This window comes from Muntiacus reevesi, chromosome 6, assembly GCF_963930625.1.
Source record: "Muntiacus reevesi chromosome 6, mMunRee1.1, whole genome shotgun sequence".
Classification (NCBI taxonomy): domain Eukaryota; kingdom Metazoa; phylum Chordata; class Mammalia; order Artiodactyla; family Cervidae; genus Muntiacus; species Muntiacus reevesi.
Window position 1 is genome coordinate 13,756,634 of NC_089254.1, and position 144,179 is coordinate 13,900,812.

General features: G+C 38.7%; 1 protein-coding gene across 1 annotated transcript; it reads left to right on the forward strand.

The window, feature by feature from the left end:
• The first annotated feature begins 26,156 nt into the window (after positions 1-26,156).
• Positions 26,157-113,500, forward strand: SDHAF3 (succinate dehydrogenase complex assembly factor 3). The gene is made up of 2 exons (XM_065938875.1): positions 26,157-26,388; positions 112,242-113,500. Exons 1-2 carry the CDS (start codon positions 26,215-26,217, stop codon positions 112,443-112,445), a joined length of 378 nt encoding a protein of 125 aa, XP_065794947.1. The 5' UTR covers positions 26,157-26,214; the 3' UTR covers positions 112,446-113,500.
• The last annotated feature ends 30,679 nt before the right edge of the window (positions 113,501-144,179 follow it).

Consider the following 144,179-nt stretch of genomic DNA (forward strand, 5'->3'; position numbering starts at 1 on the left):
CTCACCGCCTCCGAGGGCCTGACAGTTACCACCTTCTGCTCCTGACAGCCCGGGACGCAGGCCAGAGGCTGCAGCTGGGGGCGGGATCTTGGGCTTCCCTGTGGCTCAGCTGGTAAAGAATCTGCCTGCAATGTGGGAGACCTGGGTTCAATCCCTGGGTTGGGAAGATCCTGGGGAGAAGAGAACGGCTATCCACTCCAGTATTCTGGCCTGAGAATCCCATGGATTACATAGTAGTCCATGGCGTGGCAAAGAGTTGGACTGAGCAACTTTGACTTTCAGGAGGGAAGTTGGGGCTTCCCAGGTGGCGCTAATATGCCAATGCAATAGAATTAAGAGACAAAAAAAAAAAAAAAAAAAGAGGTAAGAGACACACTTTCGATCTCTGAGTCTGGAAGATCCCCTGGGGAAGGAAATGGCAACCCGTCCCAGTATTCTTGCCTGGAGAATCCCATGGACAGAGGATCCCAGCGGGCTACAGTCCATGGGGTTGCAAAGAGTCGAATATGACTGGAACAACTTAGCACGCTAGGGAAGCTGAGGCCAGAGCAGAAGGATGACCCCCTGAGATCTTTAAACCACAGGGCCGGCATGTGCCTCGGATCTGCATTGGGGTAGCAAGGAGGCTTGCCTGCGCCCAGACATGGCCTCTGGCATGCTCGCTGCCCAGCAGATGCAGTGCCCACCGTCATCGCTTCAGTTCCCCTGCTGAGCCCAGACTCCTGCCAGTGGCGAGGGTGGCAGCCGTCCTGGGGCGTGAAGTGGGAGGTGGGACTGCGTAGTGTGGGGAGTGTGTGGGGGGGGGGGACAGCAGACCCCTGAGAACCCGTGCTGGGGCGATGCAGGGAGGCGGGATCACGCTGGAGCTGCGGCGCTAAGATCCTGGCGCATGCTCCGTTACCCCACTGGACTTCACTCACCAAATCCGCATCCAAAGATAACATTATTAAGAATTTCAAGACAGTAACCACAGAGCGTTAAACCCCAACTATGGGGCCCTTCCAGCACCTGGTCCTGTGTGACTGCGCTGGTTTCACAGCCGTGACTTTTTGTAGGAGGCACCTGGGCGAGGTAATCTTGCCGCAGCCTTCCAGTTTCAGGATATGTGGTCCCAGCCTGGGGCACGCTTCTGTCTCTCTGTATGCATATAGCATTCAAGATTCTATAACCTAATTCAGTACTTATTAAAAAAAAATACAGCCCCAGTGAAACCAACTGGACACCAGTTAGACCCTTAGGTGTTCAAGACAGTGTGGATATTACCTGTTATTTTCTTATATTGAAGGTTCTGTCTCCCCAACTGGCTTGTTAACGCCTCGGAGGACAGAAACCCTCTTTTATACTTCTGTAATCCCCTTGCCTGTCATCATCACCTCCTCATTGCCTAACATGTGACCTGAGTCTTCTCTGTATGGTGGTGGCAAGATGGTATGTTTGAAGTTTTCTCTCTCCAAAGGATGTAGTTCGCTTCTTTAGAACAACAAACACAAGCCTAGTCTTAGAGAAATATTTGTGATTCCTTAAGAAAGGATATTGAGTCTTAGGATTTTAAGGTTGGAAGGAAGATGGGGGAATCCCAGTGGATTTGCACTACTGGTCTAGAGTCACACAGTTTATTATTGACAGGTCAGGGCTAGAAAACGTCTCAAAATTCCAACTCAGATGCTTTTTATAATATATGATACCTCTTCTGCTGCAAGTTAAATTAGCAACCTACTTTGAATCTTCATAAGCTCCGAGTTAGTTGTACTGCATACAGTGGGGAGATGACTTAGGGTGTATCTGAGAAGAACAGATTATGAGAGTTATTTGTGTTAGAGTGTGATTTATGAGCAATTATTGAGAAGGATAATGAGAAAAAGGAATGGCTTGTTCGCATAATATAAGTAATACTGCTGTCTGTATTTTTTCTGTTAAACCTCTGTGGCCTCCACAAAGTATATTCTTTGTGGTATAGAAATGGAAAATGTAAATTCCAGATCAGCTTCCTTCATCATTCTCCATCTGGCTGGCAGCCTTCCTTCACCATTTATAATGCTAATGTTAACATTAATTTGCTGCTCCTCGAAAGATATCTCAGCTTATATCCCCCAATTATCCTGTGAATGTAACTGAATATATTTTTGCTGAAAACCTGTACTGTGTTAGATACTGGGCAGGATATAAAAATAATTAAACAAACAAACAAATCAAAACAACCCCAGGGACTTCCCTGGTGGTCCAGTGGTTAAGAGTCTGCCTTCCAAAGCAGAGGACATGGGTTCGATCCCTGGTCAGGGAGCTAAGATTCCACATCTGTGGGGCAGCTAACCTTGTACGCCACTAGAGAAGCACCCCCTAGCGACAGCATGAGCCACAGCAAAGACTCCGTGTAGCCAAAAAAAAAAAAAAAAATTTGAAGGCGCCCAGGAACAAGGAAAAGGAACACTGAGTTAATTTGCTATTTTGGTTAATCCAGGTCACTGCTACCTCTTACTAGGACTAATCAAAAGTTGAGATGTAATGGAAAAAACAAAGAGCAGATGGGGAAGCTGGAGACATGGAATCTAGTTCTTACTCAACTTCTAATTAGCTGTATGACCTTGGGCAGGTCACTTAATCACAATGGACCTCCGTACTTTTTTTCATCTCTAAAATGACAGGTTTAGATAGGAAATAATTTCAAAGCTCCCTTCAAAGTCCAAAGTCCCAATTTATGATTACAATATATTTATGTGAACCAAGCAATCATCTAATTTATTCCAGATTATGTCAAAATTAACGTATAATTAACTGATGTTACCCTGACTTTAATTCAAGAGCTCTGAATAACACTGAAATTACAAATTGAAATCAAAATGAAACAAAGGTTTTAGTGTTAGTGATGTTGGCAAGAAAGTTGATACTTAAGGTTCAAATGACTACTATATTCTTTTTGTTTAGCTTTTGCCCAAGCCATAGTTGCTGAGTGGGAAAGCCTTACTGTCTGATGTCTTTTTATTCTGCTTTAAGGTACAAAGCACACGCATGCACACACACATGCATGCACACACGCGTGCACACACACCCCCTGTTTAAGGAAGAGAAAGGTAAAAGAAGGCTTTTGGACCCAGGGCTCACAATTCACCTATTCTTTGCCCCAAGCGAGGTTTCCTCTCTCGGCTGTGGTTGGCCATGGGTTCTGTGGAGCCTTGGGCAGGCTGGTACAGATGCATATACAACTTTGCCACAGATCATGCCCTCACAGCTAAAAGCTGTGCATTGGTGGTCCTGACCCTTAGGAGCCCTTTTTGACAGGGTACAGTATAGGAGAACTCACATTCTTGCTGGTGTGCTAAAAAAAAATTTTTTTTTCAACATTTCAGCATATCTTTGCTTTCCTTTGATTCTTCTGAGGTTTAAGGGTGGTCATTGGCAGGATCACACAAATAGAGTGTTCACAGCTCAGCAGTCCTTGGAGCCACATTTGGAGTTCTACGTGGGTGGCATGAGAATAAATGCCAATAAGAAGCCAGGACAGATCTGTTAACAGAAATTAAGTGACTCGGGCTACAGCTCTGAAAGCTTCCATTAAAAAGCCTGAAACACTTAAGAATTATCATCGTAGGAAAAAGGCTGATTTAAAAATTGCTTTGAATCCATTAATCTTTTCAAAAACATATATCCTTTCATATGTCCAACAATTAGTATTTTTAATACTTTTAAAAATGAGAGGCAAAGTAGCCTTTAGCATCGAGTTTTGCTTCACATTAGATTTTTAAAAATTGAAGCCAGTAACAAAATTTCTTTGTGTTCCTACTCTGGCAAAAAAATGGGGTTGTGGAAAGTGATTTCAAAAATGAGGAAAATGTTACTCAAAACATAGCCTATGAAATACAGCCTGTTTTTCTACCTTTATATCTTTCTATGGGATGTTATCAGTTTATATTCATGCAATCAAAATCAGTTTCTCTGATTCAACATAAGTATTTAATTAAATTTCCAGAATCCTAATTAGTGCAGTATCAATGATCTGTGCCCATCTTTCTTTTTTCAAAAATATTGAGCTTGGCTGGTCTTACTGTTAATAAATAGCTTGTTCAAGAATTTTACTCAAAAATTATAATGATTGAATGATTCATTTTGCATATGTGTAGAAGTATAGACATATATCTTTCAGAAAGTAGTCTCAATTTTAGCTGTTAGGGTAGCAGCTATTTCTGGTTCTGCTTCTGTCTGGGTGCGGGCAGGATAAATATTGAAATATACAGTGAAAATAATTAATTTTCAATATTTTCCTTTAACCATTGAACATTAGAAGCATCCTGCGTTGAGAACGGTCCCCGCAGTTGCTGCCCACCTGGCTGGCTGGCCACCCGTGCTGGGAAGCCACAGACCCTGATTTCTATATCAAAGCACTGTTTTCTTTCAGTAGTCCCATTCCATGCTAGGACTAGTATTAAATGATGGCCTCAGACAAGGCTTTCCTGGGACACTGTAATGTGTCCTTCCCTTCCTCACTGGCAGGGTGATTATTCTCAGTGAAAAAGAGCTATTTCCAGGGGGATTATATGAGACTTGCTGGCTGCCCAAAGAGGAATTTTGAAAAGAAGTGTGATGCTGCTGGAAGAAATGATCCTGGCCATGTGTGTTCCCTGAGGTCTCACAGAGGGCAAAGCTGAGAAAAAGAGGTCCTTTAGAAAGAAGACTTATTCTACTGTTTCACCCATTGAAAACCCCTGGGGCCTGCTGCCGAAGAGTTTGTTGTTGCTGTTTAGTGGCTTCCGTCGTCTCTGACTCTTTGCAACTCCATGAACAGTAGCCTGCCAGACTCTTCTGTCCATGGGATTCTCCAGGCAAGAATACTGGAGTGGGTTGCCATTTCCTTCTCCAGGGGGTCTTCCCGACCCAGGGATTGAACCCATGTCTCCTGCATTGGCAGGATTCTTCACCACTGAGCCACTGCGGAAGCCCCACTGTGGAGATGCAAAATAGAGATTTAGGATGGGAAGCAGCCTTTAGGATGGGAAGGGCTTGTGCCATCCATCTGTAATCAGAAGGTAGCTGACATTGAATTGAACTGGGGTCTATTGACTCTATTTGAGTCTGTGGAGATGCACTACAGAAAGTTTGCTCATCAAACTGTTTGACGAGATAAGTGGGCATGAGGATATGAAGCCACAGTGACATTTACTGAACACTTGCCTTGGGAGTATTGTTCCTCCTATGTCCTGTTGATCTTCACAGCCTTCCTGTGATCTACACAGGCTCTTTGTAGATGTGGAATCAAAAAAACTCGGGTGAATTTCTCAAATCCATCCTCTTTAGGCAGGGTGGAGCAAAGAAAGGTAAAGACTAAGCATCTTACCTCCAAACTCTGTGGTCTGTATGTGAAAATTCTCAGGCAGCAAGGCTGCAAGGCTCCTGGTCAGAAAATCTTTTTCCCTCATGGCCCCAGCAGAATTCGGTAGTGAGTGCTGTACTTTTGATGACTGTTCCGGTTATCTATGCTGTGTAACAAACTACCCCAAAACTTGGTGGCTTAAAATAACAACATATTTTATAGCATTTTGTGGGTTTTGTGGGATAGCAATTCAGGAAGGGCTCAGCTAGGTAGTTTCTGGCTCAGAATTTCTCATCTGATTATAGCTAGACAGTGGTTGGAGCTGGAATAGCAGAAGATTAGAACCTCTGGAAGCTAGCCAGTCATCTGCCTCTTTCTATAGTCCTGGAGGCGTTTCCCTGTGGACTCACTGTGGAGGTTTAGTTTGGGCTTCTTTACAACATGGGCACACACAATTTAGAACTTCTTAACATGGCATCCCAGGGCTCCAGCACACATGTTTCAGCAAACTGGATGGGCGCTGTATCTGAAACTGTATCCTCGCTGGAATCTAGGCATGTGCCTCTCCCTAAGTGTAAGGAGAACTGGACAGTATGATGTCAGCTTGGCAACTAGGTGTTCAGCTAAAATGTGAGATTTCTCAAAGGGAGAAGTGAGGATAGAATTAGGGACAATAAATAGTCTCTGCCACAAAATTATCATGGAGTTACAGAGCCCACATAGAAATGCTAGGAGACGGTATGCTTACAATGAAGATACTGCACCCTCTTCATTCTCATCTGACCTGCTGCAATCAAGTATAATTTGACTGTATTCAGGCTGTAAAAGGGGTCTAGCTGAGGGTCCAAAAGGAGTGAAGCCCGATAGCTGATCAGCTCCAGATTTACAAGGGATATTTTTTTACTTTGTGGTATTTCTTTTTTTTCTTAAAAACTCTATTGAAGTATAATTGATTTACAATATTGTGTTTAATCTCTGCTGTTAAAGTGACTCAGTTATATACACACACAGACACATATTCTTTTCCGTTATGGCTTATCATAGCATATCGAATACAGTCCCCTGTATAGAGTAGAACCTTGTTGTTTATCCATTCTGTGTATAATACTTTGCATCTGCTAATTCCCAACTCCCAATCCTTCCCTCCCTGACCCTAACCATCTCGGCAACCACAAGTCTGTTTCCTATGAGTCTGTTTTGTTTTATATATATGTTCATTTGTGTCATATTTTAGGTTCAGCATATAAGTGATACATGGTATTTGTCTTTCTCTTTCTGACTTACTTAGCTTAGTATGATAAATCTCTAGGACTATCCATGTTGCTGCAACTGGCATGATTTCCTTATTTTTAATGGTTGAATAATATTCCATCTCTCTCTCACACACACACACACACCCCACATCTTCTTTATACATTCATCTGTTGATGGACATTTAGATTGTTTCTATGCCTTGTCTATTGTAAATAATGCTGGTGTGACCATAAAGGTACATATATCTTTTAGAATTATAGTTTTGTCTGGATATATGCCCAGGAGTGGGATGGCTAGATCATTCAGTTCAGTCACTCAGTCATGTCCGACTCTTTGTGACCCCATGAATCACAGTACGTCAGGCCTCCCTGTCCATCACCAACTCCCGGAGTTTACTCAAACTTGTGCCCATCGAGTCGGTGATGCCATCCAGCCTTCTCATCCTCTGTCGTCCCCTTCTCCTCCTGCCCCAAATCCCTCCCAGCATCAGGGTCTTTTCCAATGAGTCAAGTCTTCACATGAGGTGGCCCAAAGTACTGGAGTTTCAGCTTCAGCATCAGTCCTTCCAGTGAACACCCAGGACTGATCTCCTTTAGGATGGACTGGTTGGATCTCCTTGCAGTCCAAGGGAATCTCAAGAGTATTCTCCAGCACCATAGTTCAAAAGCATCAATTCTTCAGTGCTCAGCTTTCTTTACAGTCCAACTCTCACATCCATACAATGGCTAGATCATATGGCAACTCTATTTTTAGTTTTCCAAGGAACCTATGTACTGGTTTCCATAGTGGCTCCACCAGTTGACATTCCCACCAGTAGTGTGAGAGGGCTCCCTTCTCTCCACACACTCTTCAGCAGTTATTAGACTTTTTGATGATGACCATTCTGACAGGTGTGAGATGATACCTCATTGTAGTTTTGATTTGCATTTCTCTAATAATTAGCAGTGATGAGCATCTTTTCCTATTGGCCATCTGTGTGTCTTCTTTGGAGAAACGTCTGTTTAGGTCTTCTGCTCACTTTTTGATTGGGTTTTTTTTTTTTTTTCTGGTTATTGAATTGTTTGAGCTGTTTGTATATTTTGGACATTAAGCCCTGGTTGATCACATTGTTTGCAAATATTTCCTCCCATTCTGTAGGTCGTCTTTTCATTTTGTTTATGATTTCCTTTGCTGTGCAAAAGCTTATAAGTTTGATTATGTCTCATTTGTTTATTTTTGTTTTTATTTCTATTACTTTGGGAGACTGACCTGAGAAAACATCAGTACGATTTATGTCATAGAATGTTCTGCCTGTGTTCTCTTCTTGGAGTTTTATGGAGTCATGTCTTATGTGTAAATCTTTAAGCCGTTTTGCAATGACTTTTCTGTATGATGTGAGGAAGTGTTCTGTCTTCATTGATTCACATGTGGCGGTCCAGCTTTTCCCAACAGCACTTGCTAAAGAGACTGTCTTTTCTTCATTAAATATTCTTGCCTCCTTTGTCAAAGATTAACTGTCCACAGGTGTGTGAGTTTATTTTTGGTCTCTCTATTCTGATTCATAGGTCCATGTGTGTTTTTGTGCCAATACCACACTGTTTTGACTGCTGTAACTTTGTAGTGTTGTCTGAAGTTTGGGAGGGTTATGCCTCCTGCTTTGTTCTTTTTCCTCAGAAAGGCTTTGGCAATTCTGAGTCTTTCATCAGTTCAGTCACTCAGTCATATCCGACTCTTTGCAACCCCACAGACTGCAGCACGCCAGGCTTCCCTGTCCATCACCAATTCCTGGAGCTTGCTCAAACTCATGTCCATCAAGTTGGTGAGGCCATTCAACCAGCTCATCCCCTGTCATCTCCTTCTCCTCCTGCCTTCAATCTTTCCCAGCATCAGGGGCTTTTCAAATGAGTCAGTTCTTCACATCAGGTGGCCTAAGTATTGGAGTTTCAGCTTCAGCATCAGTCCTTCCAATGAATATTCAGGACTGATTTCCTTTAGGATGGACTGGTTGGATCTGCTTGCAGTCAAAGGGACTCTCAAGAGTCTTCTCTAGCACCACAGTTAAAAAGCATCAATTCTTTGGCACTTAGCTTTCTTTACAGTCCAACTATCACATCCATACATGACCTCTGGAAAAACTATACTTTGACTAGATGGACTTTTGTTGGCAAAGTAATGTCTCTGCTTTTTAATATGCTGTCTAGGTTGGTCATAGCTTTTCTTCCAAGGAGCAAGTGTCTTTTAATTTCATGGCTTCAGTCACCATCTGCAGTGATTTTGGAGCCCCCAAAAATAAAGTCTGTCACGGTTTCTATTGTTTCCCCATCTATTTACCATAAAGTGATGGGACCAAATGCCATGATCTTAGTTTTCTGAATGTTGAGCTTTAAGCCAACTTTTTCACTCTCCTCTTTCACTTTCATCAAGAGGCTCTTTAGTTCTTCACTTTCTGCCATAAGTGTGATGTCATCTGCATATCTGAAGTTATTGATATTTCTCCTGGAAGTCTTGGTTCCAGCTTGTGCTTCATCCAACCTGGCATTTCGCATAATGTACTCTGCATATAAGTTAAATAAGTAGAGTGACAATATACAGCCTTGACGTAGTCCTTTCCCAATTTGGAACCAGTCTATTGTTCCATGTTCAGTTCTAACTATTGCTTCCTAACCTGCATACAGATTTCTCAGGAGGCAGGTCAGGTGGTCTGGTATTCCCATCTTTTTAAGAATTTTCCACAGTTTGTTGTGATCCACACAGTCAAAGGCTTTGGCATAGTCAATAAAGCAGAAGTAGATGTTTTTTTGGAACTTTCTTGCTTTTTGATGATTCAACAGATGTTAGTAATTTGATCTCTGGTTCCTCTGCCTTTGCTAAATCCAGGTTGGACATATGGAAGCTCACGGTTCATGCTCTGTTGAAACCTGGCTTGTAGAATTTTGAGCATTACTTTGCTAGCGTGTGAGATGAGTGCAATTGTGCAATAGTTTGAACATTCTCTGGCATTGTCTTTCTTTGGGATTGTAATGAAAAGTGACCTTTTCCAGTCCTGTGGTCACAGCTGAGTTTTCCAAATTTGATGGCATATTTAGTGCAGTCCTTTCACAGCATCATGTTTTAGGATTTGAAATAGCTCAACTGGAATTCCATCACTTCCACTAGCTTTGTGTGTAGTGATGCTTCCTAAGGCCCACTTAACTTCGAATTCCAGGATGTCTGGCTCTAGGTGAGTGATCATACCATTATCGTTATCTGGGTCATTAAGATCTTTTTTGTATAGCTCTATGTATTCTTGCCACCTCTTCTTAATATCTTCTGCTTCTGTTAGGTCCATACCATTTCTGTCCTTTATTGAGCCCATCTTTGCATGAAATGTTCCCTTGGTATCTCTAATTTTCTTGAAGTGATCTCTAGTCTTTCCCATTCTATTGTTTCATTGTTCCATATAAACTTAGTCTTTCAAGGTTCCATATAAACTTTTGGATTAGTTGCTCTAGTTCTGTGGAAAGTGTCATGAGTATTTCTATGGGACAACTTTGTCATTGATAGTATTGAATAAAAACATCAAGAAGCACTTAATCTGTTGAGCACCAAAAATAAGCAGAGTGCTGCCTTGGGAACCTAAAAGATAAAAGGAGTTTGAGATGATACTTGTCTCCAAAGAAAACGAAGTCTACTTGGATGGGTAGACTCAGTCTTGAAAAGTTAAAGAGGCATGAGTTTATAAAATGATTATTTAACATTTCTTGGGTTACTCATCACATGCTCTGTAACACAAAAGGACCCTACTCCCCATTGACGATCCATCTAAGCTCTCTATTAGATGGGCTGTTGTATGCAGGCTAAAGATAAGCAAAACCAAAACAGCAGTACTGAGTGGTAAGGAGCTGGAGAGAGAAGATGCTCTGAGAGTGTGTGGACCGGGGACTGACCTGACTCACCCAATCCCAGCCGTTTACCCCTGAATCCCACTCACGGCCTCGTGAGCTCTATAGAGAGAAGCATGGTGGAGTCCAAGGATAGAGGGCAGTAGGGAGTTTCTCATTAAGAAATAAATGTCCCCTGAAGAATGGATAGAGTGGAGAGAAGAAATCTTTTGAGATTAAGAGACAAGGGAAAGAGAGGGGCATATTCTAGGACTCGCTAGCTATGCCGGTTGACGGGAGTGAAAGGTTTTGCAGACACAGAGTGTGAGGAACAAGAGTTGTCATCAGTGTATGAAGGACCATGAATGCCCGTTCAAGAAATGTTTTTCATATGCTGTCTGTTGTGGAAAGCAGCAGGGTGGGCTTGGCCGCAGATATTTTTAAATAACACGCTACACCTAGACAGTGAAGGCACACCACTTAGCTACATTAGAATTTAAATGTTAGCTGGAAGTTGTTAATCACAGTGGTTTCTTCTGGAACCTGGGGCATACACAAAAGTTCCATTTTGAAGATCTATATTTAACTAGCTAAGCATCTTTTCCAGACTTTGGTCTTTGAGCGTTTAATCAGTTTTTGTTTATCCTGTTTGATGAGCCTGGTCTCACAGAGCCTTGGTGGGGGCTTCCTAAATGTGAGTGTCTTCAGAAGGGAGAGGGGCAGGGGTGCACAGGACGTCTCTTCAAGCATGCCCCTGCCTCAGAGGTGTGTGCGGACTACCATACCACTACTGGTTCTCAGCACAAAGCCATGGAAAGATGGACACGAGGCCTGTGCCTTTGTGTTTTCATGGCTAAAGGCAGTTACATTGGCAGTATCAAGTGACATTACTGTCACTAAAGATCAGAGCAAAGTGATAAAAAATGTTTCCTTAGAGTGAGTCTGCTCTCCATGACATTAAGAAAAGATGGAGAGGGAGGCTTTAGAGCAAAGGGGTGTATATGCACAGACACACACATACATATGGCTGATTTGCATTGTGGTACAGGAGAAACCAACATAATATTGTAAAGGAATTATCCTCCAGTTAAAAATTAAAAGAATAAAGAATGGTGGAGAATAAGGAGAAATTTATTAGAGGATCAGGTATAACTTGGAGCTTACATTTCTAACACCTTTCTGTAGGTTAGTGAAGAGCATTTGGCTAATATTTGTTTGATGAAAACATGTATGTATAATAGTACATTCTTATGCCAAGCACAGCTCCTGGGACATAGGAGATTCCTAATAAATTGTGTTGAATGACTGAATTAAGTAATCTATATAAAATAGATTCTATATAAAATATAGTAATATATATAGTAATTTATATATATAGTAATTTTATATATATTATATATATTTAGTAATTTATATAGTAATCTTATAAAATAGACTTCCCTGGTTGCTCAGACAGTAAAGTGTCTGTCTACAACGCGGGAGACCCGGGTTCTATCCCTCGGTCGGGAAGATTCCCTGGAGAAGGAAATGGCAACCCACTCCAGTACTCTTGCCTGGAAAATCCCATGGACAGAGGAGCCTGGTAGACCATGCAGTACCCCAACTGACAAAACAAGTAAAGGAAAGAGGAACACTACTTCAGGTCTTACAGACACCGTGAAGATAGTTGTGGAACAAGTATCAATAAGAGAAATCATTAATCATGCTTCTGCTTGTGGAATTTTTATATTTGCTTGCTTTTGTTTTAAATGGCTCAGAAATTTAGGGGGAGAGAAGAAACACATAATGAAAAGAATCACCTTTAATTTTACCTTTCAAAGGTCGTCACTTTTATCATCATAAGTATATTTCTTCTCTGGGCTTCCCTGGTGGCTCAGATGGTAAAGAATCTGCCTGCAATTCAGGAGACCTGGGTTTGATCCTGGGTTGGGAAGATCCCCTGGAAAAGGAAATGGCTACCCACTGCAGTATTCTTGCCTGGAGAATTCCACTGACAGAGGAGCCTGGTGGGCTACAGTTCATGGGGTCACAAAGAGTTGGACGTGACTGAGTGACTAACACTTTCTTGTAGTCTTCTTGTAGTCTTGTAGTATTTCTTCTTTTCTAATATACCTTTGTTCATGTATAAATTCTAATTTGCTTAAACCAAGTGCATAATCTGAAGAACAGAAGCATAAATTAAAGAATACTGTATAGATTTATGGGCTTCCCAGGGGGCACTAGTGGTAAAGAACTCACCTGCCAATGCAGGAGGTGTAAGAGACACGGGTTCAATCCCTTGGTTGGGAAGATCTCCTGGAAGAGGGCATGGCAATCCACTCCAGCATTCTTGCCTGGAGAATCCCGTGGACAGAGGAGCCTGGCAGGCTACGGTCCATGGGGTTGCAAAGAGTCTGACACTACTGGAGTGATTTAGCACGCACACACACGCATATAGATTTATTAAGTCTTCTTCTCTGCTGTAGCCTTAAGACATAAACATGATATATAAATATATACCTATATTTTATGTGAGTCACCATTCACTTAATCACACATTTGGAGCCTGCTATATCAACACACAATTCATATTATACACGTGTTCATTTTTGCTCTCTCTTTTAGCAGAGTTCATTTCAAGTCTAATGTTAAAATCCACAACAAAAAGGCAGGCAAACACTCACGCCGTTTTGAGGCCATTCAGCCTTCTGTTCAGCTGTTCAGCGTGTGACCATTTGTCGGACCTTGCCTTCCTGGCTGAGACTTGAACAAAAGAAGTCAGAGTCCTGTGCGTTTGCTGAGACGTGATTACAGCCTCTGAAACTGGCCTGCAGAGGAGCCTCCAGGCCAGAGATCTATAGTGAAGATAGCGCGAGGGCCAGTGAAATATCCTAGTACGTTGGCACTAGAAAATTGGACGCTGTCCTTGTTTTCTATAAGCCTTAGAAGGCTGTTCATGTACTTGATGTTAAGGGTTTTGAGTGTCTCCCATTCTGTCAATATGGTTGGAAAATAATGGACTTTTCTTAGGTGAAATAAGGGGGGTTCCGTGAAGGGCACGTATTGCACAGTTGGGAGGTTTGCCCTCTTTTTCCTCTTGCTTTCCTACTGAGCTGCACAGGAGGAAGGGCCATACGAGGAGGCTGGTATGTGCTCTCCTAACCCTTCACCACAAACCCGGCTGCCTAAGCTGAAGCAGCCACACAGAGAGCTAAGGAAACTTTAAAAACTTAATTAGGGGAAAAAAGCAAACAAAATAATGCTGTAGTGGATTTACTTAGGGCTGTAGCCTTGCCAGGAAAACCACAGAGTCTGCATGTATATGTTTCTTATATAAGACATATCTAATTAAAACGGGAGACGGGACAGCAAGCTTTCTTCTAAGTTCATTTAAATACATGTTTATGTTGTGTTTAAATTCCCTGTGGGGTAATGTAACGCTGATCCAAAGGCATAAGAGCAATTTGATTAGGCAACTGTAGGCCTCTGTGAATACTTTGAGCCCTAAGTACTTAAGACTTAATCTCCCCTGTACCCCGTACCCCATACCAAGGTTACCCACGGAGGCTGGGCCAGCCCCACCCCTGACGGCAGTTCGTCTGAGCTGGACTGGTTATCTTCTGTTTGTAATGCCCTTTACTGTCCTGCCTTGGCTCTTTAACTCAAGGTTATCCTACTCAAGCCTTCTTTTTGCTTTTCTCTCCTCTCGATGATTTATGTTATCCTTTCAGATGATATTTTAATTTAAAAGAATTTTAAAGAAAAGAGTAATTCTTTCTCTTTGCTTCTCATGCCACTTCTTTTTGAGGGCAATGAAAATATCCTACGTAGAACTTCAATTTGCAGAAATGTAAAATGTTTCCAAGTCAGCCAAAATCCCCACATTATATATGTCTAAACAAGAAGATGAAATTTGGGGAAGGAAAATGTCATTCTCTCTTTGCTCCTGATATGGAGAATCTCAGGGCCATCCCCAGGCTGACTGAATCAGAGTCTGCACTTTAATAAGAAACCCAGGTGATTAGTGAGCACGTTATCAATTAGGCACCAATTTAGGCACCACTTTAAGCACCCGCTTAGGATAAATTTGCCTGTTGGACACATCATTCTTCCCTCAGGCCCATCTTCTTGAAATTTTATATAGATTCTCCAACAGGAAGACTATGGAAAATGTTCTGTGTGCCCAGGTTGGATTCTTCCTTGGGCATGTTGAATGGCCTTTTTATGGACTTATTAGAAATGTGCTATGTGGAATAAAAATGAAGAATCACTGCCCAAGGTTTGAAGTCCCCCCTTTAATTGTGTCTGAATTTAATTTATAATAGTTCTGGATTGAAATTAGTATATTAAAAGTTGATTTACTATGCATTTATGAATATATTTAAATAGAGTACTTGTAAGCAAAAAATTTTATTTAGTATAACATACCTGGATATACCCAAGTAGATTCTCTGTAGAAGAGTTATTCTGGCATAGTTCTTGGAAAAGGCTATAATTCCATCATATATCCATAAAGGAAGGCTAGAGTTATGTTCTTTTTTTATTCTTTTCCTCTTTATATTTTCCCCATTGTTTCATTTTTTTTTTGTTTTTCTACTTTTTTTATTGGAGTATAATTGCTTTACAGTGTTATATTAATTTTTGCTATACAACAAAGTGAATCAGCTGTATACGTATACATTTCTCCTATCTTTTAATTCATTTTTAATTGGAGGATAATTGCTTTACAGTATGTGTTAGTTTCTGATCTGCAACAACATGAATCAGCTTTAAGGATACATAACCCCCTCTCTTCTGAGCCTCCCCCCTCCCCCCCACACCCGATCCCCCCTGTCTAGGTCATCACGGAGCTGTGAGCTGAGCTTCCTGGGCTGTACGGCGCCTTCCCCCCAGCTCTATTTCACACATGGTGGTGTGTCTATGTCAGTGCTGCTCTCTGCATTCGTCCCGCTCTCTCCTGCCACCCCCCCGTGTCCACAAGACCGTTTTCTGTGTCTCTGTTTCTACTCCTGCCCTGCAAATAGGTTCTCACATTGTAAAGTTGCATCTTTCTTTCCTCTGTTAATCTGATTACGTCCCATCAACCGTAAGTTTTGGAAGCTCCAGTTCCAGGCCCGTTTGTTTTAAACCTCTTTCTTATCAAGTCCAAGGGCTGAGATTCATACTTCAACACTTACTGTTGTACTTTCTTCCATCTCAAGGTGATTTGGTGGGTGTGTCCTCTAATTTCTCCTTGACAGTCTCCTCTTCCTTCATGTAGTCTCTTAAACGCTCCTGCTTGAGCTTTCCATAGCCTCAGATTTTCAGCAGCGGTAGGACCTAAGTTGGAATATGGTGTTGATACCTCCTGTGGTTGTTATTGGTTTTTAAAATTTATTTAGTTTTAATTGAAGGATAATTGCTTTACAATATCATGCTTTTCGCCATACATCAGCTTGAATCAGCCATAGGTACACACATGTCCCTTCCCTATGTTCTTTTTCTTCTTAAAATTTGTGTTAATGTAGACCCTATCTGATCTAACTGAAATGGATATTTCATTACTAATTGAATATGGTGTCACATTCTTGAAAGAGGCTATAATTCCAGCATTTGTCCATTTTAAATTAATCTCATCTGCTTAAAAACATTATTGTACTATCTGAAAGGCCATTTGGGGTTCAGTTAAACAAGTGACTAAAACATGATTTGTTCTAAAACTTGAGTTGAATTCTAACACCTATATGATATTTGCTGTTACATTGTAAAGAAATACAATAACCATTCACTTCCAAAGTCTGGTTTTATGGAGGAAGAACAGATGCCTCTTTGTTTAACTACTCTTATTGCAATCTTGAAATTAATTTTTAAGAAGTTATTGGTTCAGAATTATGTAGTTTCCAGAATTATCCAGCCCCTCACTCTTTATTCTGTAAGTGATCCTCGTTCCTTATCCTCATGGCTACAAAATCATAGACAGAGACTAAACACTATTTTTCATTTAATTTGTCAGTAAAATAATAGCCATCATGAATAATAGCAATTCGAGTGATTTCAAAACACAGGATTGAACAGTCCTGTTCCCATTGTTGATGCTGAGGGTCTATCAGATACTCATAACATTGTACAGGAGGTGGTGACCTAAACCATCTCAAAGAAAAAGAAATCAAAGAAGGCAAAGTGGTTGTCTGAGGAAGCTTTGCAAATAACAGAAAAGATGACAAGTGAAAGGCAAAGGAGAAAGGAAAAGATATACCCAACTGAAGGCAGAGTTCCAGAGAACAGCAAAGAGAGATAAGAAAGCCTTCTTAGATTAACAATGCAAAGACATAGAGGAAAACAATAGAATGGGAAAAACTAGAGATCTCTTCAAGAAAATGGAAGATACCAAGGGAACATTTCATGCAAAGATGGGCTCAATAAAGGACAGAAATGGTATGGACCTAACAGAAGCAGACGATATTAAGAAGAGATGGCAAGAATACACAGAAGAACTGTACAGAAAAGGTCTTAATGACCCAGATAATCACGATGGTGTGATCACTCACCTAGAGCCAGACATCCTGGACTGTGAAGTCAAGTGGGCCTTAGAAGAATTACTACGAATCAAGCTAGTGGAGGTGATGGAATTCCAGTTGAGCTATTTCAGATCCTAAAAGATGATGCTGTTAAAGTGCTGCACTCAATATGCCAACAAATTTGGAAAACTCAGCAGTTGCCACAGGACTGGAAAAAAGTCAGTTTTTATTCCAATCCCAAAAAAGGGTAATGCTGAAGAATGTTCAGACTACCGCACAATTGTGCTCATTTCACATGCTAGCAAGGTGGTACTCAAAATCCTTCAAGTCAGGCTTCAGCAGTATGTGAACCAAGAACTTCCAGATGTTCAAGCTGGATTTAGAAAAGGCAGAGGAATCAAAGATCAAATTGCCAACATCCATTGGATCATAGAGAAGGCAAGGGAATTCCAGAAAAACATCTACTTCTGATTCAATGACTACGCTAAAGCCTTTGACTGTGTGGATCACAACAAACTGTGGAAAATTCTTAAAGAGATAGGACCTTACCTGCCTCCTGAGAAACCTGTATGCAGGCCAAGAAGCAACAGTTAGAACCAGATGTGGAACAACAGACTGGTTCCAAATTGAGAAAGGAGTACATTAGGGCTGTATATTGTCACCCTGCTTATTTAAGTTACATGCAGAGTACATCGTGTGAAATGCCCAGCTAGATGAATGAAACAAGCTGGAATCAAGATTGCTGGGAAAAATATTAGCAACCTCAGATACGCAGATGATACAACCGTAATGGCAGAAAGTGAAGAGGAACTCAAGAGCCTCTTGAGGAAGGTGAAAGGAGAGTGAAAAGGCTAGCTTAAAACTCAACATTCAGAAAACTAAGATCATGGCAAATAGATGGGAAAAAGTGGAAACAGTGGCAGATTTTATCTCCAAAATCACTGTGGATAGTGGCTGCAGCCATGAAATTAAAGGACACTTGCTCCTTGGAAGGAAAGTTATGACAGCTATGCTGTCTATGAACCTAGACAGTATAGTAAAAAGCAGAGAAATCACTTTGCCAACAAAGCTCCATACAGTCAAAGCTGTGGTTTCCCCGATAGTCATGTTTGGATGTGAGAGTTGGATCATAAAGAAGGCTGAGTGCTGAAGAATTGATGCTTTTTAACTGTGGTGCTGGAGAAGACTCTGAAGAGTCTCTTGGATAGCAAGGAGATCCAACCAGTCCATCCTAAAGGAAATAAGTCCTGAATATTCATTGGAAGGATTGATCCTGAAGCTCCAATACTTTGGCCACCTGATGTGAAGAGCTCACTCATTTGAAAAGACCCTGATGCTGGGAAACATTGAGGACAGGAGGAGAAGGGGGCAACAGAGGATGAGATGGTCGGATGGCTTCATGGACTCAATAGACATGAGTTTGAGCAAGCTCCAGGAGATAAAGGACAGAGAAACCTGCCATGCTGCAGTTCATGGAGTGGCAAAGAATCAGACGTGACTTAGTGACTGAGCAACAGCAGATCCTCGGAATTTATCTTGCATCAGTAAACACTGTCCAGATTTACAGGAGATGCTCGCCCCAAGAACGATTGTTCTTGTTGCTCAAAGAAAGCCATCGTGTTTGTAGGAGCTCAGGCACAAACTCGGGTTTAGAATTTTAGATGTCATAGTATAGTTGCATTATATAATTTCAGTTCATTTAAGTTTCATATCGCTAAGACTGTTTCATTCTGAAGCAGCAAAAAGTTTAAAAACCTTACTTTTTAAACTAAGATTCACAGTTTTTACTGGCTGTCATTTTATGTCACCATCATTATTCATAACACCTCTTGCACTTTCAATGTGTTGTAGACAAGCTAGTCTAAATCCCTTTTACATATCAAATCACTAAAATACATAAGATATTTAGAGGCATGATATTTTTCTCATTTTAAAAGAGGGAAACTTGAGACCCAGAGAGCTTAAGCCTCTAGTTCAAGGTCACATAGTTAAGAAACAATAAAGCTGGAACCTAACTGTATATGAATATAGGGTTTATTCCTCCTAAATTTGTGAGCATGAAAAACACATATTGTGAAATTATTCCAGTTTGGGGTGGTGGAGAATGCCTTGTGTTGGAGGACAGTTACTTTTTGCATTTGTTTATATACTTTACTATTGCTTTCTGCAGGTTAAAAATATAATGGCATTATGAAGTTGAAATCTGTCTTAATTTATCATTAAAAATTTTTTCCTTCAATTTTAAGAAAATTGGATAATATACAATATTATAATGAAAATATACTTTTATACATGTATAATATAATTTAAAAAGTGGATTAATAATAGCTGCTAGTCTTGCCTTTGGTTGCAGCATGATTTTTTAAATCCAGTTTTATATCCTAGTAACATATATTTTACCCCAGAAAAGGACAATGGAAAATCTTTCAAATATTTTGAACAAAGGAAATCCAATTAGAAGACTGTTGCAATCTTTTAAACAAGGGATAGAGTCTGGAAAGGTGGAAATGACATGGAAAAAAAGTGACTGATTTTAAAAAAATCTCAACAGATTTTCCTCAATAACAAGATATATGAAAAGGGTGAAAGATGCTACAGCTCCTTCGTAAGCCTTGAGTCTAGGTAAATTTAAGAATGGTGGATAGAGAAACATCTTTGGAGGAAAATGATGAGTATAATTTGGGACACAAACTCTGAAAGGTTGACAGAGCATCCGGTTTGAACTTATTCAGTGGTTAGAAAAGGAAGGTTGAAACTGGAGATGTCAGTGGTGTGTGTGAGAGAGATGGGTAAGATGCCCTGGCATTTTTCCAGGTGAGGGTCCTACGAGGGCCTCCGGAATGGTTAGAATGGGGTTGGCCAGGTGGGGGCAGCAGAGCCTCACCGGTTACTGAGGACGGCTGGCTGGGACTAGGGCCCTGACAGTTGATGTTTGGACTGAGCCTTTGGATGTATTCTCATTTGGAGGCAGGAAGAAGTGCAGATAGCAGAGGACGTTGAGACCATGGGCCCTCAGAAGTGGATCACCTGTACAGTACAAACTATGGGAGCTGAAAGATGGACCGATTTCTAGATGGTCGGGGGAGAGTAGATGTGCCATCAGAAGTAAATAACCAGTGACTCTGAAGAAAGTGATTTTAAAGGAGTAGAGGGGCCAATAACAGATTAAAAGGGGTTCAGCAGGGAATGAGAATGGAAATGGAGAAATATCTTTTTCAAGTTTGCAATGAAGGAAGTGGGGTGATAGGATGGCGGTTTGAAGGGGAGGAAGGATAGATGGCGGTTTTTCTTTTTTGAGGTATTTTTGTGAATGTTTGTGAGCTGAATGGACTAATCTGATAAAGGGAATAGGTGAAGATTCCAGTGAGAGAAACATTGAGGGATAATTATGAAGCTCCCTCCCAGAGGAGGTGGTATACAATCGGGAGTTCTGGTGGAAGGCCGGGGTTGCAGGAGAGTACAGAGAACAGAGGTTTTGTGACTCTTTATTGAGAGCACCAACTATGGGTAAGAAAGCTGTGTTTCGAATGCTCATTACTTACTTGGAACGCTTACACCATTTCCTTGGGGAAATGAGGTAGTGCTGTGATTGTGGCATGGGGAAAGTGGGACGACTCTGCCATGAACCCTTCAGACGGCCCTTAAGTTATTAATCCCCTCCTGTCAATAAATGTGCACATAGCCTGGAGTTATATCATCTCTTTTTTCACTCTTACACTCTCTGAGGCGTTTTAGTTTTTTTCCTTTCTCTCTGCTTCCCCACCCCCACCCCCCAAAAGGGAGTCTGATGACTTTAGTTTTTAAAAAATTGATTTATTTTAATTAAAGGATAATTGTGTCAATGTTGTGTTGGTTTCTGCCATACATCAACACAAATCAGTCATAGGTATACATATGTCCCCTCCCTCTTTCTCTTTTTGATTATATTTAAAATTTTTTTTATTGGAGTATAGTTCATTTACAATGTTGTGTTAGTTTCAGGTGTCCCGCAAAGTGAATCACTTATAGATATACATAGATCCACTCTTTTTTAGATTCTTTTCTCATATAGGTTATTACAGAGTATTGAGTTCCCTGTGCTATACAGGAGGTCCTTATTATTAGCAGTTATTTACTTTATATATAGTAATGTGTATGTATCAACCCCAGTTTCCCAGTTTTTTGCTTCCTCCATTTTATTTTTAGGATATTTTTAGCTGTATCAAAATCTTTATCCCCATTATTGCAGCAATAGTTTAGTATTAAAGCACTGGATGTTTAGTAACCAGTTTTTTTTTTTTTTAATTTTTATTTTTCAGTGGGTTTTGTCATACATTGATATGAATCATAGTAACCAGTTTTTAACAGTGTCTTAATATCTTGAATACTCTTCCTAGAACCCAAGTGTCTCCACGTTGGAAATTTAGACCACTGGTTCTCAATGCTGGCTGCCCATTAGACTCACTTGGAGGGGCTTCTAAGCAAAAGCAATGCCTCTTCCCACTCGCAGAGTTCTGATTCAAGTGGTTTGTAGTGGGGCCCTATTACCAGATTTTTAAAACCATTTCCCCCTAGCAACTGTAACATACAGCCAAAGTTAAACACCACTGACTTAGGTGAACGGCAATTTGTGTGTCTGTGCTTAGTTGCTCAGTGGCGTCTGACTCTTTGCGACCCCTCGGACAGTGGCCCGCCAGGCTCCTCTGTCCATGGGATTTTCCGGGAAAGAATACTGGAGTGGGTTGCCATTTCCTAATGCAGAGGGTCTTCCCCACCTAGGGTTTGAACCCGCATCTCCTGCATTGGCAGGCAGAGTCTTATACCACTGAGCCACTTGGGAAGCCGTAATGGCAAATTACAGTTACTATTAGGTAACTTGTTCAATGCATTTTTTAACATAGACTGTCCCTGTGAACTCAGTATGACTAAAGTAAAATGTGTTTCCAAAAGCAATTTTCCCTCCTGGTTTTTCTTTGTCAATTACACCTCCATAAAGGAAAATATGGAAACCTCTTTGATTCGAGTTTTAAGGAATTTTCCCTTTGTTTTTAAATAAAAATCTTTTCAACCCAGTTATTTCAGAGTGAGTTACATATCTGCTTCTCTGTGCTGAGTCGCTCAGTTGTGTCCAACTCTTTGTGACCCCATGGACTGTAGCCCACCAGGCTCTTCTGTCCATGGGGATTCTCCAGGCAAGAATACTGGAGTGGGTTGCCATGCCTTCCTCTAGGGGATCTTCCGACCCAGGGATCAAATCCAGGTCTCCTGCACTGCAGGCAGATTCTTTACCATCTGAGCCACCAGGGAAGCCCTATCTGCTTCTACTTTTGCAAAAAAAATTGGAGGGGAATGGGTAGAAATGATGATTAGACTAACAGAGTTGAAACCTGAGAATTAACCTAACCCCACTTTGACACATGAGAAAATCTAGGCCCAGAGTGGTTGAGTGACTTGCCGAGTAACACAGAGGAAAACAAAATACATGGAGGAAGGATAAGGAAAGGTTTGCATGAAGTGTACTTATCTGGATTAGTGGCCAGGAATAGAACTCAGATCTTAGTTTTAGTTCATGGCTATTTTGACCACAAAAGGAAAACTGGTCAGCCTAAACTGGAAGGTGAAAGAAACAGAAAATTTTGTCCTCAAAACATAACCCACTGTCCAGCCCACCATAAAAATTAAAGGTCATATACCATTATTCTCACTGTTATTCTGGATTCTTCTCCTCAAGTCCTAACCACACCATTACGTCTTGGCTTCTCTCTTACCCATCATTTGCCATTTTTGAGCATTGATTGCCCAAAGCTTTCTGGACCTTTTCTGCTCCCTTTATGCTGAATTAATTCTTTTATTGTTATTTTTTTATTAATTTATTGGCAGAATTTTCCCCACATTTTTATAAGAGTTTTGGCTCTGATAGAAGTATTTATTATACATGTACTTTAACCCCAAAGGAAACCAGAAAAAAAGTAAACTGGAACAATAAATTAATTTTTAATTTACAGGGATATTAGGAGATGAAGTATGGTTAGAAAAAATTTCCTGAAGTAAAATAACCATGCTGCCATTCAATCCTTGCCATGAATGTGGTTTGTCAAAAAACCAAATTAAATCCATTAAAAATTTTTTTCTGTGCTATTTTAAACAAATATTTTTCCAAAATTTAAGCAAAAGGAAAAAGTCCATTCAAGGTAATAAATGTTAGAGTGCTTACTATTTGTAAGGCACTGCTGCCATAGGGCCTGAAAAGAATACTAAAATGAGTACACCCTTGCCTTTGGAAGAGAGATGTGCGTCTTTTTGTCTTTCAAAAGTATTCGCATAAACAAAACTCTGGAATCTGGGAGGGAATCACATAAATTTCCCCCCATTCTTGCCCCTTCATCACCAGCAGGTCATTTAAGTCACTGACACACTCAGAGTCACAAAATCCCTGCCCTGCTGGAATCTGTAATCTAGTGGGGGCAAGGGGGAGGGCAGGCAATAAGCGAACAAGTAAAATATTTAAGTGTTATAGAGAAAAATAGGGCTTCCCTGGTGGCTCAGTGGTAAGAATCTGTCTGCAAGGCAGGAGACTGGGGTTTGATCCCTGGGTCGGGACGATCTGCTGGAGGGGAGGGCATGGCAACCCACTCCAGTATTCTCGCCTGGAGAATCCCCAAGGACAGAGAAGCCTGATGGGCTACAGTCGGACACGACTGAAGTGACTTAGCAGCAGCAGCAGCATAAAGAAAAATAAAGCCGAGAGGGGCTTCGAGAGGTTTTAGCATGATGTGGTAGCAATATCAAATATGGTTGCCAGGGAGGGTCTCATCAGAACCAGACCTGAAGTAATGAGCTTGTTAGTAGAAGACTATAGAGACCATTTCTCCTGTGGACCTCAATTCTTGGTAGGGAAGCAAAGAAGAATCTAAGGTCTTACCTGTTGCAAGGAAGTTTATTAACCATAAGGAAAGAAAGACCAGGTGGCAAGGAATTGGATGTGATTGAGCAACTTGAGCACAGCCAAAGGAGCGAACGACTCAAGAGAGAAGTGGGCCACACCAAGGGAGGCAAATGGCCCCAGAGATCTGGAGTGGAGTCTTTAAGGCAGAGTCATTTGCATAATGCAGAGAGGGTCATTGATTGACAGTCTTGATTGACAGCTGCAGGTTATATAAAAAGATGCGCTATCATTCATGTCCCATAAAGGTCATAATTAAGTGTATGGATTCATGGAATACTTATGAGCGGTTAAAGAGTCCAGTGGCTGCCAAAGGTTATTTTAGTACAGGATAGTGTGAGGTGAGCGCATGTGCCAGAGTAGGAATGTCCCGGCAGTCTCTGGTGAGTTTTTTTAAATTTTTTACTGGGCCCCTCATGTGGCAAGAGTGGTAAAGAACCTGCCTGCCAATGCAGGAAATGTAAGAGATGCAGGTTCAATCCCTGGGTGGGGAGGATCCCCTGGAGGAGGGCATGGCAACCCACTCCAGTATTCTTGCCTGGAGAATCCCACGGATAAAGGAGTCTGGTGGGCTACAGTTCATGGGGTCACAAAGAATGGGACACGACTGAAGCTACTTAGGATGCACTGACTAATTTTGGAGTACAGGTGGGGGTGTAGAAGGGGCCAGGCTGGTAAATTGCTTGGTGAGATTAGGCGGCTATTGGACTGCTAATTGAGGGCGCAACAGGCTCGCTGGTGCCCAGCTAATTTCCTGACTATCAAGTTGAATGAAATAAAGGTGCTAGCCAAGAAGATGCCTGAGGCAGAACGTTCCAAGCAGATGGAAGAGCAAGTATCAAGACACTCAGTTGGGATTGTGCCTGGACTGTTCAAAGCTGAATTGGGTGCATACAGATCATGTGGCTGGAATTGGCCGACTAGGGAGAGAGCAGCAGGAGAAAATTTAGAGAGCTAAGAAGTGTAAAGACTTGGGGTTTTACTTTGATGAGAAGTCACTAGAGGATTTTGGTGAGCAGACGAGTGACATGATTTTTTTTCTTTAACCTAGAAATAATGTAATAAAAAGCTATGTGAAAAGGTGTGGTCAGAGTGATGGGAACCAGCAAGGGACAGGCAGGTACTACACATAGCAGAGGCCATTACCATTTAGGTGGATTATGACCAAAGATCAAACCAGTCCATCCTAAAGGAAATCAGTCCTGAATATTTATTGGAAGGACTGATGCTGAAGCTGAAACTGAAACTCCACCTGATGCAAAGAATTGACTCATTGGAAAAGACCCTGATGCTGGGAACAATTGAAAGCAGGAGGAGAAGCGGAGGACAGAGAATGAGATAGTTGGATAGCATCACCGACTGGACGGACAGGAGTTTGAGCAAGCTCCAGGAGTTGGTGATGGACAGGGAAGCCTGGCATGCTGCAGTTCATGGGGTCACAAAGAGTCAGAAACGACTGAGCAACTGAACTGAACTGACTGATGACCAAAGTTGATCATGGCAGAAGCAGAAACACAAAAAGTGACCACCACATCCAATAAACAGAGACGATAGTGGTGGAGCGACTAGTGAGAAATGATCGAATTCTGCGTACATCTTGTTGGTGGAGCCATCAGAGTTTGTTGAAGGACCAAACGTGATGGGATGGAAAGAACGAGGCCAAATTTCTGCCAGCTTTGATTGGTCACACTCTGTCGCTTTTGTAAAGGGTGAAGATGTGTGTACGTCCTGATTCTACATTTTCCTCTCAGACTATTTAATCATAATCTCCAGTATCATGGCCTTGGAAGCAATACATTGAAAAGGTTCCCTAATGATTCTTCTTCAGCCCACCTGACTTCAGCTAAGGGTTGCTACCTGCTGGCTTAGATCTCACTTGAGTTACAGGAAAGAATCCCCTCCTTCGGGGCATAGATTAGGAGCGCGTGACTGTGCAAGGTACGTAGGTGGTTGGGCTTGTGGAGGAAGAGATTCGCCTGAAGGCAGGAACTCTGTAAGACACCGTAAATGGCTTGAATTTAAGGCAAGGAAGGCTTCCTGGAGGAGCCCGGTTTTGACGACGGCTTTTAGAGAAAGGGGTAAGATTAATGGAAAAGATGATGGAGTGTAGCTGAGGGGTGACAAGCGGTCCAGGTCAGACTCTTGGTGGAGGACCCCTCGGCTCGGGACTCGGTCCTTGAGTGGTTGCACCCCCAGCTCTCCACGAGAGCCACGCCCCTTTGGAAGGAGGACCGGCCCGTACCCCGCCTGCCGCTCCCTCGCGTGTTTCAGGAAGGTCCTCATATTAGAACGGACCAAACCGGATGAAGGTCGCGTGCCCTCTTCCGCTTGTGTTCGGGTTACTTATATCCGGCTTGGAAAGAGAGGCAAGCGGGCGCTGACCTTCTGCGCAGGCGCGGCCTGAGGTCCACGCGCGGCGTAATGTCTGCGCTGCACGTCTCGCGTGTTCGGGCCTTGTATCGGCGCATTTTGCTGCTGCACCGGGTTCTGCCCCCAGACCTCAAAGACCTTGGCGACCAGTACGTGAAGGACGAATTTAGGAGGCACAAGACTGCTGGTTCTAAAGAGGCTGAACGATTTCTGCAGGAATGGGAGGCAAGTAACTGGTTTTCATCGCCCAAGACCTTTGGGGTCCCTCAGAGGTGTCCCGGTTTGTAGTTAGGCGAGACCGCCTGACCTGGCTGGTCTCCCGGGCTCCACGCAAGCTCGAACGGAGCGGCAGCTTGTTCCGTTTGAATTGAACAGCGAAGGCCGTTTAAACAATACCTCCCAAAGTTACAGCCCAAGCCGGTCTCTTTATCCCACGGGTCCTTGCCGCCGCACATCCCATACACCAGCGCGTCAAATTCAGTCGACTTTTGCCTGTCGCTGGAGGGGTGAGGATGGAGGTTACAAAATTGCCTAAGTCACCGTCAAGTTTTTAAAGAGCTTCCCAATTGGCAGCCTTTTGCCCCCTCCAGTGCCTTTTACTTAGCAAGCGCCTGTTGATCATAGTTTTCTCCTTACTAGTTTTCAGAATTTTAGAGGCTTGTTTCTGTAATCACCATTAAAAAAAACCCCAGTGTTCTTTGTTGGATCTTAATATTCTCATATCCTGACTGATAACAGAAATTGGAAAAGCCTGAGGTGTATTATTACAAGCGGTGGGCAAAAATGCTGGGCAGAGTTAAGTCAGGTGAAAGTTGTTTTCTTCCTAATCATATACTTCGTTTCACGTAGTCACGTTACTTTTTTAATTTGCAGCATTGCACTAGATCTTAAGCAGACAGAGGCATTAGCTCCTTTGATTTCCCTTCCTTTTTTTTTTTTTTTTTTTTTTTTTGAGTGAAGTCAGAAGATACCAGAGTATATATTTTTAAACAACTTTATTTTTTTGCCATGCTGGGTCTTCGTTGCTGCGCGGGTGTTTCTGTAGTTGTGGCCAGCGAGGGCTGCTCTCTAGTTGCAGTGCGTGGGCTTGAGTGCCGTGCCTTCTCTTGTTGGGGGCCGGGCTCTAGGCACGCGGGCTTGGTAGTTGCCCGCAGGTGGGCTCACTAGTTCCGTCTCCTGGGCTCCGGAGCGCAGGCTCAGTAGCTGTGGCCCACGGGCTTAGCTGCTCCCTGGCATGTGGGATCTTACCCAGTCAGGGATTGAACCGTGTCTCCTGTATTAGCCGGCGGATTCTTTACCACTGAGACCCCAGGGAAGCCCCCAGAGTATTTAGAGTATTTCCTGGGGTTGGGAGCCTTGCAGGATTACCCCCAGATACGATTTTGCAAATAGCAAGAAAGGAGTGGAATTGACTATTAAAGGGACAGGTATTTGAAAGCAGGTAGGAGTGTTGAAGAACCGAGTTAAGCAATTTCTTACCCTAAAAAGTTGATGACTACAGAATCTACTGAAGGCTATTTAAAAAAAAAAAAAAAAGCCAAATGTACATTAGGGTGAACACTGAACTTTTTAACTGAGTCGCAGAATTTTTGGTTATACAAGTCTCATTGATGCTTTCAAGAGGGACATTTAGGACAAGGGTGAAATGTAGAATTTACCGAAATATTATATGTATTAGATGTAATAAGGTCGCCTAGAGCCAGGGAAGTTGAATCTTTTTAAATGCAGACTGCTTTCTTTTAATATGGTAACTTGATGTTGAAGTCAGAAGAGCTAGATTCAAATTAAAGTACTGGCATTTATTAAATGTTATATCGCTTTTCCTAGTTTTATTATCTCATCTGCAGAATGATAACAGTATCTACAATATGCACCTCTAAATTGGGGCCTCCCAAGTGGCTCAGTGGTTTAAAAAAAAAAACAACCACCTGCCAGTGCAGGCAGTGCATGAGAGATGAACTGGATACCTGGGTGGGGAAGATCCCCTAGAGGAGGAAATGGCCACCCGCTCCAGTATTCTTGCCTGGAGAACGCTGTGGACAGAGGAGCCTGGCAGGCTAGAGTACATTGCGTTGCAAAGACTGGGACCCGACTGAGCACACACTCAAATTAGTGTGTGTAAATATAAGTGACATCTTTTAAGCCAGATCAGCTTGTGGCAGGACCAGGAGTTTAGCTCTGTGTTGGGAAGAAATAAGGGCATTTTGGGAGGTCCTAAAGCATAAAAACTGGGAAACATTTTAGGGAAAGAATAGGAACCCAGAATACCAATAGGCTGAAAGTTGCTCAGAAGTGTCCGACTGTTTGTGACCCCCTGAACTATACAGTCTGTGGAATTCTCCAGGCCAGTACACTGGAGTGGATAGCCTTTCCCTTCTCCAGCAGATCTTCCCAACCCAGGGATCGAACCAGGGTCTCCTGCATTGTGGGTGGATTTTTTTTTTCTTTAAACCAACTGGGCTATCAGGGAAGCCCTATAATAGGCTAGAGACATTAATAAGAATAGACATTTTAAAAAAACTAAAGTAAAAAAAAAGCACTGTTGATCAACCCATTAGACTTGGTGTCAGGAATTCAGCTTAAAAAAGATTTATTCCAGTGCTGTGTGGCATTTGGTCTCTGGGATTCTTTCACACACTTCTAAAATTACTTATGAACCGGAATTTGTTTTAAAGAGCAAAGTTCGGTGTGGGTACTACTGGAGAAGAGAAAGGGGAAGGATCAGGAATGCTAGGGGGGCTCAGTATTGAGAGGAGAGTTCTCTATTCCCTTCTCTGATCCCAGAAAACTGTTATAAATGTTAGAGCGAGTTCAACTGGGCAAATTTCTGTTCATGGACCATTTGAGGGATGGTAAGAGGAAAGTATTTCATTTTATCTTAAGGATAAAAATGTAAATGCATATTTGTAAAGTAGTGAATTTATGTTAATTCCTTACCATAAAAGAAAAAATGTTAAGTTCAGGAAAATATTTTGGGGTTCTATGGAGAATGGTAACTGGTTAGTAAAATACCCATTGTAGTCTTACTTCCAAGTCTTTTAAGAGACAACTCTGTAAAGACTGGAATTGGGGTTGGGTAGATCAGGTGGGGTTCTTATTATAGAACTTTAAAAATTCTAACTATGCTCACTTTTGAAGAATAGCTGATTTAGGTAATACTTCCCATTTTTCTTTCTGTGCTGACCCAGTTGCAGAGAGAACAACTTTTTACCACTTATTTTCTTGGAAATCACTGAACATTAAATAGCAAGTATGACACGTTTGTGTTAGAATGTGAGACATTTCTCAGGAAAGGCTTTGAAAAGTGTATTTAATTTTTCATTTTTTGGGCCCCACTTACTGCTTTCTTGCCCGGTTTCCGTTGTTTTCCTTAAGTAGCTGCTTTGTTCTGTGTCTCTGGGCAAGGCTTACAGTGAAAGTTTCTGGAAAAAGCAAAAATTCTTAAACATTCTTTAGTTATTGATCGCTTAGTATGAGGCAGAGTGCTAGCATTGTTGGACACAAAAATGAATAATATCTGTATTTCACTTTTATGGTATCCAAGTTTCAAGTTAATAGACGTTTATAGTACGGAAGGGTGTCTGTTAAAATGCTGTGGGACCAAAGAAGGAATGGAAGTTGAGGCCACATGAAATGTATGAGAGGACTTTTGGGCAAGTCAGAGTTGCCTTGTCAAAAAAAAAGACCCTGGGAAAGTGGAAATAACATATGCAGAGGTACTGAGGTAAGAAACAGTATGACTTTTTCCAGGATCTGCAGTGATCAGAATTTAGTGTATTATATGGGAGATTAGAAAGAGATTAAGGCTAAAGAGGTGACAAGAAACAGGATATTCTTCTAAGGATTTTAGGTCTTTATTTTGAGTCATTGAAAGATTGTAAGCAGTGATGGTAAAAATGATTCAAATTATATTCTAGAAAGATCATTTCAGCAGGAATAGAAAGAAATGATTGAAGAATTAAGCCAGATTGAAGGCAGGGAGAGCTTTTAGGAGAGATGTAGTAATCCCAAATATGAGTTGGAAAAAAAAAGTTCGCTCGAGTTTTTCTGTAAGATTAAAAAAAAGTTTTACAGAACTTTGTATAAACCCTAATATGTATATAATACATATTAATGTAACTTATATATTTATATATATTTATAAATATTAATTTATGTCAAATATAAATATTAATATTAATACAATATATTTAAATATATAATGTTTATATATTAAGACATATAAGACATATTAAGACATATTTAGACATATAAGACATTTAATTTATATTAATATAACTATAATATAAATGTTAATACAATATAATTTAATATATAATATTTATTTATATATAAATATATATATAAGGTATATATATAAAATGTAACTAACAACCCTAATATATTTATGTAACTGGACCAAGACAGGGTTGTTGAGGATGGTGAGTATGGATTTTTGTGTTACCCTGTTTATAGTAGACTAGAACTTGAGTTTGTGGCCAATACAAGATTAGTTAGAGGGGAGGAAATAGAATGGATGACTCTTAAGTTTTGGAATATGATACCAATAACCAGAATAGTATACAGAGGGGGCAGTGTCAGATGACTTCATTATCGTTCATTTTTGTGTTAAAAATTCTGATGGGACAGTCAGGTGAAGATGTTCTGAATTCCTCTGATAATCAGGTGATAGATTGTGACTGCAGATAGAGTTAAAATTGATTATTTGTCATCGGTCGGTGGGCCAAGATGTGAATGAAAGTGGCCAGACTGGGTGTAAGGGGAAGGTGGTCAAACACAGACCACTAGCCTTGAAGAGAGTGAAGGTCGCAGTGTAGCGCTGGAATGCTCTCGGCTTCCCTTTTCTGTATTCTCTTGTTCCTAGCTACTTCTGCAAAGCAGCGTACTGTTTCCTTTCCTGATGATGTTTACGTCTTTAGGTTTGTATGATAGTCCTTATTATAATATTTGCTTTTTTTATTTTGTTGTACTCATTTCTGAGACAAGGAAATCAGATTCATGTGACTGTCCATTTGTAACTCACATGAGATATCTTTTTCTTATTTATAACTCTAATTATCAGATTTAACAGTGTATGATGAAGTTGCATATCATCTGTATTTAGACTTTCTTTAACTTCATATAATTAAGGTTAGATGGGTATTTTGCAGTTTTTATAATGGTACACCTCTCTTACCTAATTTGAAAACCTCTTTTTTGTTTTTTTTTTTGCTTTTGAACATCCTGATTTGTACTTTGTATTTTAGTTTGTGGGAGAAAGGGGGTGAATTACCTCTGTTCAGTGGATGGATTATACATGTGGGGGATCATCTACCGAGTATGAGGCAGTCGCCTGGGAGCCTCTTAGCCGCGCTCTTTGCTGTGCGTGTTACCCTGCTTTTGTGATGGTTTACTGGATGATGCTGGTTGGTTGAATGGTGATGTGTTACACATGTGTTTTCAACATTAAGCTTTACTATTTATAAAATTTTAGCTGGGCTGTGGTTCTTAACTAATGGTTAAAAAAGGGTTAAAGGAGAGGATTTAAAACAGTATATCCTTGGAATATAATATGCTTCTGTTTTAAATTTCTGAAGCATTTGGAAGTTTTTAACATAGTGTTTGTTTAGAGAAATACTTTTAATTGGTGGCATGAGATGTGTTGTAACAGTGCTTATCTTATAAAGTAGCTAAAGATGTTTTTAAAAAATAATAGTTTGATCAACATTGCATATATTATCGACTTTATACTATGTTACTGGAACACAGAGGTATGTCTTTTTATTTAAATGATTTTAAATGTATTTGAATTTATAGATTTAAAATAATGATAATAGCATGATAATGTTAATATGCTAGTGGTTATGGGTCTAAAACAAGTCTGTGTGTGTGTAGAAGTGTGTGTATTTGTATACCACACAGGGTTAAGAATTTGAAAGTTTTGTGTAGAATTTAAAGATTTTGTATGCATAGTATTAATCTTACTGGCTTACTTATTTTATGACATAATTTTACAGTTGCTTAATAAGAGCAAATGCCTGAAATTTTACATAGGGAGAGTATTAGAATTGATTGAAAGGACTTCAGTAAATGTTTTTTTTCAGTTAATGCACTTAAGCTTTTTTGAAAAACCAAAGTATGTATGCATGTGGTTAAAAAAACTAAGTGTAGAAGGGCTTATAATAAGGACCAGTATTCTTTTTTATTCCTTAATTTATCTCTTCTGGGGACAGTTTTCATTTTGGTGTCTTTTTTCAGTTTTCCAATATCTTGTGAATTTTCGTTATCTGTCCAAATTTATAAGTAAAGCAATAAACTAAGAACTCTACATGTAGTGAGATGTGTTGATTAGAAAATTAACATTTATTTGTTTATTCTTAGAAAGTTATTTTTTGAATTGCAGAGTCTCAGTTAGTCTCCTTTGCATTTGCTTCTGACTCCTCCTCTTCTTTACCTCCCTGGTGTTCACGTTCAGCTGATTCTAGCAGTTTGGCTTTATCCTCAGAGCTTTTCTGTTTTGAAGCTGTGACTGCTTTTATCAAGGCTATTTTATTAATTCCACTCCTCAACCTGCTTTCCATCTTGAGAAATTTATTGAACTCTGGCTTCTAATAGCTCCTTTCTTAGTTATTATGGATTGCTCCTTTAAAAGTGTCTTTGTTATCAGATCAGAGGAATTTTGGAAGGGTGAAGAAGTAAGAAATAAGCCTCTGTGATTTCTCTAGTCTGCCGTCTTGAATTGGGGATTCTTAGATTTTTCATTTTAAAGAGGAAGAAACTAAGGCTCGTAGAAGTAAAATGACTTGCGTGGTATAACACAGCTAGTTGCAATGAAAACCTTGTGCTCTTATCTCATGATAATCAGTTACTTTTGAAATGTTTCCAAAAAACTATTCAACTTTCATTTAATATAGAATGATTACATAGGTTTTTTCTTTGAATTTTTCTTATTACAATTTATTTGTATATTTGGTTTGTTTTCCATTTTGGTTATTTTTCTTAAGGGACAGGGAAGCTTTTTAAAATCATATTTCTATCAAATACACCTCTAGCTTAATAGAGGAATGTTTAGGTGTTGTGTAGGTAATAATTTAATGTTTATTAACCCAAGATGCTAATTGGGACACATTTCTCTCTCAAAGGTTGTTTCCATTAACAAAATGAGAATGGAAGCTACTACAGTGTAACTAGTGCGGTGCTAATCAGACAGATGTGTCCTGTGTGATTTTTGGGAAGTTTCTTTGGGTCTCAGCTGTCTTAGTAGGGGAAGTAATATTTTACCCTTGAGGTTAAGGATAGATCGAGAAGTTCTCTTTTCCTTAGGCTATGATTATATTAGGAGATGAGTTAAAACTGTATCAAATGTCTTAACCTACTTTACACCTTTCATTGGCACCACTGATTTTTCTCTTTAATCTTTTCTTTTAATTTCAGGGCTTTGTGTTACTATAGTGATAGAATGGATAATAAAAATGAAATATATATTTTTTGTCTTTGTAATAGTTACCATTAGCATAAAATTAATAATTCCTGAATTTAAAAAAATAAAAAGGCAAATGAAATATATTTGGGATTAATGTGATAGATGATTGATAGCATTAGTATAAGAACAGCGTAGCTTGGATTAGGAAAACACTAGTAGCTTTAATAAAGGAATGGGCAAAAGGAACTCTAATTAAAGAGGTCGTTGTGATTTATATACAAATTTAACTGCTGTGCTTAATGTATATGGTAATAGTGAAAACTTTAAAGCGGCGTAGATGTCCAATGATGGGAGAAGACTGAAATTATCGCATAGCCGTATGGTGGATGGGTTAGTATGGAGCTCTTAGCAATGGTGCTTCAGAAGAATTAATGCTGTAGAAAACTGCTCATGATACAATTAAACGTAAACAGTGTTTATCTTTGGGTGATAGGATTAAGGATAATTATAATTTTCTTCCTTGTATCTCAAAATTCCAGATCATGTGCTACTTTAGTAATTATAGGAAAGCCAATAAATGTGATTTTTTAAAAACTGCAGTTGAATATGCTCAGTATTTCTGTTTCTGATTATATCACGAAGCACAGGCAATCACATTTAGTGAGTCAACCAGCATGTTATAAATATATTTTGTAATTTTACCCTTTAAATTATTTAGGTTAAACTTAGACTTTTTCATGTTTAATGAATCTCAGTGATATATTTTATTATTTCTTGTTGAGCTTTGTAAAATTAAAGCAATCTAATTGTGTAGACTTTGAGTATTGTAAATAGCCACTGAAATAAGACGAGAGAAGAAATAAAAGGCATCCAGATTGAAAAAGAAAAAATAAAACTGCCTTTATTTACAGGTGATATAATTATGTAGACAATTTGATGTAATATACAAAGAATCTTCTGGAATTTAGTAAGTCAGTTTAGCAATGTTGTATGATACATGACTAATATATAAGAATTAACTGTACTTTTTTATACTAGCAGTGAAAATTGGAAAATAAAATTTTAAAATACAGTTTACCATAAAAAACGATGAAATATGAAAAATAAAAAATTTTAAAAAATGAAATACGAAGGGAAACTTCAGATAAAGGATGTACAAACCTGTACACTGAAAACTATAAACTATTGCTGGAAAAGAATAAATATGTGTGGATTAAAAATTAAACTTTAGTTATTACTCTTTTTTCCCTAACCACTAGAAGATATATTAAGAATTTAGAACCTTGAGAGCTGTAAATTGAGATTAGAAAAGAGTCAACAGGGCTATCTACCTCATATAGTTTTAGGTGTTTTTAAGCAATGTGAAGAATCTTCTCGTGTTAATTTCTTAGAGATCATGTTTAAATAGTGATAATTCTCCAATAACTTAATTTGATCAAAATTGTTACTTAATAACTTAGAAATCCATTTTAATTTTTTACCTTTTCTTTTTCTAACTTTTGTAGAAGGTTGCATGAAGGCTGACAGTGAATTAAACTGGCAGAGGAGATTGGTTAGCCGTTGGTTTGTCTTCTGGCAGATCAGACAGGGGATGAAAGGTGGCTTGGAAGTCAGTAGGCTTAGGTGATTCTAGATAGATTTGTGCCACCTGGGATTGTCAGCATAAACCCTGCTAATTGATTTTATAGATTTGGAATTGGACTTTTATCAGTATACCCAGAGGTGATAACATATTCACACTAACTTCAGTTCAATTCAGTTGCTCAGTTGTGTTTGACTCTTTGTGACCCCATGGACTGCAGCATGTTCGACCTCCATGTCCATTACCAACTCCCGGAGTTTACTCAAGCTCTTGTCAGTCGAGCTGGTGAAGTCATTCAACCATCTCATCCTCTGTCCCTTCTCCTCTTGCTTTCAGTCTTTCCCAGTATCAGGGTCTTTTCCAGTGAGTCAGTTTTTCACATCAGGGGGCCAAAGTATTGGAATTTCAGCTTCAGTATCAGTCCTTCCAATGAATATTTGGGACTTACTTCCTTTAGGATTGACTGGTTGGATCTCCTTGCAGTCCAAGGGACTCTCAAGAGTCTTCTCCAGCACCACAGTTAAAAAGCTTCAATTCTTTGGTGCTCAGCTTTCTTTATAGTCCAACTTTCACATCCATACATGACTACTGGAAAAACCATAGCTTTGGCTAGACGGACTTTGTTGGCAAAGTAATGTCTCTGCTTTTTAATATGCTGTCTAGGTTGGTCATAACTTGTCTTCCAAGGAGCAAGTGTCTTAATTTCATGGCTGCAGTCACCATCTGCACTAATTTTGGAGCCCAAAAAAATAAAGTCTGTCAATGTTTCCACTGTTTCCCCATCTGTTTGCCATGAAGTAATGGGACCAGATGTCATGATCTTAGTTTTCTGAATGTTGAGTTTTAAGCCAACTTTTTCACTCTCCTCTTTCACTTTTATCAAGAGGCTCTTTAGTTTCTCTCCGCTTTCTGCCGTAAGGGTGGTCTCATCTGCATATCTGAGGTTATTGATATTTCTTTCGGCAATCTTGATTCCAGCTTGTGTTTCTTCCAGACCAGCGTTTCTCATGATGTACTCTGCATATAAGTTAAATAAGCAGGGTGACAATATACAGTCTTGATGTACTCCTTTCCCGATTTGGAACCAGTCTATTGTTCCATGTCCAGTTCTAGCTGTTGCTTCCTGACTTGCATACAGATTTCTCAGGAAGCAGGTCAGGTGGTCTGGTATTCCCATTTTTTTCAGAATTTTCCACAGTTTATTGTGATCCACACAGCCAAAGACTTTGGCATAGCCAATAAAGCAGAAGTAGATGTTTTTCTGGAATTCTTTTGCTTTCTCTACAATCCAGCAGATGTTGGCAGTTTGATCTCTGGTTCCTCTGCCTTTGCTAAATCCAGCTTGAACATCTGGAAGTTCACGGTTCATGTACTATTGAAGCCTGGCTCGGAGAATTTTTAGCATTACTTTGCTAGCGTGTGAGATGAGTGCAGTTGTGTGGTGGTTTGAGCATTCTTTGACATAACCTTTCTTTGGGATTGGAATGAAAAGTGACTTTTCCAGTCCTGTGGCCACTGCTGAGTTTTTCCAATTTGCTGGCATATTGAGTGCAGCACTGTCATAGCATCATCTTTCAGGATGTGAAATAGCTCAACTGGAATTCCATCACCTCCACTAGCTTTGTTCATAGTGATGCTTCGTAAGGCCCATTTGATTTCACATTCCAGGATGTCTGGCTCTAGGTAAGTGATCACACCATTGTAATTATCTGGGTCTTGAAGATCTTTTTTGTACACTTTTTCTGTGTGTTCTTGCCACGTCCTCTTAATCTCTTCTGCTTCTGTTAGGTCCATACCATTTCTGTCCCTTATCACACTAACTAAATTTATATAATGCTGAACTATATGGTAGAATGCTGATTTCTCTGGGTAGGGGAATGGGGCTGGTGAAGCCCAGGAGTCAGAATATTTATATTTAGATCTGGGGACACTGCTTTCAGAGGTGCCTCAGAATTTAGAATTTTTAGGTTTTAGAAAGGTAAGGAGTGTGATTGGATTGTAAGAAACAGTCCAGTGGGATCTGGAGTGGCACCCTATAATCAAGTACATTCATATTTCTGAAGCAGAGCTTTCGACTTTTCATATTAAGTGGAGTAAATAAAAGCTGCATGGCCATTTAGGTCAGGGTTTGCCACCAGATGAGTTCTAAAAAGAGCTTTTGTTCTTTGAAACTTCTTTGACTTCAGAATTGCAAGTCAGAGATGGTGGACCTCTGTTAAGCTTTCTGGGAAACTGAATTAGTGTTTAGAAGTTTGCCTGGTAAACATGGAATTAAAATAATGGGAAGCAAGCTGGCATGAGAGATTGCTCACCAGGCCTCACTGTGCTCGTAGTAGAAAACATCCATTTAGTTTACGGTGGAAAACATCGTGCGTCGGCCTGTGTCACTACTCTTTTCTCCTGGACGCTGCAGAACACACATTTAGGAAGTTTGCAGCCTCTTGTTACTTTATTTTAAGCACCTTTTTCTTGTCAAAGCATTATTATTATTGTGTGTTAATAGATTCAGCTACCTGATTTGTCTTCTGGGCCTCAGAGAATTCAGGTATTTCCCATTGCATGTTGATTTAATTAGCTCAGAACCCAAGGGAGGATCATGTTTATCTTATTTACGAGTCTTTGGTCTTCTTTAGTCCTGAATCAGTAGAACTTGAAGCATTTCTAAATGAAATTGAATTTTGACTTCCAAGGTTTCAAGCACTAAAATATTTTTGCTTTATCTGAATAGATTTTAAACATGTACACGGTCTTTTTTTTCTTCAAAAAAAATTTTAAACATACAAAAAAGTAGACTGTTGTTGTATGGTTAAATTGCAAAGGATTCTGGACTTTGCTTTAGTGACACTTTGGTGAAGATGAAGCTGTCCACAGTTTGTTTAAAACTATCCCATTGAATGAAAAAAATCATGCGCTTCTCATAGGAACTTCTCCCTTTTCAAACTAAGACTGGCAGCTTATCACATGACAAATACATGCATGTATATACATGTTTATATATGTGTGTAAATATAAACCCCTACAGCGACGTCAGCACACAGCAGCAGTGGGTGCGGCTCACAGCGCATGCCCAGAGCTCTGACTCCTCCCAGAGCACCTTGTTCACTGCCTCACACTTCCCAGCCTGGCTGTCTGAGTTACTTATTCTGTAAGGTACACATATGTGCAATTGATGATGCAGGATTTCTAGCCAGTAACCATGTTTAACACCGTTCAAAAGCACCATGAGGCTTCCCAGGGCACTAGTGGTGAAGAACTCGCCTGCCAATGCAGGAGACAGCAGAGACCCGATGCAGTCCCTGGGTCGGGAAGAGCCCCTGGAGGAGGCCATGGCACCCACTCCAGTACTCTTGCCTGGAGAGTCCCACGGACGAGGAGCCTGGCGGGCTGCAGAGAGTTGGACAAAACTGAGGTAACTTGGCACACATGCAGAAACGCCACAAACATTTAAGTGCCTTTATAAAGCTAATACAAGCAAGATGCACAGAGCGAGCAAAACTTCTTATTTTAAAATGTTTGGAAATATGTACAATTTTGATATAGTTTCAGGGTGTTCATAACACCCTTAGCTACTTCATGTAAACTACTTAAAATTTCCAGTGCACTTTGAGAAACTGCAATAGGATCATAATCTAATTCAATCTAATGCAGGCAGAGCCATCTCAAAGAGGTTTGTTATGGTGTTTTCCCTGCTCTGGAATTCATGTGGCGTTAAGGTATTCAATTTTATTTCTCTATCCTTTTTCCCAACCCTCTCCTTCTTTATGTCCTCCTCTTCATCGTCCTTTTTTTCAGGCAACAGCTGTCTCTTTTGCACCATCAGATTTTCCTCAGTTGGCTAAATCTTTCTCCTTTTTCTTATTTCTCCTCCGGCCTCACTACCTTATCATTGGAAGACTGCTTTTTTGCTGTCCACTTACTCCGTGTCTGTCTGGTCTTCAGTGGAGGTGTGGGGTTCGTAGACTTGGTCTCAGGGTGGAGCATTGAACAGGGATTACACCCGGTAGTTGGCCTCTTGGGAGCATTAGGAGTCCTTCCTGCTTCCTTCAGTTCTTCCAAAATGCTCCATTTCTAGAGCATCAAATTTGGATCTCCTTTTCCCAGGCCTTGTCTTCTATATCTCAGAGCACTTAGAATACTGCAAAAGCAAAACGACAGCTGCACTGCTGATGGGATCCCTGGATTTTTATTCCTCTTGTACCTCTGGCTTGCCTACACAATGAAGGCAGAAAAGCCCCTTTGCTCTTTGGCTTTTAGGTTACCTTTAGCCTTTTTGACTCACTGTTTGCTAGCCTCTGGATAAAACTTTAAGGAAGAATTGGGTAGTTTCTTGATGATTAGGATAGTCATGCCCATATGCATTAAAAAACTATAGTAAATACACCTTTCTGTGCCATTTTAAGCTGTTGTATTTGATCTTTTTGTGTCCCAGGCTAGATTAGTCAAGCAACTGAGAAAGAGTTTGTAATAACAACATATTGGAAGCTTGATACTTTTGTAACTACTTTTATACTTTGAGTACATTTCTGAAAAGTTGTTTATAAGTTGATTTTTAAAAGTTTTAACTATTTTAAGTATACTGGCAGATTAACTATTTAAAGAAATTCTTTTGTTAATCCTTTTGTAAAATGAATAATCAGCCCATAATTTCTTTCTCTGTGTAAACCTGCATTTGCATACATCAAATTTGTTTTAAATAGGGTATGTCTACAAATGTCAAGACATGTGTCTAAAAAGAAGAAAATTTAATTTCTGTTTGATGTGAAGAACAAAATTCAGATTTGGCACTTTTGATAAGTGAGACATACCAGATTATTTTAGTTCTTTTCTTTTCAACTAAATGCTATCAAAATATGCTCTACACCTTTAATTAAGAGGTGGCAAGAAGTTCATATATCAAGATTGAACTGCAGTATATTTTTAAACTATATTTTCTTAAATGGTAATAGGGCTAGTGTAAAGTTATATAAAGTTTAAAAAGTTATTTAGTAGTTTTATCTTTTCTTAAAGCATAACTGGAATCTCATATCTTAATGATTCTTTTCCTTTAAAAATTTTGCTTTGTCTTATAGAAGTAGATGTATTTGTTGCTTTTAATTATGTTTGTTAGCTTTATACCTAACTGTAGTTTGGTGATAATACTAAGCAGTTTATTGCTCTGCTTAATACTTGGATGGTAATTCATCCTTTTTTTTAGTATGGGTACTGAAGTCTTATTAACCAGTATTAACCATAAACAGCTATTTAGTCCACAATATAGCATAAATACAGTAGATTGATCATGAAAAAAAAAAATGTAGTTCCCACTGTGCAATACTTTAATTGTACTGTGGTTAAATAGACTTTTTCTGCAAGACTGTCTGAAAGCCTAACTACCAGTTGTTACACTGTTTCTCTGGGAAAGTATATACAAATTAAACTCTAGAGTATTGGAAACTTGACCCCATCTCTCAGACCCTCTGCAAAGCCTATTGGATATTCAGTCAGTCAAAGGAGAGTCTTCTCCTGATTTTAGATGGGTGCTGTTTGATTCCATGGAAAGTAAAGCCTTCCCTCCATAACTGAGAAAGAAGACAGTGGGTTAGAGAACCCTTGGAAATGTTCTGGGATCCAGTACAGACATCTCCCATATACCAATAAACAAGGCCAACCATTTGTTTGTTCATGGCCTTAACAATTTGAGTGTCGGAGTAATCTCAGAGACATCATTAAGGGCAACAACTGGAAAGCAGAGAAGCAGGATCAGAGGTTTCAGCAATGAGTTCAAGGTATAGGACATGGAGAAAGTGTTCCAAATGGGGGTCTTGATTGTGTGAGGATGTGGTCACACTCTGCCAGGGAGAACTAGACAGAAGGAATTCAACCGAGTTTATTTGTTCCCTCATTCATTCAGCACCTACGGTTTTTCAGGGGATACAGAAAATTCATATGTGGTCAGTATATTTAAGGAGTTTGTAAGTCTGGTACAGGTCTGTATAAGATAGAATAAGACTCATCGAATTCTAAAGGATAGTATTTTAGAATGTTTGTCTTTTGGCATCGGGGCAAACTGATATGAATACAGGAGGAAACTTCTCTTTCCCTTAGCGATCCAATTTATGATTATTAGATAGTTTTCTACTCAGTATATCTATGCTGTCACTTGCTGTTCCTTCATCTGACTCTGCTGTGTTAGATTTTGAAGATCCTTTTATCTTTGAGTTTCTTTTTAAAATATAACTGTCCTGTGAAAAATTTCATTTTAAATTATTGTCAACTAATACGTTAATGATTAACAGTGACATTGATTAACATCTTAACTACTTACTATGTGGCTCAGAGGTAAAGCCTCTGCCTGCAATGCAGGAGACCTGGGCTTGATCCCTGGGTCAGGAAGATCCCCTGGAGAAGGAAATGGCAACCCACTCCAGTACTCTTGCCTGGAAAATTCCGTGGGCTGCAATCCATGGTGTCACAAAGAGTTACACACAACTGAGCAACTTCACTTTCACTTACTATGTGAACTTGGATAGTTAAGCCTCAGTTTTCTCACCAGTAAAATGAGAATACCAACAGTACTTACTTCAGAAGTTAAGGATTAAATAGGATAATAAATATATGCACAGTAGTTGCCTTGCACATAGTAAGTTTTCAATAAATGTTAGCTGTTTTAGCTCTAGTGTGTGGAGGAAGGAGATTGCTAGGAAGAAATTTCAAAGGTACTGAAAACAAAGTTTGTAATTTCATTATTTTTAATTCTTCTTTCTCTCCTGTCTCCCGTATCCAGTTAACTGTCAAATCTGTTGATTCCTTTTACCATATCAGAACCCTGACCTGTTGTCTCCATTTTCATTGCCTCTGGATGTTTGTAGCAATTTCATGAATAATTTTGCCTTTAGTCCCTTTTAACTAGCAGCTTGTAAAACGCAACTTTGATCACAATCTTGCCCTTGTCAAAAGCCATCACTGTTTTCCTGGTGACGTCTCTTTAACGTGGAGTTAAAAACTGTGCACAGTCTGACTTGAGGATGTCTTTCCTGCCTTACATCTCAGAGTTCTTTGTCAAGTCCCCTAAGTTTCAGTCATATTCCACTGAGCGTCGTCTCTAAACGTGGCCTTCTGTTGTCTTGGCCTCACTGTTCATTCGGCCTAAAGGTTTTCCTGTCTCTTTCTGTATAGCCAAATCCAAAATGTCTGTCCAAACAGCTCCAGTCCTTTGCTGTCAACTCTTCCTTGATTAATTCTCCCAATTAAAAGCCAAATTCTGTATTTTGTCTTTTTGTTTTCTTACTGAATGCTGTTTACAGTGTACTGTAGTTATTTGCTGTACATCTTTTTCTTGTGTTAGTAGAGGGTAAATTCCTTGAGAACAAAAATGATGTTTTACCCATCTTTGTGTGTCTTACAGCTCCTAGGACAGTATTTTGCTTATAATAGATGCTCAGTAGATGTTTTTTTCCTCCAAAAGAAAAAATGTGTAATTTTTCAGGTGAAGACCAACAGCATGTTGAATTAAGAAATTAACCATTCAAACATGTGAATTATAGTTTGTAAAAATTAATAATTTAAGCAAAGGCTTTTATCCTGATTACAGGAATTCTTAAATTATATCTTGTAAATACATGAGAATTCAGTGTTATATTTCATGGTGTACTAAGCTTATTCCAAGCACTTTAATCCTTGTTTTTATCTACAAGTCATCAGGCATATGAATGTATGAATAACTGGTTCTTTTTTTAATATGTATATATATGATTTTTTTTTTTTTTTGTTATGGGTAAAACTTGTATCAAGCATCTGTGATTCCTAATGATTCAAGATAAAGTAGCTTACTCTGGTTTTTTTTTTTTTTTTTCCCCATTTAATATAATGTTTTAAGTGCCTAAGGTTGGAGAGAGATAAGTACAGTAAGAAATTTATGATCATAAACTGGGAGAGTCCTAGGATAGCCGTAACTGCGAAGAGTCTTGGAAACAGAAGAGGTGGCGTGTCTGTTATCAGTCTGCAGTGAACATCATCTTCTCTCCGGAAGAAGAGAGAAGATAGTAACAACTGTGCCTGGTCATTGTCACTAGATTCTTCTAAGGATACTTACCTTGTTTACAAGTGGAGTCATTCTTGCTAGTGTTGACTGGAATACTCTAGTTAGATACAGGAATTTTTTGTGTAACTGTAGTTTCAAAAATTTCCACATGATGGCAGAAGATCCTTTTATCTAGAAACACATTATTGAGTGAAATTCAGAAAGCTTTGTATTTCAACTTTATCTAAAATAGTATGTGTCTTTTCATATCTCTACTAGTAATTTTCACACTTGTATTATCTGATAGAGATATGTTATTGTCATTTAAAACATTTTAAACGTCTTCATTGATTTAAAATTTTAAAAAGAATTTTTTTTCTGATTTCTTGTGTATAATTTTATTTTTATTTTATTTTTTTAAGTTTTATTTTTATTTTTTTTCCATTTATTTTTACTAGTTGGAGGCTAATTACTTTACAACATTATAGTGGTTTTTTAATTTTAATTTATTTTTGAAGGTTTCACAGGTTTCCCCTGCTGAATAGTGTTTTAAATACTTGTTTTTGTAGATGTCTTTTTTTTTTCCTTAGTAAGACAGTTTGAGAAAATTGAGTGCAGTTATTTATTCTTTATAGATAAATGTATGAAACTGAATGTGTGTACTTTTATTTGACTTTATTTTAGAAATTAAGGAACTGACTCAACATACATTCTTTTGTGTGAATGGCCACCTAATGCTGTCTTAACTGTTTTGTTTTTTGTCTCCCTTCTCTATCACTGTCAGGTCTTCTCTAAAATTATTCCTGTCTTAATTTAAGAAATTCATTCATTCTGGGAGTGAATGGGGGTCCAGTGGTGAAGACTGTGTGCTTGAAATGCAGGGTTTGACTGGCTTCCCTGGTGGCTCAGACGGTAAAGAATCTGCCTGCAGTGCAGAAAACTCGGGTTCAATCCCTGGGTCGGGAAGATCCCCTGAGAAGGGAATGGCAAGCTACTCCATCATCATTTCATTCTTTCATCATTTTCTCTCTCATCTCCTGGAGAAGGGAGTGACAGTCCAATCCAGTGTCACTTTTTCCTGGAGAAAACCATGGATAGAGGAGCCTGGCAGTCTACAGTCCATGGGTTCCCAAAGAGTCAGACAGGACTGAGCGACTAACACTTTTCAGTTTCACTTGGGGAACTAAGATCCTGTACATTGCACGGTGTGGCTAAAAGAAAAAAGAAAGAAATTCATTCATTCTATAAATGTTTATTAAATATTTGGTGTTTCATATACTGCCCTCAACATTGATAATTCATAGTATTAAAGTAACCAGATATAATCCTCATTTTTTGGAGTTCACATTTTACAAGGCAGGTAACTACCAATTAGATTATTGTGCTTGAGTTAATTTTTATGATTCTTACTAAAATAATATTTTTGTTGTTTAGTTGCTAAGTTGTGTCTGATTCTTTGCGGCCCCGTGGACTGTAGCCCATCAGGCTTCTCTGTCCATGGGGTTCTCCAGGCAGGAATACTGGAGTGGGTTGCCGTGCCCTCCTGCAGGGGATCTTCCTGACCCAGGGATCGAACCCGTGTCTCCTGCTGCTTCTGCATTGCGGGCAGATTCTGTACCTACTGAGCCAGCTGGGTAGCCACCTAAAACAATATACTTTGTTTAAAGTTTTAAGGAGTATGCAGCTTTTACATAAGTATGGTAGATTAATTGTGAAAGCATGAATTAGATGAATGATGACATGAGAAAGATCAAAATAAAGATTTGGAAATTTTGTGAAAGCTTAGACCAAAGTATTTTGTTTGTTTTTTGAACACTAGATGATAGATTATCTAGTTTAAAAAGTGAGGGGGGATTACATGGCATTTTTTGTTTTGGTTAGTAATATTCTGTCCCCCCCCTTTTTTAAAATGATGTATATCAAGAAACTTCTATTTTTATTTTTTGATGTTCATTAAACTTTATTTTTTATTGTAGTTGATCTGGCCTTTTCAGTGTGCAGATGTTTTATATTTGAATTTGATTGTATAATTTGTTAAAACTGGGACCCTTGAGAGTTTAGAAATACTAAAATGAAATCATAAACACATATCTGAAATGTTTATTTACTTATAAATTTGGTTTATTGATAGAACTATAAAGTAGTTTTTTTATGAAAACTGTTCTCAAAAATAAGTTTTTAAAATGTAAAAACTATATATCTGTTTAAGGCCAAAAATAATTGCCTTTTATAATGACTATATGAGCATTACAAAAAGTACATAAATAGAACAGTTACTCTTGGGATATGTTACTTTCTTTTTAGCTGTTTATTCCCATAATATTGTCAGTTTTTCCTGAAGAACATAGTTTTTGCAGTATGGTTTTATTTAAATTTTTTCCTTAAAATTGCCCACCAGCTTTATCAGAGTTACATTTTATAATGAATACATTTGAATTGTTGACTTCTTGAATTGAGAAAGCTATCTTTCTGTAAGTGTTGAGATATCAAAGGAGCTCAGGGCAAATTCTTGATGGAGGATATTTTCAAGTCAATATTTTTTGTATTGTAATTGTGTAAATATTTAAACCCCAGTATTTTTACAAGTACATTTTATCTTCGTTTATGGTAGCTTTCAGACTTCTTAGGTGGTCCAGTTGTTAAGACTCTGCACTTGCACTGCAGTGGGCGTGGGCTTGATCTCTGGTCAAGGAACTGAGATCCCATTTGCTGTGCAGCCTGGCCAAAAAAAAACAGAGATTGTTGTATGTAGTAGTTTTCTTTCACAACAAAAAATTTTTTTGGCTGTGCCATGCAGCATAATGGGATCTTAGTTCCCTGACAAGGTTTTGAACCCATGCCCTCTGCAGTGGGAGCTCAGAGCCTTAACTACTGGACTGCCAGGGAAGCCAGGACAAAATATTTTTATGAGACAAAACTTGTCAGGTAAATTGTCTTTTTTACTGGTTGTTTTGAATGTTTTGTCAAATTCAGATGATCCAAAATCATATGCCTTTTAAGTTTTCATCCATTTTTGTATGAATATTGGTGGTGGTTGTCAGTTGCTAAGTCATGTGCGACTCCTTATGATCCCATGCAGCATGCCAGGTTCCTCTGTTCTCCACTATCTCCTAGAGTTTGCTCAAATTCATGTCCATCGAGTCAGTGATGCTATCTTAACTGTCTCATCCTCTGCTGCCCCCTTCTCATTTTGCCTTCAATCTTTCCCAGCATTAGGTCTTTTCCTATGAGGGGGCTCTTCATACCAAGTGACCAGAGTATTGGAGTTTCAGCTTCTGCATCACTCCTTCCAGTGAATACTCAGGATTAATTTCCTTGAGGATTGTCTGGTGTGATCTCCTTGCAATCCAAGGGACTCTCAAGAGGCTTTTCCAGCACCGCAGTTCAAAAGTGTCAGTTCTTTGACCCTCAGCCTTCTTTCTGGTCCAACTCTTACATCTGTACATGACTGTTGGAAAAACCATAGCTTTGACTGTACGAACCTTGGTCAGCAAAGTGATGTCTCTGCTTTTTCAGATGGTATGCATATAAATACAGTTCAGTTCAGTCGCTCAGTTGTGTCTGACTCTTTGCGACCCCGTGAACCGCAGCATACCAGGCCTCCCTGTCCATCACCAACTCTTGGAGTCCACCCAAACCCATGTCCATCAAGTTGGTGATGCCATCCAACCATCTCATCCTCTGTCGTCCCCTTCTCCTCCTGACCCCAATCCCTCCCAGCATCAGGGTCTTTTTCAATGAGTCAGCTCTTCACATCAGGTGGCCAAAGTATTGGAGTTTCAGCCTCAACATCAGTCCTTCCAATGAACACCCAGGACTGATCTCCTTTAGGATGGACTGGTTGGATCTCCTTGCAGCCCAAGGGACTCTCCAGAGTCTTCTCCAACACCACAGTTCGAAACTATCAATTCTTTGGTGCTCAGCCTTCTTCACAGTCCAACTCTCACATCCATACATGACCACTGGAAAAACCATAGCCTTGACCAGATGGACCTTTGTTGGCAAAGTAATGTCTCTGCTTTTTAATATGCTGTCTAGGTTGGTCATAACTTTCCTTCCAAGGAATAAGCATCTTTTAATTTCATGGCTGCAATCACCATCAGCAGTGATTTTGAAGCCCAAAAAAATAAGGTCAGCCACTGTTTCTCCATCTACTTGCCATGAAGTGATGGGACCAGATGCCATGATCTTAGTTTTCTGAATGTTGAGCTTTAAACCAACTTTTTCACTCTTCTCTTTCACTTTCATCAAGAGGCTTTTTAGTTCCTCTTCACTTTCTGCCATAAGGGTGGTGTCGTCTGCATATCTGAGGTTATTGATATTTCTCCCAGCAACCTTGATTCCAGCTTGTGCTTCCTCCAGCCCAGCATTTCTCACATGATGTACTCTGCATATAAGTTAAATAAGCGGGGTGACAATATACAGCTTTGACGTACTCCTTTTCCTATTTGGAATCAGTCTGTTGGTCCATGTCCAGTTCTAACTATTGCTTCCTAACCTGCATACAGATTTCTCAGAAGACAGGTCAGGTGGTCTGGTATTCCCATCTCTTTAAGATTTTCCCACAGTTTGTTGTGATCCACACAGTCAAAGGCTTTGGCATAGTCAATAAAGCAGAAATAGATGTTTTTCAGGACCTCTCCTGATTTTTCGATGATCCAGTGGGTGTTAGCAGTTTGATCTCTGATTCCTCTGCCTTTTCTAAAACCAGCTTGAACATCTGGAAGTTCACAGTTCACGTATTGCTGAAGCCTGGCTTGGAGAATTTTGAGCATTACTTGACTAGCATGTGAGGTGAGTTCAATTGTGCGGTAGTTTGAGCATTCTTTGGCATTGCCTTTCTTTGGGATTGGAATGAAAACTGACCTTTTCCAGTCCTGTGGCCACTGCTGAGCTTTCCAAATTTATTGGCATATTGAGTGTAGCACTTTCACAGCATCATCTTTTAGGATTTGAAATAGCTCAACTGGAATTCCATCACCTCCACTAGCTTTGTTCGTAGTGATGCTTCCTGAGGCCCACTTGACTTCACATTCCAGGATGTCTGGCTCTAGGTGAGTGATCACATCATCGTGATTATCTGGATCGTGAAGAGCTTTTTTGTATTGTTCTGTGTATTCTTGCCACCTTTTCTTAATATCTTCCTTCTGCTTCTGTTAGGTCCATACCATTTCTGTCCTTTATTGAGCCCATCTTTGCATGAAATGTTCCCTAGGTATCTCTAATTTTCTTGAAGAGATCTCTAGTCTTTCCCATTGTATTGTTTTCATCTATTTCTTTGCATTGATCACTGAGGAAGGCTTTTTTATCTCTCCTTGCTATTCTTTGGAACTCTGCATTCAAATGGGTATATCTTTCCTTTTCTCCTTTGCTTTTGGCTTCTCTTCTTTTCACAGCTATTTGTAAGGCCTCCTCAGACAGCCATTTTTTGTTATTGCATTTCTTTTTCTTGGAGATGGTCTTGATTCCTGTCTCCTGTATAGTGCCACGAACCTCCATCCATAGCTCATCAGGCACTCTGTCTATCAGATCTAGTCCCTTAAATCTATTTCTCACTTCCACTGAATAGTCATAAGGGATTTGATTTAGCTAATACCTGAATGGTCTAGTGGTATTCTCCACTTTCTTCAATTTCAGTCTGAATTTGGCTATAAGGAGTTCATGATCTGAGCCACAGTCAGCTCCCAGTCTTGTTTTCGCTGACTGTATAGAGCTTCTCCATCCTTGGTTGCAAAGAATATAATCAATCTGATTTCAGTGCCAACTGTCTGGTGATGTCCATGTGTAGAGTCTTCTCTTGTGTTGTTGGAAGAGGGTGTTTGCTATGAACAGTATATTCTCTTGGCAGAACTCTATTAGCCTTTGCCCTGCTTCATTCTGTACTCCAAGGCCAAATTTGCCTGTTACTCCAGTTGTTTCTTTACTTCCTACTTTTGCATTTCAGTCCCCTATAATGAAAAGGACATCTATTTTGAGTGTTAGTTCTAGGTCTTGTAGGTCTTCATAGCACTGATCAACTACAGCTTCTTCACTGTTACTGATCGGGGCATAGACTTGGATTACCGTGATATTGAGTGGTTTGCTTTAGAAACGAACAGAGATCATTCTGTCGTTTTTGAGATTGCATCCAAGTAGTGCATTTTGGACTCTCTTGTTGACTATGATGGCTACTCCACTTCTTCTAAGGGATTCCTGTTCACAGTAGTAGATATAATGGTCATCTGAGTTAAATTCACCCATTGCAGTCCATCTTTGTTCGCTGATTCCTGGAATGTCGACCTTCATTCTTGCCATCTCCTGTTTGACCACTTCCAATTTGCCTTGATTCTTGGACCTAATATTCCAGGTTCCTATGCAATATTGCTCTTTACAGCATCGTACCTTGCTTCCATCACCAGTCACATCCACAACTGGGTATTGTTTTTGCTTTGGCTCCATCCCTTCATTCTCTCTGGAGTTATTTCTCCACTGATCTCCAGTAGCATATTGAGCACCTACCGACTTGGGGAGTTCATCTTTCAGTGTCCTGTGTTTTTGCCTTTTCATGCTGTTCATGGGGTTCTCAAGGCAAGAATACTGAAGTGGTTTGCCATTCCCTTCTCCAGTGGACCACATTCTGTCAGACCTCTATGCATATGAATAAATCCAACTATAAATATTGGCACTCGTTCAAAAATTGTTCCTACAAGTTGAGATCAATAGGCAATGATAAAATTTCAAGGTTAAATCTTATATACCATTTGTGCTCTTTAATTTTAATTTATTGTTTCTTTCTTGTTTTTTTAAAATATATTTTGATTGGAGGATAATTACTTTACAACATGGTGATGGTTTTTGCCATACATCAACATGAATTGGTGACAGGTATACATGTGTCCCCCCATCTTAAACCCCCTCCCACCTCCCTCCCCACCCCATCCCTCTGGGTTGTCCCAGACAACTGGCTTTGGGTGCCCTGCTTCTTTATTGAACTTGCGTTGGTCATCTGTTTTACACATGATAACGTACATGTTTCAATGCTATTCTCTCAAATCATCCCACCTTGGCCTTCTCCCACTGAGACTAAAAGTTTGTCCTTTTTTTAAAAATTAATTTATTGAAATGAAACAAAGATGAATAGTTTTAATGATAAAAGGTACAATTCACAAAGAAGATAGACATCATAAACCATTAGACACTTCAATAACAAAGATACATAAAGCAAAAATCAGAAGAAATATAAGGGAAAAGAAAAAATATATAATCAGACATATTGACATTTCTCTGAGAATATTTTATCAAGGGCAGAAAAAGAATAGCATCTTGAATTTTGTCATTAATAATTTAAATATAATAGGTTTATATTTAATTTATATTAATCATATCTTACATAAATGTATGTAAAATTTTGTATCTCATACACTGTTATTAGGTGTCCATAGGACATTTGGAGAGACTGGCAAAAAGATAAACATTACTAAATTTCAAAAAGTAGAATTTTTTTTTTGTATGTGATTCAGTTATACATATACTTATGTTATTTTTGAAATTATTTTCCATTAAAAGTTATTACAAGATATTGACAGTAGTTCCCTGTGCTATACAGTAAACCTTTGTTGCTTGTTGCATATCTATTTTTTTAAATTAGAAATCTAGCATTCTATTCATACTAAGTCACATAAAATTAAAAATGTCATAAATTTTTTAGTTAGGCAAAATTTTGTAAGTTTTCTAAAATATATATTTTATACGTATTATATATATGTATACAAAAGCTTTTCTACTATGCTTGATAAAAGTTTGAGAAAGAACATTTTAAAAAAGATGGAGAAATTGGAAAACAAACTGAATTGGGAGCACTGAAAAATAAAAAAAGTGAAACAAACGAGATAAAAGTACAAGATCCTCATATAGTCCTGTTGTTTTTAAACATGGCTGCTCATTAGAAATATGTCTGGAGCTTTGGCAAAAAAAAAAAACAAAACAATACCTGGACATTTGTATTTTTCAAAAAATTCCGAGATAATTCTGATATGCATCTGGATTTTAAAAAGTGGTTATAGGTTTTTCTATTAAATGGTAGTTTTGGTGATATAGAGGGCTTCCCTGATAGCTCAGTTGGTAAAGAATTCACCTGCAATGCGGAAGACCCCGGTTCAATTCCTGGGTCAGGAAGATCCACTGGAGAAGGGATAGGCTACCTACTCCAGTATTCTTGGGGTTCCCTTGTGGCTCAGCTGGTAAGAATCGCCTGCAATGCAGGAGACTTGGGTTCAATCCCTGGGTTGGGGAGATCCTGTGGAGAAGGGAAAGGCTACCCACTCCAATATTCTGGCCTGGAGAATTCCATGGACTGAATAGTCCATGGGGTTGCAAAGAGTCAGACATGACTGAGCAACTTTCGCTTTCAATTTGGTGATACAGAATTCTATAATTTTCCTATTGACCAATCATGATACAATGGTATTAAGTGAGTAATAGTTACATAATCATAATACTAAAAAGGCGTTTACCAGTTTTCACAATCAATAACCAGGTGAAAAATAAAACATAATTACAATTGCAGGCCATAATGGGAACATGATTAACCAAGCAATATAAAATAATTACAATTTGAGGGGTCAAGCAGAGTGATGTGGTAAGTGGAAGTGCATACCATGCACGTGTTTTCAGCCAGTCTGTGACTTTTTAGTTGGTGCATTTAATCCATTTACATTTAAGGAAGCTATATAATATATATGTTCAAGATATGTATGATCCTATTACCATTTTCTTAATTGTTTTGGGTTTATTTTCTGTAGGTAGGGCTTTTCATTTTCTTGTTTTCTGCCTACAGAAGTTCCTTTTTGTTGTAAAGCTGGTATGGTGGTGCTGAGTTCTCTTTAACTTTTGATTTTCCATCAAATCTGAAGGAGAGTTTTACTGGCTAGAGTATTCTTGGTTGTAGGTTTTTCCCTTTCAGCACTTTAAATATGTCATGCGATTCCCTTCTGGCATGTAGAGTTTCTGTTGAGAAATCAGCTGATAGCTTGATGAAATTTCCCTTGTATGTTATTTGTCATTTTCCCCTTGTTTTTAATTTTATCTCTGTCTTTAATTTTTGTCAGTTTGATTTCTGTATGTCTCAGTGTGTTCCTCCTTGGGTTTATTCTTCCTGGGATTTTCTGGGCTTCCTGGACTTGGTTGACTGTTTCCTTTCCCATGTTTTCAGCTATTTCTTTTTAAAAAATTATTTTTTAATTTTAATTTTTTAAATTTTTAAATTTTTTTTATTTTTCAGTGGGTTTTGTCATACATTGATATGAATCAGCCCAGCTATTTCTTCAAATATTTTCTCAGTTCCTTGTTCTCTCTTTCCTTCTTCTGGGGTCCCTATAGTGCAAATATTCGTGCATTTAATGTTGTCCCAGAGGTCTCTTGGGCTGTCTTCATTTTTTTTTTCATTCTTTTTTCTGTATTCTGTTCTGCAACAGTGATTTCCACCATCCTGTCCTCTAGGTCATTTATCCGTGTTTCTGCCTCAGTTATTCTGCTATGGATTCCTTCTAGTGTACTATTCATCTCTGCTTGTTCTTAGTTCTTGTTGGTCTTTGGAAAACATTTCTTGCATTTTCTCAATCTTCGTCTTCATTCTTTTTTCCGAGATCCTGAATCATATTCACTGTCATTATTCTGATTTCTTTTTCTGGAATATTTCCTATCTCCACTTCATTTAGTTGTTTTTCTGGGGTTTTATCTTGTCCCTTCTTCTGGGACGTAACTTTCTGCTTTTTCATGCTGATTAATTTTCTGTAATGTGGTTTTGTTTTAGTTGCTGTGGAATTGTGATCCTTGCTTCTTCTGTCTGCCCTCTGGTGGAGGACGCCAAGAGGCTTGTGTAAGCTTCCTGATGGAAGGGACTGGTGGTGGGAAAAACTGGGTGTTGGTTCTGCTGGGCAGGGCCTTGCTCAGTAAAGCTTTAGTCCAGTTATCTGCTGATTGGTGGGGTTGTGCTCTCTCCCTGGTGGTTTTTTGGCCTGAGGTGACTCATCGCTGTGATTGGGTTAATGACGACCTCTGGAGCTGCAGTCCATGGATTTGCAGAGTTGCACAGGTTTGAGTGACTGAACAGCAAGTATTTACACCAAGGGCAACTTTCTTAGACAGCTGCCGCCAGCGCCCCCCCCCCCCCCCCCCCATGGAAGTGTTGTCATCAAAGCCCTCTGGGCTTCAAGGTCAGATTCCCTGGAGATTCCCATTTGATTTTATCATGATTGTGCCCCTCCTACCATCTCACCGTGGCTGCTTCTTTGTCTTTGGATACATTTTTTTGGTAAGTTCCAGTGTCCTGTCAATGGTTGTGCAACAGCTAGTTGTGATTTTGGTCTCTTGAAGAAGATGAGTGCACATCCTTCCATTCCACCGTCTTGAACTGGAAGGAAAACCCCCACATCTGTTCTTTATATCTGTGTATCGTTTGCATGTAAAATCGTCAGTACCATTTACATGCATTACTATACCATATTTGTCTTTCTAACTTACTTCACTCCATATAATAGGCTCCAGGTTCGTCCACCTTATTAGAACTGACTCAAATGCATTCCTTTTTTTTTTTTTTTTTTTTTTTTTTTAATATTATTTTATTAGTTGGAGGCCAATCACTTTACAACATTTCAGTGGGTTTTGTCATACATTGACATGAATCAGCCATATAGTTACATGTATTCCCCATCCCGATCCCCCCTCCCACTTCCCTCCCCACCCGACTCCTCAGGGTCCTCCCAGTGCACCAGGCCCGAGCACCTGACTCATGTATCCCACCTGGGCTGGTGGTCCGTTTCACCATAGATAATATACATGCTGTTCTTTCAAAACATCCCACCCTCACGTTCTCCCCCAGAGTTCAAAAGTCTGTTCTGTACTTCTGTGTCTCTTTTTCTGTTTTGCATATAGGGTTATCGCCACCATCTATCTAAATTCCGTATATATGTGTTAGTATACTGTAATGTTCTTTATCTTTCTGACTTACTTCACTCTGTATAATGGGCTCCAGTTTCATCCATCTCATTAGAACTGATTCAAATGAATTCTTTTTAACGGCTGAGTAATATTCCATGGTGTATATGTACCACAGCTTCCTTATCCATTCATCTGCTGATGGGCATCTAGGTTGCTTCCATGTCCTGGCTATTATAAACAGTGCTGCGATGAACATTGGGGTGCACGTGTCTCTTTCAGATCTGGATTCCTCAGTGTGTATGCCCAGAAGTGGTATTGCTGGGTCATATGGCAGTAAAGTTGCAGGATATAAAATTAACACACAGAAATCCCTTGCATTCCTATACACTAACAATGAAAAAACAGAAAGAGAAATTAAGGAAACAATACCATTCACCATTGCAACAAAAAGAATAAAATACTTAGGAGTATATCTACCTAAAGAAACAAAAGACCTATACATAGAAAACTATAAAACACTGATGAAAGAAATCAAAGAGGACACAAACAGTTGGAGAAACATACCGTGTTCATGGATTGGAAGAATCAATATTGTCAAAATGGCTATTCTACCCAAAGCAATCTATAGATTCAATGCAATCCCTATCAAGCTACCAACGGTATTTTTCACAGAATTAGAACAAATAATTTCACAATTTGTATGGAAATACAAAAAACCTCGAATAGCCAAAGTAATCTTGAGAAAGAAGAATGGAACTGGAGGAATCAACCTGCCTGACTTCAGACTCTACTACAAAGCCACAGTCATCAAGACAGTATGGTACTGGCACAAAGACAGAAATATAGATCAATGGAACAGAATAGAAAGCCCAGAGATAAATCCACGAACCTATGGACAGCTTATCTTTGACAAAGGAGGCAAGGATATACAATGGAAAAAAGACAATCTCTTTAACAAGTGGTGCTGGGAAAACTGGTTAACCACTTGTAAAAGAATGAAACTAGAACACTTCCTAACACCATACACAAAAATAAACTCAAAATGGATTAAAGATCTAAATGTAAGACCAGAAACTATAAAACTCCTAGAGGAGAACATAGGCAAAACACTCTCCGACATAAATCACAGCAAGATCTTCTATGACCCACCTCCCAGAATATTGGAAATAAAAGCAAAAATAAACAAATGGGACTTAATGAAAATTAAAAGCTTTTGCACAACAAATGCATTCCTTTTTATAGCTGAGTAATATTCCATTGTGTATGTTTACCACAAGTTCCTCGTCTATTCATCTGCCGGTGGACACCTAGGTGGCTTCCATGTCCTGGCCGTTGAGAATAGTGCTGCAGTGAACGCTGGGCTGCGTGTTTCTCTTTCAGTCCTGGTGTCCTCAGGGTGTATGCCCAGCAGTGGGATTGCTGGCTTGTATGGCAGTTCTGGTCTCCGTTTTTCAAGGAGTCTCCACACCACTCTCCATAGTGGCTGTACCAGTTTGCATTTCCACCAACAGTGTGAGAGGGTTTCCTTTTTTCCACACCCTTTCCAGCATTTATTGTTTATAGAGTTTTTGATGATGGCTGTTCTGACCATTGTGAGATGATACCTCATTGTGGTGTTGATTTGCGTTTCTCTAATAATGAGTGATGTTGAGCATCTTTTCATGTATTTATTAGCCATCTGTATGTGTTGTTTGGAGAAATACCTGTTTAGGTCTTTTGCCCACTTTTTCATTGGGTTGTTCATTTTTCTGGTATTGAGCTGCATGTATATTTTGGATTTTAATTCTTTGTCAGTTGTTTCATTTGCTATTATTTTCTCCCATTCTGAACTCTGTCTTTTCACCTTATAGTTTCCTTCATTGTGCAAAAGCTTCTTTCTTGTTTTTGTAGTAGTAAATTTCAGTCTTTCTGTTTATAAGCTTTACTCTAAAAAATGCCATTTAAGAGTTAAAAGCTTAAGCTTTTTGCCTGTATCTCATATTTTAAGAATTCCTTCTGATTTGAACAAATGCAACCAAAATGTAAGAAATTCCTTTACAAAAATTCAGTATCATTGTGGGACATTTAGGTTAATTTATAAATTAGTTTTTTAAAAACTCCAATGTTTCTAAAATTTGTTCATGATAGGCAGCACAAAGAGAAAGTTCCACAGCCATGCTGAATAATTGTGTTCAGTGTCAGCCTTGTTATAAAATTTGTAGATTACTCTTTCTGTATAAAAAGAATTTTATTTTTTTTACCTGTCAGTTTTGACAACAGATTATTATTATTATTTTTTTTGAGTAGTAGAATGCATAAATTTGATGTATCTATAAATCAGGTACACAACACAGTCAATGCCAAGTACCTTCCTTCTCTAAGGGTCTCTAAATTTAATAATAATAATTCTTCTTGGCATTCTGTTCTATCAAGATTTATATTCCTGTTATCACTTTAAAAACAAATAATTTTGCCTTTCACGCTGAACTTTTAAACAGAATTTATAGTAGCACTCAATAATGTCAGATGTGTCACCTTTAAGGATGAATTTCTAATAGCTTTACTTTGATTCCATGAGCTGGATTAAAAAAAATAAAGCTGTTATTGGATTCAATGTAATTGGTTTTTTATTTGAAGCATCTGGTATCACTGATACCAAGCTAGTATCATTTAACTTTTTGCAAAGTTGTTTTGCAAATAGTTTTACGATTGCTTTATATTTAAGCATAAGATAATTTAGGATAAAAATGAGTAAAATTAATTTAGACAGTTAGGGATTTGAGCTAATTGAGACAAATGCTCTTAGTATAATGTATAAACATTCTGTCTGTAGCTATGTGTATTAGATTGTTTCCATGTACAGCCTTCTTAAAATAATTTAAAATATCTTTAGATACTGGTGCTGAATCAATGAGTTTGTATTGTCTGCTTTTCATGTGGTCAGTGATACTACAATACTGTCCATGTTGCATATTTATTATCAAATTACTTTAGAAATGGAAATTCCACACTTAATTTTTTATTTAAGATGCATTTTTAAACACTGGTGTCAAAAGTTTATGGCAAAATGAAGAAGCATTACCAGACAATATACATAAGTGGTTGTAAACAGAGATTTGTGCTATATGTTAAATGACAAAACTGCTCTGGTAGGATGGAGCGCTCATATACTGGGTGCTCTGTTTCCCTTCCTTATTTCACGTGTACCTAAGCTATAATTTCCCATTTCTCCTGCTGAGCGTGCGGAATGGCCGCTTTGTATTTGGCTGAAGCACAGACCGGAGCAGAACTGCCTGGTCAATTAAGTATCTGGTGAGGGAAGTAGAGTCAAGAACATTTGACTGTTCTAGTCCAGACCAGAAGGAGTTGTATCTCTGGACCAGTGTTGTTGCTTTTATTTGTTACATAGCTGGCCAAAGCTACAAGCTCAGGTCTTGTTAAAAATTGTTTACATTTTTTTTGTTTGACATAAAATTGATTTAAGGTAACTGGTTTTATCAGTTCTTTAACTTTTGAGAGGAATCTTATCAAAATCACTGTTTACTAAAAATATCTCTTCAGATTTTCTTTTATCTTTAAAATACTTTTCTACAGGACTGGGACCAGTCAGGAGGGGAAACCACACAGCACTTTGAATAGGAAATGTAATATAAAGCATCAGTAATTATAACAGGAGATGGGAATAACAGATTGGCCAGGAAGAAGTGAAGAGAACAGGATTAACATAAACGGAACCACCACTCCCTTCAGGGCTGAGAGAGTGGACACAGCTGAGATCCAGACCTTTTTGGAGAGGGCACAGGCATGGTTGTCGGGATAGCGGAGAAGCTGCTGTGGTACTACGCTGGCGGATCTTGCCAGAAATGAACACTTAAGTGTGCTAGGAAAGCGTGTACAGGGCCGTGTCTCACTGCGGGCATCTGAGGGGGGTGGCTAGGGGAGTGTGGGTTGCTGGTGGTTGTTGGCCGCTGGCTACTGCAGGAGATGCGAGTGCCACAGTGTCTGGAGAAGACTGCATGCTCCAGTGCTCCAGATAAGGAGCAAAATCTTCCTCATGCATGCTCAGCTGTGCCCGCTCCTGACTAAGCTTTATGTCAAACCTGCTGCCAGAGGAAACACAGCTAGAGAGTCCACATGCATTTCACAGAGCTGGCTTTGGGTGAGTTTGGGGCTGCGGCTATAAATTAATAACTGGCACAAAAACACCCTTCTCATTTTGTTGTGCTCTAGTAAATTTTAGTTTCAAATATCAATGTGAAGTTTGTAATGCCTTCTTCCAGTTTTTTTTTTTTTTTAATATTTTGGTCATAGTACTAGCTTTTGTATCTGCTTGATTTTGCATCAGTATGTCTGTCTATTAAATTTAAGAAATTGTCCATACTATTTTTTAAGCTTAAAAATTATATTTTAACTTAATCATACTTAATTAACTTAAAATTATATTTTAACAAGTATTTTGACTTAATTACCAATTAATGGATATCACTATGTCATTCTGTGTTACATAAAATATTCTAATATACCTTACATACCACTTGAGCTGAACCAGTCCATGCACGCTAACTGGGTTGGAGGTATGCTTGTGTGTAATACTAGAAGTAATGGTTGTAGTCCCCTATCCTTAGTATAATACAATAGCGATATCTTATACAAAGCAACTGTTATGCTGAAATGAAAACAAAGTTGTATTTACTGGAAGATATTTTATGCAGGTCGTTTTTTCTAAAAACTTTATTTTGAATTCATTATAGATTCATAGGAAGTTGCAAAGAAATGTACAGGGGTCTTGACTTGTTTTTGCCCAGTGTTAACATTATGTATAGCTTGCAGTACCATATAAAAACCAAGTCATTGGCATTGTTTACAATCCAGAGAACTTATTCATATTTCCCTAATTATAAATGCACTTGTGTGTGTGTGTGTGTAGATCTATGTAATTTTAAATGGATAGGTAAGCATCACCACAATGAAGATACAGATCTGTACCATCACTGTAGGGCTTTTTTGTACTATCCCTTTGTAGCCACATTTACCCCATCCCTAATTTCTGGCCACTAATCTGGTCTCCATTTTCATAATTTTGTTATTCAGAAATGTTGTATAAATGGAATCCTAGAACTTTTTGAGGTTTATCTTTTTACTTAGCACAGTTCTCTTGAGGTTCATACAGACTGCTTTGTGTATCACCAGTTATTTTTTATTGCTGAATAATATTCCCTGGTGTAGCTGTACCACAGTTGGTTTAACCACTGTTCATTGAAAGACATTTAGGTAGTTTGCAGTTTTTAGATACTCTGAATAAAACTGTTATGAACATTTGTATATAAGCTCCTATATGAAATGGCTTGATTTTTCTGAGCTAAATCCCCAAGAGTACAATTGTTGGGATGTATGGTAAGTGTTTGAAAGGAATTTCCAGGCTGTATTCCAGAGTGACTACCATTTTATATATCTACCTACAATATATAATTGTCCGATTTCTCTCTATCCTCATTAGTATTTATTGTCGCCGCTTTTAATTTTAGCCATTTTGATAAGTGTGTATTGATGTCTCATTGTGTTTTAATTTGCATTTTCCTAGAGACTGAGATGCTGAATATCTTTTCATGTGCTTATTTGCCATTTGGTAAAATGTCTGTTCATGCCTCTTGCCCATTTTCTTTCTCTTGAGTTTTGAGAATTCTTTTTATATTCTAGTTGTAGGCTTTTGTCAGATACATGGGTTGTACATATTTCTTCTGTAGTATCTTTTTTAAAAATTGGAATATAGTTGCTTTACAGCATTTTGTTAGTTTTTGCTGTACAGTGAAGTGAACCAGCTGTATGTATACACATGTCCCCTCCCTCGTAGCCCTCCCTCCCACCCCGACTTCCGTCCCACCCTCTAGATCATCACTGGGCATGGCGCTGTGCTCTCTGTGATATGCAGCAGGTTCACACTGGCCATCTGTTTTATACATTGCATTGCATATATGTCAATCCCAATTCATGCCACTCCCTTCCCCCTCACCTCCCATGTCTACACATCTGTTCTCTACATCTGCATCTCTGTTCCTGCCCGCAGATAGGTTCAACTGTAACATTGTTCTAGATTCCACATATATGCGTTAATATACAATACTTGTTTTTCTCTTTCTGATTTCACTGTGTGTGACACACACTATGTTCATCCACCTCACTACAACTCACCCAGTTTTGCTCCTTTCAGTGGCTGAAGAATATTCCATTGTGGGTGTGTACCACATCTTTATCCATTCATCTAATCAGTGGACACTTAGATTGCCTCCATGTCCTGGCTATTGTAAATGGTGCTGCAGTGAACATTGGGATGAATGTCTTTTAGTTTTTTAAGGAACCTCCATACAGTTTTCCATAGTGGCTATGTCAATTTACATTCCCAGCAATGGTGCAAATACTGCTGTGCTAAATCACTTCAGTCGTGTCCAACTCTTTGTGACCCTGTGGACTGTAGCCCACCAGGCTCCTCTGTTCATGGGATTCTCCAGGCAAGAGTACTGGAGTGGGTGGCCATGCCCTCCTCCAGGGGATCTTCCCAACCCAGCGATCAAACCTGCATCTCTAATGTCTCCTGCATTGGTAAGCGGGTTCTTTACCACTGGCTCCACCTGGGAAGTCTAGTAGTTCAAGAGAGTTCCCTATTTTCCTCTCCTTCTCCAGCATTTATTCATAGAACTTTTTTTCTAAATTATCCTCTAAATTGGAGGATAATTACTTCACAGTGTTGTGTTGGTTTCTCTGTGCGACAATGTGAATCAGCTGTAAGTATACATATATGTCCTCTCTCTTGAGCCAGCCTCCCACCCTTCTGTCCCACCTTTCTAGGTCATCACGGAGCACCAGGCTGAGCGCCCTCATTACACAGCTGCTTCCCACGAGCTTTTTGTTTTACACATGGTAGTGTATATATGTCAGCGCTACTCGCTGTATTTGTCCCACCCTCTCCTTCCCCTGCTGCATCCGCGAGTCCATTCTCTATGTCTGCATCTCTAGTCCTGCCCTGCAAATGGGTTCATCAGTACCATTTTTCAAGATTCTACATATATGCATTAATACGAGGTATTTTTTTTTCTCTTTCTGTCTTACTTCACTCTGTATGACACACACTAGATTCATCCACCTCATTCCAACTGGCTCAGTTTTGTTTCTTTTTATGACCAATATTCCATGTACATCTGTACCACAACTTCTTTATCCATTCATCTGTGGATGGACATGTAGGTTGCTTCCATGTCCTGGCTTTTGTAAATAGTGCTGCAATGAACACTGGGGTACATGTGTCTTTTTATGGTTTTTTCAGGGTATATGCCCAGAAGTGGGGTTGCTGGGTCATACAGTAATTTTTTTCCTACTTTTTAAAAGAATCTCCATACTGTTCTCCATAGTTGCTGTATCAATCTACATTCCCACCAGCAGTGCAAGGGGTTCTCTTTTCTCCATATCCTCTCCAGCATTTATTGTTTGTAGATTTTTAAAAATAATTTTATTTATTTGGCTTTGCTGGGTCTTCGTTGCTTTAAGGCCATTCCTTAGTTGCGGCAAGCAGGGGCTACTCTACCTGTGTTACTTAGGCTTCCTGTTGGGGTCGCTTCTTTTGTTGCAGAGCACAGGTTCTAGAGCATTTGGACTTCAGTATGTGTGGGTCCCAGGCTCCAGAGCACAGGCTCAGTAGTTGTGGCCCACAACTAAGCACACAGGCCTAGCGCCCTGTGGCACGTGGGCTCTCCCAGGGGTTGGATCTGTGTCTCCTTCATTGGCAGGCAGATTCTCTATCTCTCAGTCACCAGGGAAGCCCTGTTGTGTGTAGATTTTTTGATAATGGCCATTCTGACCCCTGTGAAGTGACACCTCATTGAAGTTTTGATTTGCACTTCTCTAGTAATGAGTGATGTTGAGCATCTTTTCATATTTGTTGGCCGTATCTGTATGTCCTCTTTGGAGAAATGTCTGTTCAGGCCTCCCAACCATTTTTTGATTTGGGTTGTTTGTTTTTCTGATATTGAGTTGCATGAACTGCTTGTATATTTTGGAAAGTAATCCTTTGTCAGTTGCAATTATTTTCTTCCATTCTGAGGTTTGTCTTTTCATCTTGTTTATGGTTTCCTTTGCTTTGCTAAGGCTTTCCAGTTTAATTAGGTCCTGTTTGTTTTTACTCTCTTTAGGAGATAGGTCAGAAAAGGTCTTGCTGTGATTTATGTCAGAGTTTTCTGCCTGTGTCTTCCTGTAAGAGTTTTACAGTGTCCAGTTTTACATTTAGCTCCTTAATCCATTTTGAGTTTATTTTTGTGTGTGGTGTTAGAGAATGTTCTAATTTCATTCTTTTACATGGAGCTGCCCAGTTTTAGCAGCACCACTTGTTGAAGAGACTCTTTTTTTCCCCACTGTATATTATTGCTTCTTTTGTCATAGATTAGGTGGCCATAGTTGTGCGGGTTCACCTGTGGGCTTTCTGTACTCTTTCACTGACCCTGTATAGATGCTGTGTACATCCTGTCCCATTGGTCTATGTTTCTGTTTTTGTGCCAGTACAGTACTGTCTTGATTTCTGTAGCTTTGTTTGTAATACAGTCTGAAACCGGGAGCCTGATTCCTCCAGCTCCATTTTCCTTTCTCAAGATTCCTCTGGCTATTTGAGGCCTTTTGTGTTTCCATAGAAACTTTAAAAATGTTTTGTCCTAATTTTGTGAAAAATGCCATTGGTAATTTGATAGGGATTCCATTCATTGAATCTGTAGATTGCTTTGGGTAGTATAGTCATTTTCACAGTTTTGATTCTGCCAATCCAAGAACATGGTTTATCTCTTCATCTAGTTGTGTGGTCTTTGATTTCTTATAGTTCTCTGGGTACAGGTCTTTTGCCTCCTTAGGTAGGTGTATTCCTAGGTATTTTTTGTTTTGTTGTGATAGTAAATGAGATTGTTTCCTTAATTTCTCTTCCTGATCTTTCATTGTTAGTGTATAGGAATACAAGAGATTTCTGTGCATTATTTTGTATCTTGTAACTTTACCGAATTCATTGATTAACTCTAGTAGTTTTATGGTGGTGCCTTTAGGATTTTCAATGTATAGTACCATGTCATCTGCAAACAGTGATAGTTTTACCTCTTTTCCAATTTGGATTCCTTTTATTTCTTTTTCTGCTCTGATTGCCACGGCTAGGACTTCTAAACCTATGTTGAATAATAGTGGCAAGCATGAACATCCTTGTCTTGTTCTTGATCTTAAATGCTTTCTGTTTTTCTTCATTCAGAATGATGTTTGCTGTGGGTTTGTCTTATATGGCTTTTACTATGTTGAGATGGGTTCCTTCTAAGCTAACTTTCTGGAGAACTTTTATCATACATTGGTGTTGAATATTTGTCAAAAGCTTTTTCTGCATCTATTGAGATGATCATATGGTTTTTATTCTTCAGTTTGTTAATATATCACATTGATTTACATATATTGAATCTTACTTGATCATGGTGTATGATTCTTTTAATGTGTTGTTGGATTCTGTTTGCTAGTATTTTGTTGAGGATTTTTGCATTTATGTTCATCAGTGATATTATCCTCTAGTTTTCTTTTTGTGTGATATCTTTGTTTGGTTTTGGTATCAAGGTGATGTTGGCCTCATAGAATGAGCTTGGGAGCCTTCCTTACTCTGCAATTGTTTGGAAGCATTTGAGAAGGAAGGGTGTTGATTCTTCTCTAAATGTTTGATAGAATTTGCCATCTGGTCCTGGATTTTTGTTCATTGGAAGATTTTTAATCACACTTTTAATTTCACTATTTGTGATTAGTCTATGTTTTCTGTTTCTTCCTGGTTCAGTCTTAGAAGGTTGTACTTTTCTAAGAATTTGTCCATTTCTTCTAGGTTGTCCATTTTATCTGCATATAGTTGGTTGAAGTAGTCTCTTGTGATCCTTTGTATTTCTGTGGCATCTATTTTAATACCTCTTGTTTCATTTCTAATATTATTGACTTGAATCCTCATTTTCTTGATGAGTCTGGCTAAAGGTTTATCGATTTTGTTTATCTTAAAGAACCAGCTTTTAGTTTCATTGATTTTTGCTATTGTTTTCTTCATTTTTATTTCATCTATTTCTGCTCTGATTTTTGTTATTTCTTTCCTTCTACTAACTTTCGGTTTTTTTTTTTTTCTTACTCTGTTTGCTTTAGTTGCAAGGTTAGGTTGATTATTTGAGATTTTTCTTGTTTCTTAAGGTAGGGTCATACTGTATATAGACTTCCCTGTGAGAACTGCTTTTGCTGCATCCCATAGACTTTGGGTGGTCATGTTTTTGTCATTGCTTTTTATGTATTTTTTTATTTCCTCTGATTTCCTCAGTGATCTCTAATTAGATTTTCTTTCTCTTGAGCTTTGAGAATCATTTATATATTCTAATATTAGTCTTCTGTCAGATATGTGGTTTGTACATATTTCTTCTAGTCTGTAGTTTGTTTTTCATCCTCTTAACAGAGCTTCTCTTAGAGCAGAAGTTTTAAATTTTGATGAAGTCCAATTTATTGTTTACTTTTATGGGTCATATTTTTGATGTCAAGTCTAAGAACTGCTCATTTACTCACAGGTCTGAATATTTGCTCCATTTTTTTTTTTAATGTAAAGTTTTATAGTTTAAAACTATTTATAGTTTCAGGCGGTGAATCATTTTGAACTAACTTTTGCATATGATGTGAGGTTTAACTCAGGGTTCATTTTTTGACCTTTGGTTGTCCGGTAGCTTCAGCACCATTGGAATTAGTTTCCATTGAAGTGCTTTTGTACCTAAAAAATCAAGTAGGTATGTTTATGTGAGTCTGTTTCTGGGTTCTCTGTGTAACATTGATCTTTGTGTATATGCTTCAACATACATACTGTCTTGTCTGCTGTGGCTGCAGTGAGCCCTGACATCAGGAAGTGTGATTCCTGTCACTTTTGCAAAACTGTTTTGGCCATTGTAGGACCTTTCCTTTTCCATATACATTTTCAGATAAGTTTGTCAGTCTAAAAGAAAAATAATTTGTAGGCTTTTAACAGCAATCTTGTCAAACTTTGGAAAATCATCTTTACCATGCTGAATTACTTCAGTTTTTAAATTTAAGTGAAATAAAACTAAGAATTCAGATTCTCAGTAATCCTATTCCAGGCACTCAGTAAGTCATGCTGGCTTATGGCCACTCTGTTAGACAGTGTAGTTCTAGGCTCCTGTACATGCTCTTCCCTGTTTCTGGAATGCCTTTCTCCTATTCAAGAAGCTTTAATCAACTTCTTACTCTTTTAGACTCAGCTTAGATGGCACCTTGTCCTAGACATGTTCTCTGTCCCATGTCTCATTTCTCAGCCCAAGTCTTCCCATCGAACTGCATGTTCATTTCTATTTATGGTGATTATTATGTACTCACTCCTGTTCAGTGTTGCATTGTATGCTGATTACCTTATTACTTGTCTGCTTCATCACTAAATTATAAGCTACTTTGAATCAAATTGTGTGATTATCCTTGTATCTCTAGTACTTCACATGTAAATAATTGGGGAGACGTGAATAGTAGTATCACATCTAGTTAATTTGCTTACCATTTTCTAGAATTGTGGCCCCTCAGCTTTTGGAGCATGTATTACCTGTGGTATATATATTTATTATAAAATCTGAGCCTGTGTTATGATTAATAACTGCAGCATATTACAATTTAGACTGGAGCACTTATCATTAACAGCAGTGGCTATAAATCTGTGTTTCAAATAGTCTTGATACTTTTCAAAATTTGTGGCTGAGTTTTGTTTTTTTTTTTTTTTAGATCTGGTTGTATTTCCATTTTTAAAAAGTATGTTACCTCTGTCACAACTAATAAACCAGTATTGATATACTGTTACTTACTGAAGTCCATTCTTTATTAATATTTGCTTAGATTTTACCTAAGGACCTCTTTCTGATTTAGGATCCCATTCAGGAAACCATATTACATTTAGTTGTCATAGCTCTTTAGCCTTTTCTAGCCTTTTTTCACCCTGTTGTTGATTAACTTAACAGTTTGAGGGGAAAAAAAACAGTTTGAGGAGTCACAGTGTTTTGTGTGATATCCTCCAAATGGAATTTAATGTTTTCTTCATGAATAAACTGTAATTACAGGTTTTGGGGGGAAGATCACAGAACAAGTAAATGCCATTATTGCCATTGTTTTTGCCTCATTAATGTGACTGTTACTGTACTAGTCATTGGAAAAGTGTCCATTCTGCATCATCTTCTTTGCTTGTGCTTGCATTATTAATACCGTATTCAATGAGAAGTTTCTCTGTAGGTGTCTTTTAAAGCCATTGTTCGTTTTGTGTTAGCTTATATTACCAAGTTTAAGTAAACTATAAATCTGTTTGACTTGCCTGTCACAGTCGAGCACATCCAAATACAGCGCCCCAGGAGCCGATGCACCCGTTGTCGGGCGCGGTCTCTGTCAGCTGGGTGACCTGGAGGTACTGGAGAGCTCACCTCATGTTGTCTTTTTGTCTGAATTTTACATGACTTTGACTATATTATACAGTTAGGAGGATGCCAGTGACAGGCTATAGTTTAAATACCAATAGAATAAAATTTCTCTTGTATTTTAAATGAGAAATAGAAGTTCTGATGTTTTCTTCCCTTGGCCCCAGTGGATTGCCTTGCTGTAATCCGTGTATCCCTGAAGTGCTCACATCTGACTCTGGAGACCAATGATCTCGAGAACTGGAAGAATTTCAAAGATCATTTTACTGCCTCCTTAAATTGATTCTTTTCTGCATCCTCCAGACTTACTCACATTATTATTCATTTGTGCACAGTATCCTTGTTATGACATTTCCTTCTGTTTTCTGATAACAAGACTCGATGTACATTGCTACATTCCAGTTAGTTAGAACTTGGAATCCATGTAGAAATCCTAGCCATCGCTAGCTTACTTGTCTTAAAAATTTTCTTTTGGGAAATGGGTTAATTAGGAGGGCACTTCTAGGAGGCTGACATTTTTATATTCTCTAGGAATATAGAATTTGAATGCTTTCACCCTTTCACCTTTTAAGTCTTCATTTCTTTTCATCTTATAAACACCTTCCTATTTCCCCAATGGTGTGAGTAATTCTTTGAAATGGGAAGATGCATGTGTATAATAACACTAGGAAAAATTAGCAAATAATACAGACCAGGATCATTTTAAGGAAATGCAGTATACAGGATATGAACCTAAATCATGATTAGGACTGATTGTTTTATCTCCAAAGGGATTTTTTAACATTAACAAAGTATTTAGGAGAGAAACCCATTAATTCCATTCATTCTATAGTTCATTTAACATAATTCAACTCGTCAAAATTTGATTCATGAAACTTTTTCAGAATTTTCTGCTATACAGTGAGGCATATGTCTCTAGGCATTTATGACTGATTCCTGTTGTTAGTGAAAGTCGGTCAGTTGTGTCTGACTCTTTGCGACCCTGTGAACTGTAGCCTGCCTGGCTCCTCTGTCCATGGCATTCTCCAGGCAGGAATACTGGAGTGGGTAGCCTTTCCCTTCTCCAGGGAATCTTCCCAACCCAGGGCTCGAACCCAGGTTTCCCACATTGCAGGCAGATTCTTTACTGTCTGAGCTACCAGGGAAATCCTGTTAAGAATTTCCAGTTAATGGATGCTGTATAAGGCAATACTTGGACAGTCTATACTACTATATATTATTATACTTCACAAAAGTATTGTCAGTAGGTAATGATACACACTTGATTGGGGGGTCTTGATTATCTATAATCTTTTTAAGGAAAATAAGTATAATGTATTTTGTTTTACTTTACATAATATTATATATATTATATAATATTTCTATGTGACTTTTACTTATTTTAGCTTTTGTGGCCTATGTAATAATCAGAAAATTCAGCTTAACACTAACTACGTAATACTAAAATCTAAGTCTCTAAATATGATAGGTAAATTACAAAATTTAGAAACTGGCATTTTGATGCAGCAGTAAGGAAAAGAAATTCATGATACTTTCTAAGTATAGTGTAATGGCAGCATGCTCAAGGAAGTTAGTATTTTATGTCTGTTTGACATTTTTGAGATGCTGCTTCCTGAATTCTTTTTTTTTTTTTTTGTTTGTGTACATTTTAACAAATTTTGTGAGACTTGTTAAATTTTTTGTTTAAAAATATTTATTCAAGTTAAATGCAGATTTTGGTCATTTCTGGTAAACTGTTAACAATTGCATGTTTTTTCATTTGTTACTTTGCCTTCCCATTGTTTCAAATGATTCTCTTTTTATTATTGAGAGCTATTCTCTTATCATATGTTCCTCATCTGAAGCATTATCATTCAGAAGAATAATTGAATGAATTTGAATACACTCTGAGTAGGTTTATGTTGACTGTGTTACTCTACAACTTTAGCTTAGAACTAGTCATGGTTATTATTTTCACAGTTATTTCTCCCAGTTGCTAATACTGAAACTCTGACTCACGTGAAACTTTCCTTGTAAGATAGATTCTAGCAAAGTTAACTTTGAGCATATATAATTCCATTTACCTAATGATTTATATTGCAAAATATAAGATTTGGTGGTGGTGGACAACATACACTGTTCTAACTTACTGAAAAGTATGTCTGTATACACATTTAAATGGCGTTCTTTTTTTTTAAATGTTTTTTTCCTTTTGATGTTTTTGTTAATGAGTCAACAATATAAATATAATTGCTGAGAGCCTAAATAAACAGGAACATAGTATAAAGAATCAGTCATTTTTCTTTAAAAGCAAGTTCTTTTCTAACAGTATAGCATGTATATCTTCCAGGTTCTTTAGATTCTAGGTCTATATTACTCATATAATTAACATCAACTTCTGAAGCAAATAATCCCTGGATCTTAGTGGCTTAATATAAAAATTTATGTCTTGGTTTTGAGAAGTGTATGTAGATGTTTCTGTTCAGACAGCTTTCCCGGAAGGGTCTCCTCTAAGCAGCAACTCTGGAGTCTAAACTCCTTCAGCATTTTACACTTGTGGCCATTCATGTGACCTTTTAAAGACTCAGAAATATGTGGGTGTTTTTCAAAACTTTTATTTTTTTTGAATATGAAAATATTTTCTATTTGGGTATAGCCAATTAACAATGTTGTGATAGTTTCAGGTGAACTATGAAGGGACTCAGCCATATATATACATGTATCCATTCTCTCCCAAACTTCTCTACCATCCAGGCTGGCACATAACATTGAGCAGAGTTCCATGTGCTATGCGGTAGGTTTTTGCTGGTTATCCATTTTAAATATACCAGTGTGTACATGACTTTCCCAAAGTCCTTAACTATCCCTTCCCTGTGGCAACTATGAGTTTGTTTTCTCAGTCTATGAATCTCTTTCTGTTTTGAAAGTAAGTTCATTTGTATCATTTATTTTTAGATTCCAGAAATAAGGGATGTCATTTGATAGTTCTCTTTCTCTGACTTACGTCACTCAGTATGACACTCTCTGGGGCCATCCATGTTTCTGCAAATGGCCTTATTTCCTTCTTTTTACTGGCTAGGTAATATTTCATTGTTAATCCCCAAGGCATCTTTCTCATTCAACAGCCTTTCCTTCTGGGCTTTCAGTTATTCTGTTGTTTGCCTCAGCTGTTATCCCTTGTCCCAGGTATCACTGTGCATTTACCTTACATGTTTCTGACAGATGTGTCTTGGAGGCACTGGGCAGGTTCCAAGTAGGAGGAGATAAAGGAATGCTGCTCCTCCAGGGAGTCACCAAACAGGTCACAGCAATCCCAATTGTTCAAGGCTAAGGTTTGTTCTGTTCTCTCTGATACGGGGTACCTGCACTGGGACCAGGAGCTGTTATCTTCAAGACCAGCCCCCCATCTGGAGAGCATGGGACAGGACCAGACTTAGTTAGAGAGCTCTGCGTATTTTAACTGAGATTCATCTTTTTTCCCTTGAGTTTCTGTAACATTTATCTGATTATCACAAACTTTTCATTAGTTTCTAGAGTTCTGAAAAAGTTGGTTTTGACAATTTTTGCCAGTATATCTGTTACTTTTGTGGAGGAGTTAATTATTGGGGAAGTCCCTATTTCACCATTTTTGCTGACATCTGGTTGTACAATTTTTATTGTTCAAGAATGGTTCTATACTAGGACATTCGGAAACAAGAGGTGATAATGACAAGGAGATGTTACACATTGGATACTGATGGAAGAGTATCCAAATGGAGATACACTGTAGGCAGTTGTAAATGTGGGACTGTAGTGAAAGGCAGAGGTGTCAGGGTTTGAGATCAGACTTTGGATTTGGTGATGTTGAACCCTTGGAACTTAGAAGTGAATTTGTAGAAAGAATAGTAAAGGGCTGATGAGGCCTTAGATTTGGAGAATGGCCTATAGTATAGTTGTGTAAAAGGAAATAAATTAGTGTGGTGCAGTGGAACTTTTTCAAAAATTATTTTTGGGAAAATTATTTTTGGAATTTGACATAAACGAACACATCAATTTCTACTTGTGTCAATTTCTATCATTTCTGAAAAAGATAAGTAGTCTACATAGTCTTTGGGACTCTACTTCACAATTAATTGCTATCGGTTGGGATTGGAAGAAGGAATTATTCCAATTGTAGTATATCTCTGCTTAGTTTTGAATCAGAGGACTGCTAATTTGTTATTTTTCTTTCACTTTGTCAATTCCTTAACCCTTTTCAAGCTCAGGTGGACTATTTATAGTTACCATTAATACCAGAACTTTAAAAATCTCTGCTGAATCATTTTGAACAACCAATTTAGTGAAACTAACAACAGAAATCCACTCCAGTATTCTTGCTGGGAAAATCCCATGGACAGAAGAGCCTAGCACACTATAGCTCATGGGGTCACAAAAAGTCAGACACAGCTGAGCATACACACAAAACTTTCTGTTATCTAGCTAGTCCTTCAAATATTCAGACCAGTCTTACCCTGTTTTCCACTTCTTCCTAGTCTCCTTTCCCTTCCAGTCTTTATTTCTCTCATATTTAATTACAGGCATTTATGAAAAGGCAGTGAGATAAAATTGATAAAAATTCCAGTATACTTCACCAATTTCCGGAATAAAATACTGGAGGTTTTAATTATTTGCAACTGTCAAAAATCCCATTAAATTTCAAGATTGTAGTTCATAAATATAACGTAGATTGAATCATAACCTCTTGGGAATTTCAAAGTAATTTCTCTCTAGTGACTTGTAAGTTATTTGTCTTTTAAAAATCAATCCATAATTAGACTGTAAGAGAAAGGATATGATCAGGGAAGTTTTAATTGCTCCCTATGTGTATTTTACCAAAGTAGTAACATTTTAGAAAAATTGGAATAGGACAGTATCCTATATAGACTGGGTTTTAGAAACAGCAAAAGCATTGCCCCATGCATATTGGTTTAGATCATGTTAACAATTTGTAAATGGTCAAATAAAGTATACAGGTTTTAAGGAAAATTCTGTTTATAGTTGAATATTCACTTTTGTGAATATGTATTCTTTATTCTTACACTAGTCTGTAGGAGTACTATAAAAATACGTTGTCTCTATGCACCGGAGATCATGTGCACGCCTTGGAAGCTCGTCTTGTAAGGTCGGGGCCTGGCTCAGTGAAATGGGGAAACTTGTAAAGGACATAAGGACAAGAGTCCTGTGGCCTGCAAGTGCAGCGTCTCCACTTTTCTGCGTTTTCTTACTGTCCTAATATGACCCTACAAAACTGGGGAGTGAGGACGGTGACAATCAGAGCGTGCGAGCGGGGCCCCCTTTACTCGGCAGCCTGGGAGACAGGCCCAGCCTGCTCAGGCGTTGTCTCATTCCTCTTGGAACGTGTAGCGCTGAGAGCTTGTTTAAAATTGTGGTCTAGCAGGGCAGACCGCCTTTGGAAGAAGATCCTAAGAGAAGTGTATATCGAACTGAGTGGAGTGTACATCGAATTTAACCCTGTGTGATCTGTATCTCTCTTCAGTACTATGATAATTGAGAATTGCTTGTTAAGAAATTAATAATATTTACATTTTACTGGGATTTTGTAGTTAAGTTATATTTGAGTCTTTTAAAAGATAAGTTCTGAATTCTGTTTAAGTATTTTTTTAAAAAAAGGATTGGATAAGACTTTATGAAATGGCACATTTGTTTTGTAAAAGAATTATTTTTCTTAAGCTGATTTTACTGCAGTACGTAAGCCAGAACTTACAGTTGAACTTGTAACTTAGAATAGGCACATGCATTATAAATGATCAGAAACTTTTTCGTGTTTTTCATTTTGAGTCATTGTAATGACTGACCGTCATGCAAACGTGTCTAGTTTCTCCTTTTTATGATTTAAGTCTAGAATTTCTCCTTAATAATGGTGGGATTATTTGATATACGTAACGTAACATGCACTGCTTAGTTTCTCGTAAGTCTAGGCTAATGTGTTTATGTCCATGAATATCCTAGGAGCTTTCCTGTGTAAATGATATACAGGAAGCTGTATATTGTAGAATATTTTTCTTATGTTAATAATGAATTGTAAGTCTCTTACTTTCATCCTGAGATCATATTGAATACGTTAAATTTCCATTTTAACATTGAATAAAGATTTTATTGAAGAAAGTACCCCCCTCGAAGCCCTTGATAGCATCTGAATGTTAATATTTTTGTGTCTGTTTAAAATTTGAAATTTAAGATGTACTAGAGTAGAATAAAATTACAAAAACATCTTACTAAGTAAAACTCTGGCCTTTATAGTCACTTTAATTTTATACTGATAATTTTTTAGAAACTAAAACTAGTGAAGAATTATGATTTCAGTACCTCTATTGAAACTTACTTTGGTACCAAGTTAAACTCCTTTTAACTCTATTACTTTCTTTTCCAGCAGACATTCAGTTGTTTCAGTAACATTCCAGGGTCCACGTTAGCTTTTTATCTTTAGAATGGGAGTTGATTTTTCCAAGTATTTTTAGGTGTGACGTATTTAAAACACGTGATGTGACTTTAAAAATAGTAGTATTTTTATTTGAATCATTTATTAAATTTAAGCTTTGCTATTATAAAGTTTTTAAAGTTTAAAAATAATCCTTAGAAGCTATGTCTTGATTTATTAGCATTTATGAACGTGTACTACAGAATATGTTCTGTGGTTTTATTTGATTATAAGAATTAGAAGATAAGTCAAAGTGGTAAAAAGTGTGATGTTTAAAGTAAACCCACTTTTTTAGTGTTAGAGTATTGATAGTTGTCTTCATACCTTACAGTTAAGGAGAATACTTTTATTTGGTGTAAAGATCTCTAGGGCATCCTTTTCATTAAACACTTAAGACATTTCAGATTATGACTAAATTCCTGTCAGTTCCTGGATATGAGAGGGCAGAATAAAGAGCGGGATTTATCCCAGTTGGTGCCTTCTCCCTAGGTGTTTCTGTTAAGCAGAGCTGAGCTTCTGTGTGGACTGTGCGCTTACATATGTGCTTGTGTGGAAATTGATAGGCTGCAGCCTCTGTGAAGGAAGGAGTCAGGAAAAGAGTGTCAGGCCATTAGAGTAGCTGTTCTCAAACGGGAGGGTACCTACGAATCGTCTGGGGGGCTTCTTAAGCACACGTTGCTGGATCCCGATTGAAGTTTCTGATTTTGAAGATCTGGGATGAGATATGAATATTTGTGTATTTAACACAAATCATCAGGTGATGCCAACACTGTTTTCTGTTTCAGAAACTTAAGACAGATAAGGTTGACAGGGAAATCAGAAGGAAGACTTCACTTTAAAAATGAAGGCAGGTTGGAAGTCTAAGAGGCAGTTAGGTAACGGTTATGGAAAAATTGGTTCTAATTCACAAACACCTGGCCTACCTGCCAGAGAGACAATATCATCAGATGCTCTCTTAATTTTTTTTTTTAAAGGTTTTAGGCTTGCATAGTTTCAGAACTCAATTTTATCAAAACATTTGTTTTATAAGTCAAAACATTTATAATAAAAAAAAATCATTACCCTATCTTCTCCTTTTTCATTCCTGCATTTTTGCTTCCTGGAGGCAATCACGTTTCATTCTTAAGTCCTAAGTCACATAATTATTAATGTTCAGTTGATAGATCTCACTTGTGAACACAAAAATGCCTTTTTACTATATGTGTATTACCTGTGCTGAAGAATTGATAAGCATATGGTTGAAGTACAGAAAAGGGAAAGCATAAACATTTCTAATATTACAAATAAATAGAATTGAGTAAATAATATTGATTTAATATGTATAAAATATCATTGATACTGACTTTGCTGTCTAGGATTATTGTTCTTTTTATAATATGAACCCCAAAATATGAAGGGCTTTTGTAGCTACAGTTTCAGCCTTGGTCTCCCTATTATCCCTATAAAGTTTTAGATTAATAAACAAGGAAAAAAAGGGCATTTTAGGTGGAGAGAATAGCTGGAGTAGAAGTTAAGAGGCAGGATGAAGTAGATAGAACGATCCAATGAGAAAGGTGATTTGGTATTTATTTGCTTGCTTACTTCATTCATTGATGGTTCATTGTCTGTTACGTGAATTTAAAAAACATCTTTCCTTCCAAGGAGGCAATTTAAGCTCAATAGCTGTGATAGATATAGAAATGAAAAATGAATAAAACTGTGGTAAAAGCCAGAGTAGGGTTGGAGATATATATGTATTACATTACTGCGGGAATAGGGAATACCAATTAAATTTAAGTTGAAAATAATTTTGGATTGGTTGTCTAGGTTTGGTTGATAGAACTTAAATTTGATCTAGTGGGAACTGGAACACCATTGTGGTTTCTAACATAAAAGAATAACAATGTTATTGTTTCTGAATTCGTTGTGGCAAAGTAACTTTTCCAGGCAAGAGTACTGGAGTGGGTTGCCATTTCCTTCTCCAGGGGATCTTCCCGACCCAGGGATTGTACCCCGGTCTCCCGCATTTTAGGCAGATGCTTTACCACCTGAGCCACCAGGGAAGTCCATAAGGCAAAGGAATAATTACCTCCAAACTAAACACAAGGTGATCAATGGTTCTTTTACATTGCTCTGACTGTTAACGCCATCAGCCATCTTGATGAATTGTTTGAGTTGTTCACAGTGAATCACTAGGGGTGATGTTTCAGAGTGAAACTAGCCTATAATTTGGGGAAAGAGAGAGGATAGGATAGACTAACATAATTTCTCATAATTTTGCTGCATGCTGAAGCCAATATATTATTATCATATAAATAACTATATAGTGAACTTAAACTACAGGAAAGACAGCAAATAAGTATGTTAGGAACAGAGTTTAAAATGATGCATTGTGGCTCTGAAGAAGTTCTAGTGGAAAGCAGTAGCTTGGAGTTACAGTGGAGTAACTTACTTTTTAAAAGGTTAAATAGTAGCTGTGAAAAGCAAAGACACAGTGTCTTCATGAGAATCACCTCTGAAAACAATGGTTTTTGTTAAGTAGTCAAGGATTTATCATCAATTGAAAAATTTACATGTAAATAAAGTGTCTACATTGATAAAGTGAAATTGCTCAGTCTTGTCTGACTTTTTGCAACCCCGTGGTCTGTATAGCCTGCCAGGCTTCTCTGTCTATGGAATTCTTTAGGCAAGAATACTGGAGTGGGTTAACATTCCCTTCTCCAGGGGGTCTTCCTGACCCAGGGATAGAACCTGGGTCTCCTGCATTGCAGGCAGATTCTTTACTATTCGAGCCACAAGGGAAGCGTCATCGATACTAACTACGCTTTAAATAAAAATAAAACAAAGCTAAAGGAAACTGATGTGATAAATTATTTACCACAGAGACTATTATTTTTAGTAATGCAGGTTTCACATGTATAGAGAGAAAAGAGAAGAGAAAGGCATGGACGTTCTTAGAACTGTTTTGAGATTGAATTTTTAAGAGGTCAAGCTACAATTGTACTTATACAACTGTATAAATGTATACATTTATACAATTGTATACATTTATACAGTTGTATAAATGGCAAAATTAATTTCTTGACTTCAAATTAGAATATCTGAAACTTATTTCCTGTTTTTGTTTTGTAGCTTATTTTGCTTTTATTTTGGTTGCTGTTTAGTATTTTATTAGTATTTTTTTTTTAAGTATTTTATTTATTTGAAAGCTAACAGTTGACTTTCACATATAGGATTAAAGAGACCTTTCTGCCTCTTTAATAATATTTTTTGATTAAAAAAATAAAGTGATCTTACGGGAGATTTTGTAAAACAGTATAAAGGAAAATTTAAAACCACCCTCAAATAATCATGTTTATATTAATCTTCACTGAATAGCCTTTTTATTGGGATAAATCAGGTTCTGAAGTCTGATTTTTAAATTTGCAAGTTTATTCAGATTGATGTGTCAAGTTCCCTGTGTTCTTGTGGTAGTTTAGACTACAGTGCTGAGTTGGAAATTTCCTTTGTGAAGCCTCCAAAGTTCGACACAAACAACATAATAACATAAATGAACTGCCTGCCTTAAGATGAATGCTGTAAGAAATATGTACAGAGTGCCCACCGACCACTAGAAGCAAACCTAGGGTGAGGGTACAGTCATCACAGAAAAGAAAGTGACATTTGAGCTAAGTCTCAAAGTTTTCTGCCCTGAAGTATAAGGACAGTCCACACAGAGGGAATACGTGGCTATTGATGCATGAATGAGCAGGAATATACCTGGGAACTACAGGCAGTTTGTTATGAGGCTGGTGATGTCAGCAGGGGCCAGATGATGGAAGGATCTTATTAGTAGAAATAATAGTTACCATCCTCGAAGTTTGAAGAATCAAATGCATATCTGAAAGTTATTCATTAAGCATACTCATTTTCTTGGGCTCCAGAATCACTGCAGATGGTGACAGCAACCATGAAATTAAAAGATGCTTGCTCCTTGGAAGAATAGCTATGTCAAACCTAGACAGTGTTTTAAAAAGCAGAGATATCACTTTGCCAACAAAGGCCCATACAGTCAAAGCTATGATTTTTCCAGTAGTCATGTGCAGATCTGAGTGTTGGACCAGAAAGAAGGCTGAGTCCTGAAGAATTGATGCTTTTGAACTGTGGTGCTGGAGAAGACTCTTTGAGAGTCCCTTGGACTGCAAGGAGATCCAACCAGTCGATACTAAAGGAGATCAACCCTGAATATTAATTGGAACGACTGATGCTAAAGCTGAAGCTCCAATACTTTGCCCACCTGAGGCAAAGAACCAACTCATTTGAAAAAAACTCTGATGCTGGGAAAAATTGAGGGCAGGAAGAGAAAGGGGTGACAGAATGAGATGGTTGGATGGCATCATCAACTGAGTGGACATGAGTTTTGAGGAAACTTGGGGAGACTGTGAAGGACAAAGAAGTCTGGCATGTTGCAGTTCATTGGGTTTTAAAAGAGACACGACTTGGTGACTGGGCTTTTACAACTAAGCTTTTACAGTGATACCCCTTTTCTACTCTAAGGTTGTGCTCAAGGATCAGAACACTCATTTCTGGTCTCTCATTTGAAAATGCTTGCTGCTGCTGCTGCTAAGTCGCTTCAGTCGTGTCCGACTCTGTGTGACCCCATAGACGGCAGCCCACCAGGCTCCCCCGTCCCTGGGATTCTCCAGGCTAGAACACTGGAGTGGTTGCCATTTCCTTCTCCAATGCATGAAAGTGAAAAGTGAAAGTGAAGTTGCTCAGTCGTGTCCGACTCCTAGCAACCCCATGGACCGCAGCCTACCAGGCCCCTCCATCCATGGGATTTTCCAGGCAAGAGTACTGGAGTGGGGTGCCATTGTCGTCTCCGTGAAAATGCTTGATAACATCTTAAAACATTCAGTGCCTTTTTTCACACCAGGGCAGTGAAAGAGGGCTGTATTCAGATGGATTTACACTTGGGCTTTTTGTTTTCCTCTTGCCTTTTACTAGTTTTAAAATCATTGCTCTATAAACTGATTTTTGTTTCTTTGTCCTGTTATTTTTCTTTTTAAACCCATGAAGAAATATTCTAAAGTTCATTTTTTTGTATTCTTCATCGTGCAGTCCTCTTTAGTGATTGAGTTATTTTTTGTTTGCTTGTTTCTGTTTTAGTTATAGTTATGTGTTTTCTGGGTAGCTCATGTAACATAATTGACATGATGATAATGCTACACTCCCTCATCTGGTTCATTCAAATAATATTTAAGTGTAGAAAAATAACTGTTAAGACATAGCATATTTTAATTTTCTGTTAAAGTTTGTCTTTCAAAAACAAAGTAGTATTTAATGTAGTAATAGTCTGTTTTGGATCGTGGCATACAACCCAAAATTGAAGTGTGAAATTATTGCCAATTTCATATGTGATCTTTAAAATACATTTTTAATTTGATAAAGTAACTCACTTGATCTTTTAATAGATAGCTTTGGGGAGTGTCTGAGAATTTTGTGGGTTAATATGGGTTTTCTTCATGCATCTCAGAATATTAAACAGTAATTAGCTAGAAAACATACTGCTTATTTTATTTTCTTGATAAAATCTTGAAGATTTTCTTAAAAAGATTACATGAAAGTATGATTTGAATGCATCATTTTTCTTAGTTTATATAATAGTTTTATTTATTCTTTCTTTTTTAAAATACAGAATTATCCTGTGCTGTAAACAGGTAACAGTAAAAAAAAATTTCTTTATTGGTAAATGAAACAACTTGAGTTTCGGAAAATGTGCAAAATTTATAAGCTTTTCATCTACAAAATATGTGGCTGTAGAGTGAAAAAGAAAAAGTGAATTTTAAAAATTTTATCATTTTATTTTTTGTATATTTTTGTGATCCCCCCCATGCCTCTTGTGTAAATGAAATAATTGGAGTGGGGGGCATGGTGGTTATATCAATTTGAAAAGAAAAAGTATAATGTTGAATTCTGTGTAGTAGTAGTGTCCCTTTTTTTTTTCTATTGTTTATTATTCAACTAGTTGTTTTTGATGCTTAAAAATTCTAATGGTTAATACGTATTTGATAAGGAAAGGATTTTTTTTAAATACCTTTTGAATTTTGTCTTTGATCCGTGTATCAGCAATGAAAGCTAATTTATTACGTCAGTTACGTATATGCATTCTTATTTCACCGTGTTCTTGCCATCTTTAGCTATTACAGCTAATTTCATTTCCTTGCTAATTTTATGGTCTCTCCTCCCCTTCAGTGGTGTCAAGTTGTTAATAGGGAGTAGGTGAGGAGGGGGTTGGCTAGCTCCTTTTTTTAAAAAGCTTTATTGTGGTACCATCGATGTATGGTGAGTTGCACATATTGAAAGTGTTAAATGGGGTGAATTTTGGCCTATGTAGACACCCATGAAACCATCACCACTACCACAGTAACAAAATACCATCACTCCAAAAAGATTCCATGAGCCTTACTTTATTCTGTTCTCTGTTGCACCCCTCCCCTTACTCATGGCCCAGGACAGCCCTGTTTGTTTCTCCTTTTTTTTTTTTTGATCACTATAGATAAGTTTATATTTTCTAAAATTTTACATAAATAGTATTATTCCATAAGTAATTGTTTTTGTCTGACTTTCACTCAGTATACTTATTTTGGGGATTTATCAGTGTTGTGGCTGACTAATGTGCTGTGTGTGCTCAGTCATGTCTGACTCCCTGAAACCCCATGAACCGTAGATTGCCAGGCTCCTCTGTCCATGGAATTTTCCAGGCAAGAATACTGGAGCGGATTGGCATTTCTTACTCCAAGGGATCTTCCTGACCTAAGGATTGAACCCCCAGCTGAGTAATAATGCACTGTGTGGCCCTAACAATATTTCTTTATTCATTTATCCCTTGTTGAACAATTTGGGATGTTTCTAATTTTGGTTATTATAAAGAAATCTGCTATGAGCATATGTGCTCAGCTCTTTGTGTGGGCATATGCTTTTATGTCTCTTGAGTAAATATCTAAGACTGAAATAGCTGGATCATTTTTTTCTTTCACATTTTAAGAAACTACCCTACTGTTTTCCAAAGTGGTTGTACCATTTTACATTGCCACCAGTGGTGTTTGAGAGTTCTAGTTGCTCTGCATCCTTGCTAACACTTCATGTGGTCAGTCCTTTTAATTTTAGCCGTTCTATTAGGTGTGTTAATATCACTCACTGTGGTTTTAACTTGCATTTCTTTAAAAAAAATTTTTTTTTAAAGTAATTTGTGGCTGCATTGGGTCTTTGTTACTGCACCCAGGCTTTCTCCAGTTGTGGTGCATGGGCTTCTCATTGCAGTGGCTTCTTTTGTTGCAGAGTGCAGGTTCCAGAGCTCGTGGTCTTCAGCAGTTGTGGCACATAGGCTTAGTTGCTCTGCCCACTGGACTACCAAGGCAGTTCTGCAGTTTCTTGATAACTAATGATTTTGAGCATCTTTTCATGGTTTATTGTGATCCCTATATTTTTGGTGAAGTATCTGTTCAAACTTTTTGTTTTCTTCCACTACTTTTAAAATTGAAGTACAGTTGACTTACAGTATTGTGCTAGTTTCAGGTGTATAGCACAGTGATTCAGTTACATGTGTTCTTTTTTAGGTTATTCTCCATTGTAGGTTACTACAACATCTTGAATGTTATTGCCTGTGTTACACAGTAAATCCTTACTGCTTATCTATTTTGTATATAGCACTGTATCATCTATTAATCCCATGCTCGTATTTATCCCTCCCCACCATCTGCTTTGGTAACCATACGTTTGTTTTCTATGTCTGTGAGTCTGTTTGTGTTTTGTAAATAGACTCATTTGTATTAATTTTTTCAGATTTCACATGTAAATGATATCATAACAATACTTGCCTTTGTCTAACTTCACTCAGGATATACACTAGGTTTATCCATGTTGCTGAAATGGCAGTCTTCTTTTTTATGGCTACTATTCTATTGTATATATGTACCACATCCTCTTTATCCATTCATCTACTGATGGACACTTCTGTTGCTTCCATGTCCTGGCTGTTGTAAATAGAGCTGCTATGAACACTGGAGTCTGTGTATCTTTTCAAGTTAGAGTTTTTGTCCTTTCTAGATTTATGCCTAGGGGCGGGATTGCTAGATCATATGGTAGCTCAATTTTTAGTTTTTTAAGGAACCTCCATGCTGTTCTCCATAGGGACTGTACCAGTTTACGTTCCCACCAACTGTAGCAGGGGATTGCTTTCTGGCACACCTTCTCCAGCATTTGTTGTTTGTAGATTTTTTGTTGGTGACCATTCTGATCTGTGGGAAGTGATACCTCATTGTGGTTTTGATTTTCATTTCTCTAATAATCAATGTTGAGCATCTTTTCATGTGCCTGTTGGCCAGCTTCTCTGGCAAAATGTCTATATTTAGATCTTTTGTCCATTTTTTGATTGGGTGGTTTGTTTTTTTGGTACTGAGTTGTATGAGCTGTTTGTAAATTAACCCTTGCAGTCTCAAGGGTTTTTTTGAATTGATTGTCTCTTTATTGAATTGGTTGTCTCTTTGTTATTGAGTTACTGGTATAAGTCCTTTGTCAGATATGCTTTGATAAATATATTCATCCAATCTATGCCTTGCCTTTTCATTTTTCTAACAGTGTCTTTTTTTTTTTTTTTTTTTTACTTTTTTTTCATTTATTTTTATTAGTTGGAGGCTAATTTCTTTACAGTATTGTAGTGGTTTTTGCCATACATTGACATGAATCAGCCATAGATTTACATGTGTTCCCGATCCAGATCCCCCCTCCCACCTCCCTCCCCATCCCATCCCTCTGGGTCTTCCCAGTGCACCAGCCCTGAGCACTTGTCTCATGCATCCAACCTGGACTGGCGATCTGTTTCACCCTTGATAGTATACTTGTTTCAATGCTGTTCTCTCAGAACATCCCACCCTTGCCTTCTCCCACAGAGTCTAAAAGTCTGTTCTGTACATCTGTGTCTCTTTTTCTGTTTTGCATATAGGGTTATCGTTACCATCTTTTTAAATTCCATATATATGCATTAGTACACTGTATTGGTCTTTATCTTTCTGGCTTACTTCACTCTGTATAATGGGCTCCAGTTTCATCCATCTCATTAGAACTGATTCAAATGAATTCTTTTTAATGGCTGAGTAATATTCCATGGTGTATATGTACCACAGCTTCCTTATCCATTCGTCTGCTGATGGGCATCTAGGTTGCTTCCATGTCCTGGCTATTATAAACAGTACTGCGATGAACATTGGGGTGCACGTGTCTCTTTCAGATCTGGATTCCTCAGTGTGTATGCCCAGGAGTGGGATTGCTGGGTCATATGGCAGTTCTATTTCCAGTTTTTCAAGAAGTCTCCACACTGTTTTCCATAGTGGCTGTACTAGTTTGCATTCCCACCAACAGTGTAAGAGGGTTCCCTTTTCTCCACACCCTCTCCAGCATTTATTGCTTGTAGACTTTTGGATAGCAGCCATTCTGACTGGCGTGTAATGGTGCCTCATTGAGGTTTTGATTTGCATTTCTCTAATAATGAGTGATGTTGAGCATCTTTTCATGTGTTTGTTAGCCATCTGTATGTCTTCTTTGGAGAAATGTCTGTTTAGATCTTTGGCCCATTTTTTGATTGGGTCATTTATTTTTCTGGAATTGAGCTGCAGGAGTTGCTTGTATATTTTTGAGATTAATCCTTTGTCTGTTTCTTCATTTGCTATTATTTTCTCCCATTCTGAAGGCTATCTTTTCACCTTGCTTATAGTTTCCTTTGTTGTGCAAAAGCTTTTAAGTTTAATTAGGTCACATTTGTTTATTTTTGCTTTTATTTCCAATATTCTGGGAGGTGGGTCATAGAGGATCTTGCTGTGATTTATGCTGGAGAGTGTTTTGCCTATGTTCTCCTCTAGGAGTTTTATAGTTTCTGGTCTTACATTTAGATCTTTAATCCATTTTGAGTTTATTTTTGTGTATGGTGTTAGAAAGTATTCTAGTTTCATTCTTTTACAAGTGGTTGACCAGTTTTCCCAGCACCACTTGTTAAAGAGGTTGTCTGTTTTCCATTGTGTATTCTTGCCTCCTTTGTCAAAGATAAGGTGTCCATAGGTACGTGGATTTATCTCTGGGCTTTCTATTTTGTTCCATTGATATATATTTCTGTCTTTGTGCCAGTACCATACTGTCTTGATGACTAACAGTGTCTTTAGAAAAGCAAATGCGTAAAATATTTACTAAACCCAGTTTACCAATTTTTTTCTATATGGATTTTCTAGTGTCATATTTAAGAAGGTTTGTATACCTGAAAGTCACAAAAATCTTCCCTGATTTTTTTCCGTAGAGGTTTTAACTTTTGGATATGTGATCAATTTTGAGTTAATTTTTGTTAATTAATTGTGTACTGTATGGATTGAGTTTCACTTTTTTTGCATATGAATCTCCCGTTGTGCCAGTATATTTTATTGAAAAGATGATCCTTTTCCATTGAGTTGTTTTTGTACCTTATAAAAAGTCATTTGGCTGTGGGGGCTAGATCTGGGTTCTCTATTTCATTTTGTTCTCTGTGTCTGCCTTGTTTTGCCAGTACTACACTATCTGGATTATTGTAGTTTTACAGTAAAATCTTTAAATCAACTAAGCAAATCTTTCAACTTTGTTATTGTTTTCCAAAACTGTACTCGTCTAGTTCCTTTGGCTTTACATATATGTTTTAGAACCAACATGTCAGTTCCTATACAAGCATCCTGCTGTAATTCTGCTTGTGACCACACTGAACCTGTGAGTCAGTTGGGGCAGAACTGACATAGGTGTGTTTTAATTTTTCTCTGCATTTTGACACTGGCTCCTTTTTCCTGAGTGCCTGCAGTTATCCTAGTAGTTTTAGTCGATTTTTAAAAGTTTTGTTAGTAACTCTACTATATTCAAATCATTTTTCTCTTTTCCAGGAGTTTTATCTCACTTATTTTATATCTTACTGAGTTGCCCATACATCTCATTTTGACTTGTGTTTTCTCCTAAATAGAAGTCAAAAAGATTTGTTTTTTAATAGATTGTATTTTTGTTAAATCCTTACATCAGTTAGATAATTGACATCTGAAGTAAGCATTTAGTGTAAGAAAAATGCAGAATCAGGAAAGAATAGTGGCTCTTCTCTGAGGCAAGGTGGAATCTTCATTTTAGAGTTTCTAGTCATAGTGATGTGTTTGCAGATGTGTTCTTTGAGATCTTTTTAATCTCTTCATTAAACAGGTTCTGTAAACATGTTTTTGGAACAATGTAGTTTTTATTATTATTTTTTTTTTACTTTGATACTTTTCAAACCCTTAATAATGGCATATAATGTGCAGCATTTTCCAGATACACCTAAACAGAGAATTCTGTTTTCTAAGGAAGAGTGGTATTAGAGATCCACGGAAGACACTTTGGGAAAGAGTGTAACTGATGGTGCAAAACCACTGTTGGGTAGAACTGCTGGCACCTGAGCAGAAACTGAGGCATGGCACAGGTAGTGTTCTGTTCATCTCTGCCTTGCACTTGGCACTTTTTAAAAGCCAATTTTGTTTAATACTTGCCTTAACAAAACAGTAAACATTAACAATTTTATTAAACCCTAATCTTTGAGTACATGTCTTTTTAATTTTCTCTGTGAAGAAATGGAAGCACTTATAAAGCAGTTTGGTTTTGCTAGGTAGTTGGAATAGGAAAAAAAAGAGTTCAGAATGGCAGTGGCTAAAAGACAAGGAAGGGAAAAGCCCACGAAAATAGAACAAAGGAAGGTCTGAGGACCAGAATGAGGACCTCAGGTAGAACAAACAGCACACCTGGCTAGCCCAGTTTACATAGGGCAGGACCAGCAGGGAGGAAAATCATATAAAGAGGAGCCAAAGGGCCAGGGCTTGCTCTCTCCTCTTTGCGTCTTTAGGTCAGCATGCCCTCACGCCTCAAGGATGTATTTTCCTGCTATTCTCTAAGTAAAACTGAGCTGTAACACAGAGCTGTGACACTGGTCTGTCTAAGAGCTATAACACAGTCTGTTCAAGACCCCAGAGCTGTATATAACACGGTCTGTCTGAGACCCAAGAGCTACAACACGGTCTGTCTGAGAGCTGTGACACGCTGAGGGCTTTAATGTCCGTCGCTTCAAATTTTTGTTGAGACGAGACAGAACCAAGGAGGTTACACTCGCCTGACAGTTTCATACCAAAGTTTCGTGACTCTCACGAGTAAAAGCATTTGTGCATGTATTTGAGTTGCATGTCAGTCACTTAAAACTTGTGCAACATTTTTATCTAAAAAATACAACTGGCAAATAATCATTATTCAAACTTAGGTATTTGCATTTTCTCAAAAACTAGTGGAATGAGCTTGTCACTTCATGGAAAATAACTGACATTTACTGCCAAAGATAAAATTTGAGCTTTCAAGAAAAAAAATTAGGATTTTTTAAGCTTATATTTACCACTGTAAGCTTGACAGTTCCCACACTTAAAGATTTCTCTCATTTTTATCAGTGGTGATATTAACAAGTATAATACTATATTGTATAATATACAATGTCAGGATTTGGGAGATTAGCAAAACCCAGTGAGCCAATGGTTTTCAAATGACCAATGCATGATATTACAAGATTATGTGTGGATTAAAACATTTATTCAGAAGGTGAAATACAGCAATGAATTTTTATGCAATAGAGTAAAAAAAGTTCATTGATATATTACAACTAACATTTCAGAAACTAGCATTGTCCAGGTTTGCTGTAGTGTCAAGAAATTCTATCTACAATTATCAGAAAAAAGTATCAAAATACTCCCTTTTCCAACTATTACATCAGTGTGAATCTGTCTTTATATATACTTCAACCAAAATCATATATCCCAACAGATAAGAGAATGCAGCTGTCTTTAACAAGCCAGACATTATATTTGCAGAACTAGAAAACAGTGCCATTCTTCTAAGGAGATTTTTGTTTCTGAAAATTTTTTTAATAGAAATGTGCTGTTTTGGGAGTATATTTGTCAAGCTTATGAAGTCATGGGTAATACCTATATTATTTTTAGTGAATTAATTTAAAATCTGTTTTAATTTCTAATATGATAAGTGTTGATAAATGTTTAGATAAAATACCTAAAATCCACATAACAAAAATTCTTTGCTTTTTTAGAAGAGTACAAAGGAATTCTGAGACCAAAACGTTTGAGAACCACTGAGCGGAGAAGGTAACCTTTGAAAATGTCATCAGTAAGAAATAGGATATTAGGGGGAGTATCACTGTTTCCATAAAGTGAAAGTATCAAAATCTTATATTATGAATTCTTTTAAAAAACAAGAGTGTGTTTGAAGACTAGACATTTAATGTTGTGGCTGGAAGAGTAGCTTCCAGTGGATGTTTGGGCAGCATTCATTTATTTGTCTTTAAGGTGGTAATTACTGAACATTTATTTTTTTTGATCCAGGCACCATGCGAGATCAAGGAAATTCAGTAGTGAGAAGACAGATGTGTTCCTATTTTTTGTGGATCTTTTCATCCCAGTGAGGGAAGTAATGTATCAGAGTAAGTGCCCAGCAGGAACTTTAGGGCACTGAGAAAGAGTAGTGGTTGCATAAGGTGAATAAGGAAGCCCTTGCTGAGGAGGCGACATTTAAGCTGTGACCTGAGGGAGCAGCAGCAGCCAGCTGCAAGAAGAGCATTTCAAGCGAGTACTCCCAAAGACGCATAACCACCAAGAGGTTTCTAGAGTATTTTGCAGCCTGGGTACAAACATCTTTTAAAAAATAATTTGCCACTTAATTCTCACAACAGTATTGTACAGTACACATTTGGTGGGTCTAATAAGAATGTCCAGCTAATTGGAATGCTTGGTAACATTTAAAAATTACTTTTCAATATCCTGTGTTAATGGGTCACAGTATTACTGCTTGATTCTATCATCTGTAACATAATTGAATATCGCAAAACTTCGTGGTTGTTGTTTCGTTGCTAAGTTGTATCCGACTCTGCGACCCCATGGACTGTATCCCGCCAGGCTCCTCTGTCCATGGGTTTTCCCAGGCAAGAATACTGGAGTGGGTTGCCATTTCCCTCTCCAGGGGATCCTCCCGATCTTCAGAACCATATCTCCTGCATTAAACAGGAGGATTCTTCAGTGCTGACCCACTAGGGAAGCCCCTATTGTAAAACTTAGGCAAATTATATAAAGTTACAAAAAGGATAAAGTTATTATGTAAATATAAAATGTACATATAATCCATTTAATTTCATAGTTCTCTTATTATCAGTAAAATGACCATCAAATTACTTTTATGAATATATTTTTAGGTGGTAGGGGTCTTCCCTAGTGTCTCAGACAGTAAGGAATCTGCCTGCAATGCAGGAAACCTGGGTTTGATCATCATCAAAGTACTTTATGAATATATTTTTAGGTGGCAAAGAGTTGCCTTTAAGTAAAATGCTACATAGTACAGTCTGTTGTTAATAGGCTTCTAGCAACTTGTAGATGAATTTCATCAATAGGAATGTGCTTAATTTATTTGTGCTGACTTCCTGTTTCTGCCATCATGACATAGTTGATTTGTATATGTCTATAGAATTCATAGTAAGTGTACAGAGCATTTGTGAATTAGATGGTCTACATTTCCTTACTATTTCCCTAACCAGGAACTCTTCATGCTCCTATTTTTAGTCTCCTTTTTTCCTGCTTAAGTACAGTTGCAACCAATACCCTGTTCTGTTCATCTCTGGAGTCACATGGTGAGTCCTCAGTCTGGTTTACCGCCATGGGCAGGCGAGCCTGGGGAGCTAGATTCCAGAGGGCCCAGCTTCACGGCCAGCTGAGAAATACACTGGTGACACTCGCGATGCTTTCTGTTCCTGTTTCTTTGTGTTCTGTGAGTCAGTGTGATGTATTAGAAGTCTTTGGGGCCCAAGAGATTGCATAGGTGGCCATGTGATTTGTGTGTGTGTGTGGTGTAAAAATGGATACTCTGTCATCTTTGACTTGACAATCATAAAGCGTAAATAAAGAGAGCCAAGAAATCAAATTTATTATCATTGTCAACATAGATTCCTTTTTCCTGTAATGTAAAATACTCTCTATTAATGACTTGGGCAGCTGTGCTTCAAATCCCCAAGGTGTCTTTGAATTTAGTCATTGTAATTCAGGTAACTTTAAGGTTTCTTACAGAGTGGGTGTTTTTGTTGCTTTTGTTCCGTGAGGAGAAGGCATGGCATTTTTAATCAGTTCTCTGGGGGAAAGCTTGACTACATGCTCCAAACTTAAGTTTGTTGATTCAGTGTTGCTAAATAAAATTTAGAATAATTGAATAATTTGGGCAGAAAGAACTTTGTCCTTTTAGATCTAATAGCTGTCATCCAGTTTGTGAGTTTACATTAAGGAATATAAATAATTTAGTTCTCCAAAACTGAAAAATTATTGTCATTTTAGCCTTTCAGGAAATTGTGAGTGTGGCAGCACTCCATAAATTATTATAATGGAACTAATAATAATTTATGTAATTCAAAAGAAAGATAGGCATCTTAAACCATTTGGTTTCATTAAAGGGGTCTATGATAAATGCATTTCTAAGTATGAATATTTTGGGGGGATAACAATTGTCCTTTTATTTACAGAGTTTGACAGTTTCAATTTTCATGTGTCATGGTTCCTTACAGGATCCAAAGCGTTTCTGACTGTACTTTTGGGATAATTAGTTGTAATTTTCTTTTAAGGAACAAAGAAGGACAAATGTGATTAAACACAATAATGGAATTTGAGTTTCCTTTTGTTAATCTTTATCGCCAAGTTAATTAAGTACAATAAGCAACTTGTACAAATGATGAAAAAGTAGTTATAAACTTCCTCCATTCTAAAATTTCTCCTATAAGCTTCTCTCCTCTGCTTTCTTTCCTTCCCATTTAACTACTTAAATAATGTTAACTATTGAAATAATATTCATTTGTAAAAGATCAAAATGGTACAGAGATAAGATGTCCAGAAAAAACGTGAGAGACCACGCCCCAAACTTTTGTGGGCATTCTGTCAGCTTCTCTATTTACATAAATAAATATATAAATATCTAGCACTTAAATTTGTACGTATTTAAAAATAAACATATAAATGGCATCGTGTTTACTTAGTATTCTGCAAGTTGCCTTTTTCATTTGTCTTGGGAAGTGATATCAGTACATTTTTTTACTTTATTCTTTTTAACTGTTGCATACAATTCTATGGTATAGATGTACCATAGTTAATTTGACCAATCCTTATATCTCTTTCTATATACATATATTTCTTCAAGATATGACTATATCAGTAGCTTTTCTGCCCTAATGTTCCTGTTGTTTAATTGCTAAGTCTTGTTTGACTCTTTTGCAACCCCTAAGACTATAGCCCAAGAGGCTTCTCTGTCCGTGGGATTTCCCAGGCAAGAATACTGGAGTGAGTTGCTGTTTTCTTCTCCAGAGGATCTTCCTGACTCAGGGATTGTACCTGGGTCTCCTGCATTGCAGGAGGATTCTTACTACTTAGCCACCAGGGAAGCCAATCTTCCTATCACTTGCTCTTAAAGTCTACATTCTCTGAAATCTTTATTGGCTTTCTGAGACTCCGTCACCATTTCATATTCAATTTCATTCTCTTCTCTTCTTGCCAGTGGTATTTCTTATTGGCATCTTAAAGAGTTGTGGCCCAGATATGTCTGTAAGAACCAATCAGTCTCAAGTTTTATATGTCAGTGTATAAGGAATTTTATTGCACTTTGATGGTAGCCTGTGGGACAGGTAGCACAAATCCAGTGGTTTGCATTAATTATAAATACAGATGGTAATTAAATGGTGCACACAGTGAATTTATTCAGCAGTCAAAAGTGTGTGTTAAAGTAATTATTAAAAATTCTGTTCTTTTGGTGAGGAAATTGTTGTGAAGTCTATTTTTAAATGATTTTGATATGTTTTACTTAGATTTAAAAATGTCTGTCTTAAAAAATAATATTTCTAAGCTATTTAAGAATATTTCCAGAAACAACAAAAAAAAACTGATGGTAAGTGTAGGGTTTTTTTTAAACTAAGGAACCTTAATGTGCTCTCCAATGAACACTTATTAGAGTGGAAGGACAAGCCTAAAGAAATGGTAAATTGGCAGCAGGAGAGAATGAGGCTCAAGTAAGAGTAACAGCAAGAGCTAAAAGAGACTAAAATTTGTTACTCAGTTAATCACTATGGCCTCATTGGAAACAGAGTTCTCAAGATTAAGAAAAGATACCCTGGAAGCTAACTAGTTTTCTTATTTGAGCCCTGACGAATTCACAAACAAACCAAAAAACACTGAAGAGTTTTAGAAGTTGAGATAGCAAAGAACAGTTAATATTTGAATCTGAATAAAAGTTTGCTTTTTTCTGTGCTGATTCATAAAAATTTAGCATTGAAAACAATATCTCTCACTCGTTGAAACGAGAAGAATTGAGGGCTATGATTTTCGGTTTGAGAAGTTAAAGCAATACGAGAGAACTCTCTAGAGTCTTGAGGTTAGATTAGGCCAAAGGTAGCATTTCAGTGTTTGGGAAACTTTTTTAGGCAAGTTAAATTTCAAACTCATAGTTTAAATTTACACGTGATGGAAATAGTTTCAGTTGAATGCTGTTTGTACATAGTTAATTCTATTTATGTATTGTGTGTGTGTGTGTGTGTGCGCACACATAGTTAATGTGTTTAAGTTGTGTGTGTGTATACATACAGACACATTTTTTTAGTTAATGGAAAAATTTTCAGACATGGACAAGTGTAGAGAGAATATCATGAACCACCGTCATGTACCTATCACTTGGTTTCCAACATTTATCAATTTAAGGCCAATCTTGTCCCCTCTATACTCCCACCTACTTTTCCTCTCAACCCTAGGTTATTTTAAAACAAATCACAAGCATATAATTTTAATCACAAATATTTCAGTATTTCTCTAGTAGACTTTAAAATAATGGCCATAATACCTCCAAAACTAGAAATAATTCCTAATAACATGTATCATCAAACATCTAATCAGTTTTTTAAATTTCCTGGTTGTCTTTTTGTTATGTTTGACTCTTTGCAACCCCATAGACTGTAGCCCAGCAGGCTCTTCTGCCTATGGGATTTCTCAGGCACGAATACTGGAGTGGGGTGCCATTTCCTTCTCCAGGAGACCTTCCCAACCCAGGATTGAACCTGTGCCTCCTGCATCGACAGGCAGACTTTTTATCACTGTACCACCCGGGAATCCTTGTTTCAATAAGAATCCAAATAAACTGATGCATTGTAATTTGTTGATATATCCATTAAATCTCTTTTTGAAAAAAACATTTTTTTTTTTTAGCTTTATATTTTCAGTTAATGTTTTGCGGGTTTTTTTTTATTTTGGCCATGTTGCTTGGCATGAGGGATCTCAGTTTCCCAAGCAGAGATTGAACCTGTGTGTGTTGCAGTGGAAGCATGGAGTTCTAATCACTGGCCCATCAGGGAATTCCCTTGAGTTAATTTTACAGAAGCATTGCAAAAATAGTACAGCTTCCCTACCTGTTAACATCTTGCGTAGTTATAGTACAGTTACCAGAACTAAGAAGTTAACATTGGCGCCGTATTAGTTACGAAGGGGATTGTATTTCCCCAGTGTTTACACTGATACTCCTTTTCTGTTCCAGGACCTGATGTAGTATTCCACATTGCATTTGGTTGTCATGCTGCCTTCGTTTCTTCTAATCGGATAGTTCTGTAGTTCTTTCTTATCTCTTGGGACATTAAACTTTTGAAGGCTCCTGGTCTGTTATTTTGTAGAGTGTCTGTTATGACTAGGTTAAGGTTGTACATTATTGGGAAGAATATTACAGAAACAATATACCCGTCTCAGTGTGTGCCCATCTGAGGGTACATATTAGTATCACCTGTTGTTTTTTATTTTTCTTTGTTGAGGTAGCATTGGTTTATGACTTTGTTTTTCATATACTTTATAATTTTACTCCTGTGTACAGTACAGTGTGCTCACCACCGAAAATTTAATGTCCACTGTCACCATACAGTCAATCCTCTTCACCCGTTTCACTCTGCCCTGCCCACCCTTTCCCCCCTGGCAACTACTGCTCTGTTCTCTGTGCCTATGTGTTTATTTCTGTTTTTTTGTTTGGTTTGTTTTGTTCACTTATTTTGTTTTTTATATTCCACACGAGTGAATCATATGGTGTTCATCTTTCTCTGTCTGACTTATTTCACTTAGAATAATACCATCAAGGTCTATCTCTTTTGTCACAAGGCAGGATTTCATCTCTTTTGTGACTGAGTGTTTATAGACACACACAAACACATACACACACCCCATTTCTTCTTTAGCTATTCATCTGATAATGAGCATTTGTTTTTTTCCATCTTTTGGCTGTTGTATAATATGCTGTCATTAATATAGGGGTGCACATATCTTTTTGAGTTAGTGTTTTCGTATTCTTTGTATAAATTCCCAGAAGAGGAATAGCTGGATCCTTTGTCATTATTCAGTTGCCGAGTCCTGCCTGACTCTTTACAACCCCACGGACTGCAGCATGCAGGCTTTCCTGTCCTCCGCTATCTTCCAGAGTTTGCTCAAATTCACGTCCACTAAGTCAGTGATGCTATCTAACCATTGCAGCCTGTGCTGCTCCCTTCTGTTGCCTTTAGTCATTCCCAGCATTGGGGTCTTTTCCAGTGAGCGGACTCTTTACGTCAGGTGGCCAAAGTATTGGAGTTTCAGTTTCAGCAGCAGTCCTTCCAGTGAATATTCAGGGTTGATTTCCTTTAGGATTGACTGGTTTGATCTCTTTGCAGTCCAAGGGACTCTCAAGAGTCTTCTCCAACACCACAATTCAAAAACATCAATTCTTTGGCATTCAACCTTCTTTATGGTCCAATTCTCACTTCTGTACATGGCTGCTGGAAAAACCATAGCTTTATGGACCTTTGTCAGCAAAGTGATGTCTGTGCTTTTTAATACTCTTAAGTTTGTCATAGCTTTTCTTCCAAGGAGCAAACTTCTTTTAATTTCATGGCTGTAGTCACCATCTGCAGTGATTTTGGAACCCCAGAAAATAAAGTCTGTCACTCCTTCCACTTTTTCCCCTTCTATTTGCCATGAAGTGATGGGACCAGATGCCATGATCTTAGTTTTTTGAATATTGAGTTTTTTTTTTTTTCCAAACTGTATCCAGCTTTATTAAAGATACTTTTTATAAACAATCATGGTATTTCAGGCAGGACATGGGCAGACAATTGTCAACAGTATACAACTTTCAAACTCCCTTTTTCAGTGGACTACCAAAATCAGAAAGCCACTATAAAAACCCAATGAAATCTTCATGTGATGCTCTGAACAGGGAAAGTTTAGAGTGAGGGTTGACATTTTACATTTAGCATGTTGTTTAATAACTTTTCACAAGCTGACCCTGACTTTCAGGAAATGGAATGGAAATGGCAGAAGTACCACTCTGAGGAGCCACAGTCTAAAAAAGGAACCACAGCTCTTTTGAAGGACGCCATCTCAATGGTGACACTAGGAAGTCCAGATTGCCTGACATACTGGTCATCAATTTTGGGGGGGTGGGGCGCAGGGTTCAGGTTCCAACAGGTCTCTGGGTTTAGGGGAGTCAAGTCTATGCTGAGGTGGAGAGGGAGAGAGGACATAAAAACTAAATTTTAGTTTCTCCACACCACAAGCTGATGTGTGTCAACATCAAGGAATCCCTCCTTCCGGGGAACCAAGAGGAAGTATCTCAAAACTAGACGGGAAAGGTATTTTTCCCCCACATCAATTCAGCTTCAGAGACATTCTGTTAGTGATGTGCCCTTCCCCCAAAAACAACAATGAAGTGTTCTGTGTGCTAACAACATAGCTTAAAAAAAAAAAAAAAAGTAAAACAAAATTCTGCATTTTTCTAAAACTTGATAAAAAATAGTATTTCACACTGTACAGTCACCAGAAGTACACAGTTATCAAAAATGCAGACACTTCACTTGGCATCTCCAGCACCTTCAGCTTTCTGTGCCTGGTCTGTCTTGGCATCTCCGTTTTCTGCAGGGTTATTCCCATCCTTGCCAGCATCAGCTTTCCCCTTTTTCCCTTTTTTTTAGGCTTGGGCTCTGGCTTTGGAGGAGCAGGTTTAGCAGATAGCCTTGCAGATCTTCTCTGTGGTTCGTCCTTCACCTTGGCTTTATCTCCTTTAGCATCCCCTTCAGCCTTTCTCCTGGGCGTGGTGGCTGCGGCGGCGGACGTAGGCGCTGGACACGGCGATGCAGTGGCGCGCGGGCTTTAAGTCAGTCCAGGGGTCGCTCTTGCCTCTTCTTCACACTGCTCGAATATTGGGTTTTAAGCCAGCCTTTTCACTCTCCTCTTCAGCTGAATTTTATGGTGGTTCTTTTTTTTTTTTTTTTTTTTTTGAGCACTCTCCATATTGTTTTCCAAAGTGATAGTACCAATTTAAATACCTGCCAATAGTGTAGTGTTTTCTCCAGATCCTTGCCAATGCTTGTTTTTGGCAGTAGCCATTCTGATGTATAAGAGGTAATGTGTCATTGTGGGTTTGATTTGCCTGTCCCCAGTAGATAGTCATGTTGAACATCTTTTCATATGTCTGTTGGCCATCTGTATGTCTTCTTTGGAAAAATGTCTATTCAGTTCCTCTGCCTATCTTTTAGTTTGATGTCCCATTCTGTCATTTTTACTTTTGTTGCTTCTTGCCTGAGGAGACATACCCAGAAATACATTACTAAGACTGGTGTCAGAGGGTCCCGCCTATAGTTTCTGTTTAGGAGTTTTATGGTGTCAGGTCTTACACTCATTTTGAGTTAGTTTTGTGTATGGTATGAGGGTCGTTTCATTCTTTTGCATGTGACTAACCAGTTTTGCCAACACCATCTGTTGAAGAGACTGTCCTATTTCTGTTGCATGGTTTTGACTCCTTTGTCATAAGTGAGTTGGCCACATATAAGTGTGTTTAGTTCTGGGCTCTCATTTCTGTTCCACTGATCTGTGTGTCTGTGGTGTTTTTTTTTTCCCCCTTCAGTTTCCTTTTTTTTTTTTTTCCTGTAGTTTTTGCCTCTGCTCTGGATTTGTGTTTTATAGTTACAATGAGGTTTGTATAGAATGTCTCATAGGTTAAAATAGTCCTTCCCCTGATGATAGCATCTTGATACCATTTGCCTCTATGGGTTCTGGCCTTCTCCTCTCCTCTGCCACCTTTGTTTTTGTTGTCTGAGATTATCCTTTTTTATGTTGTGAGTTTATTACCAAGTTGAAGTAGCTATAATTACTGTTACTGCATTTTTTTTACGCTTTTAACATTTATATTTCAATGTTTTTTATTTTGTGAAAAAGACCTATTTTGAGGCTTGAAACTTCTGATCCAATTCTGAGAATATAAAGAAATACTATATTGTTTAAAAAAAACAAACAGGAAAATAACGTGTAATATAGTATTATTAACTAAAGTATAGATTTTGTTCAGATTTCACAAAATTTTATGCATGTGTCCATTATTTGTTTTCATACCTTATTCAAAATTCTACACTATAGTTAGTTGCATTGAGCAATTCACTTGCATGCAACAAGTTCTGATAAATTCTCTTTTCACTTTCATTCTGTTACAGATATTTTCTAATTTTATGTGTTATGGCTGCTTAGATACACCCATCATTTAAAAATGGACATTTAATTTCCAAATATGGGATTTTTAAAGTATCTTTATTAATTTTTCATTTAAATACAGTCTTCTTGTCAATCGCCTGCTGTGTTTTTTCAGGCTTTTAACTTTATTGAGGCTTCCAGGGGCTAAGGCAAAGATCTCTCTTGATAAATGTCACATTGCACTTGAAAATATGTGAGTTACTTTTGAATATCTTTTGATATTGATTTCTAGCATAATTCAGTGATAAGAGAACAGACTCAATATGATTTCAATACCTTTAGACCATGAAATTTTTGCACCTTGTGTTACATCCCTGGATATATTCCAGTGTCTCCTGATTTATAGTCTTGAATAGAATTTATATCATGCTGTTGTGTGAAAATTGTATAATCTTAGTTGTGTTGCATTAGTTCATAGTGCTTCTCAGGTTTGCTATGTTCTTCTACTTCTCTGTATGTTCAGTCTGTTAGTTTTTGAAAGTTTGATACTGAAACTCCAACTAAACATCTTAATTTTCTACTTAAAAATAATTATAATGTATTGTAGGACTATATATAACTTTGTTCTGTATTTTCCAAGTCTCCTATAAATGTGTTACCATATTTTAATAATTTAAAAGAGAAAAAAGTAAAAACACCTGATACAGAGTTGATGTTTTTGATTTCTGCCTACTTATCACTTTATTCAGAGTCTTCTGTCCTCTTGTCTTTTGTTTCTGGTAGAAGAGCTCCTTTCTACATTTCTTGTAAGGCAGGTCTGATGTTGAACTCCTTCAGCTTTTGTTTCATGGGAAAGTATTTGCCCTTCATACCTGCATAACTTTCCTGGCTATAGGGTCTTTGGCTGACAGTGCTTATCTTTGAGAATTTTGAGCTTTTCATTTTACTATTTCCTGGGCTGAAGCATCTGCTCATTTCCTAGTGGTGGTGCCTTTGTCGGTTACCATATGTTTTTTTCCTGGCTGCCTCTAAATTTCGTCATTGACTTTTGACAGTTTTAATATCTCCAGTGTGTCTTGGAGAAGTCTTTTTGCACTGAGGTGATTATGTGTTCTCATAGCTTCATGGACTTGTATATCCAACTCGTTTTGGGGATTGGGAAGTTTTCAGCTATTATTTCTTTCTTTTTTTTTAATTTATTTTTATTAGTTGGAGGCTAATTACTTTACAATATTGTAGTGGGTTTTTGTCATACACTGACATGAATCAGCCATGGAGTTACATGTATTCCCCATCCCGATCCCCCCTCCCGCCTCCCTCTCCACCCGACTCCTCTGGGTCTTCCCAGTGCACCAGGCCCAAGCACTTGTCTCATGCATCCAACCTGGGCTGGCGATCTGTTTCACCCTAGATAATATACATGTTTCGATGCTGTTCTCTCGAAACATCCCACCCTCGCCTTCTCCCACAGAGTCCAAAAGTCTGTTCTGTACTTCTGTGTCTCTTTTTCTGTTTTGCATATAGGGTTATCATTACCATCTTTCTAAATTCCATATAAATGTCTTAGTATAGTGTAATGGTCTTTATCTTTCTGGCTTACCTCACTCTGTATAATGGGCTCCAGTTTCATCCATCTCATTAGAACTGATTCAAATGAATTCTTTTTAATGGCTGAGTAATATTCCATGGTGTATATGTACCACAGCTTCCTTATCCATTCGTCTGCTGATGGGCATCTAGGTTGCTTCCATGTCCTGGCTATTATAAACAGTGCTGTGATGAACATTGGGGTGCACGTGTCTCTTTCAGATCTAGTTTCCTCGGTGTGTATGCCCAGAAGTGGTATAGATAAACTATGATTCCTTCTCCTTCCCTCCTCCTTCTGGGATGCTTGTTATGCTAATGTTGCCTTCCTAAAAGAGATAGTTCTTAAAGAATTTCTTCTTTTTAAAAAATATTTTACTTATTTATTATTGAAGATTATTTGATTTACAGTGTTAGTTTCTGCTGTGTAGCACTGTGAATCAGCTATACATATGTCCACACTTTTTTAGATTATTTCCTCTTATAGGTCATTACAGAGTATCAAGTACAGTTCCCTGTGCTGTATGTTACAGTCAGGTCCTTATATATACACCACTGTGTGTAAAATAATTACTGATATCAGTCCCAATCCCGCAGTTTATCCCTGCCCTCCCACTTTCTCTCTCGGTAAATCATGTTTGTTTTTGACATCTGTGACTCTGTGTGAATAAGTTCATTTGTACTTTTTTTTTTAGATGCCACATATAAGCAATATCATGTTGTCTTTCTCTGACAGTCGCTAGATCCATCCATGTTGCTGCAAAGGGCAGTATTTCTTTCTTTTCTCTTTTCCTTTTTTGATGACCTGTTCCTCTGCTGGTGCATTTGAAGTAGCAAACCTCTTTATTCTTGAGGTAGTTTTTGGTTTGGACTTTTTTTAAAAAGTTTGATTCTAAGGATTCAGCAGATTAGAAATTAGAGCCCTTTCTTTTGTTTGCCAGTGGGTGGTACTATAACACAAGCCTTTTGTTTTTCTTAACCTCCGCTGCCTCTGGTTATGTTTGAGACTTGGCACTTTGCACCTGTCATAGGCGTTGCCCATTGACCTTATTGGTGTGTTGCTGCTGTGGGATTGCCGGCATCACCGCCTGGGACACTGGGATGGTGACTGCTTCTGCTGTGTCCAGGAGCGCTCAAGCCACAGGCCCTGCTGCAGGCGCGGAGGAGCTGGGGCAAGGTTGCCCTTGGTGTGTCTGGGATTGTCGTCTTTGCAGGGCCTCTGCTCTGGGTGAGGGGTCAGGGTTGTGGGTGCCTCTGTACCTGAAGGAATGGAGTCACTGGCCTCTCTGCCGCCGCTCTCTACTGTCTATGACGGTGAGAGCCACTGCGGTCAGGAGGCTGGGGTCACCTGGCCACCTCCTCTGCTGCTGCCGGCTTCCCTCGTGCTGTGGCTCAGCTGCTGCCACCAATAGCTGGAACGGCAGGCGCTGCCTTCGTACTCCTCTGGGCTGTTCCCCTGTGTTCCAGTCTGCCCACCTTAGGTGTACACGTGTGAAACTCTGGCATCACGGTGTGTTGGGCAGAGGTGCCTTTGGTGAGTGCAGATGTTCAGTGGTTGCAGATTAAAGGGGAGAGACAAAGGGAGCATCTCAGTGCATCACGGTGCTTTCAGGATCACTTACTACTGGTGGTGCTAATCTTGATCATTTGCTTAGTCTTATAGGTTTCTCCACTGTTGATTTTTTTTTATTGACTCTAAGACTGGGGTCATTTGTCTTTGTCTTTTCAGAGTCAGTTTCTCTAATTGAATTTCCAGAGTGATATTTCACATATTCTATAAGTTGTCTTAAAAGTAGAGGCTTATTCAGTACAGACTGATTTTCGTGTAGGTGGTTAAGTACTTCCATCAGGAGGTGGTGGTTTAGTCACTGAGTTGTGTCCTACTCTTGTGACCCCCAAGCTCCTCTGTCCATGGAATTTTCCAGGCAGGAATACTGGCTTGGATTGCCATTTCCTTCTCTATGGGATATTCCCAACCCATGGATTGAACCTGGGTCTCTTGCATTGCAGGCAGATTCTTTACTGACTGAGCCGCCAGGGAAGTTACTTCTATCAGGAGGCCATAATATCTGATTATTTCTCTGTTGTGTTATTCCTTTAGTTTTTTAGGTCTCAAATCTGGTTTAAAAAAAAATCAGTACAGTTTATTCATAAAAAAAATCTTTGCCAGCATTTTGCTGATTTTTTTTGATGTAATTTTATTACACTGGTAGCTTATTTTTAAATCTTTTAAGCCCATATTATAAAAGATTCTGTCTAGTTTGTTCTCAGTAATTCACTGGTATCAGTTGATTTCAGACTATAGACAAGTTTAACACATAGGTAAAGAATAAAAGTACAGTGAAGTCATAACTAGTCTCTCAAAATATTTCTAATTATTATCCCTAATAAGACTAGGTACCCTGGTACTCTAGGTCCTCTACTTTTTCAAAATCTCTAGTGAGAAGCAGAATTAGCAAGCCACACTTAATTTGCCTTTTTGGTAACAATTTGTTATCATAGCGTGAAGCGTTTTTCTTGTTACAAAACTTTCCTGAGATGTTTCTGTAGTTTACTGCTGTGTTAGTTTCCCGGGACTACTGTGACAAATTAGCACAACTTGGTGACTTAACAGCGGCATTTTATTCTCTCACACAGTTCTATCCTAATCAAGGACAGATGTATGTCCTTGTATGTATTAGGCTGTATGTCCTATATATTAGATGTATGTATTAGGCTGTATGTCCTAATCAAGATGTTGGAGGTTCTAAGGGTTCTCGGGGAGAATCCGCTTTGCTACTCTTACCTTCTGGAGGGTGGAGGCATTCCTTGACTTGTGGCGACACCATTCCATCCCGTCTCCATGTTCACAATACTTTCTCCCCTGGTGTATCTAATTTCTCTCAGCCTCTCTCCTTTAAGAACATGTATGATGATATTTAGAGCCCACCAGGATAATCTCCTCAGTGCAGAGATCCTTAATTTAAATACATCTGCAGACTGTGTACTGTATAAAGTAACACTCACTGGCTTCAGGACTTGTTATCTTTGGAGGACACCGTTCAGCCTCCTACATCTTCTCTCACTGTACTCAAAGACTCTTTGTTTGATGGCTTTCCTTATGTCATTTTTAGTCTTTGTCTTAAAGTCTGTCTTATCTGATATAAGTATAGCTACCCTAGCTTTGTTTTGGTTTCCACTTGCATGGAATATCTTTTTCCATGTGTCTTTGTGTGTCCTTAAAGCTGAATTGAGTTTCTTGTAGGCAGCATATAGTTAAGTCCATTTTTTAATCCATTCTGCCCTCTGTATCTTTTGATTGAGTAATTTGGTTCATTTACATTTAAAATAACTATTGATAGATATGGATTTACTATTTTTTTAAATTTTTTTTTATTAGTTGGAGGCTAATTACTTCACAACATTTCAGTGGGTTTCGTCATACATTGACATGAATCAGCCATAGAGTTACATGTAGTGGACTTACTATTGACATTTTGTTAATTGTTTTCTGTTTTGTAATTTGGTTACTTTCTTTTCATGCTCTCTTCATTTGTAATTTGATTTTCTGTAGTGGTATTGTTAGATTTTCTTTGTCTTTTGTAAATCTCATAGATTTTTGCTTTGTGTTTACTATGAAGCTTATGTGAAATATTAATTTCAGTTTATTTTAAGCTGATAACATCAAATGCACACTAGAACTCCACACTTTTCACTCCTCTACTCCATGTTTTCTATTTTTTATTTCACAATTTGCACCATTTTACCATCTGTATCCATACTTTTGTGTTTCAACTTCATACTAGATTTATAACTGATTTATCTGCCATCATTATAACATTAGAGTATTCTGAATTTGGTGGCACTGATGGTAAAGAATCCAGCTGCCAATGCAGGAGACACAAGACATGCAGTTTCAATCCCCAGCCCCCTTGGGGTTGGGAAGAGCCCCAAGAGAAGGAAATGGCAACATGCTCCAAGAAAATTCCACAGACAGAGGAACCTGGCGGGCTACAGTCCATGGGGCTGCAAGGAGTCGGACGCAACTGAGCACTCTATACTACTACACTACCTACCTTGACCAGTGACATTTGTGTTTCTGTGTTTTCCTGTTATTAATTAGCATCCTTTTGTTTCAGCTGGATAGGTCTTTTATCAGTTCTTGTGAGGCTGATCTAATACTCATGAACTCTTTCAGCTTTCATGTCTCTAGAAAACTTTTTCTCTCTCCTTCAATTCTGAGCTGGGTAGAATATTATGAGTTGACTTTTTTTTTTTTCCTTTTAGCATTTTGCAGGCAAGAAGAAAGTAACACAGTGTAGTCAAAAGTTACTGCTCATGAACTCTTTCAGCTTTCATGTCTCTAGAAAACTTTTTCTCTCTCCTTCAATTCTGAGCTGGGTAGAATATTATGAGTTGACTTTTTTTTCTTCCTTTTAGCATTTTGCAGGCAAGAAGAAAGTAACACAGTGTAGTCAAAAGTTACTGCTGAAAAATCTGCTTAAAGTCTTATGGGTGGTGTTCCCTTGTACATAGCCAGTTTTTCTTTTGTTGCTCTTAAGATTCTGCCCTTTAATTTTTGATAATGCTGACTTTAAAAAATACATAATGTGACAGTTATGAGTTAAGTTTTACTGGCAATATGAGGACTATAGCCCAGGAGACAGCATTTCAGATAGCTCTGAGAAACTGCTCCAAAGAGGTAGGTCAGTATGTATGTGATCTTGGTGAAAAGGGAATTCTTGTAATCAAGCATATATTTTTTGTAGAAGAGGTGAGGAGCAAACATCATCATGAAGGAATTTAGTGCTTTTCTGGATATGAAGAGATGCAAGAATTGGGCTCCTGAAATATCTAACTATGTGAAGACCTGTTCTGCCAGCTTTTCCAGAGCACAGAGTGTCTCGTTTCTGCCCTCCACCTTGAACTCTCTTCAGGGGTGTTGAAGGTCAGCAGCTGCAGTGGCCTTGATTTAGTCTTTATGGAGGTCGATGGCAAGTGCCCATGGTAGGTGCAGTTTGTAGTTGACAATAAGTTAATCATAGTGTGTCTTTGTCTCTTTGGATTCATCTTATGGAACTTTCTGGGATTCCTGGCTCTGGACATTTGTTTTCTTTCTCATGTTAGGTAAGTTTTCAGGCATTATTTCTTTAAATATACTTTCTCCCCATTTTCTGTCTTTTCTCCTTCAAGTATCCCTGGTAATGCAACTATTGATTCAGTTGATGTGCCATAAGTCCCTTAAGCTATCTTCACTATTTTTCATTTTGTTCCTCTGATTGGCTGAATTTAACTGTCCTTTTGAAGAGTTCACTCATCTTTTTTTCCCTGTATCATCTAATCTGTTTCTGAACCTCTCTGTGGAGCTTTTCATTTGTTACTGTATTCTTCAGCTCTGTGATTTCTGTTTAGCATTTTCTTATATTTTTTTCTTTGTTGAAATTCACTTTATTCATGCATCATTCTCCTGACCTTGATAAGTATCTTTATTGTCATCATTTTGAGCTCTTCATAAGGTAAATCACTTATCTCAATTTTATTAATAAGGCTTTTTCCCTGGGGTTTTATCTTGTTTTTTATTTGGAAACTGTTTCTTCATTTTCTTGGACTCTGTGTTGGTTTCTGTGCATTAGATAAAACAGTTAACTTCCTCCACTCCTGATCGAGTGGCCTTGTGCGGGAGATGAAGCTTATTGTTCAACCTTCCCTGTCTTTTGTCTCTGAAGCCTTTGCGATTGTCTAAGGAGCCCTCTGTGTCTTAATGGCTCTGGGTACTTGGGGTGTGCCAACCCATGCATTTCAGAGAGAATTGTTCCATATGTAACTGTGGATTTGGTGTGTTTGTGGGAAGAGAGGCATTCAGGAGCCTTCTTTGTTACCTATCATCTTTAACTGGGACCGCCTCTTCACACTTCTTTGTGAAATGCATTTCTAGCTTTCTCAAGAAACACAGAGTTGCACTGGAATATATACATTACCAGGTGTAAGACAGGTAGTGGGAAGTTGCTGTGTATCACAGGGGCTCAGCCCGGTGCTCTGTGACAACCTAGAGGGGTGGGATTGGGGGTGGGGGTTCGGAAGGAGGGAAGGAGGTTCAAGAGGGAGGGGACATACTTACGGCAGTGCAGAGCCACAGGAGACATGGGTTCGATCCCTGGGTCCGGAAGCTCCCCTGGAGGAGGGACGGCAACCTACTCCAGAATCCCATGGACAGAGGAGCCTGGTGGGCTACAGTCCCATAGGGTCGCAAAGAGTCGGACACGACCAAAGTGACTTAGCGTGCACACATGGGTCCTTCATGTTGTAACGCAGAAACCAACACAAGAATGTTAAACAATTATCCTCCAGTTAAAAATAAAATTAAAATTTTAGATAAGCATTAGTTTGTTATCTTATTATAAATTATACCCCAGTGAAAATATTCTGGTATTTTACATTTTTAAATTACTAAGTGTAAAATTAGGAAAAATTCCAAAACATATAGGAAGAAGAAAATTATATAATACACATGTGTGTATCCACCACCCAGTTTTAATACTGACATTTTATAGTATTTGCTTTAGGATAGCCTTTTAAAAAGCAAATCGAATGCTAAAAGTACAGCTAAAACTTTATCCCATTCTTTGCTTCTACAGAATAAGGAAGGAGGAAATCAGTGTCCTGACAGTGGTATCTGTTTCCATATTTGTTTTCATTTATTTTGAGCATATGTATATATCTACAAAGAATATATATTTTCTATACATGTGGTCATACTGTTTATAAATTTCTTTATGATTTTTATTTTATGGATCCTTTTCAACAATCTGACTACTATATGCCTAGGTGTGTCTTCATTTGGATGTGTCTTGTTTGGGGCTTGCTAAGCTCGATAGACATGAGTTTGAGTAAACTCTGGGAGTTGGTGATGGACAGGGAAGCCTGGCGTGCTGCTATTCATGGGGTAGCAAAGAGTCGGACACAACTGAGCAAGTGAACTGAACTGAAGCTTTATGAACCTATACGCTTACTTTTCAGAGATTCATTTTCCAAAAAAATTTTTTCCTCATTTTCTTGCGGGATTCCAATTAAGCATATGGTTTTTTTGATAATAGGATAATTGATGTTAAGTTCATTTTTTAATAGCTTTTCAGACTGGACAACTTCTACTGTTACACTTTCAAGTTCATTGGATCTTGTCTCAGTGCTAGTATGCTATTAACATTCAGTGATAATGTATAACATTCAGTGTATAAACACTCGCAGGAGACTTGTCTATGGGTGTCCAGGAGTCTCCGGCAAAGGCCTGGGTCAGTGGTGGCCTGCTGCAGGGTTGGGGGCAAGGACTGTAGCAGTACATGCATGGGATCTTTTGAGGGAGGTCACCATTATCTTCATTACTTCCACCATGGTTTGGCCCCAGATCAATATCAGGGAGGGAACACAGCTCCACCCATAAACAGAAAATTGGATTAAAGATTTACTGAGCATGGTTCCCAGCTCATCAGAACAAGACCCATTTTCCCCCTCAGTCAGTCTCTCACATCAGGAAGCTTTCTTAAACCTCTTATCCTTCTCCATAAGACTGAAAGCCACAGTCACAGAAAACGAACCAGTCTAATCACATGGACCACAGCCTTGTCTAACTCAATGAAACTATGAGCCATGCCATGTAGGGCCACCCAAGACGGACAGGTCATGGTGGAATGTTCTCACAGAATGTGGTCCACTGGAGAAGGGAATGGCAAACCACTTCAGTATTCCTGCCTTGAGAACCCCATGAACAGTATGAAAAGGCAAAAAGATAGGACACTGAAAGATGAACTCCCCAGGTCGGTGAGTGAGTGAAGTCGCTCAGTTGTGTCTGACTCTTTGTGACCCCATGGACTGTAGCCCACCAGGCTCCTCTGTCCATGGGCTTCTCCAGGCAAGAATACTGGAGTGGGGTTACCATTTCCTTCTCCAGGGGATCTTCCTGACCCAGGGATCGAACCCAGGTCTCCCGCATTGGAGGCGGATGCTTTAACCTCTGAGCCACCAGGGAAGACCCTCCCCAGGTTGGTAGGTGCTCTATATGTTACTGGAGATCAGTGGAGAAATAATTCCAGAAGGAATGAAGAGATGGAGCGAGAGCAAAAACAACACCCAATTGTGGGCGTGACTGGTGATAGAAGCAAGGTCCGATGCTGTAAAGAGCAATATTTCATAGGAACCTGGAATGTTAGGTCCATGAATCAAGGCAAATTGGAAGTGGTCAAACAGGAGATGGCAAGAGTGAAGGTCGACATTTTGGGAATCAGCAAACTAAAATGAACTGGAATGGGTGAATTCAGATGACCATTATATCTACTACTGTGGGCAGGAATCCCTTAGAAGAAATGGAATAGCCATCATAGTCAACAAAAGTGTCTGAAATGCAGTACTTGGGTGCAGTCTCAAAAACAGAGTGATATCTGTTCGTTTCCAAGGCAAACCATTCAATATCACAGTAATCCAACTCTGTGCCCCAACCAGTAATGCTGAAGAAGCTGAAGTTGAACGGTTCTATGAAGACCAACAAGACTTTTTGGAACTAACACCCAAAAAGGATGTCCTTTTCATTATAGGGGACTGGAATGCTTAAGTAGGAAGTCAAGAAACATATGGAGTAACAGGCAAATTTGGCCTTGGAGTACAGAATGAAGCAGGGCAAAGGCTAATAGAGTCCTACCAAGAGAACGCACTGGTCATAGCAAACACCCTCTTCCAACAACACAAGAGAAAACTCTACACATGGACATCACCAGATGGTCAACCCCGAAATCAGATTGATTCTATTCTTTGCAGCCAAAGATGGAGAAGCTCTATACAGTCAGCAAAAAACAAGACCGGGAGCTGACTGTGTCTCAGATCATGAACTCCTTATTGCCAAATTCAGACTTAAGTAGAAGAAAGTAGGGAAAACCACTAGACCATTCAGGTATAACCTAAATCAAATCCCTAATGAATGTAGAATTATACAGTGGAAGTGAGAAATAGATTTAAGGGACTAGATCTGATAGACAGAGTGCCTGATGAACTGTGGACGGAGGTTTGTGACATTGTACAGGAGACAGGGAGCAAAACCATCCCCAAGAAAAAGAAATGCAATAACGCAAAATGGTTGTCTGAGGAGGCCTTACAAATAGCTGTGAAAAGAAGAGAAACGAAAAGCAAAGGAGAAAAGGAAAGATATTCCCATTTGAATGCAGAGTTCCAAAGAATAGCAAGGAGAGATAAGAAAGCCTTCCTCAATGATCAGTGCAACGAAATAGAGGAAAACAATAGAATGGGAAAGACTAGAGATCTCTTCAAGAAAATTAGATACACCAAGGGAACATTTCATGCAAAGATGGACACAGTAAAGGACAGAAATGGTATGGCCCTAACAGAAACAGAAGATATTAATAAGAGGTGGGAAGAATACACAGAACTGTACAAAAAAAATCTTCATGACCCAGATAATCATGATGGTGTGCTCACTCACCTAGAGCCAGACATCCTGGAATATGAAGTCAAGTGGGCCTTAGGAAGCATCACTACGAACAAAGCTAGTGGAGGTGATGGAATTCCAGTTGACCTATTTCAAATCCTAAAAGATGTTGCTGTGAAGGTACTGCACTTAATATGTCAGCAAATTTGGAAAACTTAGCAGTGGTCACAGGACTAGGAAAGGTTTTCATTCCAATCCCAAAGAAGTGAAGTGAAGTTGCTCAGTCATGTCCGACTCTTTGCAACCCCATGGACAGTAGCCTACCAGGTTCCACGGTCCATGGATTTTCCAGGCAAGAATACTGGAGTGGGTTGCCATTTCCTTCTCCAGGAGATCTTCCCAACCCAGGGATTGAACCCGGGTCTCCTGCATTGCAGACAGACGCTTTACTGTCTGAGCCACTAGAGAAGCCCAAAGAAAGGCAGTGCTAAAGAATGCTCAAACTAATGCACAACCGCACTCATCACATGCTAGCAAAGTAATGCTCAAAATTCTCCAAGCCAGGCTTCAACAACATGTAAACTGTGAACTTCCAGATGTTCAAGCTGGTTTTAGAAAAGGCAGAGGAACCAGAGATCAAATTGCGAACATCCGCTGAATCATTGAAAAAGCAAGAGAGTTCCAGAAAAACATCTATTTCTGCTTTATTGACTATGCCAAAGCCTTTGACTGTGTGGATCACAATCAACTGTGGAAAATTCTGAAAGAGATGGGAATAGCAGACCACTTGACCTGCCTCTTGAGAAATCTGTATGCAGGTCAGGAAGCAACAGTTAGAACTGGACATGGAACAACAGACTGGATTCAAATAGGAAAAGGAGTATTTCAAGGCTGTATATTGTCCCCATGCTTATTTAACTTATATGCAGAGTACATCATGAGAAACGGTGGGCTGGAGGAAGCACAAGCTGGAATCAAGATTGCTGGGAGAAATATCAATAACCTCAGATATGCAGGTGACACCGCCCTCATGGCAGAAAGTAGAGAAGAACTAAAGAGCGTCTTGATGAAGGTGAAAGAGGAGAGTGCAAAAGTTGGCTTAAAGCTCAACATTCGGAAAACTAAGGTCATGGCATCCGGTCCCATCACTTCATGGCAAATAGATAGGGAAAAAGTGGCTGACTTTCTTTTTGGGCTTCAGAATCGGTGCAGATGGTGACTGTAGCCATGAAATTAAAAGACGCTTATTCCTTAAAAGGAAAGTTATGACTAACCTAGACAGCATATTAAAAAGCAGAGACATTACTTTGCCAACAAAGGTCTGTTAGTCAAGGTTATGGTGTTTCCAGCAGTCATGTATGGATGTGAGAGTTGGACTATAAAGAAAGCTGAGTGCTGAAGAATTGATACTTTTGAGCTGTGGTGTTGGAGAAGACTCTTGAGAGTCCCTTGGACTGCAAGGAAATCCAGCCAGTCCATCCTAAAGGAAACCAGTCCTGAATGTTCATTGGAAGGACTGATGCTGAAGCTAAAATTCCGATACTTGGGCCACCTGATGTGAAGAGCCTACTCATTGGAAAAGACCTTGATGCTGGGAAAGATTGAAGGCAGGAGGAGAAGGGGACGACAGAGGATGAGATGGTTGGATGACATCACTGACTCAATGGACATGAATTTGAGTAATATCTGGGAGTTGGTGATGGACAGGGAGGCCTGGCGTGTTGCAGTCCATGGAGTCTCAAAGAGTCAGACATGACTGAGCGACTGAAGTGAACTGAACATTCAAGTGAAGATTTTTAAGTTTCAGACACTGCATTTAAGAGTTCTAGAGTTTTCATTTGGTTCTTACAGTTTCTTACTTTCTGCTGAGATTTCTCATCTGTGCATTTATTATGACCACATTTTCCTTTATGTATTTAAACATTCATAATAGCTACTTTAGAATCCTTTGCTACTAATTTTAATGTCTGAATCACTTCAGGCATGGTCTTTTTCTCTTGATTATAGGTCACATTTTCTGTTTCTTCATGTTTCTTGTGGTTTTGGATGTTTTTCTGGACACTGTTGATCATATATATACGTAGAGACATTTGTTTCATCAAGCAGTTAACTTGGTGGAACTTGGTTTCCACATTCTGTGTTCACTCCTTGACAAGAACCATTTGAAGAATTACATTAGTTCTTTTTTGCCTTAGCTGAGCTTTGTCCTGAACATGCAGAGTTAAGGGGTTAACTAGAGATTTTGGCTGTTTATTTGTAGAATATGGGGTTCTTCTTTTGCAGTTCTTTTTCTGAGATTTCCCTTTCTTATTTTTCAACTCCTCCTGTTCTCCCACACTGCTGTGAGTCCTCAGTCACCTTGCAGTACCAACTGGCATCTTCCCTCAGGAAAAAAGTCATATAAATGGCAGTCTGACCCAGTGTTCTCTGCTGTTCTCCATTCTGTCAAATCCTTTCTACTTTCTGACTGGTTGCTCTCCAGCGTCTTTGCATTGCTGTTTGATCATGTTTCCTCTGGACTTCATGTTACCTGTAGGAGGGTTGGTCTGATAGAAGGCACTTCTCACTGTTAATGGAAGAGCTCCTTGCATAACTTTTCTTTCTAGTGTGGTAAAAATACATTTAAAATTTGCCTTTTAGCCTTTTAAGTGTACATTCAGGGGCCTTAATTGCATTTACAGTCTTGTTCATCAGTTCCCACTGTCTTTACCCGGAACTTTTTCTTATCCAAGTAGAGACTCTGTGTCCCAAAAGCAGTACCTCCCCACTCCCTCTCCCCACCCTCTGGTCACCTCTCATGTACTTTCTGTCTCAATAAAACTCCCTATTCTATGTATTTCACCTGAGTGAATCCTGCAATATTTGTTCTTTTGTGTCTGGCTTATTTCAGTTTTAGCATGGTGTTTTCAAGTTTCATCCATGTTGTAGAATGTATCAGAACTCTTTTTAAGCCTGAATACTGTCCCATTGTATGGATATGTTTTATGTATCCATTTGTCTGTTGATAGCCACCTGGGTTGTTGCCACATACTTGCTGTTGTAAATAATGGATGCTGTAATGAATATGGATGTAAAAGTGTCTGTTCGAGCTCCTGCTTTCATTTATTTAGGGTATATACCTATAAGTAGAGCTGGATTGTATGGCAATTCTTTAACTTCTTGAAGAACTGCCAGACTGTTTTCCACAGTGGCTGTACTATTTTATATTCCTACTAGTAATTACAAGTTTCCAATTTCTTCAGATTCTCACCGGCATGTATTTTCCTTTTATTTATTTATTATTATAGTCATCATAGTGGGTATGAAGTGGTGTCTCATTGTGATTTTGATTTTTGTGTCTCTAATGACTATGTTGAGTGTCTTTTCATGTTCTTGATGATGGTTTATATGTGTCTGGAGAAATGTCTGTTCAAGTTTTCTGCCCATTTTTTGAGTGGTCTTTTTATTGTTGACTTGAAGGAATTCTTTATATATTCTGGTTATTAAATGCGTATCAGACATGGTTTACAAATATTTTTTCCCATTCTGTAGTTTTTCCACTTTGAGTGTCTTCTGATGCACAGAAGTTTTTAACTTTGATGAATCCAATTTATCTAGCTTTTCTTTCTTCATTTATGCTTTTGGTATCATATTTTAGACTCCACTGCCAAATCCAAGGTCGTGAAAATTTACCCATTTTTTGGTAGGAGTTTTATGGTTTTAGCTCGTTTGTTTATTTTTCATCCATCTTACAGCATTAATTTCTGTATATTGTAGGAGGTAGGGATGCAGCTTTACTCCTTTGCATGTGGAAATCCAGTTTTCCCAGCAGTATCTGTTGAAGAGATATTCTTTCCCCCCATTGATGAACTTGATGCCTTTGTCAGAAGTCAGTTTGCCATATGTGTAAGGGTTTATTTCTGAACTCTCAGTTCTATTCCATTGGTCTATATATCTACCCTAAAGCCAGTATCATACTATTTTGATTATTTAGTGTAACTTTGTAGTAAGTTTTAAAATTGAGAACTGAATACTCCAACTTTGTTCTTTTTCAAGATTGTCTTGGCTATTTAAGGCTTCACATTTTCATATAAATTTGAGTTTTGGTTTTTCCATTTCTACAAATGAATAACTTTTTAAAAAACTTGCTCTTTGGATTCTGATTACTTTAGAGATTTAATAGGTCAATACAGACATTTAATTCACATAATGGATTATAAAGAAGTGTCTAAACACTTGTTCTTTCTTCTATTGAAGTACAATTGAATTGTTTCTAGTGTTTTGCTTTTATAAACGATGCCATAATGAACATTGTTTGTTTGATACTTGTCCACGTGTTGGAAAGTGTCATTAGGAGAGTAGTTCTCAACCTGGGCAGTTTTGTCTGCAGGAGAACATTTGGCAGTGTTTGGAGACATTTTTGACTATCAGGACTGAGGAGGAGCGCTACAGGCACCTAGCAGGTGAAGAGACCAGAGGGTGCTGCTAAATGCTGCAGTGGTGGAGCAGATAGATTCCCACCCACCCAGCTACAAAGTATGATCCAAATTACACAATTTGTAAATAGTACCGAGGTTAAGAAACTCTGCTCTGGGACATATACTTAGAAGTGGGATTTATAAAGCCCTAGAATGCTTCGCCGGTGGCTCAGATGGTAAAGAATCTGCCTGCAAAGTTTAAGACCCAGGTTTGATCCCTGGATTGGGAAGATCCCCTGGAGGAGGGAATGGCAACCCACTCCAGTATTCTTGCCTGGAGAATTCCATGGACAGAGGACCCTGGTGGGCTATGGTCCATGGGGTCACAAAGAGTTGGACATGACTGAATGACTAACACTTTCACTTTCAGGATGTGTACAGTCTTTTTTTTTATTAATGGATTTCTATAAAACATGAAGAAGATATTATTTCCAATTCAAGTAAAGGTTTTATTTGAAATACCTGGAATTAAAATGAAGGCTTCTTTGGCGATGCTGGTAATCCAGCAGCTATAAGCAATTTAATTGTTTTAAACCAGATAAAATAGCATTATCCAGAGTTCATTGATTTGTTGACTTACCCAGAGGGGGCATGTAACTTTTTACCTTTATGAACTGTTACTTCCTGCCTGATTCTAATATTGATTTTAGAGTGAGAATCTGCTGTTAATCTGTGCTGAACAATGATAGTTATAATGTCAAGTTGACTGAATGAGAGAAAAATTACAGTGTAAAAAATGTAGAATTTTTTTTTCTGAGAAAGATGTTTGTTAAATATTGGAAGCTTAAAGTTTGAAAAGTTTCTAAATGTGATTTAAATTTGTTCTTAAATTGAAGACAGAGGAATGAACCTTAAGAATTTCAAGACTCACTTTTAAGCCTATAAAGACCCATAGTTCCCCATTTGAAAATTTGATGAAGTTTATTCCTGGGAACTGTGTGTGTTTTTGTGTATGTGCCATTTTGCATATGATTTTTGGGTAGTTTATGCATGTTGCTGAAGCCTACTCCTGGACCACTCCTACTCCCTTTGAACCATCTAGATTTTCAGATTCAGGACTTTGGTAAAATTCTTAAAATGCTAATAAGGTACAGGGTATTTGAATTATCACTGAGTAGTGAAGACACAGCTATATATTGTTCATGTCTGATTTTCCAAATGCATAAGACTCAGTGGTAGAATTAAGTCCTTCAATGTTAAATGAATGAATACAGATCTTGTTTTAATATCTATAACCTTCATTTTTTTTTTTTTTCTTTTTACTAGGCATATGCAGCAGTGCTGTGGCAACAAGCTAATGAAAACAGACAAAATTCAACTGAAAAAGCATGTTTTGGAATCTCCCTACCAGAAGAAAAACTTAATGACTTTCGTGATGAACAGATTGGACAATTGCAGGAACTGATGCAAGAAGCCACTAAACCCAACAGGCAATTTAATATTACTGAGTCTAGGAAACCAACATTTTAGTCTACACAATAAAGTTTAAAAAAGGATTTCAAGTTCAGAGCCCTTTAACTATCATTGGTCTTTAAAGTTTGTTTCTTAAGCTTTTAGATTTGAAAATGCCTGGTGTTAATGAAATATTCTTTTTGGGGATATTTTGAATGTTGTCTGTAATATACAGATGAGGATCATGAGTGGATGAAACTACATTTATTGAAGTAGTAACAGTTGCTGGATAGGATTTGTCTTTTGGAGTACATAAGAAAGAATGGTTCTAAACTGGAGAAGCTTGTGAAATTTTCCCCAAAATTTTATATGTAAATTTGTTTTAATGCTATTCATGTTTAAGCATTAGTCTCATGGCTCTAGCTATATTAGATAAATATTTCATGATCATGATAGATACAGAATTCCAAGGTCATTACTTAATTTCTATTTGCATGGAATACTTTTTTGTATCCTCTCACTTTTGTTCAGTATCCCTAGATCTGAAGTGGGTCTCTTGTAAATAGCATTTATAGGGATCTTGTTTTTGTATCCATTCAGCCAGTCTGTTTTTTGGTTGGAGCATTTAATCCATGTAGATTTAAGGTGATTATCAATATGTATGTTCTTATTGCCATTTTGTTAATTATTTTGAATTTGTTTTTGTAGGTCTTTTTTTTTTGGTTTATGGTTACCATGAATTTTTAATATAGCAGTCTATATTTTAAGTTGCTGGTCTCAAATGCATTTCCAATATCCTGCATTTGTACTCTCTTCTCTTCCCACAGTCACTGGTTTTGATGTTTGTGTGTGGATGATTGCCTACTTTTACTGTATGTTTGCCTTTATGGGTGAGCTTTCCCATTTGTAATTTTCTTATTTCTAGTTGTAGCCTTTTCTTTTCTGTCTATAGAAAAGTTCTTTAGCATTTGTTGTAAAACTGGTTTAGTGGTGCTGAATTCTCTTAGCTTTTGATTGTCTATAAAACTTCTGATTTCTCTGTCAAATCTGAACGAGAACTTTGCTGGGTAGAGTATTATTAGTTGTAGGTTTTTCCCTTTCATTACTTTAAATAAATATATCATGCCACCCCCTTCTGGCCTGCAGAGTTTCAGCTGAAAAATCAACTGATAACTTTATGGGGATTCCCTTATATGTTAATTGTTGCTTTTCTCTTGTTGCTTTTAATAGTCTCTCTCTGTCGTTAATTTTTAATCAGATATTAATATGTATCTTGGTGTGTTCCTCCTTGTGTTTATCCTCTCGGGTCGCAATGGCGACCTCCAGGAGAGCTCACACCAGCAGGTATCTCCCGGGGCCGCCCCCGCCTGAGCCACGAGAGACCCCAGGAGCGGCAGCTCAGTCTGGCCCAGGCGCCGTGGAGTCGCGGCTCTGCCCCGGGTCCCAGTGCGCGTGGAACCTCGTGTGCGCCCTCCCAGAGTGGAGTCTCTGTGTCCTGCAGTCCTGTGGGGCTCCTGCATGCAGGCCCTGCTGGCCTTCAGAACTCTGGGGGCTCCTCCCCCCAGTGACAGACCCCGGAGGCTGGGGAGCCTGCCGTGGGGCTCGGAACCCCCACTCCTGTGGGAAAGCATCTGTGATGTAATTATTTTCCAGATACGGGTTGCCCACTAGCAGGTATGGGATTTGATTGTGTTGTGAAAGTGCCCCTCCTCATCTCACTGTGACTTCTTTTTTTGTCTCTGGGTACAGAAAGCCTTTGGGGGTGGATTCAAATCTAATTTGTCAGTGGTGGTTCAGCAGTCAGTTGTGAGTTTGGTGTTTTCATGAGAGGTGGTGACCTAAAGTCCTACAAGGTTATTTAAATTCATTGTTATCCTGAAAACTTCATCATTTCTGCTTTTAATAATACATAAGATTACTCATTTAAGTGTTCCTTCTTCCTGAGTCATTATTTATTTACGATGAAAGGTTAAAAAGTAGCTTTAGAATTCAGTATTATACATATTATCATTTGTCTAATAGATTATACAGTGTAACAGATGACCCCTTAAATAATTTGTAGTTACCTGGAGAATCTCATGGCCTAGTTCATGGGGAGATAAAAACACTTTCATTATTTTTTTTTCTTACACTGAAGTTGATTTATAAACTGAAAAAAAAAATCAAATGAAAATCCCATTCACATTCTAAAATGCTTATGAATTTTAAAAATATATTACACACTAAAATGACTTGGATATTTAATTATGTATGTTTACTCTGAGATTAAGTGATCATTTTCAGATGCAGTTGTTTATATCAGCTTTTTAAAAAATTAATACTATTTGCCCTGTGTTGCTGTCTTGTCCTCGTTAGTCCAAACTTTCATCTGTCTTGCTTGGAATATTAAGAACTTACTGCTAATCATTTTCTCTACATCCTCTGTGACCACTTACAATCTATCTCATATACAAATATCAGAGTGATGTTTTAAAATGTACATTTATGGCCGCCAGGTCCCTCAGTCCTTTCTTCCATCTCTCTTGGAGTCAGTCTGTAGATGGATGAGTGAGGCTTTCCTCATAAGATAAGCAGTCAGTAATTAGTCTTTACATTATAACAGGCTCTAGGAATAAACAGTGAACAAGATAAAACTCTTACCCTGAAGTTTAAAATCTCAACTGCATTCAGGAATGCTGTTTCATCATAAACAGATACACTGCTCCCTCAAAACCCTACAGCACTATTTCCAGTTTGGCTACACTCGTTTTTCTTGTTCTTTGGTTCCTGACTCATGCCTCTTCATCTCATGTCTTGCCGTCATTTTGGTGACCTTAGTATTGACCCATGTGCCGACTTAGAGTAGCCAGATGATTCTCTGTTGGTTTCACCAATGCAGCCTTCCATTTTCTTGGCTACACTTAAAACTGCTTTATTCAAGACTGAATAATGCTTCAGTTTTGATATTATTTTTTTTTCTTTTTTTTTTTTTTTTGGTCTTGTTTGATCTCACAAGAAGTTTTGATATTATTAATTGCAGCATTCCGTGCTTTTGTCATTGCTTTTTAAACTGATCAGATTTTTACTCCTACTGTACCTGGCCATTCTTTCAACAAATACCTTGTTGTCCTCATGAACCTGTCTGCAGAGCAGCAGTGGAGACAGACATTGAGAACAGACTTCTGGACGTGGTTGGCAGGGAGGAAGGAGAGAGTAACAAGGAAACCACATGACCATGTGTGAAATAGATAGCCAGTGACTCAGGGAACTCCAGCTGGGGCTCGGCAACAGCCTAGAGGGGTGGGATGGGGAGGGAGGGTCAAGTGGGAAGGGACATGGGTGAACCTGTGGCTGATTCTTGTTGATGTGTGGTAGGAACCAACACAATAGTGTAAAGCAATTATCCTTCAATTAAAAATAAATAAATTCCTATTGGGAACCGTCATATGCCAGGCATCATTTTAGAGACTGGAATAGAACACTTGTCAAAGACAAAATGTCTGTCCCTACGGAATCTACATCCTAAAGGAGAGGAACGAAATGCACAAAATAGGTAGGTGGTAAGAATCAGGAAGAAAAACAAAGCAGGGGTAGGGGACAGGGCTGTGGTTCCCACACTGTGAGCTCTGATCCCCAGGGCGCCACAGAGAGCCTGCAGTGGGGTTACAGGGGATGGCAGACCTTTCAGGAGATCACAGCTCTAGTCATTGGATATCACACAGTTACTTGCTTGAGGTAGCTCACAGTTTTACTGTTGTATTGCAACGTGCTTTTGGATGACATATCTTTGTAAGCTTGGGCTTTAGCAATTGCTGTGAGAAAAGCAAATACCGCACAAAAACTAGTGACAGAAAATGTTCAGTATGATTACAATATTGGAGAAGCTGTGGTGTCCAACAGGTGCTAAATTGTTAGGCCTTTAATACCTACTGAGCTGTTTGAACTGTGTGCTGAAACTGCTGTGGAGTTCTGTTTCATGTAGGTGTACGTGCAAACTGATGAAATCAGCAGGGTTGGAGAATGCCGCATTCTGTAACTGAACTCATTAGGCTTCTTACCACTCAGTTTGTTCACTGTCATTCCTTTATTACCTTCATTTCCATCCCAATCTGCCCTAGTTTCTGTGATCTTTCACTTTGGCCATGTAGCAATACCCTTGATGTCATTGTCTGCTTTTCCCTTATCTGCTGCTCCACCAAGGTAACCGCTCACTTGCCAAAATTAATAGTGTATTAATCAGTGTAAGATTGATATGTTACCTTGTGAGACTTGAGAATGTTATTTACTCTCTCCTGCTTTTAGATCACTACTGCCTGGTTTGTATACTGCCTAACTCTCCTTTAGGTTGTTTTTCTCTTTTTTAAAATAGTGGTCTTCTCTGGGATTTCATGTTTAGGACTCCCACTTTATACATCCATTACTTCAGATATTAGCTATACTCAAATCTATAGCACCAACCTAAACCTCATTTCTGAGCTCCAGATCTGTATTTGAAATTCTGTTTGGCATTTCCACTGCATATTTAAAACTAATTTTTCTTCCCTCCTCAGGGAATGAATGATATTAATGTATACTCAGTCCAGAATTCTGTAACTTAGCCTCGATCTTCACGATTTGCCTGGAGGCCTCCTTCTCATTATTCAGTTCTGACAACTCCAGGTGGTGGATTGCTATTTTGCAATCCTTAGTTCTCTATCGTTCCTGGTACCCATGGGCTTTGCACTGTGACTTTGCAGCTCCTCCGTCGGGAATTCCATCCATTTTACAATCCCCTAAACCTGGAACTGCTCCTGTTTGTTGATTTGCTAGAGAGAATATGGGCAGTGTGACATTAGGGAAGCTTAGGCTGTCAGCTGTGGGGCTGTATGCTTTTCTACCTGTGCTGCTGCAAACCCGCCCAGCTGCTGTGTGAACAAACCCGCCCCTGTGGAGAAGGTGGAGCAGAGGCAGAGCCGTTGTGCACCAGCTAGACCACAGCCAGGCTCTGAAAGACTGCCTGGCTGATCCTGCCAGCCCAGACTGCCAAGTGGAAGTTACGTAAATGAGAGTTCCTTTAAATCCCTATGTTTTGTTATATAGAAAAAATACTAATTTTAAAATCATTACTTTTTCTCTACCTGAGATTTTAGACTTAGAATTTTTTTCCCCTATAGTAACTTACATGTAATTTCCTTGTCTTTGGCATACTTCTTAATATATTTTCTATGTGGCTGTAAACGTTGCCTTATTGACATGCAGATCTGATCTGTAAATGGTACAGTTAGCATCCTACCATGGTGGTGCTGGTTGAGAGGAAGCTAACACAGGTTCAGTTCAGTCACTCATTCGTGTCGGACTCTTTGTGATCCCATGAACCGCAGCACGCCAGGCCTCCTTGTCCATCACCAACTCCCAGAGTCTACCCAAATCCATGTCCATTGAGTTGGTGATGCCATCCAACCATCTCATCCTCCGTCACCCCCTTCTCCTCCTGCCCTCAATCTTTCCCAGCATCAGGGGCTTTTCAGATGAGTAGGCTCTTCGCATCAGGTGGCCCAAGTATTGGAGTTTCAGCTTCAGCATGTCCTTTCAATGAGCACCCAGGACTGATCTCCTTTAGGATGGACTGGTTGGATCTCCTTGCAGTCCAAGGGACTCTCAAGAGTCTTCTCCAACACCACAGCTCAAAAGCATCAATTCTTCAGCACTCAGCTTTCTTTATAGTTCAACTCTCACAAACATACATGACTGTTAGAAACACCACAGCCTTGACTAGACAGACCTTTGTTGGCAAAGTAATGTCTCTCCTTTTTAATATGCTGTCTAGGTTGATCAAAACTTGTCTTCCAAGGAATAAGCGTCTTTTAATTTCATGACTGCAGTCACCATCTGCAGAGATTTTGTAACCCATAAAAATAAAGTCAGCCACTGTTTCCCCATCTGTTTGCCATGAAGTAATGGGACTGGATGCCATGATCTTAGTTTTCTGAATGTTAAGCTTTAAGCCAACTTTTTCACTCTCCTCTTTCACTTTCATCAAGCAGCTCTTAGTTCTTCACTTTCTGCCATAAGGGTGGTGTCATCTGCATAACTGAGGTTATTGATATTTCTCCTTGCAATCTTGATTCCAGCTTGTGCTTCATTCAGGCCAGTGTTTTTCATGATGTACTCTGAATATAAGTTAAATAAACAGGGTGACAATATACAGCCTTGACGTACTCCTTTTCTTATTTTGAACCAGTCTGTTGTTCCATGTCACGTTCTAACACGTGCTTCCTGACCTGCATACACGTTTCTTAAGAGGCAGGTCAGGTGGTCTGGTATTCCCATCTCTTTCAGAATTTTCCACAGTTTATTGTGATCCACACAGTCAAAGGCTTTGGCATAGTCAATAAAGCAGAAATAGATGTTTTTCTGGAACTCTCTTGCTTTTTTGATGATCCAGCAGGTGTTGGCAGTTTGTTCTCTGCCTTTTCCAAAACCAGCTTGAACATCTGGAAGTTCACGGTTCATGTATTGCTGAAGCCTGGCTTGGAGAATTTTGAGCATTACTTTCCTAGCGTGTGAGATGAGTGCAATTGTGCCGTAGTTTGAGCATTCTTTGGCATTGCCTTTCTTTGGGATTGGAATGAAAACGGACCTTTTCCAGACCCTGCTGAGTTTTCCAAATTTGCTGACATATTGCGTGAAGCACTTTCTCAGCATCAACTTCCAGGATTTGAAATAGCTCAACTGGAATTCCATAACCTCCACTAGCTTTGTTCGTAGTGATGCTTCTTAAGTCCCACTTGACTTCACATTCTAGGATGTCTGACTCTAGATGAGTGATCACACCATCATGATTATCTGGGTTGTGAAGATCTTTTTTGTACAGTTCTGTGTATTCTTGCCACCTCTTCTTAATATCCTCTGCTTTTGTTAGGTCCCTACCATTTCTGTCCTTTATTTAGCCCATCTTTGCATGAAATATTCCCTTGCTATCTCTAATTATCTTGAAGAGATCTCTAATCTTTCCCATTCTATTGTTTTCCTCTGTTTCTTTGCATTGATCACTGAGGAAGGAAGGCTTTCTTATCTCTCCTTGCTGTTCTCTGGAACTCTGCATTCAATGGGAATATCTTTCCTTTTCTCCTTTGCTTTTTGGCTTCTCTTCTTTTCACAGCTATTTGTAAGGCCTCCTCAGACAGCCATTTTGCTCTTTTGCATTTCTTTTCCATGGGGATGGTCTTGATCCCTGTCTCCTGTACAATGTCATGAACCTCTATCCATAGTTCATCAGGCTTTCTGTCTATCAGATCTAGTCCCTTAAGTCTATTTCTCACTTCCACTGTATAATTCCACATTCGTTAGGGATTTGATTTAGGTCATACCTGAATGGTCTAGTGATTTTCTCCAATTTCAGTTTGAATTTGTCAGTAAGGAGTTTATGATCTGAGCCACATTCAGCTCCTGGTCTTGTTTTTGCTGACTATATAGAGCTTCTCCATATTTGGCTGCAAAGAATATAATCAGTCTGATTTCAGTGTCGACCATCTGGTGATATCCATGTGTAGGAGTCTTCTCTTGTGTTGTTGGAAGAGGGTGTTTGCTATGACTAGTGCGTTCTCTTGGCAGAACTCTATTAGCCTTTGCCCTGCTTCATTCTGTACTCCAAGACCAAATTTGCCTGTTACTCCAGGTGTTTCTTGACTTCCTATTTTTGCATTCCAGTCCCCTATAATGAAAAGGACATCTTTTTTGGGTATTAGTTCCAAAAGGTCTTGTAGGTCTTCATAGAACCGTTCAACTTCAGCTTCTTCAGCATTACTGGTCAGGGCATAGACTTTGATTACTGTGATATTGAATGGTCTGCCTTGGAAACGAACAGAAATCATTCTGTCGTTTTTGAGATTACATCCAAGTATTGCATTTCAGACTCTTTCATTGACCATGATGACTACTCCATTTCTTCTAAGGGACTCTTGCTCACAGTAGTAGATATAGTGGTCATCTGAGTTAAATTCATCCATTCCAGTCCATCTTAGCTTGCCAATTCCTAGAATGTTGACGTTCACTCTTGCCATCTCCTGTTTGACCACTTCCAGTTTGCCTTGATTCATGGACCTAACATTCCAGGTTCCTATGAAATATTGCTCTTTACAGCATCGAACCTTGCTTCTATCGCCAGTCCCATTCACAACTGGGTGTTGTTTTTGCTTTGGCTCCATCCCTTCATTCTTTCTGGAGTTTTTTCTCCACTGATATCCAGTGGCATATTGGGCACCTACCGACCTGGGGAGTTCCTCTTTCAGTATCCTTTCATTTTGCCTTCTCATACTGTTCATGGGGTTCTCAAGGCAAGAATGCTGAAGTGGTTTGCCATTCCCTTCTCCAGGGGACTACATTCTATCAGACCTCTCCACCATGACCTGGCCGTCTTGGGTGGCCCCACACGGCATGGCTTAGTTTCATTGAGTTAGACAAGGCTATGGTCCTGTGGTCAGATTGACTAGTTTTCTGTGATTGTGGTTTCAGTCTGTCTGCCCTCTGATCCCCTCTCTCAGTGCCTACCGTCTTTCTTGGGTTTCTCTTACCTTGGATGTGGGGTATCTCTTCACAGCTGCTCCAGCAAAGCGCAGCCGCTGCTCCTTACCTTGGACGTGGGGTAGCTCCTCTCCGCCGTGGAAATCAATTGGCAATGTGTATTGATAACTAAAAATTATCATACCTTTTTGGACCTAGTAACTCTTTCTAGAATCCTATCCTAAGGGGGGAAAAATCCTATCCTGGACAAAGTTTTTGATATAAACATGTTCTTAGAATTGGTGTTTAAAAGAGTCAAAATTTGAGAACAAAAATTTCCCACATGTCAAAAGATTGAGTTGTAATTATTTGATAATTGAAGAATTTAAATTTAGGTTTACAAAGGGTTTTTAAGGACATGGGAAATTTCATGACATTAATAAGCATGGGAAGGATGCTATGAAATAGAGAACATTTTCAACAAAAATGTTAGATTTCCTTTTCAGTACTGTGGCAGACTTTGTTAATCTGAACAGTTCTCATGAAAATGGACTTTTAGGCAGAATATAAAAGCATTTTTGAGAAGCATTTAGAGTTGGCAGTATCCTAAGAGATTACGTTATTATAAGGCCAATATCCAAGTGAAACTGCTGAATCCTCTTTTGCCCCAAGGGTGAATTTCAGCTTTGGTTTTGATGGTTCTTTCAAACCCAGTAGGCAGAAGACAAAATGTACAGCCCACCAGACGTGGGGAAAGCCAGCCCCTAAGGACTGCACCCTCAGGGTAAGAGTGAGCCAAAGTGAACCCGCTCCAGTGTTGCTGCAGAATTGGTCACCCCAAATTCAAATTGTCTGGGGGCTAAAACAGCTTAAGCTATGAATTTAGTAGCCCCAGAATGAATACCTGCAGATGTAGACAAATCTTTGAAGGATGCTAGGTTCACAGTTTTCCTAGGAAATGAATGCCTTTTAAGTTTAACAAAGTCCGTAAGGAAGAAACTAGCATCATGAATGAAAGGCAGCAAAGACCACAAGAAAACAACTTTGGAATTAGCACACGTATAGTACAAAACATCTCTGTTTATATGTTTAAAAAATAAAAATCAAGTTTTAAAATATCTACAGGGAACAAGGCATTATAAAAACTGCCTTAGCATATGTGAAAAAGAACCAAGTAGAAATTCAAGAAATGGAAAATAGAATTAAAATTAAAAATAAGCCAATGAGGAGGTTTAACTCAGGATTAGATGGGCCTGAAAGGAGAACCAGTGAGTACAAAGTAGAACAGAAGCGATCCAGGATGTAACCACTGAAGAGAAACTTGAAAATGAAAGTGGAGAATAAAGCTAAAGGGTCTAATGTCTGACTGATAATAGTCTTAAATAGATAAATGGGGCAGAAGCAATATTTGAAGAAATAACTGGTGAGAATTTTTAAATCAATGAAAAACATCAGTCCACAGGTTTATCCCAAGTAGGATAAAGATGAAATGCTCACTTGGGTAAACAGTAGTGAAACAGTAGGATGCTAAAGACAAAAAGTTGTGAAAGCAGCTAAACAGAAGTCGTGTATAACCTCCAGAGCAGCATCAGCTAGACTTTTCTTTAGCTGACTTCTCAAGAGCAGCAGTGGAAGCCAGAAACCAGTTGGATATCTGTCTACAATGTATGAGAGAAAAATAATTTTCAACTTAAAATTCTACACTCAGCAAATCTATCTCAAGAATGATGGTTGAATACAGTTTCAGCCGGCAAAGCATGAGCATGGTTGCCCCCTGCAGGTTTGTTCTTACTAAAGGAAATGCTTTATATAGTATATAGAAAGATGATGAAAGGAGGAATAAAGGACCAAGATTGTTATATATATTTACCTAAAGGAACATTTACCATATGGAATAGTAATGATGTTTCCTGGGGTGAAGAACTGAGGGATTTAAAAACACAAGAGTAATATATAAGTTGGTAGCATAGTGATTGGAACAAAATCCATGTTACTTTTTTTTTTTTTTTCATTAAAAGGAGTAAAGAGCGCAAATGCAAGCCTCAGAGTATGAAGAAATCGTTGCACCTCAGATAACAGTTAAAGAAATAATATTCAGAACATCTAAATTCCTACATGTCAGTGAGAAAGATGTAAAATCCAATAGAAAATAGGCAAAAAAACTTGAACAAGAAATTCACAAATAGGAAACCCACATGATCAGTAAACATAAAAGATATCCTTTGCCTCATTTGTAATAGAGAAATGAAAATATAAATCAGTGATACTGCATCACACAACTTCCAGATTAAAATAAGGAAGTTGACAAATAATAAGTGCTGTCAAAGATAGGAAGTAATGGAAACTCTCTTATCCTACTAATGGGAGTATTACCTCCTTGGAAAACATTTTGACATTCTCTTAGAAATTTGAAGATGTTTGTAGTAATGGCAACCCACCCAAGCACTCTTGCCTAGAAAATTCCATGGATGGAGGAGCCTGGTAGGCTACAGCCATGGAGTCACAAAGACTCAGACATGACTGAGCGACTTTCATTTCTATAGTCTATACTTACTGTTGCATTATGATGTGGTAATTGAGTAAAGACTTTACTGCCCACTATATGGACTCGATTCCCATCTTTCTAGTTCTGTGACCTTGAGCATATGACTGTATACATAAAAGGAGTAAGATTTTTGTCTCTCCTACCCTAGCCCCTTCCTGCGAGAGTCAGTTTTTGCCCGCTGAGATTTTTGTGAGGGTTAAGTGAGTTAATCTATGTGAGCTACTCAGAACAGTACCTGGAAAATAATAAACACTATGAAGTGTTTGCTGTCATTGTTACTTGCTAGTCCTATTGTTATGAATATTACTTTACCACCAACAAAACCACTCCTGCATATACTTGTGGAAGATTAGGATGCTATACAAGAATGTTCATGTGAAGTGAGAATTATTTTAGCAACTACAAGTTAGAAACAGTCCTAATGTCCTTCAGCAATAGAATGGAGAAGAGGTTATGGTATAGTCATGTAGAAATGAAACTGAACTGTATACCTTCTCAAAATACTAATGGAAAGAAGTCAGATACAATACATACAGTATGAGTTCATTTGTACAAGTTCAAAAGCAGGCCAAATGAAACAAAGTTGTAAGAGATGCAGATATTAATGGTAAAATTGTCAACAAAAGCAAGTAAACAACAGTCATAAAAACTGGGAGAATGGTTATTTGCATGGGAACAAGGTTGTGTGACTGGGAATGGACGCGTGGGGTCTTCTGTGGTCCTGGGAGGCAGTGTTTTATGTTTTGACTGGGAGATGTTCATGTGAATATTATCATTATTCTTTAATTATGTTTTATACATTCTCCTGTATATGTGGTATATCTCTTTCATTTTTTAAACTAGTAAAAACTTTGGAAGTGGGAAAGATAGCTCTTGTTCAAAATAACAGCAAAGGAAAGAGAGAAATAATAAAAATCTCTAAATAAACTGAAAGACTTTTGGAAACATTTGCTTAAGGTCATAGAAAAAAGGTAAGATCGTTGAAGAAGATACCAATAACCTCCTTCCCTGCCCAATACCCAGCATAGTGGGCCTTTGTTTAAAGAGCATTTCACCATTGACTATGGTGTTGGATTTTTAAAACTACAAATTACTGGGTAATTATTTTCCTTCTTTATTGGTATGGGATAGATGACCAGTTTAGAGGGTTAGAGTTTTTAAATGCCCTCTAGGAAATTTTGACGAATTTCTGAGATTGAGTTTTACTGCTTTACAAAAACAACAGTCCATGAGTAAATAAAACCAATAAAGCAGGGAAATAATTATTTTATTTCAATTAAGAAGCAACCACAAGTTTTCTTTCCTTCAGCTTAGTTAGCTCCCCTCTTTCTTTTGGCATAAACCAACTCTCCACAATTTTGATGTATTCATAACATTTCATGAAGTTGGTCAAAATGGTGATGTAAGAACTTACCCGTTTGTGAGAGAAATAAAAGTGTTAGTTCTGTGTCTGCACTTGCTGCTTTAATTCATCTGTTGTAAAGGTCTTTGCTTTCTAGCCCTGGCACCATTTTATATTGACACGTTTCAAATAAACTTGGCTTTGCAGTGAACACCACTTGGGGTTGTTTGCATTTCCTCTTTGGTTTCTAATTTTGTTCTTTCATTGAGAGACCTGGTAGAGAAAAGACTAGAGGATCTTTGTCATGTCAGTTAGATTCATACACAATTATTGACTTTGAAGATGGTAAGTTTACCTAGCCTAATGTCATTTTTCATCTTTTCATTCTCAGAAATTATTTAGAAATGCATCTTGGCACTCAAGATTAGTGAATTTGAAACAGAATTTCACTTGTTCCAACTAATTTTTTTTGTGTTCTGGATATCTGGCAGAAACATACAGAAATGCTGGGTTCAGTTGGCAATTGTCATGAGCTTTAACAGATGTATCATTTTTGTACAAATTTTAAGATTAACTCGTGCTGTTTTAGCAAAGAAATAATAGAATTCAGTGCTATATACCTGAAATAGTACACTCTCTTCAGGGTTTAAAACATCTTAGTGCAAAAGCTGATAAAAGTTGAATATTGAATCATTGTTGCTAAGCAACTTTGAAGTAATTACCTGCATAGTAATAGCATATCTAATGATACTGCCACTCACCCTAGATGACTGAAAGGGGAACCAACCACCAGGATAGTAAAGAATAGTAAAATTTTAAACTTAAAATATATATTATTAATGAACTTATAAGACAAGCTCACTCAAAAGCATTTTTATTTTTAAATATGATTAAACAAAAAGGTTATGGTAAAAACATTTGAATGAACTGGATTTGAATTTGTCAGTATTTTAAACCAACTTTTCTAATGTATTTGGAGGAGATGAGTCTCCAGGTCAAATCTATTTTTCTTGAGCACTATATCTCTGAATCCAACCAATGTCCTAAGACCCCCCAATGTCCTAAGACCTAAAGAAAGAAAGAAAGTGAAGTCGCTCAGTCGTGTCTGACTCTGCGACCCTGTGGACTGTAGCCTACCAGGCTCCTCCATCCATGGGATTCTCCGGGCAAGGATACTGGAGTGGGTTGCCATTTCCTTCTCCAAAGACCTAAAGACCACAGTTCAAAACTGAATTGATGCAACTGCCCTAAACCTGATTACCCTTCAGTGTTGGGGCTTTTTTCTGAACTGACTCACCAGAGTCTGCATATCATCCTCAATGGTGTCCTTTCTCACCTCCAGATAAAACAAATTCCTTTTTCCTCCTTCCCACTTTGGTTCCATTCATCACCAGCCAATTCCTATTGATTCTAACAGCTTACATTCATTCATTTTTTCCTGTCAACACTTTTTCACTTAAGCCAGCATCTCATCTGTATTTCTGCCATACCTGCTCAACTGTCTCTAGTCTTGACCCCTCCAACCTATTCTGAACGCAGCCAGGATAATTTTTCTCGAAGTCAAATCTGATTATGTCACGTTCCTGCTTTAAAAACTCTCAAACCATCTTATTGAGGATAAGTCCAAACTTCTTACCAGGTTTTGTAGGATGCTTTGTGATGCAGTCTGTGTTTTTTGAATCAGGGGCCACGCAGGAGACAGAAGCCATACCAGGCACTGTTATTGGGCTAATTTAATACACAGCATTGTTAAGTAGTTACTGAAGAACTGAGAAAGCAAAGAGAACACTAAGATACCAGAGAGGTTCCAGAAAGCAGCTCTCAGTTCTAGGGCTGAGAGTAAAAATGGAGAGGTTTAAATGATTAAGCTCTAGAAGCTCAGAGAGAGTGATTTGAGCAGCTGAAGCCCAGACCTTTGAGGAGAGGGCGGTGGACAGCTGGTGCTTGTGTCTCTGAGATGGGCTGAGGAGGCTAGTTTGCAAATGTCAGAGAATGAGTTGCCACTTTTAAAGTGAATGACGCGACATTGATAGAAATGGAGAACAAATAGGCAAGCAGTAACAGGTGAGGTAGGCCTCTTCGTCCCCACCTGTCCAGCAGTTTTCCTCTGGCGCCCCCTGGTGGCAGAGACTAGCAGCCTTCTGTCTAAGCAGAGGGATCTGTAGAGTTCCAAACCCAACATCACAAAACAGGGTGGGTTTAAAGCTAAGGGACAATTAATTACCTAGTAACTGACAAATTCCATTCCTTTGACTACTCAGCACACATCCATATCCTTTCTATGCCTATCTTTCTTCAAACAATGACAAAATCAACTCATACGTTTTCACCCAGAAATGCAAGTATCCTTTGTTCAAATATATTCTCACCCTTTTCTGAAAATAAATGAATCTACCTTCATTGTTAGGCACACTATTTATCTCTGGGCTGTATTAATTATTCCAGAACTTCAGTCCCAGTTCTGTCTGAATATTTGGTCACCTAAATTGTAAACTTGTATAAAATAATAAGTGGAAGGATGTGAAAGAAAAATAAAGTTGTATTTACAAATACACAGACATACACCCATTCATACAACAAGCAAAGAGCCATTTAGTCACTGATTCTGCAACTAGTCACAGGAGGTAACTTCCTTCCACTCCCATCTCCTGTTTCCTAGCCTCTCAGCCGTAACTTCAGACGGCCATGGTTTCATGCCTGCTGGGATGTTCTGAAGCTTCATTCCTGAAGGGTCAGAATCTTCAGTGGACTTGCTTTTGGGGGGGGGGTAAAGGAATTCCTGGAATCCAAATAATCCTCTCTGTTCCATGTAGAGCAGCAACCCAGTTTCCTTTCAGTAATCAGGGTCAGTCAGCTCAGCAGTGGATTCAGCCCACCGTTCCCTAGAGGAGCATGAGACGTCAGGAGCTCCCTTCTGCCTCCAAGTCACACGCGGCCAGAACCTTACTCCTGGTCATCAGAGTGAGCTTCCCGTTTGGATTGTTACCCAGACTGTCAAGGCGCAGTAGGCTTGCCCAGCACAATGATTGGGCTTCCCAGGTGGTGCTGGTGGTAAAGAAGCAGCCTGCCAATACAGGAGGTGTAAGAGACGGGTTCGATCCCTGGGTCAGGAAGATCCCCTGGGGAGGAAGCGGCAACACACTGCAGGATTCTTGCCTGGAGAATCCCATGAACAGAGGAGCCTGGCGGGCTGTGACTCATGATTGAAGTGGACGTGGTTGAAGTGCTTAGCACACAGCACAGCACAATGGTTACTGAGCTTTAAGAAAGGATCCAGGAGAGAGAGAGCATTCAGAGCTGCAGCATCACAGAAGCCCTGCACGCAGCCTGTGATGTCCCCAATCAGATGCTCCAGGTTTATTTTGGTTACAGAAAATGAAATTGAAGTGAGTGTGGATCCTATCATCACAGGGACACCGCAGAGTTTAGGTTCCCTGAACTTAAATACTGTGACGAGGTCCCACACTTGACTGCAGCCGCAGTCCGTAAATTACAGTTATACAATACAGAACCCTGATAACTAGATACAGCCTACTTAGCAACAGCTTTGGGTTCCTCAATTAACCACAGTAGATACTTAGAGAAGTTTGACTAAATTGTGCTCAAGCATCAGTAACATTTATAGTCCAGCTATGAATTTTTTCTTTCTACCAGGTCACATGTAGAACCCCGGCTGAAAGTCTGGGTGGTGCAGTTTGTAGCTTTTCCAGCGTCTATATAGTCCTGGGAGCCAAACGAGAAGAAAGTCGGACAGATGTCCGTGTGGACCAGAACCCAGTAGTCCCACACCGTTCAGTTCAGTTCAGTCACTCAGTCATGTCCGACTTTGCGACCCCATGGACTGCAGCATGCCAGGCTTCCCTAACCATCACCAAAGGCTAAAACCCCCTAGTTCAGGAGTCTGGCAGCAAGCCTCTGAAACCATCTGCCCTGAGTTGTGACTTTGGACAATGCACATACACTGGTTTTCTACTTCCTCGCTTGCCACAAGAGGTATTTGAGCTGTTTAGCTTTAGCAAGTAGTCTAGTTGTAACACTGTATAATTCCATAATTTGGGGCAAATCTATTCCAAATTCACTGAGCTTCAGCTCCACTGAGGACACACAAATAGGCAAGCTGTACATAACTGATGCCTTTAAATTAAAAATCCATCCCATATCAGAACCTTAGCTCTTACATTTTATCCTGCCATTTTCAGGTTTATGAAACAATTTTCTTGCTCTTGTGTAGTGGAACTTATATAAAAGTCAGTTGACTTTCATTCACATTCATAATCCTCAATTTTACAAATTTGAAATCTATTTTAAATTATTCTGGACATTTATGGAAAATTATTTTTATGAAGAAAATAGCACTACATAAAAAATTAGGTGGCATCAACTGTAGAGGCAAAAGCAAAAGTACCTCAATTGAACCTAAATCCATAGTAGAGAGAAGTGTCAGATCATTACTTCTAGGTTAAAATCTCAAAAGGCACTTCCTGTATACACACACACACACTGAAGTGGCGTGAAAGTCCCTCAGTCGTGTCCGACTATGACCCCATGGGGTGGCATCCATTCCATGGACTTCTCCAGGCTGAAATACTGGAGTGGGTAGCCTTTCCCTTCTCCAGGGGATCTTCCCAACCCAGGGATTAAACCCACATCTCCTGCATTGCAAGTGGATTCTTTGCCAGCTGAGCCACAAGGGAAGCCCAAGAATACTGGAGTGGGTAGCTTATTTCTTCACCAGTGGATCTTCCCAACCCAGGAATCGAACCAGGGTCTCCTGCATTGCAGGCAGATTCTTTACCAACTGAGCTATCAGGAAACGAAACCACGTTTTAATCAATGGTTGTGTATCCATGATGTCTACATGTGGCCATTTATTTACTGCCTTGGGATCTTTCCATCTGCCTTAGCTTTCCTCACAAATCTGCTGCTTAAGTGCTTTTGCCACAGGAATGATAGCGCTCTATTCATTTAATTATCTTTTTAGAATGAGAAAACTTCTTATTCAAAGGGCGTAATGACTACAGAAGCAGAACTGAGAGATATGCTATGAATAAATTAACTTAGAAATGGAAAATCGTCTCACCACAAGTGATAATGCACCTCACTGCACTGGTCACCAAAGCACGTCTCTCGCCCCAAGTTGGCTATTTTTACAAGTTTAATGGACTGAAACCTAATTGTGCCCAGTCACTTAGCGCAGATCGTAGGGATAACTAAGAAGATATGAAAAACATTAACATATTTTGGCAAATTCTTTTGAGTACTTCGCAGGAGCATTAACTTTTGCCTTTGAGGGTGTGATTGATTTTGGAAAATAGTCGTGTAGTAAATACAGTGGATGAGTTATCTGATGCTACACCTGGCATATTATACAAAATGTTCATGATAAACAGGTTGACTTCCTGGGCAGGTGAGAACCAGTTCTGTTGAGGAATTGGACACACAGTTGATATGGTTCAGACATGGAGGATTTTGTGTTCCGATAATTCACTTGCACAGTTCTTCATGGTCCATCCTAATTCCCAACCCTCTCAATTTTTAAACTTGGAGGCTAGGTTATAGGTCTTAAATTACTTACTTCTCAAAATGACCTCCAGCTCTTTTGGCTTTTTCCTCCTAGTTTTAGAGCAAGTCTATAATGGAAGAGACCAGAATGTGCTTTTACCTGAAAAAGTCTGAAATCCTTTATTGACTGGGGAATTTAGAGAGTGGGCAGGCCAGAAGAGCCACTGGAAAGCTTAGCAACCTCTGGCGGAAATAAACATAAAATGAGTCCCTTCACTTATCCACCTCTGTGACATAAAAACAAATCACCAGGGTTTTGTGAGGTCTACACGTCTATCCCTTTTACACTCAAAGTGCTCAGAGATCCAGTTGCCATGGCTTCATTAAGTTTAGAGTTGGGGAAATATTTTATATTTCGTATCTTTGTCTTTAGAAATGTTTTCATCACAAAAATAATCCTAATATATAAAAGAGCAAGCTTGTAACCACATACTATCCTATCCCTAATAAAGAACTGAAAAGGGACACTTCAAAATTGTATCAAATAAAAAAAAGAGTGGAGTGAGTAGCAACACATAAATGTGCCAAATAAAGTTGGGGAAAAAAGACTGAAGTGCAGCCTAAAAATACGAGGTTGTTCCTGGGAAGATGGTGGTGCCAAGGAAGGATTCATAGGAAGAACATTCCTTTACCAATTTATTTCTCTTTCAGGATTGTGCTAATGTATGCCTTGGTGGCAGGGAAAAGATAGAAAGGAGTGAAAATTAGTAGAGGTCTACTAGTACTGTCACATCAGAAAAATTGGACAGGACGCTTCGTTTTTCAACTAGGACGTTCGAGTGGAAACAGGGGCACTGACTCAAGATAGTGGGTTCACTTGGGAGGGAACACTGAGCAGGTAGGTCCTAGCAAAAGAGGAATCGCAGTCTCCGGGAGGAGACGTGAGCAGGCAGGAAGGTATCTTCCAGGCAGCGCTGACAGATCTGATAACAAAATGAAACAAAACATGTAACACAAGAACAAAGACAAACCGGACACTCAGTCACATTTGAACTTCAAAGAAAAAACTGTGTGTAGTAGTTTTTGTCAGTCCCAATGGACACAGTAATTAATCCAATGAATATACTCAGTTCAAATTTAACTGGGCATTTCTTTCATTTCAAAGGAACCCGAGACAGTCTCCTAGAGGAGGCATGGATGCAGGGCTGCAGAGAGGCAGGACCTGACGCCGTGCTGTTTCTGGCAGGGAAGGCAGGAAGCTGCGGTGAAAGAGGGCTGCAGCAGGGGCCGAACGCGCTGGGCGTCCCGACGTGTCCGTCCCCCTCTGTCGTAGCTGTCCCACCTGGCTGGAGGCGTGAAGGACAAAGCCGAGGACAGAGTTCTCCTCTGAGCATCTCAAACTCGCTGGACCCTACAGTTCACCGGTGCACGTGAAGCTACACGATGCCCTCTCATCTCCTTTCTGGGAACAGGAAGCTTTTCCTGGTCTTTCAATTTCTTATGTTTGGTATCGACATGAGTACCAAAAGTGCTTTTGTTTCATAATAAAAATGACATAGCACACACACATGATCAATGGGAGATGTCGGGGAGGCAGAGGGTATGGCGAGGAGCCCATCCACAGGATCGCGGACGTCTGGGTCCTGTCAGAGAGGGCAGAATCCAAACCCAGGGGAGGCACAACCCTAAGACGGAACCCCAATGTGAACTGTGACGTCAGTTAATAAGAGTGCATCAATATAGACTCCGCTGTACAGTGTCCCACATTAATGCAAGATGCTAATAAAACAGAATGCTGAGTGTGCGTGTGGGGCTTCCCTGATGGCTCACAGGGTAAAGATTCTGCCTGCAATGCAGGAGACACAGGTTCCATCCCTGGGTCGGGAAGATTCTCTGGAGAAGGAAAGGCAACCCAATCCAGTATTCTTGTCTGGGAAGCCCCAGGGACAGAGGAGCCTGGTGGGCTGCAATCCATGGGGTCATTAAGAGTTGGATATGATTAAGCAATTAACACCCACAAGTGTGTGGGGAGAGGAGAGGGTGTATGTGGGACTCGACTATGTAAACTTCTGTAAACAGAAACTGTTCTAAAATATAAAGTATAATAATTTTAAAAAGAATTTTTGCAGCTAGAAAAACTTTGAAATTCACTGAATTAAAAAAAAATTAACTTTAGGTGCAAATAGAAACAATCTATTTTAAATGTAACAAGTAATTTCAACATTCATTGTGACGTTTGGAAAAATGGGATTCTTGCTCTCCTGAAAGAATAGAACCGAATGCCAGCAAACAGCCTCACCTTGCTGGGGGGCGGCTGCTGACCAGCATCACCTGGAGCTCCTTAGAATTAGGCCTCCCAGGCCCCTGCTGCGGAGAAGGCAATGGCACCCCACTCCAGTACTCTTGCCTGGAAAATCCCATGGACAAAGGAGCCTGGTGGACTGCAGTCCATGGGGTCACTAAGAGTCGGACACGACTGAGTGACTTCACTTTCACTTTTCACTTTCATGCACTGGAGAAGGCAATGGCAACCCACTCCAGTGTTCTTGCCTGGAGAATCCCAGGGACGGGGGAGCCTGGTGGGCTGCCGTCTATGGGGTCACACAGAGTCAGAAATGACTGAAGTGACTTAGCAGCATATACCCCCATCACCTACCATGAACTTGACATATGATAGGTACTTAATATTATTTAACTAAGTTGAACTGTAGTTTGTGCATCTTTGTAACATGTTGCACTGCTGTTTATAAAGTCAAGGTCAAAAGAAATAACATAGGCAAGCAAATCTTTATTTTTTTCCTTCTCTGTTGAGGTAAAGAGTTTGGATTTTATTCTAAAAGCAAAGGAATGCCACTGAAGGAGAGGAGGCCCACGATTCAACTTACATGTTAAATATATCACTCTGCTATGCTTCTATTTTGATCCTAAAGAGAGCATTGTTCTTGGGTACTGAAACGTTTATACCATACACATAATGCAAAACCAAGTCCACATCATTGCAATCTCCAAGGATGGCTAGAAGGAAATTTAAATTTAAGTCAGACAAAGGGTTTAGCCTGTCACGTTCACATTCTCCCATGTGTGAATTTTCTATTGGGAAATCATAACCTCAAAGTAACATTTCAGCTAAAACAAAGAAGTATGTCTTTTAACTCTTTGGCAGAAAACCTAATGGAAGTTCACAAAGTAAAAGGTATACAACGTCCTAATGATACGCTTGCTAGAAGTTAAAAAAAAAAGGCAGCGTTCTTTTCCCTTTGCGTCACCATCAGGGCCTCTGGCAGGCTGCTCCAGGTGGGAGTTAAACAGTGGGGTGATGGTCTAATCCAATCTTCCCATCCCCAGGAAGGTGGACCTCCCTCCATAGTGACCCTGAGGCCAGATGGCGCCTGTTGATCCTCCATGCCTACCATCACCTGTCTAACAGTGCCCGCCCCAGGACCACCTCTGAGTGGATACCTTTCTTGAGCTCTTGTCCACTAGCATTTAGCTGGGCTGAGACATTTCTACTCCCACAGCACCTGGAACACTGACTGGGATTTCAGAACGAAAACCATTCTTTCAAGAAAACGTACGTTAATAGACTGTTAGTATACTCACTCACTACGCGTGCAGAAATGTGAACCTAATTGCAGTGGCCCTGTTTGATGCCATTCTAAAGCAGCAACAAGGAGACGCAGAGGAGTCAGACCCACCGCTTTGTGACCCTGGCGTGCTCACCGCTCTGACTCCAGTTTTGTTACTGATACTTATAACGTGAGGATAGTAATACCTGCCATACAGGGTTTTTAAAGACTTTAGAGATGGGGTATATATACTGCTGGGCACATAACAGATGCTAAACTAAAAGTGAAAGTTGCTCAGTCGTGTCTGAGTCTTTGTGACCCCATGGCTTATACAGTCCTTGGGATTCTCCAGGCCAGAATACTGGAGGGGGTAGCCTGTCCCTTCTCCAGGGGATCTTCCCAACCCAGGGATCGAACCCAGGTCTCCTGCATTGCAGGCAGATTCTCACCAGCTGAGCCACCAGGGAAGCCCCTGCTAAACTAATGATCCCTTTTATTGCTTTATATTTGCCACTTCTGCCTCTGATAGCGCTATCCGTAAGGAACCCGCCTGCCGATACAGGAGACATGAGAGACACAGGTTCAATCCCTGGGTCGGGAAGATTCCCGAGAGGAGGAAATGGCAACCCACTCCAGTATCCTTGCCTGGAGAATCCCATGGACAGAGGAGCCTGGCGGGCTACAGTCCCTGGGATTGCAAAGAGTCAGACATGACTGAAGTGATGTAGCATGGTAGTGTATGGAGTTAATAATATCTTTCTAATCTTGAGTGAAAAGGGGACGACAGAGGATGAGATGGCTGGATGGCATCCCTGACTCAATGGACATGAGTTTGGGTAAACTCCAGGAGTTGGTGATGGATGGGGAGGCCTGGCGTGCTGCAGTCCATGGGGTTGCAAAGAGTCGGGCATGACTGAGCAACCAAACTGAACTGAACTGAATCATGAGTGAATTAGTTAGAGCTGCAATTTCTTTGTTCTCTTTTGTGTATTTATTCCGTCATCTATTTGGTTATTCCTTTTAAATTTTTTCCCACAAATAAGCCATCCCTCCCCAAAGGGAGATGTCAGAACTCAAGTTGCAAGCTTGCTTTGCAGTTAAGGTATATGATAGAATACCGTCAATGGGGCTTCCACCTTTGCTGGTACAGGTCACAGGAACAGCAGTGGTGGTGCTTCCTAGTGCTTGCAAGGCTGAGTTTCTAAGGCAGAAACAGCCCTAGTGAAAGAGCTACAGGGGTTGCTGTAAAGTCAGTTCTTGGTGGTTAATAAAGTTTAATGGTGTGATCTGAGGCTTTGTTCTTTAACCTTAAGACTCCTCCACTTAGTATCCTATATCTGCTTTATATTCCAGAGAAGATTCTGGTATATTCTGTTTTTTTTTTTTTTTTTTAATTTGTTTTGTTTTCAAGTGAACATTTTTATTTGAAATTACTTTAGACATATGCAGAAGTTGCAAAGTGATTTGCAAGGTTAGGGAACATTCCACAAAATCACCCTCACTTCTTATACTATTTGCAAGCTCAGAGGTCCCCAAGATTATCCTCAGATTTTATATTCACTAGAAAGAGGCATGGAAGTCACTGAAATGACTCTTAGCTACAGTTTGTTACCCTGCAATGATACAGATTAAAATCAGCCAAAGAAAGATGCTTGGAGCACTGTCCAGGCACGTTCAAAGCATGGGGCTTTCCACTGCCCTCTTGTGGAGTCTTGAATAGCATTACCATTCCTGGCAACAATGCATGCCAACACACAGGAAGGACTGCTAACCCGGGGAGCCCACCAGAGCTTTGGGGTCCAGACGTTTTATTGGTCATGTAGACCTGGTTGGCTGTACATACGGCGGACCTCAGTCCCCAGCTCCTGGAGAGGCTGAGCTAATTTCATGGGACCCAAAGCCCCAACCCTGAATCATTGTTAGACTATCTAGGAGATTTGAAACCCCTAGGGAAACAAAGACATTTTTATTAGGTAGGATATTCTCCAGACCTCTCTGAGCAAGGATGAATCCTTTACAACACACACATCTAAATAAAAGTTTAAATATACCTCACATCAGTCTGACATGAAGCCATTCTTTGTAGTAGCTCCCATTTAAATACCTTATAAATTCCAGGCTATTTACAAGCATGATTTCTAATCATTGCAGCAATATTTTAAAGTAGCTGTTATAATATTTTAGAGATGAAATAGCTAGGAATATTTTATAGAGAAGAAGTATAAATATGTCCAAAATCATTGAGATAATAAAGGATAGAGTCTTATTTCAGAACCAGCTTTGACACCAAAGCCTTTTTCTCTTTATTTCATCACATGAACTCCTGTGAGGCTCTGGCTTTTACTCTGTGATAGAGACATTTACCCTGGACTCTGTGCAAAGTATAGACAAGACTGATGACTGTTTCTCTCTCCAGTAAACTTTGATTAGACAGGCACGTTTGGGGGACCAGACTGCAAATGTGTATTATCACATGCATATGAGCATTCTTTAAAAGGCAAAAAGTAACCAGTGTGTTAGTACAAATAGTATTGGTGCTGTGCTTAGTCGCTTGGTCCTGTCCGATAATTTGTGACCCCTTGGACTATAGCCTGCCAGGCTCCTCTGTCCATGGGATTTTCCAGGCAAGAATACTGGAGTGGGCTGCCATCTCCTATTCCAACAAATAGCATTGGTATATTGCAAGGTCCTACTCCTATAATTTTTACTATGGCTTTTCTTAAGCTTATCTGAATCTCATTCCTTTCTCCCTTCTCAAGCTTCAGTTAAGAGGTTGCTGTTAGTATTTAAAATGTTCCATGTTTATCCCTTGTCAATAAGTAAATCTGATTTCCTCCCTCCTTTGAAAAGGGCATCAACTTTTCAATGTGCTTGTGTGGGATTTGTGTAAGTTCGGAGTTCATTTTTAATTCTCATTTTGTTTTAGAGAGAAGGGAAGTTTGGCCCCTTCCACACCTCATACTGCCTCAGGAGCTGGAAGTGCGACCTAAGTCCTTCATTTAAAGGAGCGGCAGGCAAGGTGATGCTGCCAAGGCCGGTGCTGCTGGAGAGCCGAGATCTCAGTGTTAGGTGAGTAATTGTAAATACTGAGCATCAGGCACTGCAGGGAGCTGGTGATGGGATGAAACAAATACTAGGTCAGACAAAAAGAACTCTGTGTCCTCCACAATTAAAGTAGATTTAAATAAACCTGAGCCAGGAAGGCTGACAGAAAAATTTACATGCACACATTTCTAAGGAAATAGCATTAAATTAACTCCCACCCGCTGGATTTGAAGATGAGAATGCAGGAGCGTGATGTTGTTGGGTAGCAATATTAATATCAGCGGTAACAGCAGCTACTACTTACCAAGAGCTTCCTGGGTGGAAAGTGTTGTATGAGACAGTGCATTGTATCATTTGCTCCTCATGGTAACCATGAGACAGAAATGATTATAGTCTTGCTCTGTAAATTGAGGACTGGAGATTTATAGCGATTAAGTAACTTGCCCAAAGTTACACAATTGCTAAATGATGGAAACAGGGTTTGAGTCAAGGAAGTCTATATCGAAACTTATGCCTTTAACCACTAGTTCCCCTGGTGAGGAGCCCATACCCAATAATGGAACCATAAGAAGAATCTGTCCTTCCACCAGGAAAATAAAAATACAGCAGACCTTGAACTTTCCAGACTGATTTTCCTTCTCTGTCTTTCTCCTCCCCTCTGTCTCTCCCTTCCTCACTGCCCTTCAGAACCTCAGACTGACTTTGGTTCGGGTTCAGCACGTGTCACAGAAATTGGGAATGAAAAGTGAGATTGATGAGAAAACATATCAATGCAGGTATCTCCCTGTACATCCCTGCCCCCGAGCTCCTAAAGGGCAGGTGAGAGAGAAGGATAGCCGCAGGCCAAAAAAGTGACAGGCTTGTTCTGAAGAAATAGAGTGCATCATCTGGGAGGATGGAAAGTCTACAGCTTGTGTTGACATGCTGTAAGAGAGCCACCTTCCTTATAGCATTTGGGGACCTCAAACTTAACAATGGCCTCCTCACACAAGAGCAGATACATTAATGGGAATAGTGAGACATTGTGGCATCATAACAAGTGCAATTTAGGGAACAATTTAATGAATCACACACACCATGTGATACAGCGGCTAAATGTATAAAGCAACCAGTATTAGATCTGCAGGATAGATTGGCAGAAGCACAACCATCTTGAGAGACTTTAATGTACATATTTTCAGGATGAGACAAATGTCCTGAGGAAAAACTAACCTAGGATGTAGAAAAATCTTTAAAAAGTTTTACTTAGTACATAGGCATGGAATGGCTTGGGAGTGGTATGGCCATAAACTGATTTCAGGATCCAAAGCTGATGCTTTTCCCTTTATATCCTAAAAGCCTGAACTATACAAGGGGAAAAGGGTGATTGGATTTAAGAGAATTTTGGGAAGCAGGAATGGCATTTGTTTCTTTACTTCTTTGATTTGTATAATCAAAGAGGGAAAACTGAATAAGACTTTGAGGTTCACTGCAGAAAATAGTGACTGTCCTCATTTATTAAGTAGAAAAAGATTCTATAGCAGTAATCAATGCTTTGAAAATCAGAGGACAGCCAGAAGAGTGGACTCTAGCTTAGGTCTCCAGAAATCACTCCCAGATCCCACATCTGACCTACTAGGGGACTACTGCAGAGGTCATCCCTGGAATCTCTGAGTTCAAAGACACACCACCATCTAGGCTAGGTTCATGCCAGCAATGCTGCCTCCACTGTGGCTGGGCATCAGAAGCCAGAGCCTGACTGCTGCAACCACCAGAATTTCTTGTTAATTACCCAAGAAGTTGGACAGCGAATGTGAATGTAAGTGTGCAGAAACTCACGTCTCTATAACTTTGATTTGAAAAATAATATAGCCAAAAAGGCAGTCCTCCCAATCCTGGGTGTATACCTCCAATTGGCAGAACCTAATCAGTATTCTGAGCCATGGCTCCAAAGGAATCTGAAAAATGTTGTTTTTCCACCTTTATAGATAAATTAAAAAACAAAAAGGCATCTGAAGTGGATGCCTACTGTCATTATCTTTATTCAACATGGCCTTAAAAGTCCTACCCATTGCAATCAGGGAAGAAAAAGAACTAAAAGGAGTCCAAACTGGAAAGGAAGAAGTATAGCTCTCACTGTTTGCAGATGACATGATTCTATACTCATGCACTTACGGTTAACTTATGACAAAGGAGGCAAGAATATATAGTGGTGAAAAGTCAATCTCTTCAACAAGTGGTGCTGGGAAAACTGTGCCAGCTACATGTAAAAGAAATCCTAAAGATGCCACCAGAAAACTACTAGGGATCATCAATGAATTTGATAAAATTGCAGGGTACAAAATTAGTATACAGAAATCAGTTGCACTTTGTCCCACTAACAACAAACTATCAAAAGGGAAATTAAAGTAATAATCCCATTTACCATTACATAAAAAAGAATAAAATATCTAAAAATAAGCCTACCTAAGGAAACAAAAGACCTGTACTTAGAAAACTGTAAGATACTAATGAAAGAAATTGAAGATAATACAATAGATGAAAAGATATACCATGTTCCTGGATTGAAAGAATCAATATTGTAAAAACGACCATACAACCCAATGAAATCTACAAATTCAATGAAATCGCTATCAACATACCAGTGGTATATTTCACAGAAATAGAACAAGTAATTTAAAATTTTTATGGAAACACAAAAGACCCCAAATAGCCAAAATAATCTTGAGAAAGAAGAACAATACTGGAGAAATCAGGTTCCCTGACTTCAGACTATACTACAAAGCTACATTAATCTAAAGAGTATGGAACTGGTACAAAAAATAGACACATCAATGAAGCAGAATAGAGAGCCCAGAAATAAATTCATGTACTTATGGTCAAGTAATCTGTGACAAAGGAGGCAAGAATATATGATGGTGAAAAGCCAATCTCTTCAACAAGTGGTGCTGGGAAAACTGTACAGCTACATGTAAAGGAAAGAAATTAGAACATTCTCTAACACCATATGCAAAAATAAACCCCAAATGGATTAAAGATCTAAATGTAAAGCCAGATACTATAAAACTTGTAGAGGTAAACATAGGCAGAGCACTCTTTGACATACATCATAGCAATAATAGTTTTTTGGATTTCTCTCCTAAAGCAAAAGAAAGAAAAGCAAAAACAAACAAATGTGACCTAATTAAACTTAAAACCTTTTGCACAGAAAACCATCAACAAAACAAAGACCTTCTGAATAGGAGGAAATATTTGTAAATGATGTGACCAATAAGGAATTAGTATTCAACTTATATAAACAGCTCATATAGCTCAATATCAATTGAACAAAAAATCTGATTTAAAAATGGGTAGAAAACTGAATAGATATTTTTTCCAAAGAGGAAATGCAGATGGCCAAGAGGCCATCACTACCAGTGAAATGCAAATCAGAACCACAATGAGATATCACCTTACACTTGTCAGAATGGTTATCATGAAAAAGAACACAAATAACGAATGTTGGCAAGGATGTGGAGAAAAGGGAACCCTTGAATACTTTGGTGGGAATGTAAATTGGTACTGCCACTGTGGAAAACAGTATGGAAGTTTCTCAAAAAACTAAAAATAAAACTATCATATGACCCAGCAATTCCACTCCTGGGTATATACTGAAAAATAGCAACACTAATTGGAAAAGACACACACACCTCAATGTTCATAGCAGTATTATTTACAACTGTCAAGATATGGAAGCAAGCTAAGTGTCTGTCAGCAAATGAATGGATATAGAATTTATATATATATATACACACACACACAGACACACTCATTATATCTATATCTATGTATACATGCACACATATATAGGAATAGTACTCAGCCACAAAAAACCCCCAAATTCTACCATTTGCAACAAGATGGATGGACTTGGAGGGCATTATGCTGTGTGAAATAAGGGAGAGAAAGACAAATACTGTATGATATGACTTATATGTGGAATCCAAAAACTACAGCAAATGAGTGCATGTAACAAAAAAAGAAACAGAACCACTGATGGAGAGAGCACAGGAGTGGTTACCAGGAGGGAGAGGGAATTGGGAAGAGGCAAAATAGGGTGGAGAGGTAAGAGGTGCAAACTCAGGGATGCAAAAAGCTGCACGGATAGATTGTGAAGCATGGTGAATATAACCTATGTATCATAGGAACAATAAGTGGAGTATAACTTTAAAAATTGTGAATCACTATATTGTACACCTGTCACTTAAAATAGTATTGTATAGTCATTATACATCTTAAAAAATAAAACTAAAAAAAATAGTCAACAGCAAAGGCACAGATATTTGTTAAGAATTACTTAAATTTCTTTTACTACATGTAACATTTTAGCCTCCATTAGTGGGGAAAAAAGAAACAAAAAAGGACATTATAAACAGATAAAAATACAGATCAGGAGATTTTGCTCAAGGCCATGTTAATGCACATGTTAATATAGATCAAATATATAGAGCAACAATGAATAGAACTATGGGGAGAAAAATAAATAACCATTTTTGGTTAGAGGGTTTATACAGCCTTGTTTAAAAAATGATAGAACAGTAAATCATATGAAAAAATTGAAAAAAATTAAATTTCCTGCTAGTTTGCCATGAAATAATTTACGTTTATATCATAAGATTTATAATACACATCAATAGCAAACTGGTTGAATATCACCAAAGTCTGAAAGTCTGTCTTAAGACTTGTTAGCTATTGAAATGTCCTAAAATCTTATACTCCTATATATAGTAAAAAAAACACAACAAAACAAACTTGAATGAAGTCACAAATTTGGTAACAATTTAAAAAATATGTGACTTACAAAGAATGAGATATGAAACTGAAATAAAAAAATTTCTAAACTATCAATAAGAAAAAACAAATTTCAATCTACTATGAAAAGAGACTGAAATAGCATTATATTATTCTATAAAATATTATAAAGTTGTTTTCATGTGAATATGTGATCAATGAATGTGCAGTCAAAATGTACAGAAGTGTGTTGTGTAGTTAGTTAATAAAAGCATTGTTATCTTTCTGGATTTTTTTTTTACATCATTGATATTGTAAAGTTTAAAATACATGTAATTTATTTTTATTCTGTCCTCATTCTAAATCAATTTACTTGTGTACTTAACTCTTTATGTGTAATCTTATATTTTTTTCTAAAAGATAGTTCTGTAAGTTAAGCATATGCTTTGGGCCCCATGAAACCTGAATCTGCTCCATGTTTTCCAAAGAGTACACTAGTCTTAAGTGAATAAAGTTTCTAAAACCCTATTGAACTACATCAATGATCTGAGTAAATGAAGAGCTGTCATATTAATATGTGGCCAACTTAATATTGCTTCCAAATAAATTTTTTCAAAAATTTTCTGCACATTTAGAGCAACTGAAATATAAATATTCTCAATGTTATGTGACATCCTGGATGGGAGGAGGGTTTGAGGGAGAATAGATACTTGTATATGGATGGCTGAGTCCCTTCACTGTTCACACTGTTAATCAACTATACCCAAAGACAAAATAAAAAGTTTATAAAGTTTGGGGGGGAAAAAAGAAATACAAACATTGTGGAAGTTTTCTTTTTGAATTTGACAGATTGATTCTGAACTTGTTAATTCATCTCAGTCAAGATATAGTCAGAAATTAAAAACCACACAAGTTATATAGCAGAGGTAAATTAACATACATAAAATTGTAAGCAGGTATTGCGGAACTAAGAGGCAAAAAGAAAGCAGTGAGTTTCTCTCGGGCTGGAGAAACAAAGGGTGGGGCTGGAGGTCTGGTCTCCTGGAGCTGGGACTCAGACTGTTGGGCGGAGGGCAGTTCATGCTCAGGGCTCTGACAAGCTCAGCCAAGCCAGCCGATCCCAGCAAGCCAAAGCAGTGTGATGAGGCTGATTTCTGGAGAACAGCAAGCACCGCCAGTTGGAGTCAGTCGCTGCTGTTGGGGTGGAGAAGTGGGGCTGGGGCAACACAGACAGCAACCAAAAGGCAGACGTTAAGGAACAAGCCCTTGTTGTCCTCCAGCCCTCCAGCTATCCTTTGGTGACAGTTACCCCTAGTGACAGGTAGCTGCTCAGTGAAGGAGAAATGTGATTTGTTGACCCCAGCTTCAGCATCACAGAGAGACTTGCAAAAGGTAGGCTAGAGGCTGAAAGACGCAGCTTAATAATAAGCACAACATGGAGGAACTCAGGCCTATTACCAGCTAAGATAATTTTGAAAATGAAGAATAAAGGCGAGGGACTTGCCCTCTCACACTTTAGAACAAAACTATAAGAGAGAGTTTGGAGCTAACATGAGGATAGAAAAGCAAACCAAAGATGCAAAGGCCCAGAGATAATCTTTATAAGTGGTCAATCTTGATATTATGATAGAGGTGGCCTCATAAATCAATCAGGAAATCTCTTTGCACTGGAAAAAAAACAAGTTTGACTGTCCTATACCAGATGTTTTAAAAGCCTAAATAAGAAAGGTAAGATTCTAAAGCTTATGAAAGAAAATATAGGGAAATATCTTTGTGGCATACATATGAGAAATGATTGTTTAAACCAGACCTCAAAGCATAAATCATGTGGCTGAAAGTTGGACTTCTTATGTGACATCACCAAAGACATAATTAGGAAATGAGAGGGGAAAGATATTTATAATATCTAAAAGTAACAAGAAATAAACATTATTCTAGTACATATAAGCAGCTCCAATGAATCAAGGGGAAGAAAAGAAAACCCAATTAAAAATGGGCAAAACAGATGAATAGGTCTTTCGTAGAAGGGAAAACTGAAATGGAAAAATATATTGGTGATGTCATTTAAAACTTACGTGAAGGCTAACAGGAATGTATTTTATAAGCTATTATACTCTTTAGCAATAAGGAGAAAAAAAACAGTGACTGTTGACTCTCAGCCATTCTTTCAGGCTTAAAATCCAAAGATTACATTGCAGCTATTTAAATACAGTGGGAAAATTTTGACATGATTTATTAATTTTTGCACCAAATAAAGCAAAAACATAGATTTACTCTTAAATTCACTCAGCACCTTACTTGTCTTAACTCAGAGCTCTGTTAACTTCAGTTTCTTCACCCAGTCAAAATACAGCCTTTCAGGGCACACCATCTATTCGAAGCTTTTGTAGGTCCCAAGTACTTTACTTTGGCTATTCACTCTTTTAAGTTAATTTTTTGGAGGGTATTCCTTTACAATGTTGTGTTAGCTTCTATGTACAGCAAAGTGAATCATTCACACATGTACATATCTCCCCTCCCTTTTGGACTGCCTTCCCACTCGGGTCCCCACAGGGCATTAAGCAGAGTTCCCGAGTGTTGTCATCAGTTATCTATTTTACACA

Excerpts from the sequence above, each read along its gene's own strand:
- SDHAF3 (XM_065938875.1), top strand. The coding sequence starts at position 26,215 with ATGTCTGCGCTGCACGTCTCGCGTGTTCGGGCCTTGTATCGGCGCATT. Across the intron at positions 26,389-112,241 it reads GATTTCTGCAGGAATGGGAG|GCATATGCAGCAGTGCTGTG; the intron begins GCAAGTAACTGG and ends TCTTTTTACTAG.